This window comes from Vairimorpha necatrix, chromosome 5 (genome assembly GCF_036630325.1).
Source record: "Vairimorpha necatrix chromosome 5, complete sequence".
Lineage (NCBI taxonomy): Eukaryota > Fungi > Microsporidia > Nosematidae > Vairimorpha > Vairimorpha necatrix.
In genome coordinates this window covers 515,166-630,439 of record NC_088820.1, presented here as the reverse complement: position 1 = coordinate 630,439, position 115,274 = coordinate 515,166, and the positions used below count along the sequence as shown (strand labels likewise).

Here is a 115,274-nt window from a genome sequence, read left to right as displayed (position 1 = left end):
TGGGTTTTGATTATATGAAAAGACACAACGAGGTAGTTAGATGCATTCATCTCTTACTATGTATTAAATATGGGTTTAAGAAGACAAAGAAAATACGTGGACACTCAGTACAAGAGATCATAGAAAATGATCGTGCTGAAATAAGAGTAGATACAAGAATATCCACTAATATAAAGGTAACCCATAATAAGCCTGATATTCTTGTTTTTGACAAGAAGAAGAAAGAAATTTTAATAGTTGAAGTTGGTATAACCAACCAGGATCGACTTACTATAGTTGAGAATGAAAAACTAAGAAAATATGACCTTCTTGCAAATGAACTGGGACTAATACATAAATCCCAGACAAGAATAGTTCCTTATGTAATGACATGGGATGGAGTGGTGACCAAATATCACAGAAAGTACATCAGGGAGCTAGAAATCCAACCCTACCTGGAAGCATATATCCAGTCTATTGTGATGAAGAAGACTCTAGAGTCCATCTCTCTGGAACGACGACGAGGATACGATCAGGAGGATGCAGGAGAAGATGAAGTGGCTAGAGCTGTAAGCGCACTAGCGAATATGGTGACTGTTAAAGAAGTGGTGTCGGCAAAGGGGAATGAAGCTGCTAAAGTGAAGTTGGAAAACATTAATAATTCCACAGAAACCAAAGTCTGTGAAGAGCTGAATCCCATGAGCGATACCGGGGAAAGCTGTGCTATGAACATCTAATCTTAATGATAAATTAACTCAATAAATCTTTTATTATATATATTAAACATTATTTATTTAAAAAACCTTTTATAAAATTGAACTACAATGTTGATGTACCCATTATTTTCGTACGATTTCTCGATTTTTTTCTTTTAATTTTTCAAGAAACTCTTCCATACTTTTTTCTAGCTCATCTACGTCGAGACAAAATTCTCCAACAACCGATTCTTTTTCAATTTTCTTTTTTTCAATCAGTCCTTCCTCTTCATATTCTCCCATACTTTTTTCTAGGTCATCTTCATCGAGATCAAATTCATCATCAACTGATTCCTTTTCAATTTTCTTTTTTTCGTAAAGTTCTTCCTCCTCATATTCTCCCATACTGTTTTCTAGGTCATCTTCATCGAGATCAAATTCATCATCAACTGATTCCTTTTCAATTTTCTTTTTTTTGATTAGTGCTTTAACCTTATATTCATAGATATTTATAGAACTTAAATTGGTGAATAATGCGACTGTTTTAATGACCCTTTCTGTGATCTTTTCATTGTATATTTCTAAAGCATCATTGTACAGAATCACCGTTTCCCTAAGAACATTTGTTAAATTAATATCATTTACTTTGATACTCGTATCACATTCAGTTGTAAAATCCTTTCCAGGAATAATATCACTTATTTCTCTTAGTGTTTTACACAATTTATCATCGCTTAAATTATCTTCTTTTATATATGTTTCTGCTTCAATTATTAAACAAAAAATTATCATGTAAAGATTAATACCTCTCAACCTTTTTTCCATAAGTTCTGTTAATTCTTTCATCAATTGACTCTTTATAGTTTTATGGAGTTCTTTATGTACAATCATAGAATGTATATCACTAAAAATTTTCGAGGCCCGCTCATTTATTAGCGAAGCAAATATCAAATTTAAAACCGAACCTGGTTTGTCTAAAATTCTTTCAACAAAGAACTCCATCTTGTTATATTTTTTTAATAAATTGTAAAACAGCTCAAATTCATTTCTACAATCTGTATCAGATAATCTAGAAAATATTCTAACAAATTTTGCATTATTTAGTTCCTTATTGTAATAATCAAATTTATCATTAAGCATTTTGGCTTTCATATAGTATTGATGTTCAGGAATTGATTTTTTAATAACTACTTTTTTTATTTTTATATCATTCTTTGAATATTTATCTCGTGTTCTTATACAGAGTGAAATATTATTTACTACTATAGCTTGATCGCCATCTTCAATATCCAGATTAAATTCTTTTTGTGAAAATATATGTATATCAAGAATTTTCTGCAATATTTTATTCTCCCTACTATCATCTTCATAAATTTTGACGTCTACTTTGTTAAACAGCTCGTCGATGGCAAACTCAAAGAAATAAAGCACATTTTCAATGTCGATAATCAACAAAACAATTTTTTTATGTGTCCATAATTCATTATAATAACATATTGAAGATTGTGGGTCTGTAATAGACACGTTTTTAAGAGTTCTCAATTTTGTAATTATCTTTTGTAGTATATCATTTTTATGACAAATGTTTTCATAGTAAATTTCGGTATTCTTCGCATCAATTCTCCTTAAGGCATTTATTTCTTTAAGTTTTTTTAATAAATTTTACATATTAGGACAATTAAATAGAGAATCTTTACAGTAAAATAGATATGTGTACTCCTGCGAATCATTCGATAGTGTTTTTATGTTATCTTCAATTTCCTTTATAATATCATCAAATGATTTGTTTTCTTTCGATATAATTATTTCTTTAATGCATTCATTATCGTAATTAACCTTCGTAAAAAATTTAATATTATATTCATCACAATCATAATCTACATATATATTCATGTAATTATTATTTTTTCTCTTATCACAAAAAAGATATTCTCCTGTTTCAAATTTTTTAAAGAGCTCATCTCTCATTATTTCAATTAGTTCTTTGGTTTGTGCAAATCCAAAAATAATCACAAAAAAAACTTTTAAGAGATTCATAATGGGGTAGCATTAAAATTCTTATTTATACCAAAATTAAATAAAAATATTGCGCCATTTTATGAAATATAACAACAAATAATTAGCCTGTATTCTAGTTGACAGGTATAATTTTTTTAATTTAAAATGATTAGATATTTATATCTCGTTTTATATAATATCACTAATCATATTCCAATAATTTACCTTATGTTCTTTGATTTTGCCATAATTTATTAAATTATTCCGCAAATATAAATTAAAATGATGTCTGAAATTTAATTTAGATTTTGATTTTTTTTTCTCAATTCGGAGATGACAAAAGGAAAAATCCACCTTTTTTATTTATAAATCGTCTATACATTCATATATTATTTATTCCCTAATCTTAATATTAATTGTCCTTAACTCAAATATTATTTTGTTATTGATTTTTCTAAATAATTTATGAAATTTATTGAGGTTTTTTAATTATCAGATGACGTGTTGATTTTTCTTTTTGAATTAAGAAAACAAATTTAAATAAATATTTTTTTCGCTTATTTAAAGTGAATTTAGAATCAAAATGTTGAGTATAGCATGTCAATCAATGATTTTTTTAATATCATTTGATTTTTACTATAAATTGAATAAATAAATAAACCTAGGTTTTTTGGTAATTATTATGACCACAACTACAAAGAATATTTAAAATAATAATAGAAAAAATCATTTTTTAATATTTGTAATAAGCAAATTTGGTTTTTAGATAGTATTCTACATAAATTGTTAAAAATATATTTTAATAAGACGTTGCTTCATTTTATTATTCTTGTCATTAACAGTTTTTTATATTTCGTACTAATAAATTGTTTTATTGTTAGCATTTACCATGATTTTTGTGTGAGATCTAATGCTTTTTTTAATTGATTCTAATTTTTTATTACACATTGTACCTGAAAAAAATTATCACTAATTATTATCCGTTGAATTGAATAACGATAATATAAAGCACAATTGACAGTATAATTTTATTGTTTGGAAGATGTTTTCTTAAATCATATTTTTGTTCCTAATCTGTGTGTATTTTGCATAATTTTTTCTTGTAATTTAAATTACATAGAGGAATTGTTTAAACATATATATTTATTTATTTTTTCCTAAAATAATCAAAATGTTTTTTTGAGATAATAGTATAATTTTTTATGACTCTTTTTCGTTGGTTTATTCGCCGAGTGATCACAGTATCACTATTTTATCTATTGTTGACAAAAAAAATCTTATTATCTATTAAACGTTTTAATAACGTTATAAAATTCATCTAAAATTTATTTGATATTTATGTAAAATAACATAAGTTTAAATTTTATGTCAATCTGACAAATACCAACAATAATCATATTTAGTTTTTACGATGATTATGTAGAATCGAGTTCCGGTACATAGTTTACTTTAATCCTAAAGAAAACAATATGTTGAAATTTAACAACATAATTATAATTAACACAAAAATCGTGTCTGCGAGTAGCCGAATCCCATAACGAATCCTGGACAAACTATGCTATAAATATCTAGACAAAATGGAAAACCAACTCAATAAATTATTTTATATATGATTATAATGTACTAAACTATAGCGACGAAAAATAAAATTTTATTTGTTTTATACGATTTTTTATACTGTTTTACTACTTCTCAAAACTTACATAAAAAAATTTTGTATTGTCCGTCTTATTTTTTGTATAAAATGTTGTTAACTCGACACTGGGGAATTTATTATCTACAGTGATTTTTTATTACGGTTCCTAGAACGTTAAACTTTTATAATTTCTATAAATAATTAGCTGTTATTTTATGTATTATCTTTAAAATTTACTTAATGCTCGATTTTAAATGCTAATATAATTTTGTAAAACGCTGGTTAATTTTATTAAATATTCAAATTAAAGTATACTTTTATAGATTTTATTACTTAGTGTAATAAAATGATTGTGATTAATAAATTTATCATAGTAAAAGTCAGATGTTATTTTTATTGATAAATTGTTCTTATATTGTTTGGTATAGTTTAAATCGTGTTAAAATATTTAAATTTCAATTTTAGACCTTTTCTTTATCTAATAAAATATTTACAATTTAAGCAAGTTTTTGTTCCCTTCAATTTAGAGTCACTATGAATATTGTTTTAAAAATTAATTGTAATCGCATAAAAGCAAAAGCGAAGTATTTTAACGACAATTTTTATTTTCTAATGACAACGAAATTTTCTTAAATATATATCGTTTATGATTCAATTTACTTTTTTGGCTCATTATTTAACCAAAACTATAAAAAAAGCTTCTCAATATTTTGTTTTTTCTTTGTGATTTTGTAATCCTAAGAAAGATTTTTTATTTATTGTTTTTATATTAATTTATATGAATTTAAGTAGTAATTTAGTAATTTGGAATGCATATTTAAGGAGTTAACAACACTTCTAATATAATTTTTTTAAAAAAGAGACCCAACATATATTAAGGATCGTTTCTTAAAATTTTTATATTTTCCGACATTTTATAACGGCTTCAACCATCAGAAAAGTGTGAAATTGAACATTAAATGTTGTAATCATCTTATTAAACGTTACAGTTTACTTAAATCTTTTTTAATATTTATATATGACTAAAACGCCTTTGCTTGATCGAATAAAAATATAATTTTTTACATTAAATTCTTATTTTCACATAATAAAATATGTAAGAAACAAAATTTAACCACTTAATCCATTTAAAGACGAGGAAAGAGCATCCAGTAAAAAAATATATGACTGTTACATATTTTGAAAATATTATAATAGTAGTCGCTGTAAATTTTTAAGCTGATACATAGATTTTAATTTTATTTTCGAAAATACTAAATGTATTTTTATGTTAAGATTTATTTTAATGTACCATATTTTTGAAATAATATAATACTAAAATTTTTATGTAATATCTTTTTTTTTGCGAGCCATGTTCTAAATTTTTAGTAATATATTTTATAAATTTTTTTAATATCATAAAGAGTTCTGTTTTGTTGATTTAGTTTAAATTTGTATTTTTTTCATTAACCACATAAATCAATTTTTAATAAATTTTTATAATAAAAATTATATTTAAGATTTCATTGTTATTACATATAAAATTAGCAAAATTATTTTTCCTTATTTTTGTTTTAATTTATTTTTTATTTAGATCATTAACTAATTGTAATTTTCGAATTTTATTATTTTTTTTTGTTCATCAAAAAGAAATTTACGCAAGATTAGGTTTCGAAAAAGAAATATCTAAACTCGAATTATAGATGTTTAACATGCTAGCAATTAATAATCAAAAAAATATTTTAAAACATGTTTGTGCAAAACCAATACCATAAATAAATAATTATATATGTAAAAAATGATACACATGTCGAATACATTTTGGCATTGTTTTGATATATTCGACACAATATTTCTTTAAACATTTTAGGTACATGGTCGTGTGGAATCCGGATAAAAATTTGAATGTCCCCTCATAAAAAAAAATGACAAAATTGGTAAGAACAAAATTTGTTAAAACGGGGGTTTGTTTGAATATGGAAATAAATTAATGTTTATTTTTAAAAAATCAAATAATTTAGAACAAGACTGTGTCTTACTTGCCTTGTGGCTTGTTTCACGCGGCTATTGTCCTTGAGGTAATAAGAGAATGTATTACCTAGTTCCATTGTGATCATGAAAGTAAAGAGAATATGATGCCGCATAGACAAATCGCAGGGACCAAGCACAGTAGTGTAAATCTCGTCGTCGATTTTGTAAACTTTAACGGTCCTGAAACACAATACCAAACAAATTGAATAATTTTGGTTTCTTTACAAAAAATATGCGGTCTAGGCATGGATCAAAATAAGGCAACACAATAAGTACCTTTTACTGATCCTCTGATCTTATTAAATACCTAAAAATCATCGTCTTACATTATGAAAGCAAATTGCTAAGTCTTTTTACATTTTTTTTTATTTTTCTCTTTTTTTAAATTTTAAAGCGGGTTCCAAACGTTCATGTACCGCTATTATTTCTTGCACGCCGTGGTTTCGTATTTTTTGATGATTTTAGTTCATACATTAAGCATAGTTGGAGGTGAATGCATCTAACTGCCTCATTGTGTCTTCAAGTGTAATCAAATAATATCATACGATCGCATTTTGTTTCTAGGTGATGAACTGTCTTCTTTTTTCTTAACAGTGTGGATAGTTTACTGATGTTCCATAAAATATATTTATATCCTAAAAAGGCATAAAGCCCCCCTCTTCTGTTGCTTTATTACAGGTGGTTGCAATTTTATAGTCCAACTTTTGCATTTTTATAGTCCATTAGTTTTCTCAGTGGCTTTTTTTTTGAAAACCATCTCCCCACATGCCTAGAAAAGCGAGATCTACAGTCACATAGATGTCTTAAAACTGATTGAAAGACATATAAAAAACGAAGACTTGACCTTAAAAAATATTGAAACAACATTAGATTTAAGTTATAAAACAGTTTGGAGGATCCATATGAAAATGTTAGAGGGAGAATCTATTTTTTCTACAAGTTTAAATAATCGTTCTAAAGTTTCATCTCTAGAGTATTAAAGGCTATCGACCCTGTGCTAAAAAACATCATTGCACGCAGTAATGACAAGACTCTGAGTGAAATCAAAGAAGAACTGAATACAATAGCTAATGTTTCAATGTCTTTGTCGAGTATTTCGAGAAAGCTAAAATATCTAAATATTACGAGAAAAAGACTATCTCTAATTCCTGCAGAGCGTAATTTGCGGCACAAAATTGATAAAAGAGCTGAATATGCCGTGGAAATATCGGGATATTCATTAGAAAATTTGGTTTTTTGGATGAAACTGAATTTAATGCTCATATACAAGGCATTATGGGGGTTCTTACAAAAACAAAAAAGCATTAAAACAGTCCCTGCAAATCGAGGCAAAAAATTTAAGTTGTCTTTGCGTGATTTTAAAATCGAATATTATAGCATACGAAATGAAAAGGGGCGTATTAAATAGCTTTATTCGTCGAATTCATTAAAGGGAATCTTGTAAATTTTTTTCAAACAAATCCTAAAAGATTTTAATAAAAATTTATGCTAAATTTCATCATTCAAGAGAAGTTTTGAGTAAGCTAAGAGAATTAGGCATATCTTTTTTTTTTTGCCTCCTATTCCCCACAGTTTAATCCTATTGAAGAATTTTTTCTATAATAAAATCGAGGTTTTGTGCTATGCGAAACTCAAATAATACAGTAGAAATGGATCTGTAATATATGCTAAACGAAGATTTTAGATTTTCGTGCAATGAATTCTACACTAATATGGTAAGATAGCTTGAAATGGCAAGGCAGAAAGACGAGTTTATTTTTAAATGGGGTTGTGTATTATTTGACACATAATTTTATTGATTGTTCATTATATATCAATTTCTGGGGTTTTGCTGTTCTTTTTAAAATCGATTATAAAAATGCAAAAGTTGAACATAAAAATGCAAAAGTTGGATTATAAAAAATGCAATTGTTGGACTAAAAAATGCAATTGTTGGACTAAAAAATTCAAAAGTTGGATTATAAAAAATGCAATTGTTGGACTAAAAAATGCAAAAGTTGAACTAAAAAATGAAAACCCCTGTATTTCCCCTTCTTACCATAGAGAACTTTTCTTTTTAGATACATTCTGATTTAATGCCTGCATATAACTTTTTATGGTTTATTTATGTTTATATTCGTTATTAGTCAATTTTTTTGCTAACGTTTATCATTTTTGCATCGATTACTTGGTCGTTCAATTAATGCTTCTCTATAAGATAGGGTATAAAGAGCGCTTAATATAATTTGCTTTTGGTTCCTGTAAAATTCACTATATTAATATTTATTGATAATAAAATAATATCGTCTACTAAAAATTCAATCATAAATTTTATAACATAACATTAATACATTAAAAGGCCAAGACTCAAAGTATATCTTGGAGCATACACTCATCAACATTTTTTTGAGAAGATATAAAAGTTAATCTCCAAGGAACGACGACAATTACATGTTAAGTAAAATGCTAGAGAGATGAAAAAGAAAAAAACTTGTAAGGTACTTAAAAAAAAGCGTGTAATAGATAATGATGCTAAAATTGAAACTAATAGCAAAAACAGAAACTATAGACTTTTGGTGCTGAATTTCATGGTCGAAAACATACTGTCTAAATAAGAATCAGCACTTTATTTTGTGAGATTTACTACATAAATATATTTAAGTAAAGATAAAATAAAGAAATTTTTATTGTTTGTTCGTATACAACATTATATAACTGTAAATTATTCGCTAATATACATTAAAGTTTTCCCAACAGCTGCTTGTTATTGGATCATATTTTATAAGTATATTAGTCTAGCATTCTTAAACTATATTTAACGATTTACTGTAGTTAAGAAAAGGGGGTTTTACGATTATTCATGCTAGTCAAAGAATTTTGTTTAATTTTGGCAAATAATTCATCTCTATTTAAACGCCATATTAAATGGGTTTTGTCATTATTTATTATAGATATTTTTATTTTTGACAATTTTTTTTTCTCAAATTAAATAAATCTAAGATTTTACTATTGGATTCAAAATTTATACTATCAATTATTTATCCATAAATGTTCTAGTGTATTTGAACTACAATGTTGTTACTTCCACTATAGACTTCTGAATTCTCGGCTTTTTTCTTTTAATTTTTTAAAAAACTCTCCCATATTTTTTTCTAGCTCACTTGCATTGAGATCAAATTCTTGTACAGCTGTTTCCTTTTTAATTTTCTTTTTTTCGATAAGTTCTTCCACCTTATATTCATAGATACTTATAGAGCTCAAATCAGTAAAAAAAATGTGCTATACTGTTGACTTTTTCCGGAATATTTTCATTGTATATTTCTAAAGCATCATCGTACAAAATTACCATTTCCTCGAGAATTTCGAATAAATCTATATTTCCTTCAGTGCTACTCGAACTCGAACCACCATCAGTTGTAGCATCCCTTTCAGCAATTATTTCACCAATTTCGGTTAATGTTTTACACAATTTATCGTCACTTAAATCATCTTCTTGTATATATATTTCCGCCTCAAATATTAAACAAATAATTACTACATAAAGATCAATGCCATTATATTTATTCTCTATAAGTTCTGTTAATTCTTTTGTCAATTTGAATCTTCTACTGTCTCCTTCATCTCCAATAGTAAAACCTGAACCAAAATGATGTGTTAATCCCTCTCCAAACAAATGCCAAGCAAATATCATATTTAAAGATGATCCTGGTTTGTTCAAAATTCTTCCAATAAAGAATTCCATCTTGTTATGATTTTTTAATAAATCGTAAAATAGCTCAATTTCTCTTATATAATCTGTATTAGATAGTCTAGAAAATATTCTTTGAAACTCCATATAGCAATTTTTGCTTATGTAATCTTTATATTTATTTTTAGGCATAGAATTCTCTATTTGAAAAGTGTTTTCACGCTTATTTTCTATGTAAAAAATTACCTTTTCTGCTTCAATAGAAATTTTAAATACTTGATCATATAATCTTTTAAAGATGCAACTACTATCAAATTCTACAGCTTCTAATTCATTATTGATAAACAAATCAAATTTTTCTTGTGATAACTTATGTATATCAAGAATTTTCTGCAAAATTTTTTCCTCACTACTGCAATCTTCAAAAATTTTGACGTCTACTTTGTTAAACAGCTCGTCGATGGCAAACTCAAAGAAATATAGAACATCTTCTATGTCGATAATCAGCAAAACAATTTTTTTATGTGTCCATAATTCATCATAATAACATATCGAAGATTGTGGTTCTGTAATAGATCCGTTTTTGAAAGTCTTCATTTTTGTCATTATTTTTTGCAATATATCTCCGCCATAGAAAATATTTTCATAGTAAATTTCTGTATTCTGCCTATCAATTCTCCTTAAGGCATTTATTTCTTTAAGTTTTTCCACTAAATTTTCAGTTATAGAATCTACAAATTTTCGATCTTCGCAGTAAAATAGATATGTGTACTCCTGCGAATCATTCGATAGTGTTTTTATGTTATCTTCAATTTTCTTAATAATATCTTCAAATGATTTGTTTTCTTTCGGAATTGTTAGCTTTTTAATGCATCTCTTTTCGCGGGGAGTTTTCAAAAAAAATTCAATATTATATTTTTCACTATAAAAAGCTGCATGTATATTCATGTAATTATTATCTTTTCTCTTATCACAAAAATGATAATTCCCCATTTCAAATTTTTTCACGAGCTCATCTCTCATTATTTCATTTAGTTCTTTGGTTTGTGCAAATCCAAAGATAATCACAAAAAAAACTTTTAAGAGATTCATAATGGGGTAGCATTAAAATTCTTATTTATAACAAAATTAAATGAAAATATTGCGCCATTTTTTGAGATATAACAACAAAAATTAGTCTGTAATCTAGATGACAGGTATAATTTTTTTTAATTTAAAATGATAAGATATTTATATCTCGTTTTATATAATATCACTAATCATATTCTAATAATTTACCGGAGGTGGGTACTTTAGACCCCCCCCCTTTGAAGCGCTTTAATTTTTTTTTCGAACCCCAAAATTGAAGTGCAAAAAAAAAGAGGAGCAAGAAAGGGACAAAAATTTCTTATCACTTTAAACATTAAAAATACAAAATAAATATATATTTATGTACACAATTATATTTTAATACAAGTTTTTACAATAATATAAACCAATAAGCTAATTTTGCCCTTCTGATTTTTTAGAATTGGGGACAAAAACGCTCCCCTCTGAGAGTGTTCACTTTATAATTTTGAACCCCAAAAACGAAGTGCAAAATAAAGGAGAAGCAATCATTAGTACTCAAATTACTTGCATCTTCAAACAGTAAAAATACCAAATAAATATATATTTGTATACGAAATTTAATTTAAAAAAAGATTATAACCATAAAACTATATAATTCTTTATAACTTAACATATTTAAATTAAATTTTTTGATTTAACAATATGTGTAGATCGTTGAACATTTATTTAAATTTTCTTTTATAAATAATATTTATAATTTTAATTGTTGGTTTATTATTAAAGTAGATTTTTGAAGAAAATCTACTTTAATAATAAACCAACAATTAAAAAAAATTGAAAAAATAAGAAGGGCGAAAAAAGACACAATACTTCAAATGATTATTATAACTAAATCTAAAATTAATTTTTGTATAAAAGCATATATTTATTTGTTATTTTTAATGTTTAAAGTGATAAGAAATTTTTGTCCCTTTCTTGCTCCTCTTTTTTTTTGCACTTCAATTTTGGGGTTCGAAAAAAAAATTGAAGCGCTTCAAAGGGGGGGGGGTCTAAAGTATCCTTCACCCTAATTTACCTTATGTTCTTTGATTTTGAAATAATTAATTAAATTATTCCGCATTTATAAATTAAAATGATGTCTGAAATTTAATATAGAATTTTGATTTTTTTTTTCTCTATTCGGAGATGATCAAAAAGACAAATCACCTTTTTTATTTATAAATCGTCTATACATCCATATATTATTCATTCCCTAATCTTAAAATTAATTGTACTCGTGTCAAATATTATTTTGTTTTTGATTTTTCTGAATATTTTATAAAATTAATTGAGGTTTTTTAATTTATCAGATGGCGTGTTGATTTTTCTTTTTGAATTAAAAAAAAAATTTTAATAAATATTTTTTCGCTTATTTAAAGTGAATTTAGAATCAAATACAATGAATATTTAAAATGAAAATAGAAAAATCGGCTGAAGATGCCCAAACACCCCCCCCTCAGAGGGTGTTCACTTTATTTTTTCGAACCCCAAAATTGAAGTGCAAAATAAAGGAGGAGCAAAGAAGAGACAAAAATTACTAAGCACTTATTACATTAAAAACAAAAAATAAACATACGTTTATGTACAGAATTATATTTTAATTTAAGTTTGTATATTTATAACAATTGATAAGCAGTTTTTACCCTTCTGATTTATTAGAATTGGGGACCAAAATGCCTTCCTCTGAGGGTGTTCACTTTATTATTTTAAACCCCAAAAACGAAGTGCAAAATAAAGGAGGAGCAATCATTAGCATTCAAATTACTTGCATCTTTAAACAGTAAAAATACCAAATAATTATATATTTGTATACGAAATTTAATTTAAAAAAAGAATATAATCATAAAACTACAAAATTCTAAATAACTTGGCATCTTTCAAATTAATTTTTTTGATTTAACAATCTGTATAGATCGTTGAACATTTATTTAAATTTTCTTATATAAATAATATTTATAATTTTAATTACTGGTTTATTATAAAAGTAGATTTTTGAAGAAAATCTACTTTTATAATAAACCAGTAATTAAAAAAAAATTTAGAAAAATAAGAAGGGCAAAAAAGATACAACACTTTAAATGATTATTAGAACTACATTTAAAATTAATTTTTGTATACAAGCATATATTTATTTGTTATTTTTAATGTAATAAGTACTTAGTAATTTTTGTCTCTTCTTTGCTCCTCCTTTATTTTGCACTTCGTTTTGGGGGTTCAAAAAAATAAAGTGAACACCCTCTGAGGGGGGGGTGTTTCGGATCCTTCCTCCGAAAAATCATTTTATGTTATATTCAGTAATTATATTTAACCCAATTATGTTAAGCACTTATATGGGAGCGATACCTAAAGAAGAGTTCACTAGAGAGGTTTGTGGCCAAGTAGTCAGAAAGATGTTACAGGAGTTAGAGCGTATATTGTATGAATTGGATTTGAGAGATGTGGATAGAGAGAAATGGAAGAGTGAGCTGTTCAAGTTGGCTTCGATAGATTTAAAAGATTTTATTGTGAGAAATATCAAAAAGGAAGAAAATATTGAAGGAATAAGGAAGAAGCTATTGTTGAGAATTTAGGAAATAGAGGAGGAAGAGAAGATATATGAGGAAATGAAAGAATTTATTTCTAGGACTATAAATGAAGAAATTAGTAGAGAACAACCCAGACAAAAATTGAGAGTACCGAGATGCTTCTATTGTGATAGACAAGGGCATAGGGTGTTTGAATGCAGACTGAAGATTAATAGAGATAATTATTATAAAAAGAATAACGAGGATAACAGTTGCAAAATTGAAGTAGGTAGGGAATCAGAGTCAAGTCAGGAGCGAGATTTTAGAAGATCAAAAAGAGGACTTAGAGTTAAATTTGAGAAAAATCAAAAAGAATATGCTATTAAAGAGGAGAGTAAGAGAATCAGATGAATTTAGATAAGTATGCGAAGAGTTTCGGAGAGGTTTTTAAGCTAGGAAAAGAGGAGATAAAATATTTTAAACTGGAAAAATGTAAAATTAATACAGAAGCGGGTAGTGAGGTATCTAAAAAAGAACAAATGGTTCTGCGGGCGTTGATAAAAGATACAGAGTTATATTTAGAAGATTTATTAAAAAGGAAGTGATAAGAGAGTCAAATTTAAGTTGGAGGAATCCTATAAGGTCAATCAGAAAGCCAAGTGGCGAGATAGGACTGGATAGTAATTTTATGGCATTGAACGATATTGTAGAAAAGGACGAGTATAGATTGTCTAACATAAGAGATGTTGTAAGGGCTACGCAAGGTGCAAAACATATGACAGTTTTCGATTTAGAGAAGCTTTCTATAGTATAGAGATGGAGGAGGTGGATAAACATAAGACGGCGTTTGATTTTAATGGCAAGGTTTATGAATGGAACTCTATTGTTATGGGATATAAGAATGGCCCGTAGATATTGCAGAGAATTATGGATAGGATTTTTAGAGATATGAAAGGCAAAGGAGTAGAGGTGTATATGGACGATATTGTGTTGTACAGCCGAACGATAGGAGAACACGAGCAAATAGCGAAAACAGTATTAAATAGACTGAAGGAAAACAATATGAAGCTGAATGCAAATAAAGTTCAGTTTTGTCAACGGGAAGTTAAATTATTGGGAGTCACTTTAAATGGAGATGATATAATGCCGTCAGAGATAAAGAAAAATGAAGCCCTAGAGTTTTCGATACCAACATGCGTGTCAGATGTAAGATGATTTTTAGGAATGACGGGTTGGTTCGGAGCTTTTATTAAGAATTACGCCGGATTGACAGTTAAGTTGACAGGCAGTTTAAAAGGGAAGAATGATAAGTGGACGTGGACGGATGATATGAAAAACGAGTTTAATAATTTAAAAGAAGTATTGAAAGGCCTAGGAAAGCTGCAAATAGCAGATTATGATAAAGAATTTTTGTTGAGGACTGACGCTAGTAATGTAGGCATGGGCGCAGTACTGTTACAGAAAAATAATCAAGGAGAATGGGTGCCAGTACAGTGGGCGTCTAAGAAGTTTACCATTGCGGAGATTAATTATGGAATATCGGGAAAAGAAATGTACGCAGTTTTTTTTTTTTTTGGGGGGGGGGGCGTTAAAAAGTTTAAATTTGAATTAAGAGGTAAGAAATTTAGAATAGAAACTGATCATAAAGCGTTGGGAGAAATTAGAAACTAGCCCGACTTTAAGAATGCTAGAATTAATATATGGGCAGAGAAGATTCAGGAATTTGATTTCGAGATAGAATATAGAACTCCAGAAAATATGGTCGTAGCTGATGCGGAAAGTAGGGTATATACAAAAGAAAAGGAGAAATGAAACACGCCGTGATGGACAAATAGATGGGAAAAGAAATAAGCACGTAAAAATAGTAGAAGGTAAAGAATACTGGGTATTTGATAGTGGTAGAGAAGGCGAGATGCCTTTGGAACAAGACAGAGAGAGATTTTAATGGATTGTCATATCATTTGAGCCACAGAAGCAGATTACGGTATATTATGAGTTGAGGAAACAGTATTATTGGCCAGGAATTAAAGATCAGATCGAAAAAGTACTTAAGAACTGCGAGACCTGTCAGATTTATAATAGAAAAACAACTGGCGGTACTGATTTAGTGACCACAACAAGATATTTAGAGAAGGTTGACATAGATTTAATAGAATTCAGGGAAGAGAAAGCGGTTTTGTGTCTTAGCAGTTGATTACTTTACAAGGAAATTGTGGGGGAGAATATTGAAGAGCAAGCACGCAGATGGAATTGCCGAATTAATTAAGGATTTGTGTAAACAAGGCAGAACCCCCGAGAAAATCATTACAAATAATGGTAAAGAGTTTTGCAACGAAAAAGTTACCAAGCTATGTAGAAATTTAAATATTAGTCATAGAAAGGTCAGCGTTGAGTCGCAAAGAAGTAATGGAAGAGTAGAAAGTGTTTTTAGAAAGTAAGAGATAGTATTTTAAAGAGCCAAAAAGAGAAATTCGAGAACAAGATAGTTGAAGCTATTGAGAAATATAATTTAAGTTTTCATGCTGGAATTAAGTGCACGCCAGTAGAAGCTTTAACCAATAATACAGGAAATGTTAGTATGGAGAATAGTCCAGAGGGGAAGTATGCGCAGCAGTTTAAAAGTTGGTTTAGAGAAAAGTTCAAAAGGAACCAGATAGTTAGGGCTGCCAAGAATGAGAATTTAAAGGGATGTAGTAAGTATAGTAAGGGTCGATTTTTAGACATGGGAAGAGTGATTGAGCTATGTCCAGGGGATTCATATATAGTGAGATTAGAGAATGGAAGGTTGGTGAAAAAAAGGCATTATAATCTTAAGGGTGTAGGGGATTTAAAGTATGTTAAAGGAGACTAACCGTCTGGAGGAGGATGTTATATTCAGTAATAATATTAAACCCCAATTATGTTAAGCACTTAAATTTTATTATATTTCTAATAAGCATTCTTGATTTTAAGAAAGTATTCTACATAGATTGTTTCGGATATATTAAAATAAGACGTTGTTTCATTTTTTTATCTTGTCATTGATATTTTTTATTATTTGTACTAATAAACTTTTTTATTGTTACCAATAATCATGATTTTTGTATAATCCTAATGCTTTTTTTTATTTGGTTCTAATTTTTTTCATTACACATTGTATCTGAAAATAATATCTTTCTAATTTTGAACATTGTTCTAAATAATCATAATATTAGGCACAATTGACAGTATAATTATATTTTGATTTGTAGATGTTTTCATAGTTCATGTTTTTGTTTCTAATCTGTGTATATATTGCATAATTCTTTCTCAAAATTATAAGCTTTGCATTTTTATAGTCCAACTTTGCATTTTTGGCGCTACTTCATTTTCTTGCACCCCCCCCCCCCCGCTAAAAAAAAATCAATAAAAAGATATAAAATTTTTTTAAAGTTAACATTATTTTTGAGGGGGGGCAAGAAAATAAAGGCAAGGTATTTTTTGACGATGACGCAATCCAGAGGAGCTACCTCTGGACAAATATAGTTCTATTAAATTATACGTTTTATTTGATTGATTAAAGCCTCGTCGGGCATCCGTAATGGGATGCTGGTCCCTGGCTCTGAGGCCCTTCCTTGGTCGTGGATTCCAAGGGTACTGATCTTTGTCTTGTCTCATAATTTTGTTGGGGTCAGGGCAAAAAGGAAATAAATATTTGATTTTTGGAATAGACCGGTCGAATGGTCTATTTTCCAAAAAGGGAAAATTGATAAAATAAAAATAAATAATTTGTGGTATTTATAATACCACATTCTACCTCCTCTAAAGTTTTATGTTCTTGACATGTATCCACTCAGAGATTCCATTCACCTTTACCCATTTTCCTTTGGATCCTAATTGCGTTACCTTTCTCTTTCTTAAGTACTTCCGGTCTAATTTCGTAGCTGTCAAATTCCTTACATATACTTCGTCGCCTAGCCTGAATTTGGGAGTAGTTAATGTTTTTTTTATATTACGCATTTGTATTGCTCTTTCTAGTGGATCATAGTATTCTTTCCCATTTAACGCAGCATTGGGGGAACAACCTATTGATCTATTATAATTATTATTGATCACCCATTCGCACATATCAATGGCTGTGATTATATTTTCGCCTTTCATTATAGACAGTATGAATGTTATAGTGCGGTTTACTGACTCTGATATACCATTTGAACTTGGGGTATATGTTGGAACGCGTAAGTGCTTTATGTCCACTTCGTTTAAATATTGTTCAACTTGTTTGCTTGTATACTGCTTTCCGTTATCTGATATTAGTATTGTAGGTTTAGATTTTGTTAATTCAGTCCAATTGCTGATTGCGCTTATAATCTCTTCTCCTCTTATTTTATATGCTAAATATAGTTTCGTGTATCGTGTCTTTATGTCTGTTACTGTAATAATAAATCCTTTATTATGCTTACCCGCGTCCTTAAATTTCTCTAAATTAAATGGACCATATATGTCCGAGCTAATTCTTTCAAGATTGTTTTCGGCTGACATATGGGCTCCTACCCCTCTTTTGACATAAGTTACTTTGTAAGCTTTGCATTTTCGACAATCATTTACTATTTGTTTGATCCTATGGAATAGATGTGGAACATAAAAAAAATTCTTTAGATTATTGTACATTGTTGTTATTCCTCTATGGCCTTGTTCATGATGTATTTTATATAACCAGTGTTTTACTTTGTTTGGTTTCATAAAAATTTTTCCGTCTTTATTCATTTTTATCCTTTGATTTTTGTCCTTTATCATTGCATCTTTGACCATTTTTATGTATCCATCTTCATTGTTTTTGATAATTGTGAAGCATCTCGATAAACTATCTGCAATTACATTTTCTTTACCTTCTATGTGTATTAATTTATGGTTAAATTCATTAATGATTAACTTCCAACGACACATTCTTGAGGTTTCTAGTTTCACGTTGTTTAAGCAATTTTTACTGTCTGTTCTGACTTCTACAAAATTTCCTTGCAAGATGCCTTTAAAGTGTATGAGTGATAAAAGGATTCCAAGATATTCCTTTTCTACAATACTATAATTTAGTTCAACCTTTCCAAATTTTTTACTAAAATATCCAATTGGACCATCCTCTTGGTAAAGTACACTACCTATCCCCATATCAGAAGCATCACATTCTAAGGTGAATGACTTTGTGTAATCTGGGCAGATTAATCTCGCTCTATTTTTAATAAATTCGCTTATGTCCTTAATAATGTTCTTAACATGCTGAGTCGATTCTATTTTTGCTCCTTGCTGCAGCATGTTTGTCAATGGGAGTAATTTTGTAGACAAATTTGGTAGGAATTTTCTATACCATCCAATCGTCCCTAATAGTTTTTGGACATCTCTTTTAGTTTTTAGTCTTCTCTCTAATATTTCTTTAGGAATCAATTTGTTCGCTGGAAACACACCATCAGCATTTATTGTATTTCCTAGTACCGTGATTTCATCTTTCATAAAGTTACTTTTTTCAAAGTTTATTTTTACATTTTTCTCTTTGAGTTTGTTCAAAACATTTACTATTAATTTGTTGTGTTCTTCCTTGGTTTCTGAGAATAATACAATATCATCTATGTACACGAAGCAGTTATCCACTTCGTGTAATATTTCAGTGATGTATCTTTGGAAAATTTTTGGACCCGGTTTAATGCCAAAGGGTATACGTTTGTATCGGTATTGGGCTCCCATAATCATAAATGATGTCAAGTCTCTGCTTTCTTGCTGGATTTTAATCTGGTTGAATCCGTTCTTTAAATCTATTTGAGAAAAGTACTTATTTCTTCCCATCCTTAGTATACAGTCATCTATTTTTGGTATTGAAAAAATGTCATCTTCGATGTGATCATTTATCTCTTTAAAATTTATGACCAGTCTTAATTCACCAGTTTTCTTTTCGATGAAATATCCTGGGCTTGCGAAAGTTGCTCTAGACTTCTCTATAATATCTTCATCAAGTAATCTTTTAACCTCCTTTCTTGCTCTTTCATAATATTTGAAAGCTATATTGTAGAATTTATGTCGCGTGATATTCAACTTCTTTATAACCGTAAATCGAGCTTCATCCATTTTCATAGAGTAAAATTTATCATTTAGTTTCTTATAATTTTCAAGGTGTGAAATATAAATTTCCTTCGAAGGAGACACATAAAGTAAATTGTTAAATCGTTCATTTAACATCTCATCCGTGTTTGGTATCGCGTCCATAAAGGGAATTTCTTCATTGTTGATAACAAGTGATTGGTTAGCAAAATCAATTGTAGCTTTATTCTTCCTTAGCCATTCAGATCCTAGTAGTAAATCGACTGGGCAATTTTTAATAATATAGAATTCAATATCCATGATAATATTTGGAGACAACCTTATTCGTATTCTAGCTTTAGTGTTAATCATTCTTTCATCTCCATTTCCAAATATAGTAGTGAAGGGCTGACACGGTTCAGCTATATGATCATTCATGTTGACCACTTGTTCACTCACAAAATTCAAGTGTGAACCTGTATCGATTAACAATAAGTAATTATTTGAGTCTAATATTCCTATTATTTTTACTTCTTTCTGATTACTTGTTGTTCCTAGCTGAATAACCATATTATTTCTTTTTGTTTTTTCTTCAAAATGTATCGTTTTATCTTTAGTATCTTTGAGATTGTTCCGAAGTCTACAATCTCTTGTATTGTGCGAAAAGCTCTTGTGCACACTACAATAAGGATTTCTTGATTTGCAAATTTTGCTTGTTTCATTAGGTACATATCCATTCTCGTTTCGTCTTCCTATTTGAGAAATAATAGTTGATTCTAAAGTCTTTAGATAAGCAATAACGTCTGAAGTGGTCCGCGTATTAACCTCATTTTTGCAAAGTTCCATCTCAGTTTGTTTACCTAGTCCTCTAAAAAATACTTCTGAAAATTTTCTCTCAGCTTCTTGCTTAGTTAAATTATTTGAGAAACTGTAGGCATCTAACTTTTGGGAAATATTCTTCACATAATCTTCCAGATATATGTGGTTGCACTGCCTAACATCTTCGAGCTCCTGTGCAATTCTAAATCTCATGTTTCTAGGATAGGCAATTTCTAGTGATGCCGCTCTTAATTTTAAGTATGATTCACTATACTTGGCGTTTAAAAAGTGATCGCCAACTAACATGGTCCCATATATTCTTCCCATCTGCTCATCATTCCAGCCATTGGCCTCTGCTAGATTCTCAAATTTCTGTAGCTCCAACATTGAAATTTCTGATGGTTTTTTAATAATTTTTATTTTTTCTTTACTTATCACATCTGTTCCAGTGATCTTCATGTCGAATTCTCTGTATTCGAACATGGAATTTCTATCTTCGTAATTACTATTTAATTCGTCTTTGAATTCAAAATGACGCAATCCAGAGGAGCTACCTCTGGACAAATATAGTTCTATTAAATTATACGTTTTATTTGATTGATTAAAGCCTCGTCGGGCATCCGTAATGGGATACTGGTCCCTGGCTCTGAGGCCCTTCCTTGGTCGTGGATTCCAAGGGTATTGATCTTTGTCTTGTCTCATAATTTTGTGTGTGGGTCAGGGCAAAAAGGAAATAAATATTTGATTTTTGGAATAGACCGGTCGAATGGTCTATTTTCCAAAAAGGGAAAATTGATAAAATAAAAATAAATAATTTGTGGTATTTATAATACCACAGACGATTTGAGAATTTTTGATTGTCTTTTAAAATTCAACATTTCGGGGTTAAAAAAAATTTATTTTTAAATCCCCATAAGTTAAATCTTAAGAAGACTATTCGGGAAATGAATATATTGTGAAGATGTGTGCTTTAAAACAATGAAGCAATATTTGAAGGTTTTTTTAGACGCAAAGTAAAAATGGCTCTATAATAATTATTGATTGTTATATCTTTTTCTTCAGACTTTAGAAATTTTGGAAGCGAACATTATAAAGTTAAACATTCGATTGGCTTTATAAATGCTGATGGAGTCGACAAAAATCATAATGAAAAGTTTTGGTATCTTTGTAACAACAAATATAGATCTAGAAGTGGGATAATTAGGGATAGCATTAATTTATTTCTAAGAGCAATTCATATGGAAAAAAAAATTAATATCAAATATTCAAATAATGATGATAAGTGCCCTCTTAATAAAATTTTGGAAATTTGTGTGTCAGATTGTACAATAAATTTTCCTTGAATAACTTTTTTTTTTTGGGGGGGGGGCGAAAAAATGAAGTAGCGCTAAATGTTTTATGCTTAATAAATTCATGTTTTAAATCAACAATTTGGCGACAACGAGAAAAAACTTATTTATTTTCAGAAATGAAGAAAAATATGACCCACAGAATTCTTAGAGAATTAGCTGGAGCTGAGAAGGCATGAGGAGTTACATCGATGGCAAACATGTGCACCTGTTAAAGTTCTCCTAGTAATGGGTGCAAGGTATTTTAGAACGCCAGCTAAACGAGGTTCGACTAAAAGGCTGTGTTTCTTATTCATAGGAAGTTATTAATAGCATGGCGCCGAAAATAAGTATAGATGAACTTCTCGACCTTCGGTACCAATTCAATCAGTCTAATTACGTGGAATTCATGCCCTGATTGTACGCAAAGGGGAATGTATAGAGACCATATTGATCAATTTTGTAATGAAAACCCCTTTTTTAATTTGGCAAATGCTGTTTTAGTGTAAAATAAGAGCTCATTATCTTGGTTCTACCTTTACAAAGCTTTGAGTAATGTTTTTATGGTTAATGATTTATATATACAGGGGCTCACGAGCAGCTTAATAATGTAGATGTGATTAGCTGTAAATCTAGTATAAAACAAGTATGTTCTTGAGCGAAACGTTTAATGAGATGCTTATTTGTATGTAGGAAGGCCCAATAAATAATAATGTAATAGCACTACCTTCCGTAAAAATATTATGGAAGTAGGAAAAATGATGAAAAAAGGAGGAAAATTACTATTAAAGATTCGAAAAAATAGATTCACTTTTATAATTTTTGAAAAATAATGATTAAATGGTGTGTAAAAGGCTTCATTATATGTTTTAAAAAATAATTTAACGTGCTCATTGACACAGGAGCGGATATTAATACAATCAGGCACGGTGTTTTACCAAACAACCGTTGTTAAAATTTCAATTTATTCGCTTAGAGCAGCCAATAGATCCGAAATAAAAATTTATTATGAAACAGTAGTTAAAATTCAAAATGTGGATATAAAATTCGGAATTAAATTTTAATACCTGTTTTTTCACAATTCTCTCATTATAGGAGTTGTGCTCTTGGCCTAGAGGCCAAATAAAGAAACCAGCATTGAGCATATCTGGGTATGAATCCCGGGGACTCAAAAACGCTTTTACTTTTTAAGATGCAGTTGGAACAATTCGGAATGAGAAGTGTTCAGAAAAATCATAAACTTGTGGAAATGTATTGTGTGTGTTAAGACATAAAAAATTAGTATTTGGTTTAGAAATGCACCATAAGTCAGAAAACAGTCTCCTCCTTTGTTTAATTATTGAAAATGAAGTATCTGATGGATACGGCCTAGTTAGAGCCCAGGGCTGGTGCATTTAGAGTGGGACCCCAGAGCTAACTAAGAGACTAGACGAGGCGAGGCAATTGAAGGTTTCATGGTCATTATCCTACAAGATTGTAACACAGTGCCCAAATTTAGTGTGAAACTGGTAGTACCCGCAGCCCGATAAAAATTCCGGGTTGGTGATGTGGCGATGTAAGGAACCGTGTGCAATACAGATGATTGTAGGGATCTTTGAGTTAGTACGATGATGTTTCTCCTAGGATCATAGATAACCATGTCCGTTAAGTATATCCGTCATGAGGTCACTCTGGACGCGATCTGAGGTATAAATGGAAAGTGTTCTCCTGGAGCCAAAGTCCAATGGTTACGTCGTAGCTTGCTGCACCGGTAAGTTATATGGAGGGAGTTTTAGTGAGTTTAAATCTCATAGTACCAGTTGGATAAGGATCACACTTAAAGTTTTTTGGTCTCTATGTAAGGTTTCTCCTTGCCTCTTATTTGCAAAAAAAAAAAATTGAATCCAGTTTATCCGAAATTTTCAATTTTCTGTAAATATTCAAATGTTCCATGGCATTTTAAGCTGTTTTATCAATTTTATCCTGTAAATTATGTTTCGCAGCAATTTTGATATTTTTTTATACAAGTTATAATATAACCTCCTTGAATAGTCGACAACGACATTGAGACATTTATATTTGTATTAAGGTTTTCTATTATTTCACTGAGGTCATGTCAATGCTACGTGCAATGACGATTTTAAATACAAGATCTATCGATTTTAAAATCCGAGGAGATAAAATTATTGAACGATACATATCATTTTTAGAAAAGTCGATTGTTCCTCATGGATTTTTTTTACGAATTCCCCATACTTTTTTTCTAAGTTAAGTATAAAGTGACAGCAACATTTTTAAGGGTCATATTTCGTTTTTAGTGTTTTTTAGTTAGATTTAAGACGTATGCTAACCCTTGCTCGAGCTTTTCTTAGCATTGACGTTGTTTCAAAAAGACCTTATAAATAAAAAAAATAATCTATAAAAATTCAAAAGCTGGATTTAAAATTGCAAACCCCTGTATTTATGGCTTATATCTCCTCTTTTTTCATACAAATTTATAGTTTTAGTGGCCAATAACATATCTTCATTTGTCGAAAAATGTGAAGGTATTTTTTTATAACTACAACAATCATATTTTAATAGATAAGTACCAATAATGACTATACAAGAAAATATACATTGATTTTTTTTATAATTTATATCTTTATTTGTTTAAAATTCTGCCTATCTTCTCTCTCCCCTTTAACTTTCTTAAGATTATCCACAAATTTCCCCACCATTTCGTTTTTTTTAGTACACCGGTTTACAAAATTACACAATGTCTTTTCAAATCCTATACTTTTCATTGGTAAAAATCCACCCATACTATTAGTTATAAAATTTTTTATTAAAAGTTTTATCTGTACTTTTAATGTAAATGGATCTATCACGAATATTGTCCCCAAATTACCACATGTAAAACTCGGTGTCATAAAAAAAGGTATCTGCATCGGCTCGAATACTTTACAAGACAAGGCTACTATTCTCAACCCCAGTCCGTCTGTATTAGGGTACGAGAGGTTTGTTAATAGTTTTATTGTTGATTCTATTAACATAAACTTCTTCATACACATTGACTGTGTTTTCAGTGTGGTTTCTAAGTCTTCGAAGTTTAGTAACGAGTAGTCGCCAGCTACTTGTACGCCGTAGTCTTCTATATCTTCGTTTATATCATTGAAAATAGCGTTGAGATATTTTATTACTGTATTTCTGCTTGTAAGATTGTCGGATTCAGGAATTAATATTGATTTTGAGAGTAAAATTTTTTGTATGGTGAGCTCGTCTAAATGGATTTTGACTTTGAGAATGTAAGAACCTTCTTTATTTGAACATTTAGAAGATATGAAGATAAGAAATAGGAAAATGAACATGTGTGCTTTTTTTTTTATTTTTTATTTATAAGTTACAAAAGTCCAAACGAAGACATCAGTCAAATAAAACAGTGATGTAATCAAGAAACTAATTGTAAAAAAGAGGTTATTAAATTAATTAAGTACAATGTTTGGGCCGAAACTTAGTGTAAATTACTAACTATTACATATAAGAATTACAAATTTATAAGTATAAAATATAATTTAAAATTCTATTGATTTAAGTTTATTTTTTTTTAAACTAGTTCATTTTTATGAGTTGGTATAAATGAATTAGTACACATCAATAATCCCATAAATATTAAACTGAACATACCTAATGAAACACACATAATAATTCTTTTTTTCTTAATATTTTTTCTATTGTTAAGAATGTGCCTATAAGGATCATCTTGTAGCTTGAGGATACATAAATGATAATCTAAAGCCCTGTCATTATTAGGGAATATTTGACATGGGACATTTGTGTCGCAAAACATGACTTCGCTCTCAGAGTTCATAAAAAAGAAATTAAAAATTAATTTTAAGCTAAAAAGGAGGAAAAAGACGAATAAAAAATGAAACCTCCTTATTTTTGCAAGTTAAATGAGACAAGTCTGATAAAAAGGAGTATAAATATGACGCATTTGCCTAAACTTTAGTAATCTATTAAAATAAAAAATTTAAAGTCGATGAACCAAAAAAATAGGCTTCATATTTAAAGATTAATTTTTTATTTTATTTATCCAAAGAATGTTTTATCTATTTCGAATTCAAATCCACTGACTTTTTTAGAATTATTTATAAAATTCTGCTCTCTAACTTTGAAACTATTCTCATACAATGTGCTCAGTGGCTTGCCTTTGAAACTTCGTAGGAAATTTCTGACGAGTGTCTGTCCTCTCTTCGTATTATATTTTAAACAATCATTCCTTAAATTTATACAATTGTCTAATGGAATTCCATTTAAGATTTCATGTAGTGCCTCTGCTCCTCCTTCGCTTTTTATGCATTTAGTAAGCGCGGCCGAGACATTTAAATGAGATGACTCGACATAACTGGAATTATAATTCACTAGTAAGAAATACAAGGCCTTCTTGACATCAAATGGCCCATTGTAAGTGCAGAACATTTCACTTATTTTTCTTATAATGCCTGAATCATCAATTCTTAATAAATCGAACAAGGAATCTATTGACGAATAAGGCCTCTTTTCCGTGTTTGACTTATTAATTCCATCAGATATAACACTGAGTAAAGATTTAGTACAAAGAATAAGCAAATCTGTGTTCTCTAAAATATTCCAGTCATGTAAAAGTCGATCTATTTCTCGTCTAATAAAAGGATCTTGTAATTGTAAATGTAATAATAAATCTCTATTGAAACAAGCCAAATCCTCATAAGGATACCTTAAAATATCCACATAAATCTTCTCATAGATTTCCTTAGGGAAATCTCCAAGCATCCTTAAAATAGAAAAACATCTATTAAAAGGACTCTTCTCGATGAAAATATTCAAGAAAGAAGAGGAATATTGTGCGACTTTCATAGGCACTCTTTTTAAATAATAAAAAAATCTTAAACACTTGTCATCATCCCAAGCCCCATCAAATTTCTCGATCTTGTCTAATTTTATGCAACACTCCACAATGACCTCATTGGCAGTTTCCTTGCCTGGGCAGTAGCACTGTGCAATAATTTTATTTAGGAACATTTCCGAAACTGGAAATTTATTAATAACCCTCATACACAATTTCGCAGTATCTTTATCTGATAAATCTAAATATTCAATTAATTCTAAAACTCTCTCGTCACTGCATAATTCTAATACTGTCCCTCTTAGTACAGCATCTTGGAAATTTAAATCTGAAAATTTAAAATAAGGTTTATACTTCAACTGTTCATGTAATTTCTTGATGAAAAACAGACCCAATTTTTTAGGTAATCGATCTCCATTCGTCTTTACAAATAAATAGGCTCTCTCTGTATAATTTCTTATTAAAACATTAAAAAATCCCCACACTTCGCTTTCTACTTCTGACTTATTATTTTCATCTAAACTTACAAATATCGAAATCACTTCTGTCAAGATTTGGTCTACGAATTGATCCTTGTTTTTCATAAGGAAAAATTTCAACCAGAAATCTAAAGAAATTAAAAATGTCGACATGTTAACTCTAAGTCCCTTGTAGACATATTCATACATTTTGGTTACATTGGGCGTATTAGGAGACTTGTTCTTGATAGAATTGAAATAAATCAGCATACCCACAGAAATAGGCATTTTAGACGACAACTCAATTACGTCTACAATATTCAAGGCATCCCCCATGTCATTTACAAATTCAATTGTCTGTTCTGGAAATTCAAACCCTTTTCTATAAATTATAGAATAATCGAAATCTTTTGGTAATATTTTCAAAGATTCTGTTAAAATTGGTATTATAAAAATAGCAAACTCATCTTCAAATAATTGCATATATCCTTTATAAATAATTCTAAGAGCTTTCTTTAATTCACCTTTTCTTTTATCATTTATCTCTTGACTATTATTCAACAAATATAAAAATTTATATAAAAATTTATATAAAATTTTATATCCCATAATATGCTTATTAGAAATAAAATCTATAATAATTTGGAAAAAATCAGGGAACATTTTAGGCCATTCAAATATCCCCAATTTAGCAAATACTTCTGCTGTCTTGTCATTATCATCAATAAATACAATATTTTTCATAGCTAATATTTCTATATCTAAATTCTCGTTCTTAATTTTTTTTAATTTGATTCGTTCTTCTATGATTTTTATGGCATAAATCTTCATTTCAGGAATGGGAGATTTGTAAAGCTCAAGTGTTTGATCTATCGAGTTTGCATTGATAAGTGACTGAATTTCCATTTCTATGCTTTTTATGACATTTGGGTTTTTTGATAATTCTTTAAATAATTGTTCTAGTTTCATGTGGGGATAAATATTTTTTTTATTTTTCGCTTGTATTTTATGCTAAAAATTGAATTTATAGAAAAAAAGAAGAGTTTGTTTGTTGAAACAAACAAACTCATTTTTAGAAGAAATCTAATTATCGAAAAAAGGATCAAATTAATATGATTGGTTATTATTTTATTGACACATAAATAAAAATATAAAAGATTAATTACATTTTTCTTCATTCAATGAATAATGATTTAAGATTACAAATTGCTAAATATTTAACTGGACCTTTAAAATTTAAAGAAATGAATTTCACGTTAGAATCTAGAGAATTTTTATTAGAGAAAATTGATTTTACTTCTAAATTATTAAATAATAAATTTAAAAATAGACCCACATTAGAAGAATTAAAGCAAAAAAATATTATTAAGAATGAATTAATTCATTCTGAACTAAAAAATAAAGTTCATGATATTTTAGTATTAAAAGAAAATAAGAAGAAGAAGAATCCTTGTGTTGCTCCATCAATTTCTAATTTAGTCAAGAAAATGGATTTTGAATATAAAAAGATATTAATAATTCATAAATTGAATATTAAGCGTAAGAAATAAAATAAAAAAATAAAGTTTTTTAGAAATTTCAATTTTTGTATTGTATATTAAATAAATAAATTATTTCGAATCAAATATTTCTAAACTGCAAAATTTTGCATTTAAAATCAAGTATTAATAAACTGCAAATTTTTACATTTAAAATCATGTTTTTAAGCTGAAAATTTTTACATTTAAAATCATGTTTTTAAGCTAAGATTTTTCTATATAAAATCATGCTAATAAATTACGAAGTTTTTAGATTTAAAATCATGCTAATAAATTACAAATTTTTAGATTTAAAATAATGTTTTTTTTATCTTAAAATTCTTACCAATTAAAACTAAGCTTCAATTCTGTTTTTTTCTAATCTTTCCATATTTCTATTGTTTTTTTACATTTTATTTCTTTTATTCTTGTTTTCCTAATTCCCAATAATGTTAAATTCTCTAAATATTCTATTCCTTTAATTTCTTTTAATTTATGATTTTCACTCACTAAAAATTGTGTAATCGATTTTGGTAATTTTCTACAATCTATTTCTACCAAATTATTATTTTGTAAATCCAAAATTTTCAAATTTCTTAAAAATGTCAAATCAGGCAAGTCTGAAATTTTATTACTGCCCAAATACAACTCAGTCAAATTTGTGCATTTTTCTAAGTTCTCAATAAGTGAAATTTCATTTACTGCCAAATCTAAAATTTTTAGAGATGGCAAATTTAAGCCTTCTATTTTTTCTATGTCATTGCAAATCAAATATAATTCTTCTAAATTTAGAGGAGGAATTTTTATATTAGAAATCAAGTTATAACTTAAGTCTAAGATTTTTATATTTGGTATATTTTCGAGATATTTTATTTCTTGGATTTTATTATCTGAGAGATCTAGTTCTATAAGATTTGGTAAGTGGGGTAAATTCATAATTTCTATTAAATTACGCCTTAGATCAAGTTTGTGAGTTTGTGGAGGTATTTTAGGAATCTGAGATATTTTAGAATGAGAAAAATCGCACTTTTCATTTTCGACCATGGGGTGAAAATTTGGGCAGAAATTCAAACGAGATCAAGGGCCATAAGAAAAATGCAGTGGAAAACGCACACTCTAAATTTTAAAATGTTCTTAAAATCGCATTAGATTAAAGTCTTATATCAAACGACTAACTAAAATATTATTTAAATTTTAATTATAATGTTTTACATTCAATTTGATCTGGTATAGTGTCATTTTATTAATGTTTTGCAATCTCTGTATACTGACTTTCCCCAGAGTCATCGGCCCTGGAGTTGTTTTAGACATCTTCCTCTTTTTTTCGCAAGTAGCTTGCTTATCTTTTTTAAAGTTCACTTCTGCTTCGCACAGCTATTTTTCGAGGTCATTAAACACTTTTATCCTTTGTTGTGCTTAAATTTAAGCTCTTTAGTGTGTGCGTGGACAAAGTTGGAATAAATTCCGCCTCAAGCACATAAAAAAAAGACGCTTGTTTTTTCGTTGTGATTCCATAATAGTGCTAGAAGGTCGATTTTGTTTTTTATCTTCTCCGCCGCATGCATTATATTAGATCTTATAATCCTATCCCATATTGAGCGGCTAATTGCTCAATTTGTCCACAATTACAATGTTAGCCTTGATAATTTGATATATATCCTGTAGATTAAGAACCCAACCTAATTTATCTGCTAATTTAAGACTATATGGCTTCACTTTGAACACGAGATAACCTTTATATCTTAATTGTATTTATGATTCGGCACACTCCCATCTTATTTAACCATGTGCTCCATGTTTTACATTGTTATTGGCATCTCGTCGTGTCTTTACGCTTTATATCAGTGCGAGCATTCTGTCTGTTCTCCATGAAAATATTCCTTCACTGTATATTAATCTTAATATAAACTTATATTTGCAATTTTTTTCGTTCCAAGTAAGATGTGGAAAGAAACCTTACATAGGGACCAGAGGATCTATGTAAGATCCTTATCCAACTGGTACATTGGGATTGTTACTCACTAAAACTACATCCAAATAACTTGCCAGCGCAGCAAGCTCCGTCGTAACCAAAGGACTTTGGCTCAATGAAAACACTTTCCATTTAATCTCAAATCGCGCCCAGAATGACCTCACGGCGGATATACGGACGAGCATGGTTATCTAAAACTCGAAGAGATACATCATCTTCTAAATTAAGCTTTATATAATCATTTGTATCGCACGCAGCCTCAGCATCGACACATCACCTGCCCTGGCATTTTTGAAGGGCTGTGTTGGCCACCAATCTCCCACTAGTCTCGTCCGCTGTGTTACAGAATCTTGTAGGATAGGCTCCACGAGACCTTCTATTGCCCTACTTCGTCTAGTCTCTTAGTTAGCTCTAGGATTTCACTCTAAAGTGCATCTACTATGTGTTCCACATAGACCGTATCAATCAGATACTTTTATGTATCATTAAGTCATCAAAGGGCGATACTGCTTTTTGGCTTTGAGGTGCGTTTCTACACTAGATGCTAATCCCCTTGTGGCTGAACACACACAAGTTTCATTGAACTAACTAAATGATTATCGTGGACATTTTCATCATCTGAGTTGTTCCATCTGCATCATAGAAAGTAGAAACAATTTTGGTGCCCTATGATTCGAACTTAGTTAATGCTCAATGGAAGCATCGCCTTCGACTACTGGGCGAATCCTTTTATATTTGCATAAAACACCAATAAAAATATCCAGAAAATTTATCTAATTATATTGAGACTAAAAATATAGTTAATTATAAAAATCTGAAGATCTGAGCAATAATTTTATACTGAGATTCGTTTTTTTACAGGAGCCTGACTTATAATTGTCGGATACAAAAGTTCTAGATAAAAAATGAAATATACAACTGTTTCCTACATGTTATTTTTTATAAATTGAGTTATGCTTCTTAGACGGCTTGTTATTAAGAGTTAATGCTTAAATTCGTTAAAATTACCGTGTTGATTTATTTAAACATTTGATATTTTTTCTTCAAGTCGAGATATTTATTTTTTTATTCTAGATGTATAAAGAGGTCTCTAACAAATAAAAAAAAAATTATTCATTTTTTTAAACTTTTTCAGATGAGTAAAATAAAATTTCTTCCTTTCTCTTGCTAATATTCGTATTTTTGATATTATAATGAATAAACCTTTTTTTTTATTCTATATATATATATATCACGAAATTAAATTAATTTCTCAATAAGCTCGTTTGTACAATATTGTATTCCTCGTATATTTTTTTAAAAAAAATTTAGCATTATTGCGCAATCTTAGAAAATCATTTGGCTTGTTTGGAGTGCATATTTTATCTCATACAAGTCTTACAATGCAGAATGTCAAATTTTATCGGACTCAACCATTCTATAAATGTAGCTAAAATGTTATGTTACTCTGTAAAGTTTGATTGGCTTTAGGTTTGCGTTTTAGAATTAAAAGCTTATTAGAAAGTCTTTCAACATGATTTATGCTATTGTCAACAAATATTATTTGCAAAATAAAAGCAAAAAATATATAAACTGCATAAATATATCATGATCTATAACAATCTTAGTCTAAGTAAAAACATGCGAGCTGATTTTTTGCATTAAATCTGTATTTGGTGCATGGGGGAGTGTGTTCACACACAAAACCAGATTCATTATTAATAAAATATTTTTAGTTTCTATAATTAAGTCATCAAAAATGAAAAAATGTCTATAAAAAAATTTTATACTCTTTATACGTATAAAAAGACACTAGTTCAACGGACAGGAGCACTGCCTTGTAACAAAGTGACCTATTAAAAATTAAAATAATATTGCATAAGAATTATTCAATGTACAAAAAAAAACGGATCCATTTCAAATACATTAAAGCACTTTTACGAGAAGTAATCCGAGCAATTATAATTAAATTTCACTTTAATCAAGATCTTGGGTTATTATGCTCTTGAGGTATTAAAATAGCTGATACTTAATTTCAACATGTGATAAAGCATTATAAATACACAGGCTGGTTATGTATCGAGCAAAAAGGCAGTGAAATGTGCTGATGCTGTGTCTTCAGAGCTAATATGACAATTTCTAACTGAACTACTTATTCTGTGTTTGAAAACTTTTAAGGCGTGATTTGTTCTAGCACGACACAAATATAAAAACTACTTGTTGTCCTGACCTAAACTCTATTGATAGTCTCAGAATTAATATACTGTTGATTAAAAAATTTAGGTTATAGTGCACATTTTTTTCATTTATGGTGCAATGGTAACACAAAAAATCTTTTGTTACTTTCATGATATACAAATTACATATACCTACCAAAGAAACAAAAGATTCTCACTATGACTTTATGGGAAATGTTCTTGCGCTATTTGTATCTCGGCTAGAATATATTCTGCTTGTATATTAAATGTATGGTTATGAATTTGTAGCCCTGGAAGAGTTGACATAAATTAATACTGCCGAGATAATTTGTCCTACATAAGAAATTTCAATTTAACGTTTTATATGAAATTATACAAAAATATATCTACTAATGCAAGATATACGTAAAATGAGAGTATTTGCGTCTAATTTTATACTATTTTTTAAATAAAAGAAAAAATATAGAATAACATTATTAAGAGACAATAAATGTCAATAAAACTCAAGATTATAATAAGAGCATACAATAATTATAGTTATTACTTCATGTATATGCTTTTTAGATGGAAAGATGGAAATACATTTTATTTATTCACAACAACAATAAATTGTTTCTTTCTTCGATTGACAATTAAATAACAAATATTGCTTTTTTACCCTATATATATTTAAATTAACATAGAAATATGAATTTTTTAGTAGCATTTAATATAAAAATGTCTTGTACCTACTCTACGGTATAGCAAAAAAAATATAAACCCGTGGCTCGTTATAATCATTTTTATGAGTCTGTAAACACTTATGAGAATTTTAATTCAGACTTTAGGATCTTTAATAAGTTATATTTTGGCATTCCTACAAAATAAATAACTTATTTAATTTTTTTTATTGCCAAAATTTTTTTTTAATTTGTTTTGTATTTTCAGAATTTTTTCATAATTACAACCTTGGTACATTGCATTAATTTAACAATTAAATGAAATTCAATGTAGCATTAATTTAACAATTAAATGAAATTCAATGTAACATTAATTTAACAATTAAATGAAATGTAATGTAACATTAATATGATTTTAAGAATCAAAAAAATACAGGACGCTTAATACAGAGATAATAAAGCGATGAGCTGAAATAAGTGTATGTAGGAAATATGTTTTTTTACGAAAAAAAATAACCAACATCTGTGTATTTAGCAAGAAGAAAAGGCGAATATTAATAATAAAAGTTCAAATACCAATTGGAATTAATATCTAACGTAGGAAAAGAAAAGCCCGGGAAAGTATGATATCCAAAAAAAAAACATATATTCTCGAAAGGACGTTTTTTAGGATGATACGAAACTATTTAGCAACTCAAAATTACAGAAAGTACATCAGGTTGATAAAATCAATTTTTTTTTGAAGCATACATCCCGCAAAATGTGCTTAAGAAAAATTATAGACTCTTTCTCATTGGTTCAGAGACGCAGATACGATCAAAAGTTGCTGGAGAGAAAGAAACAATGACAAGAAAAAGCACTTGCTAGAAAGATAATGCTTATGAAATAAAGTTGTACAGACCGAAATACTCGTGTGTTTCGAGGTTAAGTCAAAAAACACCAGAAATATTGAAATCTGTAACAGATTATATAAAGCAGACGGAATGAACACATGTATAAATAACATCTAAAAAAAATAAATATACATGTAAAAGAGACATTGAATTATTAAATAAATAAAAGGGAAAATATAACAAGTCTAAATTAATTTAATTGTGGCACATTGTAAAATAAAAAAGCAAAAAGACGCCTTTTTAATATTACATGGACACGTATCAATTAAATAAATTTTAAATTTAAAAAATATGTCGTTAAGATAATTAAAAGGGGTCATATCATAATTTTTCGATTTGACATATTTAACATTTTCAAAAAATCAAAATTCCAATATTTGATTTTTTTTTAATTTATTTATCAACAAATTCTTACTGGTTTTATTTATTTCTCTTTTTTCACCCCCAATGATTTGTAGTAACTGTAATTCTTCCAATACTGCCACTGACAGTGTCCAAGGAGTAGTCTATTGTACCAATTGTGGTATGGTACAAGAAGAGAACATAATAGTAAACACAATAAATTTTACTGATAATGGAACTAAAAGCACACTTAATGGCAAAATAATCAATATTGATTCTAAACATGTCGGCACGCAATATGTAGACGCAAGCTTCTATATTAAAAATACCATCTCTAGTATTTGTTCAAATATGGGACTAGGGAATAATTTCTTAGAATGTTCATATAGATATTACAGATTACTTCTTCCTTATAATCTCAGTAAAGGGAAGTCTATCTTGTACACTCTCAGTGCTTGTATTTATATTGTGTGTAGAGAAGAAAAAACTCCTCATTTATTGATAGATTTTTCTAATGCTCTAAATATAGATGTATTTAAAATTGGCAAGTCGTTTAATAAAATTGTAGAAGTTTTAAATCTTAATATACCAAATGTAGACCCTACGCTGTATATCCAGAGATATATAATTAAATTAAATTTGAAAAATCCGAAAATAACATCTTTGGCTTTGAGAATTATTTCTAGAATGAATAGAGACTGGATAACAACAGGAAGAAGACCAAATAATATTTGCGGCGTGGCAATTTTGATAGCCAGTCGAGTTTATAACGAAGAAAGAAGTATTATTGAAATAGCCAAAGTGGTACATGTGTCAGAAACAATCTTAAGAAAAAGATTGATGGAAATTGGAGACACAGAATCAGCACAGTTAAGTTTAAATGAATTTAATTCTGAATGGAAAATTAAAGAAGAAGACCCGCCAGTACTAAAAAATGAATCAAAAAAAAATTTTAAAAAAATTGAAAATTTTTCAGATAATAAAATTTTTGAAGATAATTCGGAAGAAGATCTTCTGAATGAAGAGGAAGTAGCTGAAAGAGAAAAAATGTGGGAAGAAATGTATGGATCATTTATGATAGAAAAAGAAGAAAAGCTTAAACATATAAAAAAACCAAAAAGAAAAAATAATAAAAAGCAATATAATAATGTGTCAGATGTATTGAAATCTCTTAATAAAAGAGTATCTAGTAAGATAAATTATTCTGTTATTGAGAATTTATTTGATGATTTGTAATAAACATAAAAGATTAAGTACTAAATAATTTTAGAACAAACACAAATAGTATGGATATTAGATCAAGAACTTTTAATATTGAATTAAATATTTTATATTTGATAAATAAAACAATATGATTTTAACATTTTTTGTAACAAAGATAAATAAAAAATCATATAAATAACAATGAGTGACGATTTAGCTGACAAGATTGAAGACGAAGTAAATGCGTTGAAAAGTAAAGTCGCGGACAGATTAAAAGAAACAGAAGATTTGGCTGATTTAGAAGGAGGTTTACATAAGAAATCATCAGGGCTTGTAAAGACGACAGAGGAACATCAACAGACCTCACAGGAAACAAGGAGAAGAATGTTTATTAAGTGGGCGAAATATACAATAATCCTGGTGTTAGTAATAGGCTTACTCGTTTGGCTAGTTTTTGGCCCCATACTGAAGCCAATTTTAAGTTCTATTTGCAATAAAATCTTTTAAATAATAAAGAAAAATTTTATAAAAATATTTTTTATTCTATTGCCAGAAAACAAATACATTGCATTATAATAACTTAATTTGCGTATTTCAGGCCATTTAAGTGTTGCATTTCTGCAATTGATATTCATTTTTAATAGATGTCAAAAATTGCACCCCTTGAAAATAAAATCAAAAAATCAATCAAAAGTTTTATAAATTTCTGTTAGACAAATGAAAATCTTTCAACACAAGTATCAGCAATCTTAGAAGACATCCTTTTTTAAATAAATTGTGACAATAAATCATTTGTAAACAACGATTTTGTTCGCAAATTATATTTTTCCAACATTAAAATTGAGTACAATCAATTTTATGCCCATGTGATGTAATGTAAACACAATGATTTGCTTTATTTATTACTTCTCTTTAAGTTTCACACTTGATTTCAAATTTGTTTACTTTTTTCGGAATTTCTTATTTTTTATCCCTATTATTAAAAATCATGAAGTCAAATCTAAACTTCCACATATTAAAACTTTGCGTCTCAGAGATTTGTTTACAAATTGGATTTGATAGAATATCAGAACAGAGTCTAAATCTCATTTCTGATGTACTTAAATATTACATAATACAAATATCATTAAAACTCAATAAATCTATTGGTTCAGAAATATTTTCTGAACCAACCACGAAATTTCTAATAGAAAGTTTTTTTTCTGAAAATTCTTTACAAGAAAAAGAACTGATTTCTTTTTTAAAAGCTCAAAATACTTTAAAAAAAAATTTAAATGACATTGGAAATAATAAATCTTTATTACATTGTTTAAGAATTCTACCAAATGATCAAAATTTTACAGGAATAGCTCGTAATAATTTGAATGATCTTGATTATAAACCAAAAATAAAAATTAATTATGTAAATGACAAAATTGAAAAAGACGAAGAAATGAAAAAATTTATAAAAAATTGCGAAATAATTTTTTTGAAAAAAAAGGTAGAGAAAATTGATATAAATTTGAATAATGTTTTGGAAGAACAAAAAAGAAAAAGATTCATGTTTGAAAATGAAAAAGAAACAATTTTTAAAATATCAGATTTTTATGAAATATGGAATGATATACAAGATGTCCTAGTAGATTATAAGTATAATAACAAACATAAGATATTTAAAAATATCGAATAATTTAAAATAAACAAATTTTATAGAAATAAATAAACTTTATTTAGTTATAAATTACTAAAATTTATCAATTTTATTTTATATTAAAAAATCTAACATATTTAAACGTCATAAAAAAAATGATTTAGCATATTTCGCATAAAAAAATAAGATTTACTTAAAAAAAAATATTGAGCATTGATGTCCCAAAGAAACCAAAAAAAAGATGTAAGTAGATAAATTTTAATATACATAAATTATATCCGTAAGAATAAACGATAATATTAGCAGAACTTAAAAGTAAATTCATAAGAATTCTTCTTAATGTTTTGATTTTCCGATCTCCTGTTTTATCGCAAGTCTCAGTGAAAGAATATACAAAATTTGACAAAATGGCTTAGAACAACCACAGGCGCAATAAAAGCATTGTGAAATATTGTCAGTATTGTAGCCTGATAATTTTTAAACTAAAAACTGTTTACTATGAAAATTAGTCTTTTTTAGTGGGCTGCTGCTAGTGTTGGTAGCTTTTATACTTAGGAAAACAGATTTCGGCAATGTAAATTATTTCTTATAAGGTATAGTAAAGAAATAACTCACATCATAATTTTATATGTTTTAAGTGCGCTATACTCGTTATATTGTGAATTCAAATCATAACACACTTAAATAAACATACAGAAAGTGATTGTGCTATACATTAGCTTTATGCTCACTTTGCTTCGAGAATATTTCATAGCAGATATAAAGTTCACTAGGTGGAAATTACCCGAGGAGAGACATCATCGTACTAATCGGAAACATGACATTATTTCTTGAATATAGATCGTGCCCCATTACATACATATTGTAGGTCTTTCGTTCTATAGGTCTAGGCCTGTTATAAGAGATTAGCATATAAGAATACTTAAAAAATGACACTTGAAACCACACAGCTCTACTTCGTCTAGTCTCTTAACTTTACTTACACAATCTTGTGCAAGTCTAAAAGCCAATGGCCTTGTATCTTTATTTAGTATAAACATACATTAATGTAGATCCTAAGCTATATTATTGAGGACTTAAGATGCTATTCCAAACTATAATCAAATTGTGTTTAACGCACACAAGTTTCATTGAATCAACTTAATGATATCTTTCCAATATTAAGATTTCACCAAAGCTTAGAAATAAGTACAGAAAATGTGTTTAAATCTTTTTTATTCATATTTTGCGTGTTTATGGCCACAAAATTACGATGTATTTCTATATGATTGTAGTACAGAGATATTTAAAATAATAGGATTACTTAAAAACTATAAATCTACAAGTCATAATTCCTTAATTAAGCTGATGTTATTTAATAAGAAATTATAGCTTTGTTATTTGAAGATATTAATGTCCCGTAACTACGTTACTCGGCGTATATTCTTGATCTATATCTTTTTCAGTAAGAATAAATATGAAGCCATAAATTTGATATTATATAAACAGGCACTATTAATATCAAACATTTAATTTATTCTTAGCACATACAGTTATACAGAAAATATATTTAACTAACTAGAGGCTTCTTAATTAATTTTAAACTAAAAGTGTAATAATGACGCAGTCCAGTCATGTTAAACATAAATTCTATTATAATATTGGAAAAATAAATAAAAGCCAAATTTAAAGGTATCAAGAAAAAGACTATATTGTGTTTATTAATAGATTAAATATAAAGATTTATTTAATTTAATTCTTTATTTATTTATACATGTTTTCTAATTTATCCAGTAAAATGTCTAATTTTGCTTTAAATCTTTGTTGTAAAATGGGATTCAGGGCATTATCAACCAGAGATTTTTGTTGTTCAATTTCTCTTTTTAACTGAATAATTTCTGGTGTCTCTAATATTACATTTGTCTGTTCTTGTTTGGCTTCGAAATTTGTATCTTCTAAATTATTTTCTATTTCTGCTACTATGCCTAAAATGTCTTCATCTGCTGTATTAGTTTCTTCTCCTTCTATTACAACTTTCTTCGCTCTTTTATCTTTTTCTAATAATTCATTGACTTTCTGTTCGATTTCATTGAGTAAATGAATTTTACCAGTAAATTTTTTCCTAAACCGGCGCACTTTGCAATATTTCAAGGGAGCGGACAATCCACTCATTTCGTACATTTTTCTCTCTTTTTCAAAATCAAAATCATTATGAGGGAATATTACAACCATTCTTGAAATATCTGAAATTTTATAAAATTGTTTCTTGTCCAGTGTCTTCTGGGACTCCATAATACATGGTAGTTTAACAATAATACCGGGATATTTCTTGTTTTTATAAACTAGTTGTACCATTTCATGGTCTAAACTTTCTAGAGTTGATTCTTTTAAATCAATAATATCTTTAAGTTCATCTTTGAGTCTCAAAATAAAATGTTGTTCCATTGGAGGGGAATTTTATAAAGAAAACGAAGAAGACATTTCTAAAAGATGATTAATTACATGCAAAAATCTATAAGAAATGTAATAACAGCACAAATAACACTTTATTGCCAGAAATATTATAAAAAAATTAATGAAGTAGATATTGTAGCACGAATAAAACATTTATTGGTATTGATGATTTAAAACTTGATGGAATTACTAATAAAGCAAAGAAAACTTTTCATTTTGTAAATACATTAAATAAATGACTTTAAAAATGTCATTTGTCACTGACTCACCTTATAATAAAGGTCTTTTTTTATTATTAAATATGAAAATATCCTACGGCAAGACATTCTTTTTTACTTTAGAGTTAAATTTATCAGTTTGTTGGTTTAAACCAACAAACTATTTTTTAAAAATATTTAAGGAGAAAAAATCGCATAAAAAATTAAAAATATTTAAGGAATAATTTTTTTGCCCATAAAATGTTAAAAGAAATTATTTACAATAACGATTCATATATAATGAAGTGTGTAAAGATTGAACAGATTCTCAGGAACAAAAAAGATTTTTTTCAGTTACTAAAACCAGATGAATTTATTTCCGACTTCCTTCCTTTTTCTATTAAAGTATTAGAAAAAGTGCCTCCTGATAAAAACAGTAACAGTGAAAATAATAAGTGTAGATTTTTTATTTTGAATATTATGAATAAGATTTCTATAGAACAATTCATTACACAAGATTTAATTGATATTCTTAATGATGTATTAGAGAAAGATTATATGATTAATACAATGTTAGCTATTAAGTGCTTTGCTTTAATTAATAGATATACAAATCAAAATGAAGATACTATAGAAGATCATACTAATATTTTACTACAATTAGTAAATCGAATATTTGGAAAATTAGAAAATAGCAATGATGAATTAATCCAAGAATCTTTTATGTGTTTAATAGAATTATTTATTTATATTTCAGAATTAAACCAGAGATACGCCTATTTGAAGAAGAAAATAGAAATTATAATTTTTAAATGTGTAAATTTCTTTATTTCATATTTAGATGAGAAAAAAGTAATGGATATGATAAATTTTAAGAAGAATATATCTTTGGTAGTGATATCATCAATTTCAAAGTTAATCAAATTGATATCAAATACAAATGTTTTTATATCTAGAAATGAAAACTATAGCAATACAATTCTCGAATTATCTAAATTTGCTATATTTTATTGTCCGCTTAATGCGACTGAAATACGAAAAGAATTATTGTATTTTATATTTGTAATGATCTTAAAAACAAGGGACATTTATGTGTCAAAAATAGAAGAGCTTTTTGATTTGAGATTTTTCTATAGCTCTGAAGCTCATGTCACTAATATTAAAGGATTGATTGGATTAATAGACGTATTGGGATCATATTCTGATCACTTTGGGGCTAGAATATATTTTGAATTATTGTATAGAACTGAAGAAGTTTTATACACAAGTTTATCAATAATTAGTAGATACAATGAAAACACAGACATACAAAACTTATGTAAATTAGAAGACTTAGAAAAGAAGGGAGCTGTGTTTTTAGTAGAAGATGATAAATTTTTGATTTATGAAAAATCGGTCAAATTCCATCTGGAAATTGTGAAAGAACTCGTCTCTTGCATAAACAGAGAAATGTACTACATATATAAGGGAAGACTTCAAAAACTAGAACAAATCGAATTATCTTGCAATGCTTTCTCGCTAATAACAAGGATCATAGAAGGATTAGAGATTTTTGCAAAGTCTACAAAAGAGCCGCGGCATTTGTTATTAATCAAGTCTATTTTTATTTCAATAAGTAAAGTTTGTAGAGATCTCACCGAAAAAATTCAGGAATTTGTGCAGTCGACATCGGAAACATTGATTTCAGGGTACTTTAAAAAGGATCTTTTTTTCAGAACTTTTGATGCTTCTCTTGACTTGCTGTCAATTTTAGATTTTGATGATACGGAATATCAAGTCATAGATGATTTTATATTGTTATTTTGTAGTCCTTTTGAATTTATATTTAATGATTTAAACAGAGAGTTCTCAACTAAACTTGTAAAACTGTCCCATAAAAAAATATTTTCGTTCCAAATTATCAAGAAGATGGCGTCCACTACAGTGGGTCAGTATTATGGAATTTCAAATTATCTGAATTTACTAAAAAATATATTAACACAGGATTTCGTATCATCTGTTATTAACGAAGATTTAAAACCCGTTGGAAATTTCTCTAGTAAAAATAGAACCAATACTTTCCAAGAGCAATCAGATCTAAGAAAATATAACAAGCATAATTTTTATAATCTGTATTTCGATTTAATAATTGAGAGATTTTGTAGAGATGGGTTTAATTTTACACAACAAGACACAGAAAATGTCTTAAAATGTTTAGATATTTTGGTAAAATCTAATGTTCAAGATATGCATGAAATTCTACTCTTATGCTTTAAGAGTCTTAATAATTTAAAGGAAAATATCAATGTATTTCAAATGCATTTTTTTAAGAATTTTAAAGATTATGTAGAAATATTCATAAATTTCCATACCTTAGAAAAGAATAACCTTTATTTGGACCTAATATTTTCCATACCAATTAATCTAAATTTAATACTAGCAGATTGGGAAATTTTAATTTTACCAATAATAGAATCTTTGAAAAATAGAAGTGAGGTCACCATAAAAGCCTTAAATTATTTACTCTATTTAATTGATAACACGAAGAAGGAGACTTACTCAGAGAAAAAAGAAAATTTACTAATAGAACTTTTTAAAGAAGTTAAGTCTTCATTGTCAAATCCAAAATTGTCAACATATTGTGCACAAATCCTTGGAAGACTGAAGTCTTTCCATAAGAAATATTTGTACAATAATTTATATTATGAAGATGGATCTTTTTATAGAGATCAGATTTATGGAATTAGCGCCAATCAAAATATTGTAAGTTTAGATATTTCTGAAGATTCTTCACCATTTAAGATTCAATTGCACAGTTTAATCGAGGAAATACTATATTATTTTAGAGGATCTTTAAAATATTCAAATGCCATGAGAATTAGAAATCACAGACTTGCAATTATGTTCAAGAAATTTGATAAAGTTAAACTAGACAATAAAAAACAATTGCAAGCTGCCTTAGACATTCTTTCTGGATTTATATGTTCAATTTTAGGCTTTAGTGACTATGTTAAATTGGATATAACGCCTCAATTATTAAAGTGGTGGGGAGAACTTCATAAAAACATAAACTTAATTCCTAAAAATATTCAAGATACAAATGACGACATATATTTATCAGAATTATGTAACTTGTCATATTTTAGTCAACTGAAGAAATCACAATACCTTTATGATTCTATACAGGCATTATATGCTTGTGAAGGTACTTTCTTAGAATCAAAAGCCACATCTTTACTAAAATGTATTTCTGAAGTATCAAATAATTTTTGGATGGCTAGAAGACTTAAATGGCCCAAAGCCAAATTTATAATTTATTTTAATCATTTTTTAGTGTACAGAGCATTTTTAGAAGGGTTTGAATTCAATGATAAAAAGATGCCAATAGTTCTATTGCACGATTTACTAACTAGAACATTTGAATTTTCTGGATCTGTTGACAACTTTTTGAAACTTGGAATTTTACAGTTCATTTTTAAGCAAATAATTAAATTGAGCGAATCTTCAAATGAACGAAAGAAGCGAGCAGGGGTCAATGCAATCTGTGGATTAATAATTTGGGACTATTTACCAATGACTTGGGTAAGAAAAGAATTACTTTCAATATTTAATCAAATTCTAAAATATATTAGGTATAGCAAAGGGGATTATACTAAGATTACTATTACATTTGATTGTCTTCTGGATTTATTAATCTTAAATGGCATAGAATCTAGTGTCAATGTTTTATACAGCCCACTAATAAATTTCCTTATGAGCAAAGATGAGCTAGAAAGAAGTTTTGCGAAGAAATGCTTGAAGAAACTAAAAAGGAAATTTAAGGATATTGAGCAGATTTCAGTCTACCACGAATCAGTAAAATTATTCCTAAAAGATATTGGACTTAAAAAGGACCTAGAAGATATTTATATGAGACTAGATGTATTTGTTTTTATACTTAAAGCATTCCTCTTCTTTTTGGGCAATGCAGAAATTAAGGGCTTTGTGAAAATGTTTTATTATTATCTTAAACATTTCAAGGCTTTCGAGATACCTCCTAATTCATTTTTCCAAACAGATGTGTCCGTAATTTACTCCAGTGATTTCATAGAATATCAAAATAATATTTTGAAAAGTCGAGATTTTATATATTCTTTATATTATGACGACGATGAGAAATCTTATACAAAATATCTAAAATATGAGACCGCATTTTTATATCTCGCGTATTGTAATAACAAAGTGAACGGAAAATTGTCATTTGACTTTATATTTTCCACTTTACCTAAGGGACTAGTACTTCCATTATTGAAATTTGAAGAGGCAAATAATACTGTAGTAGAGACAATTGTAAAAACGAAATATGAAGAGTTATTATCTGAATTATTATCAGTAGACACAATTAAGAAGATGATTTCCATATTATTAATATTATCAAAATTCAAAGACGAAAGATTGGTGGCGTTTATTGAGAAGATTTTCTTGGAATTTAGAACTCACAGAGAAATTTGTATTTTTACTGAATCAGAAGAAAATTCCATTCTCATAAAGACATTTGAGCTTAGTCTTCTTTATCCTGACCAGGAACAATTATACGACAAAGTTATCCTTATGGTCTACACCTTACTCTTTGAGTTTTCTAGGTCTTACATCAAAAAGATAGAGAAAAGGTTTCTGGAATATTTAGAGACATATTCAAATCTAACTTATCCATTAATTGTCATGAATATTACAAGTAATCCAATTTTGTATCTGTCAGAAATCCTTTATAAGAAAGTAGACTCATTTAGAAAATATATAAATAATCTAAAAGTATCAGGTAATAAATTAGGACTAGTCGCAATTAGCTCATTAGATGAGGATAATGTAAAGAAGATGCTCAATAATTTAGAAATTTCGAATGTTTTAGACATAAAAAATGAAGACGAATTAAAAATCATGATTGATAATTTAGATATCTCGAATACCGTAGACATAGAAAAAGGAATAAATCTCTTAAGATTTCTTAAACTAATAGAATATGAAATATCTCATACTCAGATACAATTGGCACTCATGATTTTCAGTGAACTAAAGAAGACGAATAAGACCACAGACTCGATCATAGAATATTTTAAATATTCTATCAATAATTTCAGTGATGATGATTTAGAAGTCATCTTCAAAATAGATCCACTGTTTAGAATTTACGATTCTGTCAAGGTCAAGACATTTGCGAAATTAAGAAATAAATCTGTCATGGGTTGCCTACTAAAGAGCTTGTCAAGAGCAGATGTGAGCAATTACGAGAAATTAATAGATTATTTTGGTGAACATTCCTGGATGTTAATAGAAATATTTGTAGAAGAAAAGTTTTATAATTCGAAAATGTCCAGATATTGTAATGAGAATATAAATAATATCAATATAAGGTCTTGCCTCCTGTATTACTTGTGTACATTCCAGCCCAGACAAGAATATTTCTCTATGCTTTTAGACTTGTCCCACGAAGAAAGAAAATATACTTTATATTGTCTAAAAAAGATAGTAGAGCAGAACAATGATTCAGATAATAGTATTTACGAGAAAGACATATTGAAGTACATAAGATTAGAGTCGAAATATATTTCCAATATTTTCATACTTTATCCTTTACTAATTTCTAAGCCTGATTTACTTACTTCTGATATAGTCATGGAATTAGTACTAGTAGTTTATAGACTATTTAATACTTCTATACAATTGTATTATAAGACTGGGACATATTTATTCGATATAATCTGTGGATTTTATACAAAAAACCAGGTTAATATTTATGAGAATGAAATTCTCATAGATTTCTATTCTAAAATTGTCTCATATTACAATAATCTCCAGAAGACAAATGACGCCTCAGATATTTTCATGGATATTTTCAAGAAATACGATTTTGATATAAATTTGGATCTTTTAGAATTTAATAATGTCAACATTCATAATATGATCAGATATTTAGAAATTAAGAGTAAGAACAATGAAGATACTAAGAATATTGAACATATAAAGAAATTAATACCGAGTTACATTTCAATAATCAAGCCATATTTGTACAATATTCAGATATCTAAAGAGTTAGTAAAATATATCAGAGAACACATAAATTTATCAGAAGATACAAAATACGAAAAAAGTCTTATTTATCATATTCTAGAAGTACAATTTAATAATGATGAGGTAGAAATAGACCATGAAAAAATATATGAAATATTTAAGGATGAATTAGATATGAAATATAATTTAAATCCAGACGGACAGTATTATTTTAATAAAATTCTGAAAATGATGACAGATAAAGGGAATGTTCATAAGATATTATCATTTATCACTAAGATACTGAAAAATTACAATAATAATTCACTAGATATTTCAGAAGTCATAGGGTCAGTCTTGATAGAAGATTTGTCTATAAATGACACAATGACTATGTATTCGATAATTTATAATAAATTAAAAGAAGGAATATTTATAATTAAGCAGAATGACTTTCTGAATTGTGCACTGAATTTCTTCCTTGCAAATAAGAATGTAAAGATTCACAGTCTAAGTAATTTGAGCATGATTTTTTATTATGGCCTTATTAATAAGAAGTCAGAGATAAGACTGAGATATTTCCAATTATTCGACGAGATGATTTCTAGAAATTTAAATATAAGATTCTTAGAATTACTAAATTTAGACTGGTCATTTACAGATGAATATTATATTCCTTATATTATAGCCAGGATGTTACTTATTCCTCTTGGAGATGTTGACTTGTCTACTTTCAGGCTATTTGGCGCCGGTGTGTCGAAGTCTTCATTTTACTTTGACGAATCCTTAGAGAAGATCCCATTTGAATATATAGAAGAAACATATAAAACTTACGTAGAGAAATATATAGTCAATTTCCATGATTTCGTCCAGCAATATTCTCCCTGTAATCAATTATCTAATATTTTAGATTTCATTTATCATTCTTATGATTCATGTATAAATATCTTGGAGTCGATAATATTAAATTTAGAGTTACCAAACAGTCCTAAAGATAATACTAGTGATATTGAAGATATTGCTAATAGAATATTTATTTTAGTGTCTCATATAAATAATAATGAGAAGATTTCTCTTTTATTCTTGAGATATCTTTCTAGACATAATTATTTTGATAATATTGAGAATATTAAGAAGTCTATTAAATATCTTAGAAATGGACCAAGTTGCTGGGCTTTCTATGCGGAATTAAAAGACAGTAAGACGCTTTATGACATGTGTATGAAGGATTATTATTATGGATCTCTAAGGGCATATTCAAAATTACCAGAATTATCTAAGGCGACACTTTATCATCAATTAGGGAAAATTAAAGAGGCACAGCAGATCTATGAGGAATTTCAGACTAAAGCGATAGAATCTAAAATGTCTTATTATAAAGACGAGTATGATCTAGTGCTTGATGAATGGATTAAATGCGCCAAAGAGTTACAACAATGGGACTTGACTCTGAACATAGGAAGAAAAAAGAGAGATGTCATTTTAATAGCAGATTCGATGTTCTACACTAATAATTTCAATAATGTCCATGAAAGAGAAATATTCTCTAATTTTATCAGAGTAGAAAGTGGATTTAATAATTTATCAAATAATCCAGAGTGGTTATTTTATGAGCTCTTTATTATGCTCTTTGATAATTTCAGTATAGAGAAAGCAGTCTCTTTGATTAAGGAAATTAATAAGAAGATTCTATTTGGTCCCAATTCTGTATTCCATGATAATTCGTACATGATTTTCTTACAGATCATCTTTGAGATGCACGAGATTTCTTTTATTTTTAATAATTCTTTAGAGAACAGTGACAAGATTAATTCCATACTTTTCAGATGGGAAGACAGAGAGCCCAATTTCGAAAATGACTTTTTAAGTTTATTAAAGTTCAGTACTTGGAGGAAACATGCTTATAGAAAGATAGAAGATTTTAGTAATGACTTGACTTTCTCAGATCTGAGTGTATTAGACAATGATCTCTCAGGAATAAAGGGAGATATTAAGAATGATATAAGTGGTATAGTAAATAAGAATAAAGAGTACACAGAGACAATTAAGCAGTTAAAGAAGAGTATGTATTTTAAAGGGAATAATGGATTAGGGAAGAATAGTAATTATTTAGGACTGGCCTCCCTGAGGAAGGGGTATTTTGACAATGCCTTGTTTTCTTTTAAGTCTGTTTTTGATCTCCCGAGTATCAAAGTATTAGACGCGTATCATAAAGTGATTTATGAATTAATGTGCTTCTATGAAATGAAGGAATATAAACTTGGACTAGATCTGGCCAATTCTACCAATGTGAGTCATTTCTTAGATAGTCAGAGTAGTAATTTATTCAGAATGAGGGGATTATTCAGTGAAAAATTAGGACTTTATGAAGAAGCAGAGAAGTTATATTTCCAGTCCATACATTTGAGTAATATTGGGGAGAATTATTATCATTACATCAGAATATTAATAAGAAATAATCATACTAATTCTAGTAAAGACACATCTACTAGCTTTCTTGATGATGAAATAATTTGCTCGATTTTAATGGGCTTATCCTGTGCAGAATTAGAGACCTCTCATAATATTATGATTATCTTTATTAATGTCCTGTCTAGTAGAGTCATTAATACAGAGATGGATCTCTTTATAAATCTGATGAATAATTGTAATGTTAATACATTCGTATTCTACATTTCTAAATTAGTAGAGTTAATTCATACAGATAATTATAAATATATAAGTCAAATACTCTCTAAGATATTTGAAGTCTATCCCCAGCCCGTGATCTTTTATATGAATTTATTCCTAGAGACTACTAAGAAGATACCTGATAATATAATTTATAATAGAGCCCTGAGTATTCTAGAAGATCTTAATAATATTATGAATATAAATAATACTAATTTAGTATTATCTAAGTTTATTAATGTAGTAGATTACAGGGCATTTAAGAATGAGTCATCTATAATCCAAATACTAGATAGTATTATATCAGATATTATAACATTTAATTATGACCAGAGAGATCTAAAGAGTAAATTTATAGACTTGTTTCAGAGTATGAAGAGGCAGATCCACACTCTCCTCCCTTTTATGTCTCTCTTTACAAATCTGGAGGAGACACTAGTGTTCTGTTCTTATAAATTACTAGAGATTCTTCTACTAATGAGACAGAAGATTACTCTTCTCCTGAGTGGTACAGAAGATAATTACAATATAGATCTAAGAGTAAGATACAATGACTTCTTAGTACGGGGAAATATAAAGAAGTATTTATTTGGAGGATATAATGAGATAAGACATGATTATAAGAATATTCCTTATATAGAAGTAGTCACTACAGTGATAAGTTACTGTAATAGACAATATGAAAAGATAGAAGATCTCACTTTCGTATGCTCAGATGGGAAGTCATACAAATATGAATTCTATCAGATTTCTAAGAAGGAGACAAATCTGACTCATATTTATAATCTACTAAGTTATAAGATGAGTAATAATTATGAGATAAATATTAGAGAAGGATATTTCCCACTATTGAAGAATGTACAAGCCAAAGAAGACATGTTTATAAATGTAGTAGAAGATTCATACACAGATCTAGACTTTATCTATGAGGAATATAGAATAAGGAATAATTTAGAGCATGTCATTCTTGAATATATTAAAGAACTAGAAATTAATACACATCAGCACACAATTAATGTAATAAATGATAGTACAAATTTTATGGATTATAGTAAAGATGATATTAAAGAAGATAGTACGAATTGTATGGATTATAGTAAAGAAGATAGTACGAATATTAAAGAAATAACAAATACTATTAATACTATTAATACTATTAATATACAAGATAAAAATAAGAATATTAAAGAAGATACAAATAGAATGCTAAATTTAGACTTCTATAATAATTTCGTCTTCTCTAATTTGGAAATTATAAATAAAGAAGACCCAAGAATACACGACATATTACAGGGCAAATTTGAAATATGCAAATTTACCCCGAAATTATCAAATAAGACTAAGCTTAAGGCCTTTACTAATATTCTAAAGAATAATGTAACGGAAGATATCTTAAAGAAACACTTTAAATCTTCATTCTCTTGTCCTTATAAATATCTCCTCTTTAGGAATTCACTGATCTCGTCTTACTCTTCTCATTTCATAGTCTCTTATATGCTCCATACTATAAATATGAGGCCTAGTAATATAATGATCTACTCAGACAAGGGAATGTATATAAATAAGAAGATATTTAATACAGAAATAATGAATGAGACTTATAATCTAAAGATTTATATATCCCCGAATATACAGCACTTTTTCGGGAAGGAAGGAATAGAAGGACAATTCTTGTCACTAATTTACCACTCATTTAAAGATCTAGAAGATTTCACTGAGGAGATCTTAGAAGTGTACACAAATCTAAACAAGGAAAAGAGAAAGAAGATAAAAGAAAGAATAATAAAAACAAGGAATATTGAAGATATAATCAAGACAATAAACGAGTGGACTAGTGTAGAGAACATGTCTAAGATCAATTTAGAGGAATATGCATGGTTATAAAGTAAAATAAATAATAATTTTTAAAATAATATTTAAACATTATTTATGCATATGTAGTTTATGCATTGTAGTTTATATTGCAGATTTAATTTATGCATGCGTAGTTTATTAAAATTTTATTTTATTTATGCATGTGTAGTTTATGCTGCAAATTTCATTTTTGGAAATTAAATTTAAGCAAAATATAATTTATTCATATTTAATCTATAAAAAATTTATGCTACCCTATAATATATTTAAGTAATATTTAATCTATCAAAAATTTATGCTACTTCGTATTTTATTTAGCAATATTTTATTGTGCTGCATTTTATTTATTTTATATAATATTTTATTCACTATAAAATTCATACTGTAGTAAATTTAAGTATCTTATAATTTATTATAATATGCCTTATTTTTCTATATAAACTTCTCTTCTTCTTCCCTCATGATCTTTTTTCCTTTTGTCTTCTCTTTGAAATCTATGATATCATTCGACGAAGGCCCTACTAAAAATATATCTACTATCATAAATAAAGGAGTATACTTGAATATCCCACTAGTATTCTTCTTTGACCCTTTCTCTCCTGATTTTAATAAGGAAATAGTAGAAGAAGTACTTGATAATAATTATGAAGTAGGCATGATCTTAAGAGATGAAACCTCTGAGGAGACAGTACTAGAAGTACTAGAGAAATATGAGAAGGAATTTATAAATAAAAGTGGATACAAGCCGAGACTACTGAGACTCCCTCCTGTAGGAGAAATAAATAATAAGACTATTGATTTATCAGAAAGTAAAGGGTATATTGTAGATATACCAAATTTAGACAGTGAAGATGACCAGAAGGCAGACATATATTCATTTCTTATACCAACACTGTATCAAGAAAGAAGAAGGAATATAAGTATGGTATTTAGAGAGAGATATGAGAAGAGTCTGGACATATTAGAAAGAGTGGTGGAGATAATAAAATATAAAGGGTATCAAATAGTACCAGCGAAAATATATACAGGACAAGATATAACACCTATTAAGATGAACTCTCAAAGAGAAGATAATAATGACAACGAAAAGAGTAAGAAGGAGATCAATAATGACAACGAAAAGAGTAAGAAAGATAATAATGACAACGAAAAGAGTAAGAAAGATAATAATGACAATAAGATAATGATTAATAATAATGACAATAATAATAATAATAAATATAAATATAATAATAAATACGTCACTATGTACGAAATACTAAATAAAAACACCCCTTATAAAATCAGGGTATTTACTTCTAAAGATAAAAAGATTATAAAAGAAATTACTGTAGAATACTCGACCTACAATAAACTCTTTATTAGAGATCTAATAAAAATGAGACTTGAAGATGAAAACGAGGTAGAAGAAATGTATAGGGAGATAATTAATGTATGTGGAGTATTAGAAGATACAGAAGTGGAAGCATGTAAGAAGAATGGGAATGAGAAATGGGAGATAACTTTGTATAGTTTAATAGTATTATTATTAATATAAAATAAAAAACATGTAATATTTAAAAACATATAAAAAGTAATATAAAAAGCTGTAAAAAAGTTATATTGAATTTATAAACAAATTTAAAAACTAATATAAAAACTAATATAACCATAAAAACTAATACTCAAACAATATAACTTAAAAAGTAATTTAAAATTTACATACAAATATCCAAATATAAAAACCAATATAAAAACCAATATAAAAACCAATATAACTTAATTTCCAAATATAATAAACAAAAGTTTTATCCATTTAATGCTCAATAATAGGCAAATTCCCATACACTATATTGTCATCTAAAATACTCCCATCAGGTATATTTATGACACTATTCTTATCAGCCAAAATAATCACAGTCCCCTTTAAAACTACATTCTTCCCAAACTTAACATCCCCGGAAACAGTAAGACTATCAAGCTCTAATAAATCAGGAACACCCCTGAAGGAATCTTCATATTTATCAATCATCTTAAAATTCTTGCCTATTAATTTCACTGTAGGAACATTCATAGGTACACGATTGGGATTCAAAACTAACTGACCATTTCTCTCAATAAACAAATTTGACTCAACTAAAAATAGGTCAGAACAAGACTTAACTGGTAAAAATCGAGAACGAGGTACAACTACCCCACAAGATTTATTAAAAAACCTTATAGCTGAACCTATAGCAGTCTCTAATTGAAAAACAGACTCATCACCAACAGTCTTGACATTCTCAATAATATCAAGTGTAAAACTTTCAGTTTTTAATTTATTTTTTAAAGCTTTTAAATTAATCCAAGCAGAATTAGTATTAAAAATCTTAAACTTCCTTACACTTGTAAACTCAGACTTCTTAGAAGGCGGGACTTGTGCTATTTCTAATAATCTCAAATTTCCACCATACTCAATTAATGTACCACCTTTTATATCAGCTCTAGTTTTTTCAGTAACTTCCATCATAAACTCCAAATCTTGTGAAGCGAAAAATTCCAACAAATTCAAATCAACTGTAGCTGCCAAATTATCAATATTAGAAATAAACAGGTATTCTTTACCATCATCAAGCAATTTATCTAACATACCACTACAATCTAAAGATTGTAAAATATCGCCATGACCAGGTGGATAAAAAAGATCATTTTTGTTTAAATTCATTGGTGGTAGTAGAGTGTCAGCACTAATACGTGGATATTTGGATTGATTAAAAGTCAAAATATTATCGTGTCTTGATATTAATGTCTCTGTCATACTTTCAGTATTAAAAGAATTCATAAGTACCAAAGGTACTTCTACATCAAATTGTCGTCTTAAAAATTTTAACTGTTTAGCTACTAAATCAATAAAATTTTTACCATTTTTTACAGGTATAGCACTTTTAGGCCCAACACAACCCATTGTTGTACCTAAACCACCATTAAGTTTTAATACTGCTAGTTTATTTAATAAATCTTTAGCATTTGAGTCTTGGCTAATAATATCTTTGTAATGGATTATACGATCTTTAGGGTGTTTAATCTCGTCCCAAACAATTGTCTCGCCTCTAGATTTTAAATATCTTTCGTATAAATCATAAAATTGGTTGAGTTCTGTTTTATTACAATCTTCTTCTAGTTTATTAAGAGTGTTTTTCATTCTTTTAAGTAAATTGTCAATACAATTATTGTCGATAAATGTTGAATATTCGGAACTGTCTGCGTCGTTCATATGTTGATAAATTAATTATTTTTTTTAAATAGTTTTAATTTAGAAATTATTGGTTAATTTTGATAAATTAAATAATTGGTGAAAAATAATATTAGAAAGATGGTAAATGGAAATGAAAATAGATGATAGGCCTTTATTAATTTGTGGTAGTCAAAAATTAATATTGTTGGTTAATTAAAAAACGAATGTTTTGAATACAAGTTAGTAAATTTCTAATTTGATGACGAATAATTTTTTTGAATTTGAAATCTTATTTGTTATTAGAAAGAAAATACAATTTTCGTATAAAAATTATTGGTTATATACATCTAATTTATTTTGTGTGCTTTTTGGGTTGATTAACTTGTTATAATAGCCAAATTCAAAACAGATAACAATAATTTTATTCTTATTTATAGACTTTTTGCCTATTATTTTTATACTTTACAATGTTAGTACACCTAAGAGGTTTTTTACCTTTATATAAGCAAATACTTTAAGCAACGATATCAATAGGTTATAATATGACTAAGTACTTCTAAAAAGGCTCAGATATTGTTTTAATGTGATGTGTCATGAGATAACATTTCTATATTGAGACATTTATTATGAAGGTTTTTTATTTTTTGTGTTAGTCTTTCGAGTAAGATATGAATTTTATGTGTCGCTTTATATCTAAATGTTTTTGCAAGAGAATATAAACTTTATTTGTCCATTGTACAATCACAACCACCACCAAATAATTATACTAATAATATAAATAAAACAAAACAGATAAATTTTTAAAAAATAATAACCATGAAAAAATTTTACAAATTTATATATTCTGAGGATTTTTGTTTACAATTTAAATAAGAGCGCGTCATATATTTAATAGAAAAATATTTAAGTAACGAGATAATTTAAAGACACATAATCATAAATTTATTCTTGATCTAAAGTTTTATTATATTGTATATTTATACAACTTTAATCTATGACTATAATTATTAGACGTAGAACAAACAAATCAATTAAGCGCTCTGATTTTAAAATTATATTGAGCTTTGCATTTCAAGCCAATGTTTTATCCTATTATTAAAATTAGAATTTATATCTTATTTTTATATTCACACTTGTAAAATGATTTGCTACTAATTGTCTTGCCGTGTTATATTTTGATTCGTAAGGATTTTTTTTGTCTTATCATCGACTTAGAACAGATCTGCACATTTCAAGGAACCATTTTCTATCATATTATAAAGCCAGATGCCATCTACTAGATGCACTAAAAATATTTTAATTTTTTTTGAAAATTTCATTCATCAATATATACTATTTCCAGTATAATTTGTTGGAGAAAATTATAATCTCTTTTCAAAACTACTTATGCTCACCTTTGGCTTATCTAAATCACTTAGAAAATGAATTAAAGTGAGCTTTTATTGGCCATAATTTGGAAGTATTATATTTAGAAAATGCTAACTTTATAAAAAAGCATCATTGCAACAAAGGACTTGTTTCTCAAACAAAAAAAAAAATTATTAGAAGAAGATTATTTATAATTTTAATAGTTTATTACAAGATTTAGATAGGCACATGTTGTTTTCATGTTAATTGTCTAATTTTTAAGTCTTTTTCTATAACTTTTGAAAATTTATTTTTGGGGTTAAAAAAAGAAAATTTCAGGACATTGCTTTCGGCACATGCCACAGCACCCAAAGAGGAAGCATAAATGAGGCAAATATAAAATAAATATACATTTTATTGAATAATTTTAAACTACATATAAACAAGTAGGCAATACTAGATGATAATAATAAAATGTTTTTTAAATTTTTTTATTTTTTCGCCCTATGCGTGGGAAAATCCAAAAAAAATTAAAAGAGAAAAAACTCGAAACTGTTGACAAATTTACTTCTCTTATAAAAGACCATGAATACATTTGTGTAGTAGAAAACACAGACATAAGTGCATCATTAATGAACAAAATGAGAACAGAATTAGAAAATACAAGTATACTCTTTGTAAAGAAAAAGATGTTGTGTAAAAAATACAATTTTTTTAATAAAGACGTACTTGATAAAAACTTCTTTTTAGTTTTTACTAATACTTCGGGCATAGAAAATATTAAAAAATATAAATTTGAAACATATTATGATATAAATGACATATCTGATGAAGATTTTATAATTAATAAAGGAAAAATAACTAATAAAGAACTGGCAGATTTATTGCCTACAATTACTGAGAAGAATATAACAATATTAGAAGATGATTATGTTGTGTGCAAGAAAGGGGAAGCTATTAATGAAAAACAGTTGAAAATATTGAAATGTCAGAAGAAGAAAATGAAAGAGAAACCAATAAGAATTCTAGAAGTTTATGAAACTAAAAATATTAAATAAATAAGAAGATAAATTAAATATAAAATACTAGCGTATGCTTTCCCGTTTTGAAAACGGGATTTAAATGTTTTATTTTTTGTATGTCCCGCCTCGGTAAGTTTTGGTAAGTTTCCATTTTGGGATGATTAAATTTGAAAGGGTGAAGACATGTTTATTAGAAATACTTTTTAGTAGCATATAAGGAGTAAAGTTGAGTTAAAAACACTTATGAGTCTCATTGAAATAATTCTGGGAATTTCTAAGCTCAATTTTTGACACTTTTTTCAACTTTTTCTTTGATTAATATTTTTGTGAATTTTTTCTAGAAGGGTTAAATAAATTCTAAAAAACGATTCTAACGATATTTTGGAACTGAGTTTTACAAAAGTAATAATCATAATAAAAATGTATTAATTAATAACATACACACTTAGAATAGTCAAGATCCTTCATTGAGTTTATATTTGATATCATAATTACACAATAAGCTATAATAAGAAGTTTAGATTTTACAAAATCACAAAAAATAGGGGTAAAAAATTAAATAAAATTCTTTTATATATATGACTAGCGTATGCTTTCCCGTTTTGAAAACGGGATCTAAATGTTAAGTTTTATAATATGTCCCTGATCGGTAAATTTCGTTAAGTTTCCATTTTGGGATGATTGAATTTGACAGGGTGAAGACATGTTTGTTTATTAAAAATACTTTTTAGTGACATAGAAGGAGTAAAGTTGAGTTAAAAACACTTATGAATCTCAATGAGATATGTTCAAAACTCTTAAAGCTCAGTTTTTGACACTTATATTCAAAATCTTTATTGTTAATTATTTTTGCAATTTTTCTTGGAAGGGTTAAATAAATTCTAAAAAAGAATCTGACGATATTTGGAACTGAGTTTTACAAAACAAAGAATTAAAATCAAAATGTATTAACATACAGTACACGCATATATGATAGTCAAAATCCTTCATTGAGTTTATATTTGATATTACAAAAACACAATAAGCTATAATAAGAAGTTTAAATTTTAAAAAACCATAAAAAAGAGGGGTAAAAAATTAAATAAAATTCTTTTATATATATGACTAGCGTATGCTTTCCCGTTTTGAAAACGGGAATTATATGTTTAGTTTTTTAGTATGTATTTCCTCCTTTAATTTTGTTAAGTTTCCATTTTGGGATGATTGAATTTGACAGGGTGAAGATATGATTTTTAAAAATACTTTTTAGTGACATAGAAGGAGTAAAGTTAAGTTAAAAACACTTATGAGTCTCATTGAAATAATTTTATGGAATTCTAAGCTCAATTTTTGACACTTATATTCAATTTTTTTTGTTTATTGTTTTTGTGAATTTTTTCTAGAAGGGTTAAATAAATTCTAAAAAACGATTCTGATGATATTTTGAAACCGAGTTTCACTTAAATAATAATCAAAATTAAAAAGTATTAACTAATAACATACACACTTAGAATAGTCAAATTAAAGCAATAAATTTGTATTTAATATTCAAATATCATAAAAAGCAAAAAATATATGGTGTAAAAATTCTTCAATCCCAAAAAGAGGGGTAAAAAATTAAATAAAATTCTTTTATATATATGATTACTTTTAAGATTAATCTTAATTTTCAATATAATGAAAATTTGATTTGTTAAATATAAATTTTAGACATAAAGATTAAATTTTATTTTAAATGTTTACTTCCTTCTTTTATATCAATTTTATAGTTAAATTTATCTGCAGTTTAAGTTAACGTTATTTATACTTAAATTTTAATTAGTAAACCCCATATGCAACATCTTTAATCTTATACATGGCTAAATGCATTTAAATTATATAAATCTCATAATTTTCACTTGTAGCCTTAATTAAATATACGTTGTTAATTGTTATTGTTTGGTACCCTCAAAACATAAAATGAAGAAAACTCTAGAACAACTAAATTCTACACTCTTCACTTCTAATAATATTCCTCTACCTGTAGAAGACGACGAGGACATTCTTTATTACAACCCTAATACTAAATTTGTATTTCAAACTGGGGATGGTATACCAGCCACAACAAGGAAATATTTATCCTATAAAGGATTTCTATACTTAACAAATTACAGATTAATTTTCAGGCCAAACCAAATAACGGAAAAATTTAGCTCTTTTTCTGTGCCTATTTCTAAATTGTTTTTTCAAGAACAAGAAAATAAAATAGATTTCATTGTAGAGAATAACTTCATGGCTTCTATTTATTTATCGTTTGAGGATTCTGATCCTACAGTCTTTTATAAATGTCTAAAAGAAATGTTGAAAAATGTGTCATTTAAACCAACTTTTATTGATGAAGAAGACGAGAATGTAGAAGAGCCGCCATTGTATTCAGAGTTATATAATTAAAAATGTATATAAATGTAAAAAAACAAATTATAGTTTGTGTAATAAGTTTATTAACATATGAATATTTTAAATGTAAATGAGATTTTTATTTTTGTAAATAAGTGTATCTTAATGTAACAAACACATTAGTCATTAATAATATTGCAAATTATTTTGTTTATATCTAATATATTAATGTTATAAGGTAATAAAGACTTGTTATACATAATATGTATATGAAAAAATATCACAAATGAAACTTGATAATTAAAAAAAAATAATTAAACAAACCCATGACTGAATTAAAAGAAAGTCTAGAAAAATTTTTACTAAAAAATAAAAATAAAGTACAAAACAGCCACTTACAAATTTGTATGGGGAATGAGGCATGCGACCTTGACTCATTTATAAGTTCACTAATATTAGCGCATGCTATAAATGCAATTTTTGTTGTAAACATGAGAAAAGATGTATTTAAAAGTAAAGGAGAATTAATCTGGGTCTGCGAAAAATATGAAATAAATATAGAAGACTTAATATTCCTAGAAAGACCTTTGGGTACATTCTCAAAAGAAGCTAAAGCTATAGGAACATATCTATTAGTAGACGATAAAAAAATTTTTATAACTGACAAATCCATAAAATTAATATTGACCGATCATAATGAGCCAATTGATGAACTAAAACATTGTGAAATAGAAATGATAATAGACCATCATCCATTAACACACAAAATATCTAATACTAATAAAATTTATATCGACACTGATGTTGGATCTGCTACTACATTAGTATCAAGATACCTTGGTAATGATTTATCAAAGAAAGCTACAATCGTGACAAAAAAATTAAAAAAAAATAAAAACCAACTCTGCACTCAGATCGCATCACTACTACTTATACCGATTATAGTAGACACAAAATTTTTAAAAAGAAGAGTTAGTACTTATGACATTGAGGAATATAAAAAATTAAAAAAATTATCTCATTTATCAAAAAAAGAATTAAAAAACGAACTAAAAAATATAAAAAAAGCTCGACGAAATGATCAATACCACAATACAAATATAATTTTACTGAAAGACTACAAATCTTATAACTCATGTGGTTATAATTTTGGTATGTCAGTTATAAAATATAAATTCGAAAAATGGATAGACAGAGAAGCCGAAATTATAAGAGGATTTGAACAAAACAAGGAAGGACTTGGTCTATTTTGCAAACTACAATCTTTTAAAAATGATATGGGTCTGGATTTCTACCTTGTATCTACTAAAATTAAAAATGTAAGAACAGTCATTATATTAGATTATCCATTTATTAAAAGTTTGGCAGATGATGTAGGACTTATAAGAAATGAATATAAAGGAATGGTTTATTATAAAATAGAAGTAGGTGTGACGAGAAAGATATCAATACCAAAAATTATTGAACTATTGAAAAAACATGATAATTTGATAAATGAATAAAAAAATTGAATTTTACTTTATTTTTCCTTATAGGTAAAGTATATTTTTTAATAATTAAAAAGATATCTTGTAGGTGATTTGCCTAATAAAAATTCCGAATTCCTTAGATATTAATTTTTTTATCTAAAAAAAAGAATTAATACTTGTAATACACATATTATATATATATAACTATAATATAGAATAAATCTATAGAAGAACAAATAATACTTTTTATACTATTTTAAGTTTAGTAACAATGTCCATTATAAAGTTTAAAATTTATGTTGAACATATGCAGATAAACTAAAAAAATGTAAGCAACGTTAACTTGAAAAACACGTTTTTAATGAAAGGTGCCCTTAGCACAGTGGTAGAATGCTATGCTTCCATTGAGCAATGGCTTTGTTCGATTCCCAGGGGCTCCAAAATTTTTTCTACTTTCTATGATGCAGTTGGAACATCTCAGATGATGAAAATGTCCACGATAATCATTAAGTTAATTCAATGAAACTTGTGTGTGTCCAGCCACAAGGGGATTAGCATCTAGTGTAGAAACGCACCTCAAAGCCAAAAAGCAGTATCGCTTTTGGTGACTTAATGATACATAAAAGTATCTAATGGGCACGGCCCAGTTGGAGCCCATGGCTGGTGCACTCTAGAGTGGGTTCCTGGAGCTAACTAAGAGACTAGACGGAGTGGGGCAATAGAGGTCTCGTGGACCCTATCCTACATGATTCTGTAACACGGTGGCCTAAACTAGTGGGAGACTGGTGGTCAACGCAGCCCAATAAAAAGCACGGGCTGGGGATGTGGTCGTGTAAGGAGCCGTGTGTGCAATACAGATGATTGTAGGGACCTTTGAGTCAGTACGATGATGTCTCTCCTCGGGTTATAGATAACCATGCCCGTTAAGTATATCCGCTGCGAGGTCACTCTGGACGCGATTTGAGGTATAAATGGAAAGTGTTCTCCTGAAGACAAAGTCCAATGGATACGGCGGAGAATTGCTGCACCGGCAAGTTGTATGGAGGGAGTTATAGTGAGTAAGAATCTCGCAATACCAGTTGAATGAGGATCACACCCCAAATCCTCTGGTCCCTATGTAAGGTTTCTCTCTACCTCTTACTTTGAAGAAAAAAAAAACACGTTTTAAATGAAACAAATAAATTTGCAAAAAATTTTATTGGTAATTTAAAAAATAAAAATAAATATCTTTTTTATAGCAATGAAAACTATTCAAGAAGCTTCGATTGAAAATAAAAATGTTTTTATCAGAATGGATTACAACGTAGCAATACAAAATGGAGAAATTATCGATGATTATAAAATACGTGCATCACTTTCAACTATCTTAGATGTAATAAATCAAAACCCAGCTAGAATTATAATTGGAAGTCATCTTAGTCGCCCAGAAGGGAAATTTGACGAAAGATATAGTTGTAGGCCAATTTATAACGTCTTAAAAAAATTAATTAAGGACGAAATGGGAGAAGATTTAAAATTTTGTAGTATTGAAGATTATAATAACGAAAAACTTGTAATGATAGAAAATCTTCGATTTTATCCCGAAGAACAAAATTTTTCAAAGTCTAGTTCCGACAAATCATTAAGTTCGTTTTTTAACAACTATGTTGACATTCTAATTGTTGACGCATTTGGAGTTTTACATAGGAATGATTATTCTGTGTGTTATACAGGGTTAACACCATACGTAGGGAATTTAGTTAGCAAAGAATTATCTATTGGTGAGGATATTAAAAATGAAGGAGTGGAACTTATTATTTTAGGAGGATGCAAAATTAAAGATAAAATTACCATATTGGAGACATTAATACCCAAATGTAAAAATGTATTTATAGTTGGTGCATTAGCATGTTCATTTCTAAAATATCATTTTCGTGTTGAAATAGGCAAGTCAAAGATTGAAGAAGATGCGGCTGATATTATTGAAAGAATTTATGAGTTAGCTAGTAATCACAATGTAAAAATTTTTGTGACACATGATTATAAAGTTAGCAGCAATGGGAAAACTTTTTATGCTAAAGATATTCCAAAAGATGGGCAAGTTGTGGACATTGGAATGGAAACATTAGAACAGCTTAAAGAAGTTATTGGAGGAACTGATAAAATATTTTGGAATGGACCGCCTGGAATATTTGAAAATGACGAATCGAGCGCAGGCAGTAAAAATTTAGTAAAAATATTATCAAACAAACAGAGGGTTGTAGTTGGCGGAGGTGAAACGGCGGCCTGTGTCCGTAAATTTGGAAAAATAGAAGATTTTTACCATGTTTCTACAGGTGGCGGCGCTTTTCTAAAATTATTAGGTAACTCTAAGATGCCAGGCGTGGAAGCATTGAATAAATAGTATTTTTTCAAAACAAATGTTTTAATCAAAATTTCTTCTTTTCTTTTTAAAGCCTTGTTTTGACAGCAAATATTGACGTATCAAATAATTTTATACGACAGTTTAATCCTCAAATTTATCTCATTTTTAATAAAAAAGATATCTGTGTTTTTAAATGAAAATTAAGTCTATATGTTGACAGTTTTTAGACTACTTGCAACATAAAATTAAATTACACTATCTTTTAATAACAATACTGCATTGTCTTTTTAATATTGCAAAAATATATTATATCAAAATTACAAAAAAGACAATATTAATATATATATTAATACCGCTTAAAAATCATATTATAAAAACTCCACAAGGATATTATTACGTTCGACTGATGTGCTATTTCTGCAGAAAAAATTATCGAGTTAAAATTAAGGGTTACAAGCAATTGATATGCAATTTATGATAATAAATCATGTCTTGTTTTTATTTTCGAAACACATACGGTAAATTGTCTTAGAATGGCAAGCATACATTATAATTTGATGTCAACACGATACAACTATACAGAACCTTTATGAGTCATATTTAAGCATCTAAGTAAAAAATTACTAAATCCTTTTTATATCAAGTCCATTCTGTCTAAGTTCGCTCTCAAGGTCCAGGACTACATCAAAAAAAAACCATCCCCACTAAAGGAGCATGAATCATCGCTACGACTTGTTATGTAATAAAATCTGTAATGTTTGTCCCCATAGGACTTAATCTGGTTACTATTGCAACAATATGTTGTCCTTAAAGCTAATAATGAACAAAAGCTGTAATTATGCTAGTAAAAATTCAGAATCATACATTTTTTAGAATTTTTAAAGCAGAAGAGTGTTTTAGACAAAAAAAAAATTAAAAACATATATATATATATATATTTAAGTCTTAAAGCTTTGGTCTATGAATCAAATAATAAATCTATTATAATATAATTCATTTAATTTATTTAAATGCCACATTTATTTAATAAGATTTTGCAATATTCAATAGTAAAACCTAGATTAATATAGACAAAACTAAAAAATTACGACTTTCTTCATAAACATTAAAATTTACCTATTATAATAACTATTAATATATAGTCTAATATTCCCAATAACTACGAATCCCTCAAAAGGTAATTTCGATGAACATCAGAGGATATTGCTGAAGTAGGGCAAACCAATGATTATATGAAATAAATAGAACACGAGACAATTAAAGATGAGAAATTGTTTTAACAACATGCGAGTATAAATGACGCATATAGTTAAAAGGATAAATTTATTTTTTATGATGATACAAATTTTATTGATTATATCATTAATTTAAACTTTTACATTGTTCTTTGTTTTCTTGAACATCTGATAAATTGATTTCTTTGTCTTATTTACTGGCAACTAATTTTTTTACAGATTGTTTAATACCTTCAGAATTTCTTTTTTTCTCTCAAAAATCAATTTATAAGGCGGCTTTACACAATTTTTTAAGCTGATTAGCAAGGGAATATACAACAGCTTTTCCTTTGGCATGATGTTCTATTTCATCAGAATTGTTAAGAAGAGCTTTTTAAAATATTTGAAAATCTAAATCTTCTTGTAGAATTTCATATTCCTCCGATAATTGCTTTTGGCCAACCAGGTTGGATTTTTTGGAAATCTCATTTCATCTATAAAACTGTCAAAATTATCTTTATTTTACCTTCGTTTCCTTAGATGTGAGAATTTTTATATTCATGCAATTCCTCGATATTTTCTTGTAAAGGTTTATCTGAGTTGTTTACACTATTAGCAGCGGATTTTTCTTGTATGTAAATAAAAACTCTAAATAAGAAAACATCCGATGGGGTTGGTTTTTTCTTTTCTTTTATAAGATTAAAATTAATTAAATTTTGGTAAATTTGATGCCTTTATGACATAAATACGAATATTTAAAATGAGACCATAATGCGATCGTGTAAAAAATATTCGTTTTTCAATATTACAAATATTATAAATTAAAAAACAAACAAAAAATATAAAAATTAAAATGGAAAAACTCAAACACGGGCCATATCTAGTTTGTATATATGTATGACGGACGTTAAAATCAAAATTTTAATTTAAATCTTAGAGTAGTATTCACAACTTTCTTAAAAATTTAAAGAAATTGCTAATTATAAAAAATATAAATTAGTTTCTAATGTAGCGCAATGTTCATTGTTTATTACTTCAAAGGTCGAAATTTTACTTCGATTATTTGATATTATGCTATGCGAAAATGTTGTTATACTATCAATTTTTTATAAAATAAAAAAAACAAACATGACAAAAAGCTACAAACAATTAAAGCAACGACAAAAATAAATAAAATGAAATGATTTTTTTTTATATTTCAGCAATTTATATACTAATTGTTTGATACCTAGAATCACCATACCTTCTAAATTTTTTAGTTTATGCTATGAGAGAATAAATTGCCTATCATTTGGGCTAAGATAAAATAAAATAGAAGAATAAAATATCAAAAAAAAAAACTAAGCCTTTAGCTTAAGCCTTACTAGATTCTGTCTTTTAGTAAATGATTCGGCTCTTATTTTCTCAATACTCATCCCTTCTAAATTTCGCGATTTCTTTAATAAAGAGTTATCAAAAAACTTTTCTTTGATATTACACATTTAATATAAAATTTTTATGATTGTATATTGACCTTCCTTTGGTGTATTAAAACATTTATAATCACATCATTTTATATATAGACCAAAAAGAACATATTTTTTCATATTTATACCATATATATATATATATATATATATATTGTTAATTCATAATTCATTTCCTCATTAGTAATCATCACATTATTTATGTCAATACTATTTTTTGTATGCTAACATTATTGTATTGAAACTTAATCTTCTTTAAAAACCTTTCAAAATTGTTTATTTACTATATTGTCGAGTCTTGGAATAAATTTTCTCATAAGGTCTCTAGATAGTTCATTTATGATAAACTATACCATATGAGCATAGCGAAATCCATCTATTAGCAATCAACACATTTTTATCTATATAATCGTTATACAAGATTTAGATTTTTCCAGCCATTAATTTGCGCATCGGTATACTTCATTGGTAGCGTTAATTTTTGTTAATTTATATACATTTACCCAAATCGGACGAAGGAGACCTAAAAACGATAGTATGCGACCCTATTAAAATTTACTGGCATTTAAAGGAAAATAATTAATTAAATAGTGTTAACCTCTTTTTAATTATAAAAATAGAATTTTTTAGTGTTCTCCTTTCTTAATTGTTTTTACAATATTTTAGATGCGTTTTATAAGTCTTAAATGTGAACAATAAATGCCTTTACAGACAACATAGTTTTTAGCAACTCATCAAGGATATTTCTTAATTTACAATAGCTTATAATCAAATAAATTATAGGTAATCGACACGACCATAAAGGCCACAATTTTCCCATTTATAGTGCTTGCACTAATTAATTTGATATAATATTAGCTCTGTCAGATTAGAATATATGAATTGAGGCATCGTAACACTCTTATTATACCCCAATATTATTGCAATTCATGTATAAAACTTTTTCATTTACTAAAATATAATAAGAATACCATATTTTTTGTCTTATAATTAAATGACAGTAAATTATAATTGTAATTCCATAATTTTTGTCTTTAAAACATGAGACCACATATAATTTTGAATAAGATAACAAAATTATGTTAGAGGAGTGAACTTAACGCAAAAAAATACTATAGATGTTGCTGTATTGAAAATTAAATTTATGTAGAAATATGTGTTTCTATTTTTAAATCTATTTTATTACTCATTGCGTGATTATGAGCAATAAAAATCACAATAAATTAATACTTCTACATGTGTTTTTATCTTAAACATTATATAATGGCTTTTATATTATAAACTGGTTTTTTTGTGACGAATTTTAAATTAATTTGTGTTAAACCAATAATATATACATACTAATATATTTTCAAATAGTAAAGCAGGCGGGACACCTTACGAAAGAATAGAAAGACTCAAATATATGATTCTTTTCTACTATTGCTGTATAAATTTTATACAAAAAACAGCTTCTTTCCGAAGTTGTTTATGTTGAAGATTTCGACGGACCATCAGACTTTGCAAAAGGAATTACTTTAAGATATAGCGCGCTCAGGACGCTACATAGTCCAAATATTTTGAAGATAGCTTAAATGACATATAAAGCATGCATGCGTTTATTGATATAGCTTTATTGTCATTGTTCTTCGATTTCGGACCTTATACTGCATTACTTTTTTTTTTTTGATTTCGTCTAATATCGTTAATAACTAGTAATAAAAGATGTCAACCACGTCATCTGTCAAAAGTTTCATCAATGACGACGCGGCGTGTCAACAAACAAACAAAATAGTACTTTAAAAAGTGTTTATAATTGTAAAGTCATTAAAAGTTAATAAGTTTTGAGTAACTAATTAAATTAAAAGTAAAACATAAAAAGAAGTTTTTTGTAAGGGGTGGAATGCAAAAGCGACAAGGAAGCCATCAATAAAAACCATAATATTGATGGTTATTCAGAAAAGTATTATAAAAATAGTATCGTTCCCATAATACAGGACAATAATATTTTTCTGAATAACCATCAATATTATTGTTTTTATTGATGGCTTCTTTGTCGCTTTTGTATTCCAACCTTTTACATTAACTTCTTTTATATTTAATTCTTAATCTATTTCCTCATTAGTAATCATCACATAATTTGTGTCAATACTAATTTTTTGTATATTTACATTATTATATTAAAACTTAATTCTACATAAAAAACCTTTCAAAATTGTATATTTGCTAATTTAACGTGGCTAGATGATATTTTAATCTTAAAGATCACTAGATACTTCGTTGTATGATAAACTATATCATAATAGCATAGTGAAATCCTTCTTTTAACAATCAACACATTTTTATCTATATAATCGTTATACATGATTTAGTTTTTTCCAGCCATTCATTTACGCATCAATGTACTTCATTGGTAGCATTAATTTTATAAATTTATATACATTTACCCAAATCTGGCGAACAAGACTAAAAAAACGATAGTATGCGACCAATTTTAAATTTACTGGCATTTAAATTAAAATAATAAATTAAAAAGTGTTAAACCTCTTTTTAATTATCAAAAATAGAATTTTGTAGTGTTTTCTTTTCTTAATTATATTTGACATATTTTTAGATGTGTTTTATACGTCTTAAATGTAAACAATAAATGCCTTTACAGACAACATAGTTTTTAGCAACTCATTGAGGTTTTTTCTTTATTTTACAATAACTTATAATCAAATAAATATATAGGTAATCGACACGACCACATAAGCCATGGTTTCCCACAACTATAGTGCTTACACTAAGTAATATGACTATATATTAGCTCTATCAGGATAAAATATATGCACCGAAGCAAAAAAACAACTCTTATTCTACCGCAATACTATTGCGATTCATATATAAAAGTTTTGTATTTACCAAAATATATTAAGAAAATCATGTTTTGTGCTTTATAAACAAATGACAGCAAATTGTTTTTTTAATTCCATGATTTTTGTCTTTAAACATGAGACCACATATAATAAGATTAAGATAACAAAATTATGTTATAGTATTAAACTCAAATGCAAAAAAAGTACTATAGATGTTGCTGTATTGAAAATTCTTGATTTATGTAGAAACATGTGTTTACATTTTAAATCAATTTTATTGCTCATTGCGCGATTATATGTAATAAAAATCACAATAAGTAATTCTAATACATGTATTTTTATCTTAAAAATTAGATAATGACTTTTTTTATAACTGCTTTTTTCCCGACGAATTTTTAATTAATTTGTATTAAACCAATAATATTAACATACTAATATTTGAATATATAGGAAAGCAGGCGGAACACTTTACATATAGAATAAGAAGACTCAAATCTATGATTCTTTTCTGCTATTGCTTTACAAATTTTATACAAAAAACAGCTACTTTCAGAAGTTGTTTATGTTGAAGATTTTGACGAACTATCAGACTTTGCAAAAGGAATTACTTTAAGATATAGCGCGCTCAGGACGCTACATAGTCCAAATATTGAAGATGGCTTAAATGGCATATTAAGCATGCATACGTTTATTGATAAAGCCTTATTGTTATTGCTCTTAAATTACGCATCCTTATACTGCATTACTTGTTTTTTTTTATTTCGTCTAATATCGTTAATAATTAGTAATAAAAGATGTCAACCACATCATCTGTCAAAAGTTTCATCAATGACGACTCGGCGCGTCAACAAGCAAACAAAATAGTACTTTAGAAATGTGTTTTTAATTGTAAAGTCATTAATAGTTAATAAGTCTTGAGTAACTAATTAAATTAAAAATAAAATATAAAAAGAAGTTTGTTGTAAGGGGTGGAATGCAAAAGCGACAAGGAAGCCATCGATAAAAATTATAATATTGATGGTTATTCAGAAAAATATTATTGTCCTGTATTATGGGAACGATACTATTTTTATAATATTTTTCTGAATAACCATCAATATTATGGTTTTTATTGATGGCTTCTTTGTCGCTTTTGTATTCCAGCCCTTTACATTAACTTCTTTTTATATTAAATTTTTATTTAGCACTTACTAACTATAAATGATTTTGCAATTATTTACACATTTCTAAAGTACTATTTTGTTTAAATGTTGAGTAGCCGCGTCGTCAGTGATAAAACTTTTTAAAGACGATGTGGTTAGCATTTTCTACTATGATATGGCCACTTCATCACAATTTTTAAAATTATAAACTCTTTTTAATGCAGGACAGATACAAAAAACCCTTAGGATAACTTTAACGAGACATCGTATTTGCTTTTTTCTAGCACATCAAGTATCTTATATTATCTCTCTCAGATCACTAGACAAAGCAATTATACAACAAAAGCGAAGGCATCTTCATCATAATAAGCTTCACTTTCTTAAACTAGCCACAAATCTTCTTGTGTAAAATTATAAGAATTTATGAACAAACTTAGAAGTGAGGTAAAATCATATAACTTAGGAATTATCTAATACATGTTCAATAGTTGGACTCGTTGATAGAAAATTGTTTTAGTATTCACATAATGCTTTTTGTGAAAAAAATATTTGCATTTTATTTTACCATGCTAATTAAAAAAAAATTTATTGAGAAAATACTTTTTGTTCAGCGCGTTTTGTCATATTTTTTATAATAAAAGTTGAAAATATCAGTTACGTAAGGACTAAAGGGATTCAATGTTAATCCTCATCCAACTGCTACTTAAATTCTTACTCACTTAAACTCCTATTAAATTACTTTTAAGCGCAGAACCCCTATCGTATAATATTGAAATTTGGATATTAAAGAACATTGTCTATTAATACCTCAAATTGCGTCCAAAATAACCTCACAGCAGATATCCTTATTGACATGGTTATCTATAACCCGAGGAGAGACATCATCGTACTGACTCAAAGGTCCCTACAATCATCCATATTGCATTCAAGGGGTGTACAATCACAACATAACCAGCCAGGTATTTTCATTGGCTTTCGACCTTAGTCTCTCCCACTAGATTCGTCCACCGGATCACATACCCCGTAGAACAAGGTCCAAAAGGACTTCTGTTTCTTAACTTCGTCTTTTTTCTTAGTTAGCTCTAGGATCCCACTCTAGAGTGCACCAGCCATGGGCTCCAACTAGGCCGTACCCATTAGATACTTTTATGTATCATTAAATTACCAAGGAGGTGATACTATTTTTTTGGCCTTTAGGTGCGTTCTACAATATATGCTAATCCCTTTGTGGCTGGACACACACAAGTTTCAATGAATCAATTTAATGATTATCATGGAGATTTTCATCATCTGAGTTGTTCCAACTGCGTCATAGAAAGTAGAAGCTATTTTATTGCCACGGGAATCGAACCCAGCCGTTGCTCAATAGAATCATCGCCTTCAACACTGAGCTAAGGGCACCTATACAAATATAGAGGGATAAGCTAAAAATTCATGTGTATTTTAAATTAAACTATATTTTATTCACAGGATAGATATACTGAGTTATTTTATATAATATATATATTTATTGGAAAAGATCTAGTTATTGCCCAATAAAATGCTTGTATACTTGTTACAAGGTATTTAAAGCATAAAAATAATCATATATATTGAAAAAATACGGAGGGCCCAAAGAGTATTGTGTATTTAGAGAGGTATGATTAAACTGCAAGTGTAAGCGACCAATGTGTCAATACACTAACAAAAAGATTTTTTTCTATGTGTATTAAAAGTATGAACATTGATCTTGAATGGCAAAAATTGTGGTGTTATAAATACAGGAAATTTTTTTATTAATTTCCCCAATTTAAATTAGAACATTTGCTCGGTCTAATGCAATAGTTAAATATTTATTCGTTTTTGGATTTTACCATTACAACATTATGAAAGAAAATTGCGGCGATCAATCTTCATAAAAATCACAATTAACAAAAAACTTCAAAATAGTTTTTAGCCTTAGATGTAGAAGGCGACGCTATCATTATACAATGCTAAGTTCGAATGTCAGGGCTACCAAAATTTTTTTCTACTTTCTATGGTGCAGTGGATCAACTCAGAGGATGAAATGTCTACAAAATCATTAAGTTGATTCAATGAAACCTGTATGGGCCCAGGAATAAGTGAATTGGTGTCTGGTATAGGAACAGCACTTAATACCAGAAGCACTAACCTCTAAAAGTGGCTTTATAATACATGAAAGTGTCTGATGGATATGGCCTCATTGAAGCCCATGGCAGGAGCACTCTAGAGTGTTATATTAAAGCTAAACAAAGACAAGACGAAGTAAGCAACAGAAGTCCTTTTGGACCTTGTTCTACAGGGTATGTGATCTGGCGGATGAATCTAGTGGTAGGAACTAAGGTTGACAGCTAATGAAAATACCTGGCTGGTTATGTAATGATTGTACACCCCTTGTGTGCTTAACAGATGTTCTTTGAGACCTTTGAGTTAGCATAATGATGTCACTCCTCGGGCTAAAAAAACCATGCCTGTTAAGTATATCAGCCGTGAGGTCACTTAAACGCGATTAAAGGCATAAATAAAAAATGACTTTTGGAGCCAAGTTCAATGGGCAAGGCGGAGATTGCTGCATCGGCATGTAATATGGGGGAGTTTAAGTAAGTAATAATTTAACAGTAAAATTGGAAAAGGATCACATCCGATTCATCTAGGCCAATAAGATTTTTAACACTTACTTGCAAAAAAAATTATTTTATCTGATCTATATCTTTTTTTTATGTAATCCTAGGTTTTGCTACTAATTTTTTATAAAAATTTTACAAAGTCTATAATGATGCACATTTTTTAGAAATAGAATTTATCCTCATGTACGACAGATTAATCTTAGTCATATGTTTTACTCAAAGGTCTCGGTGCTAAGTGTCAATAAATTCCATAACGTCTATAAATTACGAGATCTCTAAGAATGTCTCATTTTAGTACTCGAAAGAGGTTTTTTGATTCAAAAGAAATCGAATTCGTTTTTTTCGAGAGACATTTGTTCTTGTACTACTAAAAATTTTACATTTGTTCACATGTTTAATTTATTCTGTCAATAAAAACCGATTATTTAGACATGTGGTTCTCGAAAAATTTGTTTTATAATAAAACGTACTTTTAGCAAGGTTGTTGTTATTTTATTGTTATTTCAAACTCAATAAAATACTATATGGACAATAAAAAAGACCCTGTTTATGTCCTGAAAGCGTGATCCTTCGGTACACTAAAAAAACTTTACGATGTAGGAAAAGGTTGTGAATGCCCATCTATATTCTATTAGCTAAGACGGCAATGCTATTGAAAAAATAAGTCAACGCAAAACATAAAATGCGGTTGGTAGCTATATGTGAAAATGACGAATAGCAGGATGCGGATGATAATATGGGCCTTTCATAGTTTTCAGATGATGCCTCGCCTAAAGATATAATTTGCTGTCTGGGGAAAATCCACTCGGCGCGATATAGATAGTACCAATTTTGCTGAATCCAAAGTTCGTCTTACGGACGGAGCTTTCTGTTTTTAAAATTTAATTGAAAGCGTAATAGCAACTAATATAACCTCATTGTCGGTTAGAAAAATATCACCGTTCTAAGATCTTCAATTCATTTTGATGCAATTTTTCATGTTTCCGGCGATATGGCCATTTTAAAGGATTTTTCGAAATAGCTTTTACATTTGTTTCTTTTATGCATGGTAGTTTTCTTTCTCATATATTCCATACCCTTCGAAGACAGCCTTTCTTTTATATTTCATTTTTAACTTATTATTTGTTGTCATACTAAACTACAAATATTGGCGTATTTACGAAAGCAGTTACAACTATACAACTTTCGTTTGTTTGTTTCTTTGTGCGACTCATATTGATGGGTCGCTTGAAATGATTAACATGTTTTTGAACACGTGTGACAGGTGATATACATGACATCTGTCTATGTATTGTACTCAAATGCATCACACAATTGCAGACAAACGGTCGACTTTAAAGATGTTTCCGTATCAAATTAAAATTTTGTTATTTCTGAACATAGCCTTATATATCCGTTGACTAAATACTATACAATTCATTCTATGGCGTGTCATCAATCAATATAGGAAATAAGATTTATAGTTTGACACAAGATCGCCGACAAATATTATTATTAAAAAATTAACCCCATATGAATTATATGAATTTATTTTTTACAATTTTATTTGTTACAACTACAAACCTCGGTTATGATAACTTAAGTCATTATTTAAATAATTTAATAAGGAACAAAAAATATATTATCTTTGATAATAGTAAACGTTATTGGAGTGTATTAATCAATTACGATGACGGAGATCATGTTATAAATTGTGATATATATTTAGAATGTGCATTTTCGAATTTAAAAAATTTAACTTTTTTTTTTGAAATTGAATGTGGAGAAAAATCAATAAAGCTAATTGCTGAAGAGATTGACAAACAAATTCAAAATAACAGTATGATATTGTTTATTGACACTTTAATACTAAAGTACTCGTTTGAAGATATTTTAAACTATCCTATTATTAGAGATCTTGTAATATATATCAAAGATCAAAATAATGAAATAATTTTTGATCATTTTCTTGAACAAAATTTTTATCATGACGAGAAGCACTTAATGATAAAATTTATAAAACAAAATGATGGAAGTGATTCTAATATTTATATTCCATTAATTTCTTATTTAAAAAAAGGTAATATGCACTGTATCCATTCGAATATTTATAGCAAATATGGTTATAGTAGATTTGATTTCAATATCAGTATACATGAGGCCGAAAAGTTGTACTTTGAAATACATCCAATCCCGGATAATTTTTATGGTATAATATTCAATAATGTGCAAAAATTATACACCAATGTGAACCTTGATACGATCGTAGATTTTTTTGATGACGAAGCCATTGAAGAGGTTTTTAATGAAAACGAAATTAACTACGACGATTTCAAGATCACGATCGGAAATGGAAAAATAACATTTTCTAGTTACACTAGTTCTAATTCTTATTTGGTCGGAAAAAATGCAAACTCCAAAGAAAATCACGAATTTATCGACCAAAAATGTTTTGACAAATTTAAAATGATTTTTCAATTTTTTTATTTAGTGGTAAAAAATAAGTTTCCTGGTTTCGAATTATTTTACCAAATATTAAAAGTAAATAACAGACTTGAATTCCTGCTAAATATGATTTTAGACGAACCTGGCACAGTACTTAATATATTGATTGCTCACCTAAGTGAATATTTGGGGGAGATTACCAGAGACGAAAAAAATATGATAATAAGAAAAAGAGAGTTTTCTGAAAACAATGAAAGTAATATATATTTAGTGGGGAAACTAATAAAAGCTCTTTCGGAAAGATTCGATATCTGTAGTTTTATCATGAAAGGTTGTTTATTTTTAGAAGCAGACAGGTTTTTTCAAAAAACCGAGGCTCTCAATGAGCCAATATTTAAAACTCTAATAAACATTGGAAACTTGATATCAGAAGAAGGCAACAACTCAATTGATTTAATAAAAATATATGATGTTATAGATGCTCATATAACTGATATTAAAACATATAACAAAAACATTGAAAATTTTTTATTGAAAATGATGACATTATTTACAAACGATGATGTTTTTTATAAAATACAAGATGGAAATGAATATACTTTCATGAAAAATGGATTTTTGAACAATCTGGGCTTCGACAAAAAAGAAATAGAAAGGAATACAAAAAATTTAATAAAAAAATTAGATAGAAATATACTAATAAGTAGAATACAAGAAAAAGACAAAAATGAAATGTTGGAATCAAGGAAAAATTACGAAACAGTTTTACAGAAATTATGTAGAGAAAGTTATGAAAAATTACTAAACGAAACAATAAATATAGATATGTTGGAGATTACACAATATAAAATAAGTGAAATGGAATTTGAATTAAAACAAAAAGTCTGTATAGCTATTAGAAATATTATTTCGTCAACTCAGATACAAAATTATAAAAAATTGTTTAAATATTCTATAAAAAAATATAAACCAAAAATTTTAAATTTTGAAGATAAATTAGTAGAAAATTTTGAAAAAGCATTATCTGAATATTTGATTAGTGAATATGAAGATGAAATCAAAAATACCTTTACTGATAAAATTAAAGAAAAGATAACAATGAATAAAAAACAGCAAACCTATATAGTAAAAAATTTATTGTTGGAAAATTTTAAAAATATAGTAAATTCGAGTGTTAGAGATGTCGCATATGATAATAAAATCTGTGATATTATTTTAAAAATAGAATACAAAGACATATTAGCATATTTACTGGAAGGAGATTCGGCCATAGATTTGCATAATAAATTAGTAGAAATATTATACAATTATTAAAAGTTTGCATTTATACTTACATCGATGGTTTTATAAGTTTGTTTTTGTCTAATAATCATTTAGTGGCTCTACAATTATCTATCGTTTTATATTATGAATAATTTATATTTTTCACTATTAAACACGCCGATTAAACGAATTACTTTTTATGTGTTCATCTTCTCAAGTGTATCCTATGTATGTCGTAGAAATAAGGGAGGCATATACTAAGAGAATCTTTTACAACAATATTGTATCTACAAAATGTTTTGGACATAGTTATGAATTGATAAAAGAGTAGTTATAAATGATGCATTCATTGTAACCTCCTCAAAAAATTGCATGGAGCATCCCGCACGCTAAAGACCTATAGAAGTTCCTAATGTGATTAGAGAAATTTTTAAAATTATGACTAATATATAAATTAGGGCGCTCATTAATACTAAAATCACAGGGCTTAAAAAGAAAAAAATCGCGGGCATGTATTGTAAACATTGTACAAAAAATTCTAAATACTGAATGATTGTGAATTTAAGGAATGCGATTTTGTACATGTTAATTTTTTACACCCCAATGCAAGTCGAAATCTCTAAGCACAATATTTGTTGAAGAAAAGCAGCCAATTGTATTATAGGTTATAAACTATATAGAAATATTCTAAAGTGTGAATGTGGTTGTTTTATGAACCAAGTAAATTCTAAAAACTACTCGGAAGGAGTCTCTTTTTACTGTACAAAAAGCTGCAAAAAAACGAAAAGACCTAAAATGTCGCTATACTGCAAAGTCCTGGATGCCCGCATACATACAACTGATAATATTTCAATGCTGGATCAAAATGACTGACTCAATGGCATCGGCAACATGTGAGGCCTCCGAGTTATACCACATTTTTTTAAGGGCTTTTTCTAAAAAAAAATGAAATAATACATTTTTTGTAAAAATAGGGGAATAGGAAAAACTATTCAGGTCGACGACACGGCAATATGTAAGGGTCGTATAATTACGAATTATACACAAGAGGAAGATATACATTAAACAATCTGTATGGTTAAAGGTGCAAACAATGATAGCAACAACTGATTATTAAAATTGTTTCTCATATGTTTGCCCCATAATAAAAGATTTATAGGGATAATATAGTTGCAGGAATTCCAATAGGAGCTGATGCTTTTGCTTCTTACGTTCTGCTGTTCGCGACTTCGGATTTTTTCATGAAGTTGTTATTTATAGTATTGGCTTCACTAATCAGCATGAACAACATATTAACTAAACAGACAATCTTTGAAGTCATTTAAGACCCAATTGAGAACAAGAAGAGAAATCATGAGTTAAATATAGGATAATATATACGAGTTCCAATTTATATCTAGAAATTTAAAAAAGAAATACTGAAACTTATGCAGAGACTTTTATCAAAATACTATTGTTAGAATAATTGTTTTATTTTTTTTATCCCATGTACTTTTGAATTTAAGTAGCGCCAAAATAAGTAATCGATTTCGACGCCTTTAATTTCTACATATATAATCCCATAAGGTACCATACTGGGAAATTTTCGTCCTTATATATTCTTCAAATATCATCAAAATATATTATTGTTAGCCGAAGTCATCTATCTTATCTTCTTTGTATTCTCTATGCTCTCTTCCACTCTTGAATGCATATTTTCCAAGATAGGCATTCAAATTTCGACTTACTTGGGCTTTGTCAAAAGACTTTTTAGGTCAATAAAAAAACCTGTTTCTCTAGAATTACTTATAGCTTTTATAGCAAAATTCTTGTAGTATTATGTTTAGCTAGCGCACTCGCAACATAATTGTTCTGCAAATTAGACATAAGCCCCGCTTCTTTACATTTCCTGAGCCAATAAAAATTGTCAATGGACATTTCCCTTAAACTGTACTAGACTCTGCAGTTTACCTTTTTCCTTCTTTGTTTTTTGTTCAATTTGATTGTTTCACCTATTTACGGAGTTCGAATATTGACAATACTAGTTTAATATTTTTTAATATTTACAAAAAAAAAACTTCGTATTTTAATGTCTTATTGTACAAAAACATTCAAATTTTATATATTTGGTCTTTGTGTTCTTGGATTTACCAGAAATGTAAAATTTAAAAGAAAATTAATTTATTTTAAGAAACTTAACGTAATTATTAATACATAGGCAATTTGTCATTTTGTTCTTCCCCGACACAATGTTTTTTCATATTCAAAGTTTCTTTATCGCTTTAATGATATTATTTTTAGGTACATGACCGTTTGGAACCCGCTTTGGGAAAATGAACCCGCTTTGAAAAATAAAAAAAAGGGAAAAATAAAAAAAATTATAAAAAAAGACTTAACGACTTATTTTAAATAATGAAAAAGGACGATTTATCCGTTGTTTTTTTGGAGATTTTGAATGCCCAGAGGAACTGTAAAATGTGCTAATAGTGTTCGTCATGGTTTAGTCCATATATAGATCGAATATTTCTTTTAGAAACGAGCCAACGCCAAATAACTTATTTGGTATTGTGTTTCGGAATCGCTAAATTTTACAGCATTGATAGAGTGATTAATAGTATTGTTCTTTATCCCTTTGCTTTCCTAATGTGTTCTCATATGCTACCCATTGACTAGAAATCACAATAGAAACAGGTTATACATTATCTTGCATAACCTCAAGAGAATAGCAGCATTCCTACTAGTTACAGAAATGAGCAAGGCGCACGCCTATTCAGCATCAAATGAATCCAAAATAAACTTTACTTTGTTTTCCATGTAGAATTACATTTCATCACTAAAAAGCCCATCTGCCTCAACAAACATTGTTTTGCCAATTTTGCCATTTTTTATGAAAGTTGGGTCCGTTAAAATTTCAAAGCGGGTTGCAAACGGCCATATACCTATTTTTATGATTAGGGAATTGGTCAAAAAACATTATTATATATCTTTCAAGTAGATTGTAAGAAAAAAAATAGATTTAAATCTATTTTTAAAAAGTATTATGGTACTTAAGTTTTTTCAGATATAACAAATTTCACAAAAGTAGTCTTCTTCGCTTTTGTTTTTGCGTAGATCTATGTACAGTCATTTGATTTTACTAAAATTCCGTAACAATTAATATTTATTCATGTTTAGATCATTCCATTTTATTAGCCAACATATTGCTATATATAAATTTTTATATATTTAAAGCCTTTTAAATGGGTTTACACATAGGAAGATTTGATTATTTTATACGAGGTTCGGAAAATCATTATGAATCCTAAATCACATTTTTGATATTTATTAAGTAGTTATGTAAAATTTATACTTTAGGGTTATATTTTACAGAGAACATTCCTCCGATTTACGATTTTACACAATTCAAAAAAGCAAGAAAAGTATATTTACAACCCGCTGTAAAATCCTAATTCGTTTTCGGCAATTCCTTTGTGGTCTTTTTTTCTCAAAAAAAAATTTTAATAAATTTCTCATCGCAACGCTCTGTGCCTGGACGTTCTATATTTTTTTTACGTACTGAATCCGGGCACAGACGGCAAATTAATGAAATTTTTTTTTCGAACTTTATCCACAAGAATCAAAATTTTACAGATTTGTTTTAATCATTCGGATTAACATTTCTTGAGTTATACATTTTTTTAAATGTTTTTTTCAAATTTTTTTTACCCTTATGTTATGTCTAGAGCCACTTGACAGTAGGTCAAAAATCTTCCAAGACCCAAATGAGTCAATATGTTGGGAAGAAGAAGGTCCCCTAACTGAATACAATCATAGAATTTACTAGTTGTCCCGGTATGATTATATTAACGTCGGACGATTCGTACATAATTTGTCATTGTTTAAGTGTAGAGGAAAGACGATATGTGGAACATAAATGAGAGTTTTTTTAAAAAAAACTGCACTTACGAATACCCGAATACCTATATATATTTGTGATCAGACACGTGGTCTGATCCGAAATAGAAGACGGAGTATCAATAATAGATTTATTTGGATTGTTAGTTGCTTTCATGATCAAGGGTAAGGACTGGAGAATAAATAAATAGGAAATATTTGGAATAGGCCATTTCGACGTTCTATTCCGAAAGTGTAAATTGCTAAAATTAAAGTAACTCTCTAAATGCTCGTGTTTAATACTAATTACTCACCTGTCACTTATATTATCCTTCACATTTATATTAAATAAGAATCAATCACATTTGGGGATTCTTATTGTCAGCGTAGGTTCGTCGCCTGACAATAATTATTTGTAAATTACGTATTCATTCACTTAAAAGCTGTCTACACTATACCTAAATAAAAAATTTTGTGTGCAAGCTTCCAGTGTCTTCAGGGCTATAAAAAAATTATATGAAACAACAAAAAAGGAAAAATTAAACACAAAAAAATAATAGGAGGGTTGAAAAAGTGGCATAGGCGACAAAACGGTTATAATTAATGGAAATATGTTCAACCATTTTCAGAAAGATATGACACAGTGAAAAACTGTGCATGGTTGGTAGGTACAATAGACGAGCGACGTTAGAATTGAGAGTCGAGACAATACCTACCGGACTATTCAGATATTGGCTCAGTTTTTTAAAAACAACATAAAAAACGAAACGATTTGCATAACTGATGGGCATAAATTAGATCACAAAGTAGTAAAATCTATCAACGATGATCATCGCGTTGTAATCTACGATGCTGGTTTTAAAAACGAAGCAGGAGAGGCCGCAAATTTAATAGAGGAGTCTGATCACATCTTAAATGTGATATAATAGCTAAAAAATGATCAAAGAAAAAGTAACTACGACTTTTTTTTGTTAATTTAAATGGAGAAAGGGTGCGCAATATATTAAAATATCAAGAGTTACGTAGAGCTTATTTTTATATAAATTATTAAAGTTTTCTTAGGATAAATATTTGAAGTTATTTTTTTTCGTTTCTCTATAAAAATCCATAAGAGAGAAATAAAGTCAGGCACAGACCTATACGCCGATTTTTCGTTATATCCTAGACACATTAAATATAAAATTTTTATAAAACTACCTAAAAACACTTTCATACGGCTTTCTCTTGGTCATGTTTTAAAGGCATATACAGGGATACAATTTTATTCCAATGAATGACAAGCGCAACATATTAAATATGTTATACACATCTTTATGTATAATAGAAAATACATTATATGAAAAAGATTATCTAATTGATTAAAATCGAGCATATATTTCTTTTATAAATATATTTAAGTTTGAGGAATGAATGGACATTAGATTAAAGTTTATAAAATATATTAATGTTATTAACGCAAACCATAAAACACATGCGTATAAGATAAATTATATTATATTTTAAAAAACTTTGTATGTATTTTGGAGCATATATAACTTATTAGCTAGCTCTAGGAAATCCTTAATCTATGACTAATTTTGAATTCATTTTTTACGCTTTAAAAATTGATGCTAATTGTATTTCTTACCTTTGGATTTCATTATTAATATACACTTTGCAATAAAAAATAGATCACTTAAATAAAAATAGTCTTTTAATGACTTTGTTTTTTTTCAGTCGTTATGTAATTAGACTATGTTTTGATGGTAATATTGTTTTTTTAAGCCTTTATACCTATACTTGTTATAAAAATGCGTGGGTAATTTTTTACATCTTCCTTTTCATGTATGCTACAAATTGAAATTGCTAAGATAACTGTTTTTGATAGCATTGACACATTTTTTTTTATGAGACTTCAAATTTCTTGAATTAAATTAAGGGCGGATTTGAACTTCATGAAATCCTAAAGTTTTAAGAATCTATTATTGCTCTTGTAAGTTTTTTTTAAATAAATTTGTCGAAAAGATGTTATTATTTAGAAATGAAAGAAGTTGGTTTACAGAACGATGTGCTTAATCAAAAACATTAAAAAGTTATATTATAGACAGTGTAAATTAATCTAATATATAATTAAACATTGTGAGAAAAAGTAATATTTATATATGTTGGAATGAAAACATGGGTTTATTTATTCTAAAATATTTAATTAAACAAAGTTTCAAATATATCAAAACAATGACACTATATATTTGACACGTGTAGCACTTCCTACAATATATTTTATCCTCCTTCTCAGAGTATTCATATTTTTTTTCAATATTACTATCTATGATATATTCATCAAGTTTTTCATACACATCATTTTTAAAAACTTGTTCAATGCATAAATTATTTTCTTCATTCATTTTATTTATACAAATCCTTCAATGATTTTTTTCGCATCATTAATGTGGACTACTGGTTGCCCAGCAGTCCGAGAAGAGTTAGTTTTACTTAATTGTTTATTTAACTTCTTCATACCCTTATGGGTATGATTTTCTTTTATGTTTGTGGGAGGGAAAATAAAGTATTTCCCTCCAAAACATAATTAGAGAGGAGAAGAAGAATACCTACAGCATGGTATTCTCTGGTCTCCAGGGCCATCTTAGAACCACTGGAGATCTGTCCCTTGACAATTAACATTAACTTTTATTCCCAAAAATATAAAATTTAACAATTTAATATATAGTTTAGAAATATTTTTGTGAAGAGCCAATAATAATGTGCTAACGGCCAATTGTGTACACGAAAGGAAATTAATGTCCCCAGAATGACTTTTAAGTTGCATGAAAAAATTAAAATATATGTCTTCTTTCCGAATTTCATATTCATTTTCGTCTAATTCTTTTGGCCAGCTATGTTGCATTAATATAGAAAACCTCATTTTTTCTAAAACAACGTCGTATATCATCCCGATTATTGATTGTTTAATACTTAGATCCATGTTTTTAATGTAGTCAAGTTCGACTTCATAAAACTCAGTTGTTTCTTTTTCATTGGTTCCGTACGTATTTTTTTGTGTTAAAATACTTTCATTATTCTCATGGGTTGCTGTTGATTTTTGTAAATTCAAAATGAATAATATTAGGACTGAAAACATTTATGGGGCTGTAAATTTTTTTTTAAAAAAATACTAATTTTAGTATTGCATTTTTAAGATTTTCTAATAAAATGTTTAGAATTCTTTTCTAGACAAACAAATCCATTAACTTGTAGAGAAATTAATTACTAATTTTTTTGAGGCTAGAATATCTCTAATTTATGTTTTTTTAAACATTCTATAATTCCCTGCACGCAAAGAAAAGGATTTTTATGAAAAATCGGCCTTTATGTCTTTGGTATCAAAATTTTCACAATTAATATAGCAGCGAATGGATGAAAATAAACAGAATTAGATCATAAAATGTACGTATTTAACAATGGATGGTGTTGGTGTTTTTATAATATTTAATAAACAAACCCCTTATGCTTGTTAACTCCTTCAACATGGCGCCCTGTACGGAACAGAAAATAGAAGGACTAACATTCAGAATCGCTAAAGCCAAAGCAGACATGGAAAATTTGGAGCTTCAGTTTAAAGCTCACAACATTATTCAAGACAAGGAAAAAATATCAATCTTCCTTAGGATTCTTGATAGGGAGGTTCAAATTTCAATAATCAAAAATAAACAAAAATTTACAAATGTTACATGGAGACAATTAAAGGGTCGACTAAAAAAATAACAGAGGAAATAACTCTTTTGAATTTATTGGAAGCTAGACAAAGGCTAAATGAACAAGTGAGCGAATGGTTAGATAGAATTATAACTGTTGCTTATGATTCTGGTATGGATGAAGAATTTGCTAAAAAAATAATTTCAAGAACATTTTTAACTTTAGAAGGATTCTTAACTTTTAGAGACTACTTTGCTAACCAATCAGTATACGATGATTATCAGAACAAGATAGAACTATTAAGGAGAAGAGAATTGTTAATATTAAAAAGAGAAAATCATAAAATAAGAAACCTCAAACTCAGAACATTGAGCAGATAAGAACCAATATGCAACCTCTTAAAGAAAAACAAAATTTGCATTTGGAAAGATTTTTGATTAACAATCTACAAACACCACTAGGAGAAGTTAAGACTATGGAAGTATTTCTTGCTGGAGATATAATAAATGCAGTGGTAGATACAGGTAGCAATCCAAATTTAATTAGTAGGAAGCTTGTTGAAGAAAAAGGATTTCTTAACATAGAGACGAAAGAGATTACGGCAACAAACATTTTTGGACAAGAAAATACCCTAACAGAATACGTAGAATTAACTGTGAAAATAAATCACATACAGATAACAACCACTTTTTACATCATGGACAGTTGATCAATTCCCCTTTTTATTGGTAATTCAACTATAGTTAATGTCCAAAAATCGAGACAAAAAATAAGAGAACTTAAGAAAAAGTTCTGTAAACTCTTTAATGATGAACCATCCGGAGGTTATAATAAAATAATGTGCACAATAGATACAAAAGAAGGTGCCAAAATCAATATTAAAAAAAATAAAACATATTACAATGTGACATAGAAGGTACCCAAAAAACAATAACAAAACTTCTAAATTTGGGTTATATGGAAAGATCTACCTCGTCATGGTGCAATCATATGCGCCCAGTAAAAAACCGAATGGAGGATATAGAATAACCTGTAATATGCAATGGTTAAACAAAGTTGTAGAGGAAAACAATTACACGATCCAAAAAATAAATGATATCATTAATATGACACAGGGCAGAAAATTTTTACAGTATTTGATCTATCAGACGGCTTCTTCCAAATAAAAATTGACCCTAAAGATAAGCATAAAACAGCCTTTTATTTTAACAATAATTTGTACAAATACACCAGAATGCCTTAAGGCTTCAAAAATTTACCAGCAATCTTTCAAATGATAATGGATAATATTTTAAGTGATATCATTGAAACTAAATGTATGGTATATATGGACGACATAATAGTATATGGAAAAAACAGAAAAAGAACATGACCAGAACTTATCAGAAGTTCTTCAAAGGCTCGCAGATAATAATTTTAAAGTTAACGCAGATAAAATGCAATATAAAAGCAAAACAGTAAAGCTTTTAGGATCTATGATCAACGGGTCAACTCAATGGCCAATAGGAGAACACCAGAGAAAGATAATGGATTTCAAAACGCCAAAAACCAAAAAAAAACTCACAAAAATTTCTTGGATTTGCAAATTACTATAGAAAATATATTGCGACCTTGCAACAATTTCGCAACCATTATATGATGCACTTAAAGGTCTCATGGACAACGACCAAGTAAAATGGACTAAAGAATGCGAGGAAACTTTTAGCAACATAAAACTAAAGATAAATTCTAACATAGCAATAAATGTAGCAGACTTCACAAAACCATTTGTCTTAACAACAGATGCCTCAAATACAGGAATAGGAGCTTGTCATCAACAAGAAAAAGATGGCGAACTTATAGTTATAGATTGGGCATCCAAAAAGCTGTCTGAAGCAGAGAAAAAATATACAATAACAGAGAAAGAATTTCTAGCTATGGCTTGGGGAATACTACAACTATGAATTATATTTAAAAGGCTATAAGTTTAAAGTAATAACCGATCACACCGCCCTTACGTTTGCTAAAACAAAACATATATATGGAAATATGAAATTAGAACGAATGAGAGAGAAACTTCAAAGTTATGACTTCACAATACATTATAAGAAAGGCGCCGAAATTATTGAGGCTGATGTGTTAAGTAGATTTTCTGAAAAGGAGGATTAAACTCATGACTTAAAACTGCCAAAAAATGTGCTCATCGATTCTAAAGGTACGTGGTACTATAAAGTAAACGACACAGAAACAAAGCTTTTCTCGCGCGTCGAAGATAGACCAGCGCTCCTTAAGGAAGCACACGAAAAACTTACAACCCACGACGGAAGAGATGCAATGATTTATACAATAAAGAGAAAATATTATTGAGCTAAAATAAACGAATCAATTGCTCAATACTTTAAACGTTGTAAACCTTGTCAATGCAATCAACAAAAGACACGAGGAGGAGAAAAGTTAGTGGAAGCAAATTACAAATTGGAAAAGGTTAGCATGGACCTTTTATTCCTAGAACAGGCTATACCCTACTTACATGTATTGATCTTTACACATGAAAAGTTAATATAAAATATCTAATGAACAAAACGAACAAGAAAACGTTTAAAAAAATGAAAGAAATCTTTGAAGAATGGGGACTTCCGAAACAAATTATAATAGATAATGGGAGAGAATTCATATCGAAAGAGTTCTCAATGTGGTGCGAGAAAAACTCGATTATAGTTCATAGCAAGCCCGGGAAAACATCAGTCCAACGGAAGAGTCGAAAGACTAAATAGAAATATATGGCAGATTATAAGGAAAAAGTTTTTATCAGAACCCATTTATAATTTGGAAATAAATTTACCAGATATAGTTAAACGATTTAATAATACCTATCACAGCGGTATTAAGTGTACTCAAATGAGATGTGGGAAAATAGAATTACGCCAGAAGAAAAAGAAGCGCAACGAATTAAATACGAGAAGGAATTTAAGTCGTTAAAAAGAGAAAAATTTGAGATTGGAGAATATGTACTATCACAAGACATTCTTACTAATACATCATTTGCCAAAGCAGATAGTAAATACGTATTTGTAGGGAAAATTGTAGAATCCTAGAAGGTGATTCTTATTATGTTTTAACAACTGAAAAGAGGTTAAGCGTAATCACGCTCAGCTTACAAAATTTCAAAAATTCTTAAATGAAAATAAAAGTGAGAGAAGTTAACCGATAAGGTGCTTTTTTTTGGGGGGGGGGGGGATGTTGTTGTCTTTATACTATTTAATAAATAAACCCTTATGCTTGTTAACTGTTGAGAATAGTAGACATAAGGGGTATTTAATAATATTATAGCTATTTATAGTTATTCAACATTAACTCCTTCAACATAATATTATCAATTTTATTTCCAAAAGTGAAATTTCACATATTTATAAAACTGTTTATTTCTTAAAAAATATACTTTATAACAAAGTAATTCCCTTATATATTATTGTTTTATAGAAATTGTTCAAGAATAATCTTTGTTATACTTTACAATGTACAATCAAGATAATTATTGATCAATCACTGGAAGAAGAAAACGATCAAAATATTTCAAAAAAAAAACAAAAAATTAGCTTGTTTTGGTTATTAAGCTATTTTATTTTAAATTATTTTTTGTTTTTTTCCTCAACCACATTTTTTCAGCTTCGACTTTTAAAAAAAGTGATATTTTTTAAAATTCTAAATTCATATTGGTAGGGGGGGCTAAAGTGAAAATGGTCCGGTAATTTTTTATGTTTATATGTAAATTTAATAATTATCTTGTCTTTTTCAATAATATCCAAAAGCTAATACAATAACACTGTTTTTCATTTTTTAATCTACAGAAATAATATTTAATTTGATGTGATTTTTTCTAAATATTTGAATATTTTAATTTATTTTCATATAAAAACAAATTTTTCTGCTACCCTCCATGAATATCTTGAAAGTCGTTTCTGCAATATTGTTTGTACAAGCAAACTTAGAAACATGCAAAATAATTCAAGATGATCTTTTAAAAAAAATTAAAACGGGAAATTATCGTTTTTGTGATATGAGAAAAGGAAAGAATTACATTGATATAATTGCAGTTTATAAAATAAATAAATATAAATTTTATTTGAAATGGACGACTCCACGGGAAACAATTCCTCTAAAAATATTGACTATTATACCCGAAGGACAGAAATCAGTTAAAAATATCATTAAGCTATTAGAGGATAAACTAAAAACATTATTCAACTATAAGAACGAAAATGCATATAGGTTTATATATGAAGAATATGATTATTATAATTGTCCCATTACTAAAGAGTTAGTAGAAGAAGTAAAAAAAAGAAACGTGTTAAGAAGTGACAATAAGGAATATTCAGAAATTATCTATGAAAACATTTGTCATAGTGGAGATATATTTGAAAAAATAATCACTAAAATTAGAACTCTTAAAGACGGGTCTATTACAGAACAACAATCTTCAATATGTTATTATGATGATTTAAAGACAGGTAAGAAATTTATTGTGTTGACTATTGATATAGAAAACGTGCTTTATTTTTTTGAATTTTGCATTAATGAACTATATCACAAGTTTGATTTTGAAGTGAATGTAGCTGATACTTGTGAAGATAAAATAATGCATAAACTTCAAGATATATATGAGTTATCGCCCGATAATTGTAATCTGTCTTTGCGTGACAATGATGAAAATATTTATATTTATGGTAAATATATCAACATAAGTAAAAAAGAAGAAAATTATTCAATTCATATAAAAACAGAAGCGGTAGTTTTTAAATATTACAAAAACAATTATATCTTTCATATAGAGGACTCTATACCGTTAGATAATAATAAACATTACATAAGTAGGACTTGCCATATGGAATTTGAAAAAATATGTTCTAAGCTAACTAACACTGAGTATACAAACGAAATTGAGTTGTTTTACAATTTATTAAAAAATCATAACAAGATAGAATTCCTTGTCAAAAGAATTATATCCAAACCAGAATCCGCCATACATATGATATTTTCTTTTCAATATAGAAAAAATAAAAAAAAATTTCGAAGTGGTGAAAAATTTATGATTGGAAATAAAAAAGACAGCGAACATCATATAACGCATGTAATTAGAAAATTGACAAAACTTGTAAAAGAGGATTTAAAAGGCATTGATCTATATGTAATTGTTATTTGTTTAATAATAGAAGCAGAAGCATATATCCAAGAAAATGATGTAAGTGATGATAAGATTTTTAAAACACTTAAAGAAATTGGCGAAATTATTGACGAAAAAAATAAAACAACTACAGTTGATACGAGCACAACTGAAAAAAATATTGATTTATTTAATATTCTTAAGGAGATAGTAACTATAAGTAATAACAAATTATTGGAAATGACCTATAAAACAATCGCATTATTCACTGGATCCAATTCTATAAATATCTATGAATATAAAGGAAAACTAATTGAAAAAAATAAGATTGAAATGAAAACTGATGCTAAAGAATCTAATCTCGAAGTGTTAAAGATAAAAAAATATAAGGAAGAGTTAAAAGAAAAATTAAGAGAAAAAACTGAGAAAATGTAAGAAAATAAGAAATACGTAAATATTGCAATTCAAATACAACTAGATTGGCATATGAAAATAATTGTTAACATTACTTTGAAATTTAAAAGTAGTTGATAGTTTTATTGATTGAGGAAAAAGAAGAAATTTCAAGAAAATATTTGGAAAGATGTTTTTTTAATGTCATTCGAACAAATTATTTCAAATAAATAATAATAAGAATTTATGTAGAGCATTGCATTTGAATATGGGCGAATTCGCATATACAAAATCAAAAAATAAATCGCAATACTATAAGGAAAACAGTAAAAAAACAAATTATTGTACTACAGAAAACAATAAAAATGAGCAAATGTTCGTTGAGACAACAAATTACCAACAACCCCTATTTTAATAATTGAAGCAGTAGTGAAAGATTAATTATATCAAAAATAGAAACTATTAACAATTATCTAAACATTGTATTTGAAAAACAATTAAAATTTCCTTATTTTATACAATGATATTTCTACTTATAATATATTTTTTAGTTGATCCACAACATGTATTAGATATTTATATTAGAGCCAGTATGTTTACTATCATGATATCGGCTCTAACAAAATATATTTTTTATGTTTTATTTCTCTATTTGCTCCAAATTATTAACACCATATCCTTCTAAACACACAACTTTTTAAGGTTATATTCTCAGCTAGTCACTTACAATTTTTTTATTTTCCTCTTCTAAATCCTTTTGACTATTTACTCGGCATCGTTCTATGAGATTCCTACAAGCAAGGCCTTTATGGTATGCTGATGTGTATCACAAGTTATTGGCTGTTAAAGTTTTTATTTGATATGTGACTTTTCTTTAATAACAATAAAAGTTTTTTTTTGCTGTTGAAGTTCTTATTTGCTGGGTGTCTTTTTTTTTAATAACAATAAAGTTTTTTAGTTTTTTTTTTATCGTTCTATGAGATAGATTTAAAGGTAACGGGGTTCCCCAACGCAAAAAAGAAAAAAGAAACTTGCGAGATTGAGGCCGACTTATCGACCTCTGGAGTACAAGAAAGTGTTAATTCACTAGTATTGGAAGGTTACAAACCAGATTGTGAAGTTAGCAGCCTCCGCAGGGCTGCTTTCATAGACCAAGAATTGATAAAATTCTGGTCACAAACAGAGACTTTATTCAACAGAATTAAGATAGAAGAAGGCAGAAACGCCAACCAAAGGTACTGTGGGAGAGCTAGGCTGATAGTTAGCCTTGCTTCCTATTGTAAGAGTTCACATGGAGTGACAAGTATTCATCAGGAGTACTTAGATGCCATCTGTGAAGAGCTCAGTGAACAGAGATTCAAGCTTAAAAACTTGAAGAAACAGCATGAGATTGAGATTTTTGTAATGAGAAACCAACTCAACACACAAATTGATGCCCTAAAGGCTTCAAATGAAAGATTAGAGCAGAGAATTGACATGATTCTCACTGCTAAAAGAGGAGAGTGTGAAGAACCAATCACCATAAAAGCTGATCGTACTGATCAAAAAAAGGAAAAGGAGAAGTTTGATGGCTTAGCAAAGGGTAAGATAAAGAGCAAATAAAGGTTATTGGTAAAAGGATACCATCATCCAATACCTTTAATGTGTTTTTACGGAAGGTTACCGCTGCCGAGAAAGGAAACAGAAAGTTGTTGAAGAAAAATATTCTTCTAACAGAAAAGACAAAGAATGGCTGGACAGTCATTCTCAAAAACATCAAAAACAGTCGATACCAATAGGTTTGCCCCATTTCTAGGGTGTGTAAAAAAGAATTTCAACTGTGATAAGAAACAGTTGAAAGTACCCGTTTCAAGTTTTAAAACCTGTAATAAAATACTGAAAGTTGATTGGTTAATGTTATCTATAAAAGCTCGTGCGAAGTCGAAATTTATGACTAAGCGCAAATCCAGGATGAAGAAAACTTCTTCGCCCAAGGTAACTTCTCCTCACACATCGAGGAAGAAACAGTCGAATTGGATAGATAAGCTATCCAGAGAAGAGTTGCTAGACCTAGCAATCAAAGGAAAGAGCCTCAAGGACTACAAATACAAAATTGTAGTCGCTTATGGTTTCCCCCGAGGGGAACACATCATTAGGGTGACCGCGGCCAAAATAATAGGCATAGAGTAAAAGAATATTCCTCTAGTAAAAGATATTGAAGGAGAGGGCAGGGGGTTTCTTATTAGAGGTGAATTCTGCTTTCAAGCTGCAGAAACTTCAGGGAGCTCTTCAAAAAAGGCAAGAGTATTATTTGCCGAAAACGAAGTAGGCGACTATATCTCTAGGAACAAATCATCTTTGACGAAAATATTCTCCGATCTTCGTCAAAATTGGAAGAAGTATGTGCCTGTTGATAAGGCAATAAAAGTTATAAAAAGGGGGCTATCTGATAATTCTACAGTAAGCCATGAAGAGTTCTTCCTTTCCGAGCTGAATGCGAAACAGCTCGGGAAAGACATGAAAGTTGATAGTAAACTTCACAATGAACCGTGATAAAAATCAATTATTTAAAGAATTTAATTAAATAATATATATTTTTATAAAAAACAAAATATAATAAACCTGATATTGTCGTAGTAGATAAAAAGAATTAATTAATTAAAATAATTGAAATGGGTGTCACATCACAAGAGAATCTACAGCAAGTAGAAAACGATAAGTTAAGAAAGTATGATGTCCTTGCAGGCGAACTGGGCTTAATATATGGGTTTAAAACAGAAATAATTCCCTACGTAATCACTTGGGACGGTATAGTGACTAAGTTTCACAAATCATATACCACAAGACTTTGAATCCCTAAGAAGGTAGAAGCGTACATCCAGATGATTATGCTAAAGAAGACGCCAGAAAGCATTTCTCTGGACTACCGAAGGAGAGGAGACGAAGCCGATGTGGAAAGGACTATGTAGCCACAAAGCTACCTTTAAGCAGGTGACGCTAACGCGGAACCTAACCTTGTTAAACTATAAATATAAACTACAATAAACATACCCTAATTAATTCATTTATAAAAAACAAGTTATACGGCTTCTTAGCTGTACCAAAAATTATTGTCTACCCAACAATTCACCAAAAGTTAGTAACTTTACTAATAAAAGTAATGGATGTAAACTGAGATTTAAATCTCATGTCTATATCATGGTAAAAGCTAGAATGCTGAGAACAAGCATTCAAAAGGGGTTGTGTTCAGTTAAAACAATGGCCAACCATATCAAAGGAGAAGAACTCCGACAACAGTTAGACAGAGTGTCAACGGGATTATCGGACTCTCTTATCTATACTAGAAAGAATCGCAGAAAAGATGCTAACTTCATCTTCTGCGTGGTCAGAAGGTCAAAAAAAAAGAAATTTCTGAAGCCATGGATAAACTTGGCCTAGAAATATTAAAAGAAATTCCAACTCGTGATAGAGTGGAGAATAAAAGAAGATGCAAGTCCATAGAGAAGGCCAAGCTCTATAGTCTTAACATCAACCATTTCTACGGAAAGAAGGAGGACTTAGAATTCCTTTTAAAGTAGAAAATCCAACAGTCTTATGTCTCCAAGAAACTTGGAAGAAATCCTTAGGTTCTACGAGACTAGAAAAGTTATGATGGTGGAGACAACAGCCATAGGAAAGAATCGGCCGGGTCTAATGACTCTAGTCAGAAAAGACGGGGCAGTAAGATGTTCCAAAAGGGGGATGACGACAATATCCTGCAAACTGTCGTTGAATTCAAAACTAGTACGGGGTGGACAAAGATTTTAATAGTCAATGTTTACGTCCCACAAGAGAGAGTACAAGGCCGAAGCTCTAAGTAAAGTAATTAACCTTCTTAGTATTGAGAAGGATAAAAGAAACTACAAGGAGATTGTAGTGATGAGGTTATGAATACTAGTGATTCTTCCCTCAAAAAGAAGCTTGCTATCGCAGGGTTAAGCCCTGCAATAAACTATAACAGATTATCAGGGACAAGAATCCTGAGTGATGGACAAGTTTCTAAAAGACGTATTGATACGATATTTGGGGTCTTAATTCAACAACGAGAAAATAACAATTTCTCGAAGATTGGCGGTAAGTGATCATCTCTTGCTGAAGAGAATGATATCTCTTCCTTCTCCAGTGAGAGAATGGTCATTTGCCTACAATAGGAAGAAACTTGAGCATCCAGGAATGTAAGCTAAGCTTTCAAGAAAGTTATATGAAAAAACATTCACACTAGATGAACTCTCTAGAGTTATAAAAGACGTTTGTATATCCTCCAAGATACACAGTAAAGTGGGGACATTCAAAGGACTGCCCATCAGATGGAGACACGTAAATGCCTTTAAAAGTTTTAAAAATGCTACTAAGCGTATGCTAACGAATAGGTCGTAACGTCTGTGCATAGGTACATGTTACTGAAGGATAAGATTAAGGCAACAAAGATAAAAGTTCGGATTGATCGAGCCGTACTTTGGGCCTTCAAGGTCATCGAGCTCTATTAAAGTAACAGATCCAGAAACTTCTGGAAATGGTTGAAAAGTTCTTCCAACGTGACTGTTAGATTAGACAATGTTTGCTTGAAAGATGTATCGGGCATGGCTCATAACGAGCATAAAAAGAAGTTAGAGATAGCCAATGACTTTTACGCTAATCCAGCTAACTCAATTTCAGACGTTGAAATTGTCATAAAAGAATATCGAAAGGGATACTCCAGAGAACATCACTATGGAGGAAGTATTGAGAGCCACTAATAACTGTGGCAACAACAAGGCAGCTGGATCGGATGAGATTCCAACCGAGCTATACAAGGTACTACTTAAACCTAGTTTAGTAGATAAATAGCTGCCCCTGTTCCTAGTAAACGAGTTCAATAGAATACTAACAGGAGACAGCCCTCCTGTTAGCTGGAGTGCTGCTGACATGATTTGCCTCCATAAAAAAGGAGATGTGTCAGATCTCAACAACTATAGAGGAATTGCGCTAATTAACACAATAAGCAAAATTTACTTAAAAATAGTAAACGACAAACTTACACAGTTTGTTGAAGAAAAAAACATTCTTTCTTCTTTCCAAGCCGGATTTAGAGCAGGAGAAGAATGTATGAAATAGATTGCAACCTTGCTGGAGGTTGTTAAAAGAAGAGAATTTCGAAGTCAACAAACATTTCTATGTTTTATTGACTTTAAAAAAAGCTTACGACAATGTTAGCCATGAGCTACTATTTAATAAGCTAGAAAGGTATAGTATTCCGGGATATCTTATAAACACATTGAAAGATATCTATGGAAATACTAAGAATAGAATCCGTATAAACGGAGACACAAGTAGTGGATATCTCTACAAAAAAGGTGTGAGACAGGGGTGCCCCTGTTCTCCTACGCTGTTCAATCTATTCATAAATGATATTTTTGACGGCATAACAGGAGTGAGCGTTCCTCGCTCAAATATAAGCCTGCCCGGACTGATGTTTGCAGATGACATCGTAGTTCTAGGCAATACTCTTGCTGATCTGAAACACAAAGTGTGTCAAATCAGTAGATGGGCAGTTGAGAATCGTATGAAGATCAACTGTGACAAAAGTGGTATCTTAGTATGGGATGCCAGTAATATATCCGAGTCTGTAGATGTCGCTATCAGGACTGACTTTGGAAAAATCGGTGAAGTCGCCGAATACAGGTATTTGGGTGTTCTTATAAAAAGATCTACTTTAGAAGAACACTTAGTAAGAGATGGAGCCTTCAGAGGCAAAAAAGCTCTGAAGTTTTAAAACCAAAGCTTCTAAATAAAGGAATTAATATAGTTTTTAAAGGTATATATATATATATATATAAATGTGCTATTTCCCTCACTAATATACGGAAGTGAATTATTGAAGATGTCTAGTATAAGGTCTGGTGTGATCAATAGAATCCTAAGAAAAGCGATCTTAATGGTATTTCGAACAAAAATAGTGCCATTATATAGGATAATGGACGAACTCTGTATGAATAAAGTTCACATACAGGCGGCCTTTAGTAGATTTAGGGCATTAAGGAAGTGGAAACACAATAAAATTATTATCTCGGAATTTATTAACCAATCTCCGAGGGGAGGGAAAACAACGTAGAGTTCGAGGACTAGACGTTGGTGTAAGAGATATATCGGGAACGATTATGAAAGCATTGCCTACATTATAGGCAAGAACAAGATTTTAGAGATACTTAAGGCAAGGGGTTCTACAACACCACCTTAGGTGCTCTAATAGCAGATAAGTATGGAATCTGTGACTTGCAGATTAAGTACATACTATCAAAAGTAAACAAAAGCAGATCAGGAATTACACCAGGCTTCGGTGTAATTTAGCCAGATGGTCTTCTGCTTTGGCTCATGCCAACAGAATCCCTCCTTATTATGGGACTCACTGTTTCCTATGTGAGGGAGATCGAGAAGACCTTGAACACTTTTTGTTAGACTGTCCGACGCTCTCTAACACAAGATCTCTATATGAGGATAAAATATCTGAGTTGAGATCTTCAACTCAAGCAAGTGAGGAGCTAGTTAAGATATTTATTGGTAGCATCAATGACATCAAAACTAGTTTTCATAAGAGGAAGTCTCTACTTGTAAGAGTAGAGTTCTCAGAAAAGATGATTGTACAACGATATGTCGTAGTACGAGAAAAGGAAAGGCTTGCAAGCCAGAACAGATCTAGAGAAATCTAGAAGGAAAAAAACACACTTTTACCTGGGGATGTATGGCAAGCTGCTGGTGCCGTAGCATTTACGTTGAACTAATTAGGTTCTTAACTGACGAGTGGGTCAGATGTGTTATTCTCTTAGAACCCTGCTGAACGCAGGTCACAGACAGGAATGTTTGTGGTTCTAATCCCAAGGGATATTTTTCTCCTACAAGCAAAACCTTTATGGTAGGCTAAAGTGTATCATAAGTTATTGGCTGTTGAAGTTTTTATTTGCTGGGTGGCTTTTCTTTAATAACAACAAAGGTTTTTTAGTTTTTAGTTTTTTTTTTATACGGATATTATTACGTTCGACTGTTGTGCTAGTTCTGCAGAAAAAATTATCGTGTAAAAATTAAGGGTTACAAGCAATTGATATGCAAATTTATGATAATAAATCATGTCGTGTTTTTATTCGAAACACGAACTGTAAATTGTCTTAGAATGGATAGCATACATTATAATTTGACGCCAACACGATACAACTATACAGAACCAGTATGAGTCATATTTAAGCATCTAAGTAAAAAATTATACTAAATCCTTTTATATCAAGTCCATTCTGTCTAAATTCGCTCTCAAGGCCCAGGACTACATCAAAAAAAAATCATCCTCACTAAAAGAGCATGAATCATCGCTACGACTTGTTATGTAATAAAATCTGTTATACTTGTCCTCATAGAACTTAATCTGGTTACTATTGGTACAACATGTTGTTTATAAAGCTAATAATGAACAAAAGCTGTAATTATGCCAGTAAAAATTCAGAATCATAATTTTTTTGAATATATAAAGCAGAAGAGTGCTTTAGACAAGAAAAAAATTAAAAACATATATATATATATATATATATATATTTAAGTCTTAAAGCTTTGGTCTATGAATCAAATAATAAATCTATTATAATATAAGTCATTTAATTTATTTAATAAGAGTTTGCAATATTCAATAGTAAAACCTAGATTAATATAGACAAAACTAAAAAATTACGACAATCTTCTTAAACATTAAAATTTACCTATTTTAAAAGCTATTAATATATAGTTTAATATTCCTAATAACTACGAATCCCTCGAAAGGTAATTTCGATGAACATCAGAAAATATTGCTGAAGTAGGGCAAACCAATGAACATATTAATTAAATAGAACACGAGACAATTAAAGATGAGAAATTGTTTTAACAACATGCGAGTATAAATGACGCATATAGTTAAAAGGATAAATTTATTTTTTATGATGATACAAATTTTATTGATTATATCATTAATTTAAACTTTTACATTGTTCTTTGTTTTCTTGAACATCTGATAAATTGATTTCTTTGTCTTATTTACTGGCAACTAATTTTTTTACAGATTGTTTAATACCTTCAGAATTTCTTTTTTTCTCTCAAAAATCAATTTATAAGGCGGCTTTACACAATTTTTTAAGCTGATTAGCAAGGGAATATACAACAGCTTTTCCTTTGGCATAATGTTCTATTTCATCAGAATTGTTAAGAAGAGCTTCCAAAAACATTTGAAAATCTAAATCTTCTTGTAGAATTTTATGTTCCTCTCAGTTAGGTGCTTTTGGCCAACCAGGTTGGATTTTTTGGAAATGTCATTTCATCTATAAAACTGTCAAAATTATCTTTATTTTCCCTTTGTTTCCTTATATATGAGAATTTTTATATTCATGCAATTCCCCGATATTTTCTTGTAAAGAATTATCTGAGTTGTTTACACTTCTAGCAGCGGATTTTTCTTGTATGTAAATAAAAAAAATAAATAAGAAAACATCCGATGGATGTGGTTTTTTCTTTTCTTTTATAAGATTAAAATTAATTAAATTTTGGTAAATTTGATGCTTTTATGACATAAATACGAATATTTAAAATTAGACCATAATGTGATCGTGCAAAAAATATTGTTTTATAGTATTACAAATATTATAAATTAAAAAACAAAAAAAACATATAAAATTTAAAGTGAAAAAACCAAAAACGGGCCAAATCTCTTATGTATATATGTATGACTGAGGTTAAAATTATTACTTTAATCTAAATCTTTGAGTTGTATTTACTATTTTTCTTAAAAAAAAATTAAAAGAAATTGTTTATTATAAAAAAATATAAATTAGTTTCTAATGTAGCGCAATGTTCATTGTTTATTACTTCAAAGATTGAAAATTTACTTCGATTATTTGATATTATGCTATGCGAAAATGTTATTATACTATTAATTTTTTATACAATAAAAAAAACAAACATGACAAAAATCTACAAACAATTAAAGCAACGACAAAAATAAATAAATTGAAATGATTTTTTTAATATTTCAGCAATTGATATACTAATTGTTTGATACCTAGAATCACCATACCTTCTAAATTTTTTAGTTTATGCTATGAGAGAATAAATTGCCTATCATTTGGGCTAAGATATAATAAAATAGAAAAATAAAAAATCAATAAAACTAAGCCTTTAGCTTAGGCCTTACTAGATTCTGTCTTTTAGTAAATGATTCGGCTCTTATTTTCTCAATACTCATCCCTTCTAAATTTCGCGATTTTTTTGATAAAGAGTTATCAAAAAACTTTTCTTTGATATTACACATTTAATATAAAATTTTTATGATTGTATATTGACCATCCTTTGGTGTATTAAAACATTTATAATCACATCATTTTATATATAGATGAAAAAGAACATATTTTTTCATATTTATACCATATATATATATATATATATATTGTTAATTCATAATTCATTTCCTCATTAGTAATCATCACATTATTTATGTCAATACTATTTTTTGTATGCTAACATTATTATATTGAAACTTAATCTTCTTTAAAAACCTTTCAAAATTGTTTATTTACTATATTGTCGAGTCTTGGAATAAATTTTCCCATAAGGTCTCTAGATAGTTCATTTATGATAAACTATACCATATGAGCATAGCGAAATGAATCTATTAGCAATCAACACATTTTTATCTATATAATCGTTATACAAGATTTAGATTTTTCCAGCCATTCATTTACGCATCAATGTACTTCATTGGTAGCGTTAATTTTTGTTAATTTATATACATTTACCCAAATCTGGCGAACAAGGCTTAAAAAAAGATAGTATGCGACCAATTTTAAATTTACTGGCATTTAAATTAAAATAATAAATTAAAAAGTGTTAAACCTCTTTTTAATTATCAAAAATAGAATTTTGTAGTGTTCTCCTTTCTTAATTGTTTTTACAATATTTTAGATGCGTTTTATAAGTCTTAAATGTGAACAATAAATGCCTTTACAGACAACATAGTTTTTAGCAACTCATCGAGGATATTTCTTAATTTACAATAACTTATAATCAAATAAATTATAAGTAATCGACCCGACCATAAAGGCCACAATTTTCCCATTTATAGTGCTTGCACTAATTAATTTGATTTATTTTTAGCTCTGTCAGAATAGAATATATGCATTGAGGCATCGTAACACTCTTATTATACCCCAATACAATTGCAATTCATGTATAAAACTTTTTCATTTGCTAAAATATAATAAGAATGCCATATTTTTTGTCTTATAATTAAATGACAGTAAATTATAATTGTAATTCCATAATTTTTGTCTTTAAAACATGAGACCACATATAATTTTGAATAAGATAACAAAATTATGTTAGAGGAGTGAACTTAACGCAAAAAAATACTATGGATGTTGCTGTATTGAAAATTGAATCTATGTGAAATATGTGTTTCTATTTTTAAATCTATTTTATTACTCATTGCGTGATTATGAGCAATAAAAATCACAATAAATTAAGACTTCTACATGTATTTTTATCTTAAAAATTACATAATGGCTTTTATATTATAAACTGGTTTTTTTGTGACGAATTTTAAATATATTTGTGTTAAACCAATAATATATACATACTAATATATTTTCAAATAGTAAAGCAGGCGGGACACCTTACATATAGAATAAAAATACTTAAATCTATGATTCTTTTCTGCTATTGCTTTACAAATTTTATACAAAAAACAGCTACTTTCGGAAGTTGTTTATGTTGAAGATTTCGATGAACCATCAGACTTTGCAAAAGGAATTACTTTAAGATCTAGCGCGCTTAGGACGCTACATAGTCCAAATATTTTTGAAGATGGCTTAAATGACATATTAGGCATGCATACGTTTATTGATATAGCCTTATTGTCATTGCTCTTCGATTATGCATCCTTATACTGCTTTAGTTGGTTTTCTTTTGATTTCGTCAATATCGTTAATAACTAGTAATAGAAGATGTCAACCACATCATCTGTCAAAAGTTTCATCAATGACGATGCGGCGTGTCAACAAACAAACAAAATAGTACTTTAAAAATGTGTTTATAATTGTAAAGTCATTAATAGTTAATAAGTCTTGAGTAACTAATTAAATTAAAAATAAAATATAAAAAGAAGTTTTTTGTAAGGGGTGGAATGCAAAAGCGACAAGGAAGCCATCAATAAAAATTATAATATTGATGGTTATTCAGAAAAATATTATTGTCCTGTATTATGGGAACGATACTATTTTTATAATATTTTTCTGAATAACCATCTCTATTATGATTTTTATTGATGGCTTCTTTGTCGCTTTTGTATTCCAACCCTTTACATTAACTTCTTTTTTTTTAAATTTTTATTTAGCACTTACTAACTATAAATGATTTTGCAATTATAAACACATTTCTAAAGCACTATTTCGTTTGTTTCTGAAACGCCGCGTCGTCGCCGATGAAACTTTTGACAGATGATGTGGTTGACATTTTCTACTATTATTTGGCCACTTCATCACAATTTTTAAAATTATAAACTCTTTTTAATACAGGAAAGATAAAAAAAACCTTTAAAATAACTTTAACGAGACATCGTATTTGCTTTTTTCTAATACATCAAGTATCTTATATTATCTCTACCAGATCACTAGACAAAGCAATTATACAACAAAAGCGAAGGCATCTATATCATAATAAGCTTCACTTTCTTAAACTAGCCACAAATCTCCTTGTGTAAAATTATAAGAATTTATGAACAAACTTAGAAGTGAGGTTAAATCATGTAACTTAGGAATTATCTAATACATGTTCAATAGTTGGACACGTTGATAAAAAATTGTTTTAGTATTCACATAATGCTTTTTGGAAAAAAATATTTGCTTTTTTTTACCATGCTAATTAAAAAAAATTTTATTGAGAAAATACTTTTTGTTCAGCGCGTTTTGTCATATTTTTTATAATAAAAGTTGAAAATATCAGTTACGTAAGGACTAAAGGGATTCAATGTTAATCCTCATCCTACTGCTACTTAAATTCTTACTCACTTAAACTCCTATTAAATTACTTTTAAGCGCAGAACTCCTATCGTATAATATTGAAATTTGGATATTAAAGAACATTGTCTATTAATACCTCAAATTGCGTCCAAAATAACCTCACAGCAGATATACTTATTGACATGGATATCTATAACCCGAGGGGAGACATCATCGTACTGACTCAAAGGTCCCTACAATCATCCATATTGCATTCAAGGGGTGTACAATCATAACATAACCAGTCAGGTATTTTCATTGGCTTTCGACCTTAGTCTCTCCCACTAGATTCGTCCACCGGATCACATACCCCGTAGAACAAGGTCCAAAAGGACTTCTGTTGCTTAACTTCGTCTTTTCTCTTAGTTAGCTCTAGGATCCTACTCTAGAGTGCACCAGCCATGGGCTACAACTAGGCCGTACCCATTAGATACTTTTATCTATCATTAAATCACCAAGGGGGGTGATACTATTTTTTTGGCCTTTAGGTGCGTTTCTACATTAGATGCTAATCCCCTTGTGGCTGGACACACACAAGTTTCAATATATCAAATTAATGATTATCGTGGAGATTTTCATCATCTGAGTTGTTCCAACTGCATCATAGGAAGTAGAAACTATTTTATTGCCCCGGGAATCGAACTCGGCCGTTGCTCAATAAAATCACTGCCTTCAACACTAAGCTAAGGGTACTTTTACAAATATAGAGGGTAAGCTAAAAATTCATGTGTATTTTAAATTAAACTTTATTTTATTCACAGGATAGATATACTGAGTTATTTTACATAGTATATATTCCCATTGGGAAACATCTAGTTATTGCCCAATAAAAATGCTTGTATACTTGTTACAAGGAATTTAAAGCATAAAAATAATCATATATATTAAAAAAATACAGAGGGCCCAAAGAGTATTGTGTATTATAGAGGTATGATTAAACTGCAAGTAAGGCGACCAATGTGTCAATACACTAACAAAAAGATTTTTTTCTATGTGTATTAAAAGTATGAACATTGATCTTGAATGGCAAAAATTGTGGTGTTATAAATACAGGAAATTTTTTTTATTAATTTCCCCAATTTAAATTAGAACATTTGCTCGGTCTATTGCAATAGTCAAATATTTATTCGTTTTTGGATCTTACCATTACAACATTATAAAAGAAACTTGCGGTGATCAATCTTCATAAAAATCACAATTAACAAAAAACTTCAAAAAAGTTTTTAGCATAGATGTAGAAGGCGACGCTATGATTATACAATGCTAAGTTCGAATGTCAGGGCTACCAAAAATTTTTTCTACTTTCTATGATGCAGTCGGATCAACTCAGAGGATAAAAATGTCTACAAAATCATTAAGTTGATTCAATGAAACCTGTATGGGCCCATAAATAAGTGAATTGGTGTCTGGTATAGGAACAGCACTTAATACCAGAAGCACTAACTTCTTAAAGTGGCTTTATAATACATGAAAGTATCTGATGGATATGGCCTCATTGAAGCCAAGGGCTGGTGCACTCTAGAGTGTGATTTTAATGCTAACTAAAGACTAGACGAAGTAAAGCAACAGAAGTTCTTTTGGACCTTGTTCTACAGGGTATGTGGTCCGTTGGCCGAATCTAGTGGGAGAGACTAAGGTCGACAGCCAATGAAAATATCTGGCTGGTTATGTTGTGATTGTACACTCCTTGTGTGCTTAACAGATGTTCTTTGAGACCTTTGAGTTAGCATAATGATGTCACTCCACGGGCTAAAAAAACCATGCCTGTTAAGTATATCAGCCGTGAGGTCACTTAAACGCGATTAAAGGCATAAATAAAAAATGACTTTTGGAGCCAAGTTCAATGGACAAGGCGAAGATTTCTGCATTGACATGTAATATGGGGGAGTTTAAGTAGGTAATAATTTAACAGTAAAATTGGAAAAGGATCACATCCGATTCATCTAGGCCAATAAGAGATTTTTAACACTTACTTGCAAAAAAAAATTATTTTATCTGATCTGTATCTTTTTCTATGTAATCCTAGGTTTTGCTACTAATTTTTTTTTAAAATTTTACAAAGTCTATAATGATGCACATTTCTTAGAAATAGAATTTATCCTCATGTACGACAGATTAATCTTAGTCATATGTTTTACTCAAAGGTCTCGGCGCTAAGTGTCAATAAATTCCATAATGTCTATAAATTACGGGATCGCCAAGAATGTCTTATTTTAGTACTCGAAAGCGGGTTTTTGATGCAAAAGAAATTGAGTTCGTTTTTCTCGAGGGGCATTTGTTCTTGTACTACTAAAAATTTTACATTTGTTCACATGTTTAATTTATTCTGTCAAAAAAACCAAATATTTAGACATGTAGTTCTCGGAAAATTAGTTTTATAATAAATGTACTTTTAGCAGGATTGTTGTAATTATATTGTTATTTCAAACTCCATAAAATACTATATGGACAATAAAAAAGACCCTGTTTATGTCCTAAAAGCGTGATCCTTCGGTACACTAAAAAAACTTTACGATGTAGGAAAAGGTTGTGAATGCCCATCTATATTCTATTAGCTAAGACGGCAATGCTATTGAAAAAAAATAAGTCAACGCAAAACATAAAATGCGGTTGGTGGCTAGATGTGAAAATGACTAAGAGCAGGATGCGGATGATAATATGGGCCTTTCATAGTTTTCAGATGATGCCTCGCCTAAAGATATAATTTGCTGTCTGGGGAAAATCCACTCGGCGCGATAAAGATGGTACAATTTTGCTGAATTCAAAGTTCGTCTTACGCGGCGGAGCTTTCTGTTCTTATAAAAAATTGAAAGCGTAATAGCAACTAATATAACCTCATTGTCGGTTAGAAAAATATCACCGTTCTAAGATCTTCAATTCATTTTGATGCAATTTGTCATTTTTCCGGCGATATAGCCATTTTAAAGTATTTTTCGAAATAGCTTTTACATTTGATTCTTTTATGCATGGTAATTTTCTTCCTCATATATTCCATACCCTTCGAAGACAGCCTTTCTTTTATATTTCATTTTTAACTTATCATTTGTTGTCATACTAAACTGCAAATATTGGCGTATTTACGAAAGCAGTTACAACTATACAACTTTCGTTTGTTTGTTTCTTTGTGTGACTCATATTGGTGGGTCGCTTGAAATGATTAACATGTTTTTGAACACGTGTGACAGGTGATATACATGACATCTTTCTATGTATTGTACTCAAGTGCATCACACAATTGCAGACAAACGGTCGACTTTAAAGATGTTTCCGTATCAAATTATAATTTTGTTATTTCTGAAAAAAACCTAATATATACGTTGACTAAATACTATACAATTCATTCTATGGCGTGTCATCCATCAATATAGGAAATAAGATTTATAGTATGACACAAGATCACCGACAAATATTATTATTAAAAAATTAACCCCATATGAATTATATGAATTTATTTTTTACAATTTTATTTGTTACAACTACAAACCTCGGTTATGATAACTTAAGTCATTATTTAAATAATTTAATAAGGAACAAAAAATATATTATCTTTGATAATAGTAAACGTTATTGGAGTGCATCAATTAATTACGATGGCGGAGATCATGTTATAAATTGTGATATATATTTAGAATGTGCATTTTCGAATTTAAAAAATTTAGCTTTTTTTTTTGAAATTGAATGTGGAGAAAAATCAGTAAAGCTAATTGCTGAAAAAATTGACAAACAAATTCAAAATAACAGTATGATATTGTTTATTGACACTTTAATACTAAAGTACTCGTTTGAAGATATTTTAAACTATCCTATTATGAGAGATCTTGTAATATATATCAAAGATCAAAATAATGAAATAATTTTTGATCATTTTCTTGAACAAAATTTTTATCATGACGAGAAGCACTTAATGATAAAATTTATAAAACAAAATGATGGAAGTGATTCTAATATTTATATTCCATTAATTTCTTATTTAAAAAAAGGTAATATGCACTGTATCCATTCGAATATTTATAGCAAATATGGTTATAGTAGATTTGATTTCAATATCAGTATACATGAGGCCGAAAAGTTGTACTTTGAAATACATCCAATCCCGGATAATTTTTATGGTATAATATTCAATAATGTGCAAAAATTATACACCAATGTGAACCTTGATACGATCGTAGATTTTTTTGATGACGAAGACATTGAAGAGGTCTTTAATGAAAACGAAATTAACTACGACGATTTCAAGATCACGATCGGAAATGGAAAAATAACATTTTCTAGTTACACTAGTTCTGATTCTTATTTGGTTGAAAAAAATGCAAACTCCAAAGAAAATCACGAATTTATCGATCAAAAATGTTTTGACAAATTTAAAATGATTTTTCAATTTTTTTATTTAGTGGTAAAAAATAAGTTTCCTGGTTTCAAATTATTTTACCATATATTTAAAGTAAATAACAGACTTGAATTCCTGCTAAATATGATTTTAGACGAACCTGGCACAGTACTTAATATATTGATTGCTCACCTAAGTGAATATTTGGGGGAGATTACCAGAGACGAAAAAAATATGATAATAAGAAAAAGAGAGTTTTCTGAAAACAATGAAAGTAATATATATTTAGTGGGGAAACTAATAAAAGCTCTTTCGGAAAGATTTGATATCTGTAGTTTTATCATGAAAGGTTGTTTATTTTTAGAAGCAGACAGGTTTATTCAAAAAACCGAGGCTCTCAATGAACCAATATTTAAAACTCTAATAAACATTAGAAATTTGATATCAGAAGAAGGCAACAACTCAATTGATTTAATAAAAATATATGATGTTATAGATGCTCATATAACTGATATTAAGACATATAACAAAAACATTGAAAATTTTTTATTGAAAATGATGACATTATTTACAAACGATGATGTTTTTTATATAAACAAGATGGAAATGAATATACTTTCATGAAAAATGGATTTTTGAACAATCTGGGCTTCGACAAAAAAGAAATAGAAAGGAATACAAAAAATTTAATAAAAAAATTAGATAGAAATATACTAATAAGTAGAATACAAGAAAAAGACAAAAATGAAATGTTGGAATCAAGAAAAAATTACGAAACAGTTTTACAGAAATTATGTAGAGAAAGTTTTGAAAAATTATTAAACGAAACAATAAATATAGATATGTTGGAGATTACGCAAAATAAAATTAGTGAAATGGAATTTGAATTAAAACAAAAAGTCACTATAGCTATTAGAAATATTATTTCGTCAACTCAGATACAAAATTATAAAAAATTGTTTAAAGATTTTATAAAAAAATATAAACCAAAAATTTTAAATTTTGGAGATAAATTAGTAGAAAAATTTGAAAAAGCATTATCTGAATATTTGATTAGTGAATATGAAGATGAAATCAAAAATACTTTTACTGATTAAATTTAAGAAAAGATAACAATGAATAAAAAACAGCAAACCCATATAGTAAAAAATTTATTGTTGGAAAATTTTAAAAATATAGTAAATTCGAGTGTTAGAGATGTCGCATATGATAATAAAATCTGTGATATTATTTTAAAAATAGGATACAAAGACATATTAGCATATTTACTGGAAGGAGATTCGGCCATAGATTTGCATAATAAATTAGTAGAAATATTATACAATTATTAAAAGTTTGCATTTATACTTACATCGATGGTTTTATTTATAAGTTTGTTTTTGTCTAATAATCATTTTTGGCTCTACAATTATCTATCGTTTTATATTATGAATAATTTATATTTTTCACTATTAAACACGCCGATTAAACGAATTACTTTTTATGTGTTCATCTTCTCAAGTGTATCCTATGTATGTCGTAGAAATAAGGGAGGCATATACTAAGAGAATCTTTTACAACAATGTTGTATCTACAAAATGTTTTGAACATAGTTATGAATTGATAAAAGAGTAGTTATAAATGATGCATTCATTGTATCCTCCTCAAAAAATTGCATGGAGCATTCAGCATGCTAAAGACCTATAGAAGTACCACTAATGTGATTAGATAAATTATTAAAATTTTGACCAGTATAGAAATTAGGGCGCTCATTAATAATAAAATAGGGCTTAAAAAGAAAAAAATCGCGAACATGTATTGTAAACATTGTACAAAAAATTCTAAATGCTGAATGATTGTGAATTTATGGAAAGAGATTTTGTACATGTTGATTTTTTACACCCTAATGCAAGTCGAAATCTCTAAGCACAATATTTGTTGAAGAAAAGCAGCCAATTGTATTATAGGTTATAAACTATATAGAAATATTCTAAAGTGTGAATGTGGTTGTTTTATGAACCAAGTAAATTCTAAAAACTACTCGGAAGGAGTCTCTTTTTACTGTACAAAAAGCTGCAAAAAAACGAAAAGACCTAAAATGTCGCTATACTGCAAAGTCCTGGATGCCCGCATACATACAACTGATAATATTTCAATGCTGGATCAAAATGACTGACTCAATGGCATCGGCAACATGTGAGGCCTCCGAGTTATACCACATTTTTTTAAGGGCTTTTTCTAAAAAAAAATGAAATAATACATTTTTTGTAAAAATAGGGGAATAGGAAAAACTATTCAGGTCGACGACACGGCAATATGTAAGGGTCGTATAATTACGAATTATACACAAGAGGAAGATATACATTAAACAATCTATATGGTTAAAGGTGCAAACAATGATAGCAACAACTGATTATTAAAATTGTTTCTCATATGTTTGCCCCATAATAAAAGATTTATAGGGATAATATAGTTGCAGGAATTCCAATAGGAGCTGATGCTTTTGCTTCTTACGTTCTGCTGTTCGCGACTTCGGATTTTTTCATGAAGTTGTTATTTATAGTATTGGCTTCACTAATCAGCATGAACAACATATTAACTAAACAGACAATCTTTGAAGTCATTTAAGACCCAATTGAGAACAAGAAGAGAAATCATGAGTTAAATATAGGATAATATATACGAGTTCCAATTTATATCTAGAAATTTAAAAAAGAAATACTGAAACTTATGCAGAGACTTTTATCAAAATACTATTGTTAGAATAATTGTTTTATTTTTTTTATCCCATGTACTTTTGAATTTAAGTAGCGCCAAAATAAGTAATCGATTTCGACGCCTTTAATTTCTACATATATAATCCCATAAGGTACCATACTGGGAAATTTTCGTCCTTATATATTCTTCAAATATCATCAAAATATATTATATGTTGGCCGAGGTCATCTATCTTATCTTCTTTGTATTTTCTATGCTCTCTTCAACTCTTGAATGCATATTTTCCAAGATAAGCCATCAAATTTCGACTTACTTGGGCTTTGTCAAAAGACTTTTTAGGTCAATAAAAAAAAACCTGTTTCTCTAGAATAACTTATAGCTTTTATAGCAAAATTCTTGTAGTTTCATGTTTAGCTAGCGCACTCGCAACATAAATGTTCTGCAAATTAGACATAAGCCCCGCTTCTTTACATTTCCTGAGCCAATAAAAATGGTCAATGGACATTTCCCTTAAACTGTTTATAACTTCTACAGTTTACCTTCCCCCTTATTTGTTTTTTGTTCAATTTGATTATTTTTACCTATTTCCGGATTTCGATATAGACATCACTAGTTTATATTTTTTGATATTTACACAAAAACTTCGTATTTTAATGTCTTATTGTACAAAAACATTTAAATTTTATATATTTGGTCTTTGTGTTCTTGAATTATCTAGCCATGTACAATTTAAAAGAAAATTAATTTATTTTTAAGAAACCTAACGTAATTATTAATACATAGCAATTTGCCATTTTGTTCTTCCCCGACACATTTTTTTTATATTCAAAGTTTCTTTAATCGCTTTAATGATATTATTTTAGGTGCAAACCGTTTGGAACCCGCTTTGGGAAAATGAACCCGCTTTGAAAAATAAAAAAAAGGGAAAAATAAAAAAAATTATAAAAAAAGACTTAACGATTTATTTTAAATAATGAAAAAGGACGATTTATCCGTTGTTTTTTTGGAGATTTTGAATGCCCAGAGGAACTGTAAAATGTGCTAATAGTGTTCGTCATGGTTTAGTCCATATATAGATCGAATATTTCTTTTAGAAACGAGCCAACGCCAAATAACTTATTTGGTATTGTGTCTCGGAATCGCTAAATTTTACAGCATTGATAGAGTGATTAATAGTATTGTTCTTTATCCCTTTGCTTGTCTAATGTGTTCTCATATGCTACCCATTGACTAGAAATCACAATAGAAACAGGTTATACATTATCTTGCATAACCTCAAGAGAATAGCAGCATTCCTACTAGTTACAGAAATGAGCAAGGCGCACGCCTAATCAGCATCAAATGAATCCAAAATAAACTTTACTTTGTTTTCCATGTAGAAATACATTTCATCACTAAAAAGCCCATCTGCCTCAACAAACATTGTTTTGCCAATTTTGCCATTTTTTAGAAAGGTGGGTCCGTTAAAATTTCAAAGCGGATTGCAAACGGCCATATACCTATTTTTATGATTAGGGAATTGGTCAAAAAAACATTATTATATATCTTTCAAGTAGATTGTAAGAAAAAAAATAGATTTAAATCTATTTTTTTAAAAAGTATTATGGTGCTTAAGTTTTTTCAGATATAACAAATTTCACAAAAGTAGTCTTCTTCGCTTTTGTTTTTGCGTAGATCTATGTACAGTCATTTGATTTTACTAAAATTCCGTAACAATTAATATTTATTCATGTTTAGATCATTCCATTTTATTAGCCAACATATTGCTATATATAAATTTTTATATATTTAAAGCCTTTTAAATGGGTTTACACATAGGAAGATTTGATTATTTTATACGAGGTTCGGAAAATCATTATGAATCCTAAATCACATTTTTGATATTTATTAAGTAGTTATGTAAAATTTATACTTTAGGGTTATATTTTACAGAGAACATTCCTCCGATTTACGATTTTACACAATTCAAAAAAGCAAGAAAATATATTTACAACATGCTGTAAAATCCTAATTCGTTTTCGGCATTCATTTGTGGTCTTTTTTTCTCAAAAAAAAATTTTTATAAATTTCTCATCGCAACGCTCTGTGCCTGGACGTTCTATATTTTTTTTACGTATTGAATCCGGGCACAGACGGCAAATTAATGAAATTTTTTTTTCGAACTTTATCCACAAGAATCAAAATTTTACAGATTTGTTTTAATAAGCCGGATTAACATTTCTTGAGTATACTTTTTTCTTTTCAATGTTCTTTTTCCAAAATATTTTACCCTTATGTTATGTCTAGGGCCGCTTGACATAGGTCAAAAATCTTCCAAGGCCCAAATGAGTCAAATGTTGGCTAGAAGATGGTCCCCTAACTGAATACAACCATTGAATTTACTAGTTGTCTCGGTATGATTATATTAATGTCGGACGATTCGCACATAATTTGTCATTGTTTAAGTGTAGAGGAAAGACGATATGTGGAACATAAATGAGAGTTTTTTTAAAAAAAAAAATGCACTTACGAATACCCGAATACCTATATATATTTGTGATCAGACACGTGGTCTGATCTTAAATAAAAGACGGAGTATCAATAATAGATTTATTTGGATTGTTAATTGCTTTCATGATCAAGGGTAAGGACTGGAGAATAAATAAATAGGAAATATTTGACATAGACCATTTCGACGTTCTATTCCGAAAAGTGTAAATTGATAAAATTAAAGTAACTCTCTAAATGCTCGTGTTTAATATTAATTACTCACCTGTCACTTATATTATCCTTCACATTTATATTAAATAAGAATCAATCACATTTGGGGATTCTTATTGTCAGCGTAGGTTCGTCGCCTGACAATAATTATTTGTAAATTACGTATTCATTCACTTAAAAGCTGTCTACACTATACCTAAATAAAAAATTTTGTGTGCAAGCTTCCAGTGTCTTCAGGGCTATAAAAAAATTATATGAAACAACAAAAAAGGAAAAATTAAACACAAAAAAATAATAGGAGGGTTGAAAAAGTGGCATAGGCGACAAAACGGTTATAATTAATGGAAATATGTTCAACCATTTTCAGAAAGATATGACACAGTGAAAAACTGTGCATGGTTGGTAGGTACAATAGACGAGCGACGTTAGAATTGAGAGTCGAGACAATACCTACCGGACTATTCAGATATTGGCTCAGTTTTTTAAAAACAACATAAAAAACGAAACGATTTGCATAACTGATGGGCATAAATTAGATCACAAAGTAGTAAAATCTATCAACGATGATCATCGCGTTGTAATCTACGATGCTGGTTTTAAAAACGAAGCAGGAGAGGCCGCAAATTTAATAGAGGAGTCTGATCACATCTTAAATGTGATATAATAGCTAAAAAATGATCAAAGAAAAAGTAACTACGACTTTTTTTGTTAATTTAAATGGAGAAAGGGTGCGCAATATAATAAAATATCAAGAGTTACGTAGAGCTTATTTTTATATAAATTATTAAAGTTTTCTTAGGATAAATATTTGAAGTTATTTTTTTTCGTTTCTCTATAAAAATCCATAAGAGAGAAATAAAGTCAGGCACAGACCTATACGCCGATTTTTCGTTATATCCTAGACACATTAAATATAAAATTTTTATAAAACTACCTAAAAACACTTTCATACGGCTTTCTCTTGGTCATGTTTTTACAGGCATATACAGGGATACAATTTTATTCCAATGAATTACAAGCGCAACATATTAAATATGTTATACACATCTTTATGTATAATAGAAAATACATTATATGAAAAAGATTATCTAATTGATTAAAATCGAGCATATATTTCTTTTATAAATATATTTAAGTTTGAGGAATGAATGGACATTAGATTAAAGTTTATAAAATATATTAACGTTATTAACGCAAACCATAAAACACATCCGTATAAGATAAATTATATTATATTTTAAAAAACTTTGTATGTATTTTGGAGCATATATAACTTATTAGCTAGCTCTAGGAAATCCTTAATCTATGACTAATTTTGAATTCATTTTTTACGCTTTAAAAATTGACGCTAATTGTATTTCTTACCTTTGGATTGCATTATTAATATACACTTTGCAATAAAAAATAGATTACTTGAATAAAAATAGTCTTTTAATGACTTTGTTTTTTTGCAGTCGTTATGTAATTAGACTATGTTTTGATAGTAATATTGTTTTTTAAAGCCTTTATACCTATACTTATTATAAAAATGCGTTGGTAATTTTTTACATCTTCCTTTTCATGTATGCTACAAATTGAAATTGCTAAGATAACTGTTTTTGATAGCATTGACACATTTTTTTTATATGAGACTTCAAATTTCTTGAATTAAATTAAGGGCGGATTTATACTTCATGAAATCCTAAAGTTTTTAGAATCTATTATTGCTCTTGTAAGTTTTTTTTGAATAAATTTGTCGAAGAGATGTTATTATTTAGAAATGAAAGAAGTTGGTTTACAGAACGATGTGCTTAATCAAAAACATTAAAAAGTTATATTATAGACAGTGTAAATTAATCTAATATATAATTAAACATTGTGAGAAAAAGTAATATTTATATATGTTGGAATGAAAACATGGGTTTATTTATTCTAAAATATTTAATTAAACAAAGTTTCAAATATATCAAAACAATGACACTATATATTTGACACGTGTAGCACTTCCTACAATATATTTTATCCTCCTCTCAGAGTATTCATATTTTTTTTCAATATTACTATCTATGATATATTCATCAAGTTTTTCATACACATCATTTTTAAAAACTTGTTCAATGCATAAATTATTTTCTTCATTCATTTTTATTTGGACAAATCCATCAATAATTTTTTTCGCATCATTAACATTAACTTTTATTCCCAAAAATATTTAATTTAACAAATTAATATATAACTTAGAAATATTTTTGTGAAGAGCCAATAATAATTTGCTAACAGCCAATGTTTACACAAAAGGGAATTAATGTCCCCAGAATGACTTTTAAGTTGCATAAAAAAATTAAAATTTATGTCTTCTTTCCGAATTTCATATTCATTTTCGTTTAATTTTTTTGGCCAGCTATGTTGCATTAATATAGGAAACCACATTTTTTCTAATACAACGTCATATATCATCCCGATTATTGATTGTTTAATACTTAAATCCATGTTTTTAATGTAGTCAAGTTCGACTTCATAAAACTCAGTTATTTCATATTCATTGGTTCCGTGCGTACTTTTTTGTGTTGTAATACTTTCATTATTCTCATGGGTTGCTGTTGATTATTGTAAATTCAAAATGAATAATAATAAGACTGAAAACCTTTATGGGGCTGTAAATTTTTTTTTAAAAAAAATTTTATTTTAGTATTGCATTTTTTTAAGATTTTCTAATAAAATGTTCAGAATTCTTTTCTAGGCAAACAAGTCCATCAACTTGCAAAGAAATTATTGGCTAATATTTTTGAGACTAAATATCTTTGGTTTATGTTTTTTTAAATCTTTTTTAATTCCATGCACGCAAAGAAAAAGATTTTTATGAAAAATCGTCCTTTATGTTTTTGGTATCAAAATTTTCACAATTAATATAGCAGCGAATGGATGAAAATAAACAGAATTAGATCATAAAATGTATGCATTTAACAATGGATGGTGTTGGTGTCTTTATAATTGTGGTATCCCACCTGTCAAACATATACTTTTTGACATTTCTTGTTTGTTTACCCCGTAAACAAACAATAAAAATTATAAAAGAAAATTCCATACTTAGGGATAAGAAGATAAAAGGAATAAACAATATACTATTAACTTATCTTTATTGTAGTTGTATTTCCGCAAGAGGTACGACAGTTTCTTTTCTTCTTCATCGACTATGTTGATGCTACCAGATGATTTCCTCTTATCTTCTTTAATAAATTTAGATAATCTTTTGCATTCTTTTGTTGCGTGGAATCCTTCTCCATGCACGATGCAGTGTTTCTTGTTTAAATGAGAATTTCCTGTCTGTCTCTCTCTGCTAAATGACTCATTGTCATGTTTTCTGTTATATGGTGTCTCTCTACCATGTTTTTTGTTGTTAATTGGCCCTCTGCCATAATTGTAATTAAATGATGGTTTACGTCCGTATTCTTCTACTCTAGACAACACATCTTATCTGGATATGGAATCCATGCTATTTCTTCCGCCATTTGTACAAACACTTCCCACGTCTCGGCCGATTTAGAAGCTAGAATAATAATGATTTTATTTCGGGTGGGGATTTGTTAATAATAATTTGAAATAATGCACTCGAGTAAATTTGTTTTCTTTCAGAGATGATCGTGGCTTGCGTTAACATTTTAGAAAAGTCTTCCCTTGTTTCTGGTATGGGGAGAGAGAGAAATCGGCTCAATGTTATGTCACCATCTTTATTCGCTCCAAATCTGGCTTTCAACATTTTTATAAAGTCTGTTGGGCTTATTAAGTTCATCTTTTCTGCTAAGACTTGCGATGCCCAGGATAAAGCATTCCCTTTCATTTATAAAATAAGCGCTTTTTCATTTGTTGTTCTGTCCACTCAGAGACTTCTCCCAACATCATTATATCTCGTACCCATGTGTTTACATCTTCATCTATTTCCCGGAGAAATGGCTTGCATTGTTCGCAGTTGTCGCCATGTCAATTACTTTATTTGAGTTTTCTATCCCCTCTTTTGGAAATGATTCTAAATAGTTTAAGTAGCCAATCAAATACGTCAAATTTGTCGAAAGATGATTGGCTGGACTTGATGGGCTACGACAAATATCATAATATGTTTTTACTTATTTTTAATTTATATCATTTAATTTAGTTAGTTAAGTGTTCATTATATATATTCAATATTTCTTATCAAAATACATATAAATGTATAATAAGTATAGATTGATCAAGTAGATAGTAAAATAAAGAAGTAATGAAAATATAAATAATGAAAAATAATTTTTTTGTTATTGAATATTATGTTGTTTTTTAATAAATTTTTTTATGACTTTTCTCCTTCTCGTTCTGTCCGCTTTAAATTTCGAAAAATAGATGTATTTTCTAAAAATTGGTATTTATATATGTAAGAGGAAGACTAAAGTGGAAATGCTCCGAGTAAAAGTTCTAGATAAAAGAAAGAATTTTATTTCTTCAAAATAAAACAAAAATATATAGTAGTACTAGCGTATGCTTTCCCGTTTTGAAAACGGGTTTTGAATGTTTTGTTTTATAATATGTCGCCCCTCGGTAAATTTTGGTGAGTTTCTATTTCGGGATGATTGAATTTGATAGGATGAAGACATCGTTTTTAAAAATACTTTTTAGTAACATATAAGGAGTTAAGTTAAGTTAAAAACACTTTTGAGTCATATTGAAATGCTTTTATAAACTTCTAAGCTCAACTTTTGACCTTTATCTTTAAAATCATTATTGGTTAAATGTTTTTACAATTTTTCGCGGAAGGGTAAATAAATTCTAAAAAACGATTCTGACGATATTTTGGGACCATGCTTTCCAAAAATAACAATCTAAATCAAAATGTATTAACACATAGTATACACACTTGGAATAGTCAAGTTAAAACATTGAATTTATTTTTAATATTATAATAACGTAAAAGCATCAAAATGTATCGTTTAGTAATTTTAAACCCACAAAAAAGAGGGGTAAAAAATTAAATAAAATTCTTTTATATATATGACTTTTTTGTAATTTTTCGTAGAAGGGTTAAATAAATTCTAAAAAACGATTCTGACGATATTTTGGAACTAAGTTTTACAAAACAAAGAATTAAAATGGAAACGTATTAACTAATAACATACACACT

General features: G+C 28.4%; 21 protein-coding genes across 23 annotated transcripts; 13 read left to right on the top strand and 8 right to left on the bottom strand.

Moving 5' to 3' along the window:
* Nucleotides 1-818: 818 nt before the first annotated feature.
* Nucleotides 819-2,711, bottom strand: VNE69_05088 (uncharacterized protein; the record flags this gene model as incomplete). Of its 2 annotated transcripts, XM_065473570.1 has the most annotated exons (2): nt 819-2,298; nt 2,341-2,711. In XM_065473570.1, the coding sequence occupies 2 exons, from the start codon at nt 2,709-2,711 to the stop codon at nt 819-821; spliced, it is 1,851 nt and encodes a 616-aa protein (XP_065329641.1). The 2 variants fall into 2 exon arrangements, with proteins under 2 accessions (XP_065329641.1, XP_065329642.1); XM_065473569.1 differs by lacking the exon at nt 2,341-2,711 and having other exon boundaries at nt 819-1,565.
* A 6,673-nt stretch (nt 2,712-9,384) lies between these two features.
* Nucleotides 9,385-11,077, bottom strand: VNE69_05087 (uncharacterized protein; the record flags this gene model as incomplete). The annotated part of the gene is made up of 2 exons (XM_065473568.1): nt 9,385-9,528; nt 9,590-11,077. 2 exons carry the CDS (start codon nt 11,075-11,077, stop codon nt 9,385-9,387), a joined length of 1,632 nt encoding a protein of 543 aa, XP_065329640.1.
* A 13,287-nt stretch (nt 11,078-24,364) lies between these two features.
* VNE69_05086 (spore wall protein 7) lies at nt 24,365-25,078 on the bottom strand (the record flags this gene model as incomplete). The annotated part of the gene is made up of 1 exon (XM_065473567.1): nt 24,365-25,078. One exon carries the CDS (start codon nt 25,076-25,078, stop codon nt 24,365-24,367), a length of 714 nt encoding a protein of 237 aa, XP_065329639.1.
* A 721-nt stretch (nt 25,079-25,799) lies between these two features.
* On the bottom strand, nt 25,800-28,022 carry VNE69_05085 (exportin-1; the record flags this gene model as incomplete). The annotated part of the gene is made up of 1 exon (XM_065473566.1): nt 25,800-28,022. The coding sequence occupies one exon, from the start codon at nt 28,020-28,022 to the stop codon at nt 25,800-25,802; it is 2,223 nt and encodes a 740-aa protein (XP_065329638.1).
* A 212-nt stretch (nt 28,023-28,234) lies between these two features.
* VNE69_05084 (uncharacterized protein) lies at nt 28,235-28,603 on the top strand (the record flags this gene model as incomplete). Its single annotated transcript, XM_065473565.1, has 1 exon — nt 28,235-28,603. One exon carries the CDS (start codon nt 28,235-28,237, stop codon nt 28,601-28,603), a length of 369 nt encoding a protein of 122 aa, XP_065329637.1.
* A 345-nt stretch (nt 28,604-28,948) lies between these two features.
* Nucleotides 28,949-29,614, bottom strand: VNE69_05083 (protein phosphatase 1 regulatory subunit 7; the record flags this gene model as incomplete). The annotated part of the gene is made up of 1 exon (XM_065473564.1): nt 28,949-29,614. The coding sequence occupies one exon, from the start codon at nt 29,612-29,614 to the stop codon at nt 28,949-28,951; it is 666 nt and encodes a 221-aa protein (XP_065329636.1).
* Nucleotides 29,615-34,718: 5,104 nt separating this feature from the next.
* On the top strand, nt 34,719-35,849 carry VNE69_05082 (transcription factor IIIB 70 kDa subunit (BRF1); the record flags this gene model as incomplete). Its single annotated transcript, XM_065473563.1, has 1 exon — nt 34,719-35,849. The coding sequence occupies one exon, from the start codon at nt 34,719-34,721 to the stop codon at nt 35,847-35,849; it is 1,131 nt and encodes a 376-aa protein (XP_065329635.1).
* A 168-nt stretch (nt 35,850-36,017) lies between these two features.
* Nucleotides 36,018-36,323, top strand: VNE69_05081 (uncharacterized protein; the record flags this gene model as incomplete). The annotated part of the gene is made up of 1 exon (XM_065473562.1): nt 36,018-36,323. The coding sequence occupies one exon, from the start codon at nt 36,018-36,020 to the stop codon at nt 36,321-36,323; it is 306 nt and encodes a 101-aa protein (XP_065329634.1).
* A 481-nt stretch (nt 36,324-36,804) lies between these two features.
* Nucleotides 36,805-37,485, top strand: VNE69_05080 (uncharacterized protein; the record flags this gene model as incomplete). Its single annotated transcript, XM_065473561.1, has 1 exon — nt 36,805-37,485. The coding sequence occupies one exon, from the start codon at nt 36,805-36,807 to the stop codon at nt 37,483-37,485; it is 681 nt and encodes a 226-aa protein (XP_065329633.1).
* A 1,704-nt stretch (nt 37,486-39,189) lies between these two features.
* Nucleotides 39,190-39,870, bottom strand: VNE69_05079 (transcription initiation factor TFIID subunit 7 (TAF7); the record flags this gene model as incomplete). Its single annotated transcript, XM_065473560.1, has 1 exon — nt 39,190-39,870. One exon carries the CDS (start codon nt 39,868-39,870, stop codon nt 39,190-39,192), a length of 681 nt encoding a protein of 226 aa, XP_065329632.1.
* A 467-nt stretch (nt 39,871-40,337) lies between these two features.
* Nucleotides 40,338-50,636, top strand: VNE69_05078 (uncharacterized protein; the record flags this gene model as incomplete). Its single annotated transcript, XM_065473559.1, has 1 exon — nt 40,338-50,636. The coding sequence occupies one exon, from the start codon at nt 40,338-40,340 to the stop codon at nt 50,634-50,636; it is 10,299 nt and encodes a 3,432-aa protein (XP_065329631.1).
* A 430-nt stretch (nt 50,637-51,066) lies between these two features.
* Nucleotides 51,067-52,143, top strand: VNE69_05077 (peptidoglycan N-acetlyglucosamine deacetlyase; the record flags this gene model as incomplete). The annotated part of the gene is made up of 1 exon (XM_065473558.1): nt 51,067-52,143. The coding sequence occupies one exon, from the start codon at nt 51,067-51,069 to the stop codon at nt 52,141-52,143; it is 1,077 nt and encodes a 358-aa protein (XP_065329630.1).
* Nucleotides 52,144-52,401: 258 nt separating this feature from the next.
* VNE69_05076 (UTP-glucose-1-phosphate uridylyltransferase (UGP1)) lies at nt 52,402-53,838 on the bottom strand (the record flags this gene model as incomplete). Its single annotated transcript, XM_065473557.1, has 1 exon — nt 52,402-53,838. One exon carries the CDS (start codon nt 53,836-53,838, stop codon nt 52,402-52,404), a length of 1,437 nt encoding a protein of 478 aa, XP_065329629.1.
* Nucleotides 53,839-55,652: 1,814 nt separating this feature from the next.
* Nucleotides 55,653-56,204, top strand: VNE69_05075 (ribosome biogenesis protein MRT4; the record flags this gene model as incomplete). The annotated part of the gene is made up of 1 exon (XM_065473556.1): nt 55,653-56,204. One exon carries the CDS (start codon nt 55,653-55,655, stop codon nt 56,202-56,204), a length of 552 nt encoding a protein of 183 aa, XP_065329628.1.
* A 1,902-nt stretch (nt 56,205-58,106) lies between these two features.
* On the top strand, nt 58,107-58,577 carry VNE69_05074 (Rho GTPAse activating protein; the record flags this gene model as incomplete). The annotated part of the gene is made up of 1 exon (XM_065473555.1): nt 58,107-58,577. The coding sequence occupies one exon, from the start codon at nt 58,107-58,109 to the stop codon at nt 58,575-58,577; it is 471 nt and encodes a 156-aa protein (XP_065329627.1).
* A 272-nt stretch (nt 58,578-58,849) lies between these two features.
* Nucleotides 58,850-60,025, top strand: VNE69_05073 (exopolyphosphatase (PRUNE); the record flags this gene model as incomplete). The annotated part of the gene is made up of 1 exon (XM_065473554.1): nt 58,850-60,025. The coding sequence occupies one exon, from the start codon at nt 58,850-58,852 to the stop codon at nt 60,023-60,025; it is 1,176 nt and encodes a 391-aa protein (XP_065329626.1).
* Nucleotides 60,026-61,232: 1,207 nt separating this feature from the next.
* Nucleotides 61,233-62,375, top strand: VNE69_05072 (phosphoglycerate kinase (pgk); the record flags this gene model as incomplete). The annotated part of the gene is made up of 1 exon (XM_065473553.1): nt 61,233-62,375. The coding sequence occupies one exon, from the start codon at nt 61,233-61,235 to the stop codon at nt 62,373-62,375; it is 1,143 nt and encodes a 380-aa protein (XP_065329625.1).
* A 12,610-nt stretch (nt 62,376-74,985) lies between these two features.
* Nucleotides 74,986-75,360, top strand: VNE69_05071 (uncharacterized protein; the record flags this gene model as incomplete). Its single annotated transcript, XM_065473552.1, has 1 exon — nt 74,986-75,360. The coding sequence occupies one exon, from the start codon at nt 74,986-74,988 to the stop codon at nt 75,358-75,360; it is 375 nt and encodes a 124-aa protein (XP_065329624.1).
* A 5,411-nt stretch (nt 75,361-80,771) lies between these two features.
* Nucleotides 80,772-82,279, bottom strand: VNE69_05070 (uncharacterized protein; the record flags this gene model as incomplete). Its single annotated transcript, XM_065473551.1, has 3 exons — nt 80,772-80,788; nt 81,413-81,561; nt 81,795-82,279. The coding sequence occupies 3 exons, from the start codon at nt 82,277-82,279 to the stop codon at nt 80,772-80,774; spliced, it is 651 nt and encodes a 216-aa protein (XP_065329623.1).
* Nucleotides 82,280-86,749: 4,470 nt separating this feature from the next.
* Nucleotides 86,750-88,408, top strand: VNE69_05069 (uncharacterized protein; the record flags this gene model as incomplete). The annotated part of the gene is made up of 1 exon (XM_065473550.1): nt 86,750-88,408. One exon carries the CDS (start codon nt 86,750-86,752, stop codon nt 88,406-88,408), a length of 1,659 nt encoding a protein of 552 aa, XP_065329622.1.
* A 1,362-nt stretch (nt 88,409-89,770) lies between these two features.
* VNE69_05068 (putative reverse transcriptase) lies at nt 89,771-90,898 on the top strand (the record flags this gene model as incomplete). 2 transcript variants are annotated; one of them, XM_065473548.1, is made up of 4 exons in its annotated part: nt 89,771-89,948; nt 90,040-90,105; nt 90,162-90,502; nt 90,539-90,898. In XM_065473548.1, the coding sequence occupies 4 exons, from the start codon at nt 89,771-89,773 to the stop codon at nt 90,896-90,898; spliced, it is 945 nt and encodes a 314-aa protein (XP_065329621.1). The 2 variants fall into 2 exon arrangements, with proteins under 2 accessions (XP_065329621.1, XP_065329620.1); XM_065473549.1 differs by lacking the exon at nt 90,040-90,105 and having other exon boundaries at nt 89,771-89,900.
* Between the last annotated feature and the right edge of the window lie 24,376 nt (nt 90,899-115,274).